The 144,179-nt window shown below is 40.4% G+C and overlaps 4 protein-coding genes across 4 annotated transcripts; 3 read left to right on the top strand and 1 right to left on the bottom strand.

Moving 5' to 3' along the window:
- The first annotated feature begins 11,977 nt into the window (after positions 1-11,977).
- LOC148835104 (A-type potassium channel modulatory protein KCNIP2-like) lies at positions 11,978-32,985 on the top strand. Its single transcript, XM_088917529.1, has 9 exons — positions 11,978-12,056; positions 17,770-17,868; positions 19,620-19,744; positions 21,362-21,431; positions 23,669-23,739; positions 24,831-24,938; positions 25,380-25,484; positions 28,686-28,748; positions 31,933-32,985. Exons 1-9 carry the CDS (start codon positions 11,978-11,980, stop codon positions 31,978-31,980), a joined length of 768 nt encoding a protein of 255 aa, XP_088773655.1. The 3' UTR covers positions 31,981-32,985.
- A 20,762-nt stretch (positions 32,986-53,747) lies between these two features.
- On the bottom strand, positions 53,748-69,510 carry cox15 (cytochrome c oxidase assembly factor COX15). Its single transcript, XM_088916145.1, has 9 exons — positions 69,315-69,510; positions 67,766-67,953; positions 62,670-62,792; positions 61,752-61,938; positions 61,051-61,218; positions 60,327-60,408; positions 58,759-58,913; positions 55,263-55,376; positions 53,748-54,500 (listed from the first exon to the last, which is right to left on the bottom strand). Exons 1-9 carry the CDS (start codon positions 69,396-69,398, stop codon positions 54,369-54,371), a joined length of 1,233 nt encoding a protein of 410 aa, XP_088772271.1. The 5' UTR covers positions 69,399-69,510; the 3' UTR covers positions 53,748-54,368.
- Positions 69,511-70,060: 550 nt separating this feature from the next.
- On the top strand, positions 70,061-88,915 carry cutc (cutC copper transporter homolog (E. coli)). The gene is made up of 9 exons (XM_088917643.1): positions 70,061-70,145; positions 71,090-71,160; positions 72,022-72,081; positions 73,223-73,432; positions 74,580-74,615; positions 75,789-75,922; positions 78,649-78,676; positions 84,434-84,539; positions 86,502-88,915. The coding sequence occupies exons 2-9, from the start codon at positions 71,091-71,093 to the stop codon at positions 86,611-86,613; spliced, it is 756 nt and encodes a 251-aa protein (XP_088773769.1). The 5' UTR covers positions 70,061-70,145; position 71,090; the 3' UTR covers positions 86,614-88,915.
- Positions 88,916-93,002: 4,087 nt separating this feature from the next.
- abcc2 (ATP binding cassette subfamily C member 2) lies at positions 93,003-136,001 on the top strand. The gene is made up of 32 exons (XM_088917206.1): positions 93,003-93,584; positions 97,598-97,771; positions 99,439-99,585; positions 100,686-100,826; positions 100,934-101,056; positions 102,259-102,314; positions 103,042-103,261; positions 104,014-104,183; positions 104,537-104,714; positions 105,992-106,246; positions 107,084-107,149; positions 107,555-107,692; positions 108,420-108,566; positions 108,792-108,876; positions 109,529-109,595; positions 111,158-111,284; positions 113,157-113,333; positions 114,168-114,335; positions 115,226-115,409; positions 116,410-116,545; positions 117,218-117,311; positions 119,333-119,552; positions 120,705-120,859; positions 121,583-121,738; positions 122,725-122,924; positions 123,618-123,744; positions 124,308-124,409; positions 125,254-125,397; positions 126,934-127,092; positions 130,778-130,944; positions 132,431-132,625; positions 135,049-136,001. Exons 1-32 carry the CDS (start codon positions 93,543-93,545, stop codon positions 135,176-135,178), a joined length of 4,650 nt encoding a protein of 1,549 aa, XP_088773332.1. The 5' UTR covers positions 93,003-93,542; the 3' UTR covers positions 135,179-136,001.
- The last annotated feature ends 8,178 nt before the right edge of the window (positions 136,002-144,179 follow it).

Below are 144,179 nucleotides of genomic sequence, written 5' to 3'. Positions count from 1 at the left end.
TGTGCCGGCTAGGTACTGAGTTTATTTATGGTGTGTTTATTTTTATGTAAGCCTGAAGTACTTGCAAAGCTCAGTATGTGCTTCACATAAAAAATGTGACAGGTTTGAAACTTTTGTTTTATGTATTTTTTAGAAGTTATTCTCAGTAAATTATTCAATGTCCCGTTGTTCTCTCTTATTCCTCTTGCAACACACAAGAGGTGAGTTTTTGTCTTTTTTGGCAAGTGTTGAATGTTGCTGTACATTTCATAACATGGAGAAAAATAAAGGTGGATGGGTTTAAAGTCTATACCTGTGAAAATAATAGGTAAAGGCCAAAGCTGGAGATACTGTCGTGTAGCTGAACTCCAGCAAGTGTCAGGGTCCTGTCCTGAAATTTGTTTTGAATTCATATCCATGTCAGAACACAGAATACTGTTCGCATCCACAAACTGCCGTTAGTGCAACTATTCCTGAATAAATAATGACAAGTAAAATCTTATACAGTAATGGATACTTCACTGAGCACAACAAGCAGGCTTTTCAAGTTCAAGTTCAAGTTCAAGTTTGTTGTCATTGTACTCATATACTGTACAGGTATATGGTATAACGAAATGTTATTTAGCTAGCTCTCCGACGATAAGTAGTACAAAAAACAACAATACAATTGTATAAGAAAAGAAAGACAGAGACAACAGGCAGTGTGCAAAACAACAGGGAATGTGCAAAACAACATCAGATGTGCAAAATCCTACATCAACAAAATGAAAGGATAGGAAATTATGGGAAGTGAGCTTCTTGACATGTGAGGTAGAGGTAGATTTCAATGTGATTTTTGTGATATGTCGTCAAGCGCCACATTCTTTTTTTCCTAACAGATTTATTTTGGTAAAGGATTCAAAGAAAATTGATGAAAGCAGCAAAGAAGCCCAGCAAGCTGTGTAGGAAAGCCAAACTCCTGAAACAAGTGTTTTACAGCTTGCTTGCCTTTGTGGTGTGTGTGGCCACTTTCCTGGTCCCACAGTGACCTCTGTGGGATAACACTGGCACGGACGTTTTTCCTTTTGAGAGTTAATGCCAGACTAAACAGCCAATCAAGCTCTACCTGAATCAGTTTATCTTTAGATAATGTGTCGTTTTCAAACTGAAAGCTTCAGAACAGCGCATCGGTAGAGTAAGGAAGACTGGAAATCGTAGTCCCTTGAGAACTCACCGGCTGTCAAGATTCTCCTTACTGAAGAGGGAGGCTCGAGTAGCCTGCCCACATCTTGACTGTGTGCTTGACAGCAGATTTGTTTTGCTTGTCTAGACTGCCCTCTTATGCCTGTAGCCAACACTGCAATTCAGAAATAGTTGTGTCAGAACACAGAGTTTGCTAAGCTTATATGATTGCTTTTTCCTTTTATTTACAGAATACTCAGCACGTACTGTAACAAGGATGTGACTCATTAATGAAAATAAGAATTTCCAAGTCACAAAAAGTCGTATTATAATATTTACTTAATATAATATTAAGTAAAACACTGAAAGAAGTCAGGAATTTGTTAAGCAGTGTGGGACGTTTGAAGTTTTGTCTCAATAAATGGAGAGCCTAATTTGTGCAGAAAGGCAATGTCTGGATTAGACTAAGGTGAAAAAATGCTCAGGCTATTTATGTGAGTTTCGTCTGACTGCTCCTGTGAATGAGGTTTATATACTGTAGTAAAAATACTGTATTATAGAAAAATGATCAATGCTAATAAAGCTAAGGTCTGCAAAGAAATAACTTTCCTAACGCACAGGTTGTTGATATTTAAAATGCTTTTAGGTTCTGATGAATTGGAGAAGCTAATACTGAAAATAAGGTATAACTTCAACTCCACAAATGTGTGTAAGATAATGTTATTAAATATGGCACCTGGTTTTGCTCCATATACTGTACATCAGCCTGCAGTTCCTACAATTGGAAAGTCAGATACTGTACATGTACTGTATCAAACAGTTGAGACGTTGGAACACTCGATCCTGTTACTGTGTATAAGCACAGCTCTTAACCAGAAATATCAGAGATGTGACCTTGATCACTGATACCCAATTCTAGTCTAGGAGAACCAGAAAACAACTTTTTTAATTCAACCAGACTTTGGTCATTTATTTCATTTACGATGTGTTTTAAACAAGAAGTGTAAACCTTTGCTGTTACTGTATCTGTTTCCCCAAGACTGGAGTTTGACAACACTATGTTCAAGGTACAAATAAACACACAAGATGATATATTAGTATGGAGAACAATTCTCTGGTGAAGAATTCTTTTTATGAACTGTTTTTATTATTCTTCAGACTGCACAAAGCGTTCTGTACTGAAGCCACTGTAGCAGAGCAGAGGTAGACTCCAGCTTTGTCCAGGGCAGCTGGGAAATATCTTGCCAACTCTGAAATCTCTAGTAAGCCAGACTCTCTCCTGCTGGAGGACATTCCTGGTGTCCAGCTGGGCCTGTGTCAGCCTCTCTGGCCAGCACATGCCAACCAAGAGCAAGCAAAGTGCTATGGCCAGAGTTGTGCAGCTCGGCAGTGCTTTGGAGGCCACATGACTCCCTCCACTTTAGTTCAGACACAGAATGCAGCTGGATTGGACCAAACAGTGAAGGAACTGAAGCCACTTGACCAAGTGATTAAATAACATTAGAAAGGTGCTTAACAAAATACCTTGAGGACCTTGAAACAACTCTAATTACAGTAGAGGAGAAACATTTCTACTTGAGGGGAAACACATTTGCTGCTATCTTGGTCAATACTGAGAATGGGTGGAGCTGTTCAGTGTTGTTCAGTATTGACCTCATTCCAGTCTGAACTGTAGGAGATTCTGTTAGAAGAGTGGGTTCACATTGGGCTACAAGCTGACCTTGTCGCTCATACAGCCTAATGTATCATTCAGTAGGAGTAGTAGAGAGAGTCGAGTAGAGGGGTTTATTGCCAAATGTACACACACATACAGTAGGAATTCTTATTTACACTGATCTCTTGGGATGTACAGTACACATGTAACAGACAACACCACACGACGTAGATGGTGTATTGCAAACATAATATATAATAATAACAACAGGATCTATAAATACATACTGTAGTAGTAAGGGAAAAAAGAAGAATATGGTAGACCGTGCAAAAAGTGTATAGTGCCCATGTGTATTGAGTCTGAGGCATTGCAGTTAGCTGTTGAGGATGCGTACTGCAGTAGGATGGAAGTTGTTCATAAGCCTAGTGTTCCTTGCTCTAATAGTGCAGTGCCACTTGCCAGAGTGCAGGGGGGAGAACAGTTTGTGGCCGGGATGGTTGGGATCTTGAATGATGGATAGGGCTTTATTGCAACGGAAGATGGTGTGAATCTCAGCAACTGAGGTATCTTAATATTTTGACTAGCAAGTGTACAGTGAATGCTCAGCTGTTCTAATAAGCATTGGGACACCTCTTGCACCATTACATTTTGCAGACATGTATTTACAGGAGACCCCCAGGGCTGAGAAGGCCTGTTATAGGTGCAATTAAGGAAAAGTGGGGCATGGAGCAAAATGGTCTAGTTCACCTCTAAACTGGTATTCTGGGTGCTCAGTCAAAATGAAAACATTTTCAAATAATCTGTACAGAAGAGCTGCCATCCCCTGACCTCCTCCATATAATATTACTGAATGTAACCAATTCTGAGGCAACCTAAGGGATTTAAGTAACAAACAATGAAACGTAAAAAGTTTCCACTTACAGAAGCATAACACTAATCATCTAGCTGCTCAATGCCATTGCCATTTGGATTCAGTGGCTCTAAGGACAGGGTGAAACATACATACTGTAGTAATCAGGTATGACAAACCGTGATTTTACTCATACAGTAAGAAACAAATATTCACCTTTTATTTACTCAAATTGCTCGCAAAGACAACTACAAGAACTGAAAAAAGAGGTTTAGTCAACTCTGTATTTTTATAAGATACAGTAGGAAGTTCTGAAGCAGTATGGGTTTTGCTGTTCTTGCAGTCTTAATTCTTTAGATTGAAGCTTATTTGGCTTTGCCATGCTTGTACTGAGCTGCTGATACTGAAACTCCCAACTACGTGGATTTTAAAGTAATTTAGACTCAACGATGTTGTGTACCATAGAGTGCCATTTGGCAGCTAATCTATTAAGTCCTGGGTGGCTGAAACAAACGCTTTCTGCTGGACTGGAGCTGATGTTCCTGGGAGAATACAGATGAAAGCAGCCTGGGGAGCTGAAACAAGCCTGCCCAGCTGCTAGTGAAAGTCGGAAGGAGGTGCCTAGAGATTCAGCTGCAGCTTGGGCACAGCACCAGCAGATCTACCCTATAAACACAAGTGTTAACCTATGCACACTGGTTCAGAAAGTGAAGGTGAAGGTGTGCGGATTCCCCTGCTCCACACTGACTCCACAGGGCATTCACCATTGAAATCCTCTCATGACTAAAACTACACTAGCAACACTAACAGGTGAGTTACTGATTGAGCGTGTTGTTTCAGTTTGTTTCTTCCTTTCAATGATTCTGAAAGCTGTTAAATCCAGTTGAGATCAATTGTTGTTGTTTTTTTCCACGCAATGAGCTTTTTTAATGATGACAATACACAAAGCTGGAGACTTATTTTTCAAGACATAAGTCCTCTCAGCTTTCTATCCATCTATCAATTTTCTAACTGCTTCTTCCAATTCTGTTTCGTGGGGGAGCTGGAGCCTATCAAAGCAGGCAATGGACACAAGGCAGGGTACACCCTGGACGGGACGCCAGTCCACCAAAGACATGTACACAATCACACCTACACTGTAGGGCCAATTTTCCCAAAAGCCAGTTATCCTGCTGGTACTGTATGTTTTTGAACTTGTGGGAAGAAACTGGCGTACCCAGAGGAAATCCACACAAACATGGGAAGAACATAGAAAATCCACACAGATAACCCCAGAGGAATGCTATCCACTCAATCCACTTTGTCAGCTTTCTGTTCAGCTGAAATTGGATTACATTGACTATAAAAGACGCCCTATCACATTCAGATCATGTGATAAATTCTCTTAGGGGTGCAGTGTTTTGAGTGAATCGTTTTCAGGTTAGAATAGAAGCCTCTGCTCCTTAAAGAATCTCAGGTTGTTTAGTGACAAATGTATGGTTGTTCACAATCCCCTTGATTACATATAACTGGTTCTCTCTCGTTGTCTGCATCTCTGTTGACATGCCCTTGGTTAAGTATTGTGCTAAATTCATCCATCCTTTGTATCAGCTCTCCTAAATGATATTGTAGTTTCTCTTGTCCCTGTGAGCTATTACGGATGTTTTAAAACATAACCTGATCGTTCAAATGATGTAGTCTATAACCATTATCATCCATCTCTAACAGATGATTACAGTATATCTGAATGTACATCAATAGAGACACCACGTGTTCTAGTGATCTAATGAAAGTAAAAAAAATGACTTTTGCATTTTCACGAGGAAAGCCTTTTTGCTTTTATGGAGCCATTATTTTGTCAAGTGGCAGGTGATTTTGTCAAATGGAAGAATGAATGAGAAAAATTAATGTCAGAGGAACACTCACTTTCTAACCATTACATGCAGTAGGTTTAGAGAATTGGCTATGTAATTTGAAGTAGATGGTAAATTATTTTTACAATGTAATTTGTTTAGGTTTATTTCTGTATTGTATGAAACCTTGTGGAAGGACACGGGTCAAATTAAAAATAATGACTTCTATGATTATTGACCTCTTCAATCATAAATTGAACATCTTCATCAATAGGAAATAACATATAGTTTATATACTGTACATTCACCTAATGTATGTGTGGCTTTGTACAATTTTGGGTGCTTGTTTAAAGGTGTTTTATATTAAATGTTTTGCTCTCCGTGTACAATAGTGTACAGGTACATTGCTGGGAATCCTTATTGTCCCTTTATAAATTCATTTTTAATGAGGACCTTCTCCTTTCTTTAATCAAGCCCGTAGTTTCTTTTGCAGGGTTGTGGGATTGTCTCGGCCATGAATTCTCGGTCATTAAGCTGAAATTCAGCTGCTCACCCGGCCAGGAAACTGACAGCCCCCTGGTCAGTCCTCACGCATGCTTCTCGACCCCCCCCCTTTCCTCCCTGACAACAGTGTCAAGGCTGCTCTGACAATTTCCACTGGGCCTTGCAGTATGTGAGCCCAATTCATGGGCACTGATTTTTCTAGACGTGTGTAAACTGATGTAAGTGTGATGAAGATATTCCAGAGGATGTAGGTCTCACTCTAGGCAGGTAGTTCCGATAGACCTTGTTGGAAGCCGCCTGGATGTTTCTCAGAGTGGTTCAGCTTCCCCAGACTGAGGTGGTGCACAGGGAACAGACAGTTTGCACAGTGGTCTACGGAGAGGACGTGTCACATCTGTCAGCACCACTGCAGCTGCACGCCTTTCTCCTGGCCTCTCTCTCTCCCTCTCCTGGCGCCCCAATGTTTCCAGAAAATGCACTGAAAGTGACCCAATTAAAAAGAGAGAAAAAAGGGAAGGGAGGGGGTTGGGTGGGGAATAAAAATAAATCGGAAATTGAGCAAAAGAGAGAGAGAACAAAGTGACCACTTTTCAATGAGAAGGTTTTCCATCGTGAAGTGAGAGGGGAAACCACAGAAGAGGGCTCTCGTTAACTTGGGATTAACGGACAATCGATGCCAGCAGACTCCCCATTTAAAGAGAGGCCTTGCCTTGTCCAGGGGGAGGGTCATTTTAAGATCATCTGCCTCTGGGGTCAGCGCACCTGTCAAGTGGTTCCCATTCATCTGGAATATGTCATTTATCCAAGGCTGTGCCGTTTAAAGAGAGAGGGAGCAGAGAGAAGAGGCCAGAGCCGCTGGAGGAGAATTCTCCTGAATGATCGGCCACGGGAACGCTAGCGTGTCTGGAGCAGTGGGGAAGGACAGCAGGGCATGGCCCTGGGGCGTGAGTGAGTGAGAACTCGCGGGGTAGATAGCCCCCCCAGCAGTCCCGGGCAGTTTCTGTTTTGGAGGGGCAGGTGCCTGATCTACAGATTTATTGCCACCCCCCCCCCCCCCCATTAAAAGATGCATTTCTTCCGGGAAGAGTGGGAGATGGAAGGCTTGCAAACAGTGGGAATCCTATTGGTCGTCTGCAGCTCGTTAAAACTGCTGCACTTCTTGGGTTTGATTGACTTCTCAAGCAGAGGTAAGGAAAACGAAGTACTTGCTGAACTAATATAAGTATTCCCCCAGACTGGGGCACATAGAGTATGGTCCTGGCTGGCCTGGTTATTGTGATTGGATCAGATCAGGTTCTGTTAGCAAGCCAGGTTTATAGATTTCTTGTTTTACTGTATACACTGCAGGGCTCTGTCATACTGTATATTCACTGATTGAACAGTAAATATTTGACCTTGCATTTTGCCATGAGTTCAATTAAAGCAAAGATAAAGGGGATCCTTATTACTTGTGCTTTCCCACTAAAGGAAATCTGAAAGCTTTTTGTGTTTTCCCTTTGGTGTACCATAGAAATTGCAGCTGTCGTCTATGGAAACTGTTTTTTAATGCCCAAGTCAGAGCACAGATGTAGATGTGTACATAAAAAAAAGAAATACATTGCAAATGTCTTTTGTAAAAATACTGCATTTTTTAATAAAACAAACAAGGGGTCAGGTTGAAAGGGAACAACCTTGCTCTTTCCTCTAAGATGTGATTTGAAGTTTCTGTGATGTGTGGGAGAGTCTGGTCTTGAAGGAGCAGTATAAAGAGAAGGTTGTGACATTGCAATAGGGGGTTTTGTGATATAACCTCCTTGTGAAGTCAGTGCAGACAGAATAGCAGGCTGGGGTGGAAAGGCATGCAAAAGACTACTTGAAACCTGGTTCAGCAGTCCTTGGTGTGTACGACAGTGTGGGGAACAGGTGTTGAAAACAAAAGTAGAGAGTTTTGAGTGTTTCTCTGCAGCCTGCATGTGGTGTGTGTGAGCTAGAGGAGTGAACCAGGCAGATAAATATTGATTTTGTTGTGTGTTGATATTGATGTGTTGAAAAGGGGAAAGCAATGTTTAGATGCATACATTGTGAGTTTTAGTTATTTCTGAAATAACAAAATCTTCTTTTCTGCTATGGTGACTCAAATTGCAGATTTGGTGGACATTGATTATTTCCAGTTTTCAAAGAATTATTTTTCCCTGGAAAAACACTCAGTCTATTTATTTAGTCTTTATGAACTGTACCCCCGTTGAACTACGGTATTATACTGTATATCAGACTGTTGTGCGTGGAGTTTTACAAGTGCAGAAAAGTGGTTTCTTAGTGGCACATAAAGGTAAAGCTGAGTATTCACTCGACTCTACATCTTCTGTTTACAAAACAAAACGTAGCAAAAGTGCAGTTTTAGAAAAACCTTCAACCCTGTCGTTAGCTGAAAGAAAGGCTGAGCAATTTTATTCAGGGCAGAAATTAAGAGGTTAAAAAACATTAAAACCCACGGTGTTATTCTCAGATATGGCCATCTGCTCTTCGCTTTTAGTACAGTATGTCTGGGGAACTGATGTTTGCTCACAGCCCCTCCCTCATCCCCTCTTCCAGTGTACTGCACAGGACTGGCAGCTGCCAACATCTGGACTCTAGCCCCAGAAAGGAACCCTGATTTAGGTGCCAGACCTCTGTGACAAGCCAGCAGCAGAGAGGAAGCCTGTTAACAGCAGTGCTACTGTGGCAAACTGGGAGGAGAGAAAAAAATAGGAGATTCCACTATGGTGAAAAATCAGTAAATATTAGAAATCATGTCATGTCATTTGCCAAACCGCTTTATACCATGCGGTGTTGCGGGAAGCCGGAGCCTACCAGGCAAGCAACAAGCGCAAGGCAGGGTACATCCTGGATGGGGCACCAGTCCATCGCAGGGCAAGTGCAAGCCAATCCTACATGGGGACAATTTGGAGGCCACGGTAAAGGCCGAGGGGGAAAATTTGGCCCGTCCACCGGGATAACTCCCTACTCTTGTCGAGAAATGCAATATTAGTACTATACAGTATATTAGAAAAAAGTACTAAATACAGTATAGGTATTGAAGTAGTATAAGTTAGAACTGAAGTGCCCACCATGATGCATTAGTACCAGTTCACACACGTCCCTCTAAAGTAGGTGTTGTAGTACTAAATGTTCAGAAGAAGAGATAGTTGTGCTTTATTTTTAGGTAATTTGTGCAAATATTGTAACCCTTGAAGTTACAATATGTACAAAACTCACACTACTTTCCATGTAGTTTAAATTAAGATTACAAATGATGTGCACTTTACAAATTATAAAATAGTTAACTACTATTAGTGTGCACTTGCAGGGGCCAATCAGCTCCTTGTGTCAAAGTAATTTGTGAACCTGAGCCAAATTAAGTTTGCCAAAGTAAAGGGAGTGAATACAGTATTTCTGCAATTGGAATATTTTAGTTTAACTGAATGCTCTTGTTGCTTTGAACGTTTTGTTTAAATTGAACTTCTTTATTTAGTTTTTTATACAGATTTTTATTTTGGGTTCATCACAATATTAGACATTTTTGGCACTGCTTCATTAAAAACACTTTCATCCCAAATTAATGCTTCTTAGTCTGCCCAAACTACACCCAAAATTGACTTTCTCAAAATTAGTAACAGAAAATAAAAGAAACCAGAGAGTTTCAAAGAAACATAATCATTGCTAAATATAAGCTAAACATGAGCATAGTGCACCATGTGAGCAGATTTAGTTCTGATGCAACCTCAGTGTAAGGTAGGACTTAAGAACTCAAGACTTGTAACTAGAAAGTTGTTTGTTTTACTGTACATCACAGAAAATATTATGCTTTTGTACTCTTGATCATTGTACTGTATGTCACTGAAATCACTTCAGTAAAACAGTCATTTGTATACGTGGATAAAAGTTTTAAGTTGCTTTGGAGAAGATGGATAAACAGGACAGCCAATACCAAGTTAAGGAAAAACATAATTGCATATCTTAGCAAGTGATGAAAGATCTGTGGACAAGGCTTAATATCATATTTTTCCCCTGTGGAAATGCTATTTTAAAAGTATGTTTTGAATTGCATTTGCCCTAACTGATCTAACCTCAATGTGAATCTGTGACAGGAAAGCAAGGCAACAATCTAGGACAGGTGATCAATCAGCACCTGCTGTGCCACTGTCTGTTAGCCAGCCACCTGTTGAGTGTCATGGTGAAATTTGGCAGCTTGCTGCCAGCGAAGCCAATGGAGACAGAAATGGCCCATGCCAGCTGCTGTGGGATTTTGGAGCTCTGAATGCCACTGTGCCAGCCAGGAGTCTGGTGAACACTGACGCAGCAGGTGCAGGGAGAACAGACAGCCCAGGTTAATTTGATTCTGTTGCAGTAATAGGGAAGTCTCAAGACTACTTTAAGTCCGTCAGTCCATTTCGCAACCACTTTATCTAATTCAGGGTTGCAGGGAAGCCAGAAACTCTCCCAGCAATAATGGGTGTAAGGCAGGGTACACCCTGGACAGGACAGCAGTCCATCACAGGGTAGACACACATGTACACATTCACACAAGGACCAATTTTCCCAGAAGTCAATTAGCCTACTCGTATGTTTTTGGACTGTGGGAGAAAACCACAGCACCCAGAGGAAACCCATGCGAACATGGGGAAACATACAAACTCCACCCAGACAGCACCTCGGGTCTGGAATTGAACGAGGCAGCATTGCCACTAACCGTTGCGCCATCCCGACTACATTAAGTCATTGCCTAAAATAACAACATCTAGTGTTCATGTAGCGATTTTCATCCCAAAATTCTTACTAACTAACTAGGAGGAAAGTCACCTCATCCACCGTTGAGGTGCAGCACCCTCTGGGGCAGTGCCCAGAAGCCATTTTTAATATACACATTAGGCAGAGAAAATAGACATTTTAAATCATGCCATGGGGAATTTAATGAACAAAAATATCTAGGTCCACAGTTTCATGTCTCATTTGAAAGGCTGCATTTCCTACAGCACAGAGTTCCCTGCCACCTACTGTTTCAGCCTCATTTTCTTTAGATGCCTTTCATCAAAGTACAGACTCTTGCTTGCCTAACTTATTTTGAGGACTGACTTGCGTGCTGACATTGTCTCATCAAGGTGCAGTATGTCTCAGAGACTGGCAGCAGTAGTGCCCTGGGACTGGGACAGAGAATTCGACACGAACCCCACTCCTCCATTTATATTCCAGCCTCTCGGCCCGTCACATCTTATAACAAAAGAGAATAAAACACAGGCACCTGACAGGACCTTTCCAACCACAGTTCATTACATAACATCCGTTCCTGTGAAGCAAGATTATCATTGATTGATTGATGACATTTCTGCCTCTTCAAGAAGCAAACACTTTTGCACAGCAACACATGGCTTTTATCTGAGTCTTAATATGTACAGTAAATACCTTCTGCTTTATATTTTGTTAAATGGTACAAATCAGAGCATTCCTCATTTTTCCGCATGTAATATACCGTAGAGAGTTGACCAGGTGTCACTGGTTAATATAGGGGTGATTTTGTGAACCATGTAGCTGTAATTGAGAGTGATTGCGTAATCGGCATGGATATGTGTGCACATATATGTGTATGAGCTTGCATCTCATTGTATGTGATCAAATGAGCCAGCTCTCATTTCCTCACTAGGCTAACAGTGGACCAGTTAATGGAGGCCTACCGCAATTTGACATGTTCCATTAGCAGAGGGAGTGTTTGATTGCGGCTGGTGACTGTCCCCGTGCCATCTCCTTGTAAATCAGTGACGGCTCGCAGCCTGAACCTGCTGGACGCGGCTCCACTGTGGTGATGAGGATATAAATCCACAGCCCGGTGACCAACGACACGTGGCCTGTCAGGCACCAAGTGACGTGGGTGTGTGGGAGGGGGGCGGCGAGGCAAAAATGAGCAGGGACAGAGGCGGAGAGGTAAAAGCTGGAGGAAGAGAAGTGAAGAGTTGCCAGGAGCTCTGATCCCTTTTTTCTTCAGACATGGCCTTCATTCCACAGACTGCCGGAGTGCTCTTCAAAACCATGAAGGTGCTGATCCCAGGGAGGAAGAGGGGGAGGAGTAAGTTTCCTAGATGGCTTATTCTGTAGTAGCACTCACAGCTTCAGTCTGTGCTTTGAGCACCCTGTAGGTGTCTGTAGTGCTAACAATCAATTAACCTTGTTAGCCGATGACCTACAAGGAAATAGACTACCTGCTTTTATTGAAATTTTGAAAACTGTAATGCGTAATTCTTTGTGAAAATAAAAAAAAAGAAGATTTCGTTCAATATGGTTTGAGGAGAGTGTACAAACAGTGGTAGCACAAATCATCTTTAGTTAATTAGCAGCTTTTGAGAAAGAGACTTGCAAAGATTGGGATTTAAAATATTTAACAGCTGCTGCACAGTGTCGTACAGTACAACAGGATTTGGAGATTGTTTCTCCCCTGCAGCTCAGAACTCAGTTCGGATGTTAAATTAAAACATCATAAAAATGTGAGGTGAGACACACTGAAGTCAGAAACAGGGCTAGGACTTGAACCGGGAGCCTCCTGGTAACTGCTCTTTTGCATTAACCAATTAATTAACCAATTAATTTAGCCACTGCAAAACCATGAAGTTTGCAATGTCATGGAGGTGATAGTTTAGTTTCTTGCTTGGCAGGAGTGGATATTGGAGAGGAGTTGAACAGTGGTGTGGCTTCAGATTAGTTTGCTGTTGATTGTGTGTATTTTTCACTGAAAGAGTAAGGAGGGCAAAATGCATATCAAAATTCAAAGAAGTACCCAAACATTTTAAAAAATGATCTACAGTACATCACTGAGTACAAGTCATATTGCTTTGAAAGTATTACTAAGCTAATATATAGCAAACATTCCTTTTGTATGTCAGTTTTCAGGTGTCAGCATTTATGATTAGTGTAGCAGGAAAGAGTTCTTATCGTTTTAAAGGAGGTCTAGATACAAAGAGGTAGGGAGAGACCATATTTTAGAGGAGTTAGAAGAAATATTAACACTGTTTTAGACCAAATGAAATATTCGGAAAACTCAAAAACATATAAAGAATTGAGAAGCAAATAGTAAAACAAAAAGCAGGAACAAAATGAGACTATCAAAGAGCAATGTAATTTTCTGTGATTTTACTCACAATGGCTTTTTACAGAATGCAGCTGGTGAAGTCTAAGATGTCTGTATGATGCCATAGAATTATTGTTGTTCTTTCAGACAAACAGCTGCTTGTCAAATAGAACCAGAATGTGTTCTCAGACATTTATTAATTATTGTGACCTATCACTTGTTCCTACTGCACAGCTCTTAGCTTCGAGAATGGAGTGTATTTCACTATGATTGACGGATGTCTTTCATGATTTATCCCTATGTTTGTCTCTACATTTATCAGGCATCTGTTTAATGATGCTTCATCACCACAGAGAACACAAAGTGTCATATACCGGACAGCTGCATCCATGCCCGCTAATAGGGTGGCAGTATCTTGTACATATTCCCCCCAAACATCATTGATTCACAAATCAGTCACCCTGTTCATTTAAAGCTCTCATTTTCCTGGTGATTTATGTCCGGTTTATAAGGCTCCAAGAGATGTTTGAATTATTGTACAGTACAGTATATATCTTTCTTATTATAGATTACAGTTTATATTAAAACTGCAGTTACAGTATTTAGAAGTCTGCAGTAGTTCCCATTTTGGTACATTTTCCATTTTTGTCTTGTTTTAGATGTTTTGCAGATTTTCACATACAGTATGAAAACAACTATTAGCAAAGATCTATATGTACAGCAAGTGGAACTCCAGTATTTAATCTACCCATCATACTTGGGCGTTGTAGCTGAACTGCAGTTTAAGAAAGAGATTTTTCTTTTTTCACCCCAATGTCTGCCATTGATGTTAATCCGATGGTGTCAGCTGAACCACTCTTCAACTTGAAAAAAATGATGAACAATATGTAAAGCCAGGTCAGCAAAATTGCTCCACTTTTGGAAAGCTGGCTTTTTTCATTGGTTCATGGTTGACTGCATGTGGTGTGATGGTGTTCTTGATCCTGTGTGTGAATGTGTTCTTTGTGTTTAGTGATGGCTACCTCTTGGCTTGTTCACCTAAGTGTCAGGTTTTAATGTGAAAATTCCCAAGAGAATGGTTCTCCCAAGAGAAGGAGGTTTAATGACTGGGCACATGCTCATTAACAAAGCCTAATTGTATTTGATGTAGTCCTGAAACATCCACTAACTGTTACACACAAGCCCTTGTCCAACCCTAACCCTATCGCTAATATTTGCCATGCCTCTGGATTGTTTATCCTTACCTTACTAATATACTGTATATAATCTATCCCAAACACCAACACTAACTTTTAGAGATGTGTTATTTGTATGAGCTGCAGGAGAAATAGGTATTCCCAATCTTCAGAAGAGATTTAAAATGGGGTGTTTAATAACCTGCCAGTCAGAAAGAAGTGAGTGTAAAATTCACTGTTAAGACTGTTTTAAGTTTTCCATCTATTCGCTATGAGAAAGGTGCTTATTTATGGCAAAAGCTGTAGCAACCCTGACCTATCCCACATCCTGAGAGTGTAAGGTGAGACTACTGTACTCTATATCCTCTATGAAATGCCAGTTTACAGACCTACATACACACACAATTTGTAGACATCACCTAACCTAAATAGAGTGTCTTTGGCTGGTAGAAGCAGTGGGGCTTAGATAAAACCCATATAGACAGACAGAAAATATATAAACTGTGTGCAGAAGGAGTCCAAGGCTGGGATTGAACCTTGGACCAAAAACCTATAAAGTAGCAGTGCTAACCACTGCACCATCATGCCAACCCTTTTTAAGGTCTGATTTTTATGCAATTTTAATAGTGTTATTCCATGAGGAGGAGAATTGCAACAAACACAACACTAAACAGCAAATGAAACAGACACAAACAGAGTAATATACTGTATCTCAGCATGGTCTTTTGCATTGTGGAAGCGTATTATTTGTACCATTGATGCAGAAGTACTGTGGCAAACATGAACACTTCCATAATGTGTAACAGTGAGCGTTGTGACTCTTTTACATTAGTTACATCCTAATGCTCATCAAGATCTTAATAAATCAGACCTCCCTGTCTCTCTCTAATGAGCTACAGCTGTTGTCATTACTGAGCAACCGTGAAGGAAATGCAGGACAGGGCTGGACAGGGCAGCTCTGTTACAGTAAGTATAGTACAAGGGCAATCAGAGAGAGTTCAAGCACAAGCCAAGGATTCACATTCCTAATTTGGTGACAAAAGAATTGCCTTGAAAATATGTGACTACTGTATATGGCTGTATTCATTAAGTCAAGGACAATCCTCAGGCCCTCCAATTGGTCCATTTGTAGTTATTCTGAGACAGCTGGAAACGAATGGGCTTGTAAAGCCGAGAAGGTCGAGAGGCTCTTCTACAGCTGAGCATGTGAGGTGAGAAGCCTCACGTGCTGGCAGTTACAGCTGTACATCAGGTCTCTCCCCGTGAGTGACACTGACATAGCAGGCACTATATCACACATCCTGTAGCACCAGACCTCTCCAGGGCCATGTTAGAACTGAGATACCGGAATTTAAGGCCATAAGAGAGGCAATAAATGAGATCACACCAAGCTGCTTCAGGATAGGTCTAGGGACTCAACTTCACATAACCGACATTATGCCCGAGCAAGTCCTTCTGTTTTTAAGCTTTTTCTAGGGCGTCAAAGATTTCTTTATAATGTACTGACCACAGCTGTACTCATATTAGAAATGAGGTCTGATTAGTGCATTGCATAATTTTAACCTAACATTGCTTAATGTATTCTTCACTCTTCATTATACTGTATATCTTAGCATTTGGTTGGCTACAAATGGAAAACATACCAAAGTACAGTCTATAGCTATGAGGTCTTCTGTCATAGTATGCATTTCAATACCTGTAAACCTAGCTGTGTTAAATGCAATAGCAAAAATCTCAAATTTAATTGGAACTCTTACCACAGATCAAAGGACAGATTGTAATTGCTCAAATAAATATGGGAGAAACTTCAAGACAAAAGAGGGGAGGCAATAGCATCCATCTTGCTGTTTAGATTGTTTAGAACCAAATTGATTCCAGACTGTTATCTGCCCAGTCCTTAAAGGAAATCAGGGAGTCAGCTTCTGCAACATGGGTGATAGTTCTTCATTGCAGAAAGTGTTCCAGTTTTTTCAAGCCTTTCAAGATTTCCTTTCACACTGGTTGAATCAGATTCAGGAAATTCATTTCAGAGCTCAAATCCATTTAATTTCAAAGTTTTACGGAGTTACATTTATTGTTTTGCTGCTTTCGCCACAGAATGCACCACAAAAGGTGTGTCAATTTGCACACAATGCAATTCTGAAGATCATTCTTTATTAAATCATTCTTTATATCCACACAACAATAGTTGGTGGAATTTGCTAAAGCTCATACCCTACATCCCCTGAAAAATCACTCACCCTTACCAAAACACGTTTACTGTACACCCTTACTGTAAACTCTGCACCCACTGATTTGGCCTTAACCAAGTGGATTGTACCTCTAAAATGTGTTACTGTAAGTAGTCTAATTAACACTAGACTCACAAAATAAAATTATGGTTAAAATGTACGGCTAGCAGACACTGTTCATTCACCACGATAACGTATTTGAAGGAGTGATTCAATGTGCCTCTACTAAGGTATCTTGATCTTAAAAACAATAACTATAGTCCTGTTTTATAAAGGTTTAAGTGTATGCATGCAAATCATGCACTATACCTGTATGTGAATCTGTACTTGTCTCTCCAAGTTTCAGCAAAATAACCCTGTTATCTTTTAGCAAGAGCATTCACAAAGCTAAAGCATTTCATCTGACTACAGTTCTGTTTTCTAAAGATTTTTTTCAGATTTACATTGTCTTTAAACCCTGTCTTAGAACTCGTTTTCTGATTACTGTAGTAACATTGACTTAAACTGATCTCTACTCTTATTGCATTTTCAGTGGAATCAATGTACTTTTTAAAACTTCTCTTGTCATACAGTAGTTTTGCATTGGAACCTTACTGGCTGCTTGTTACTTAACAAAGGATCTATTGTCTGTTTGCTCATTGTCTATTTGGTATTCTAAAGACTCCAGAATACATTTTTTGTTAGAAAGTTTCACATTCCATGATTCCAGTATGTTTCATATATAAAATAGGGTGGAGTTGATGATTTATAAAATGCATTTGTCTCAAAAACTGACCAGCAAACAATGCACTGCTGAGAACAAATAGTTACACAATAACTGAACAAACCAGTTGTAGCATCTGTTCTGATCTGCCGTGTCCTAGCTAGTTACAGGGTTAAAACACTGCTGACACTATGTAACATGCATGTCTGGAAACAAACTAATTTCTATATTCATAAGCAGCTCAGAATGAATCCCAGGGTACAGAGTTTTACAAAATCAGAAAGTGATATATAACCAAAGGGATTTTCGATATAGGCTATGATATTTACATTTTTAAGGTAGGAATTGGACATCTAAAGTTCACATACTGTAAGTGGATTGCATGGGGTATAAAAGGATGTGCAAGCTTGATAACACAGCAGCGAATCTGTCTGAGAGTGCATTTTAGGGCATGTATATCTGCGCGCCCAAGCATGTTTATGTGAGTGTGGCAGTGTGCTGTGAGTGTGCGTCACTGTGTTGTCATGTCCCTGTGTGCATTGGTGAGAGAGCACATGCACTCCTCTCTCTCTTTAACCTCTCTCTCCACTGTGGTTGGTGATTTGCAGGTAACGCTCCATCCAGCCAAAGCAAAAAAACCATAAAACAGAGATTCCTCAGACTGCTGCCCTGCTGTCGGCCCAGCTCCACTCCCTCAGTCAGTGAATGCAAGTGTCTTCATTTCCTTTTACTTCCACCCACCGACCTTGCACCTAGGCCAGGCAGGGCCTGAGTACGGAATCTATAGCGTGCTGGGTTCTGCTCCTTCTAGAGTCTGCCCAGGAAATACTAAGTGGATTTAATTGACCTTTCTGTCACTTGCAAGAAGAAATACTTATGCACACAAAAAGTTTTCCTCAGTGAGTGTCCGCTTTTAAATGCACCTCACAGCTGAAGGTTTTGCGCTTAAGGAAGTACAATAGGACAATTCTGTAGACACAGGGCTTGTGTAGTGAGCAATGAAAAAGTGTAAAGTCTCATTAATCTTGACAAGTGAGTTTTGCACTTTATTTATTTTAGAAAATAAATCATCTGGTGCGAGCTGGGATGTGTGCCTTATTGACTGCTTATATTGCAGTGTGGAAGACAAGAGCGTGCTATCAGTGTACTATCAGTGACAAATATTTTGAATCACCTCAAAAAAACACAGTTGCTTTTGCATTGTTTCCTTTTCTGCATTTTGTTAGCATCCTGAGCATTATTTCATTCAGCTCAATATGGAATCATAGTATAAAAAATACTGTTTGAGTGGCTTCATTAACAGAAACTGACACTAAGTTCTTATTGAAAGGAAAAGTTTCTTAAAGGTGAATATAGAGTCTTTTTTTATTATGTGAACTATATTTTTTTCAAATATGATCATTATTAGATTTAGGGTTCAGTGCACCATGGAGAAAGGGATAAAATATTTTTAATACTGTACCTATAAGGGACACATACTGCAGTATGACTGTCAGAATGTGATAAGCATTTATCATAGAACATCTTAAAATGCTTTTGGTCATGTGTTGATGAATGTGTCATAAGTGAACATGGTGTAAGTTATGTTCACAACTCTTGTTTTGACCTCGGAATTGGCACAATGTTTCGGTTTCTAGGTGATGGAGAGAGGTGTCCGGTTTGTCATTGCTGGTTATGCTTTCATTTCCAAACCTGTAATCAGCGAGGCTTACTGAGAGCTGGCGGTACAGGTCTGCCTTCACACATGTCAGTTCTTCATAGAGCAGCCTTTGATTAAAACCACAGTAGATAAGAAAAGAAAAATAATTGATTTTCACATTTCTACTTTTGTATATTCTGTATAGGTTTTTATAACCACATTCTGCAGCTGTGTTTAACCCTTAAGTACAGATAGTACTGATGTGGAAATGAAGATAAACATATCTTTGATTGGAAACAATCATGTACAACTTGTGTAATTCCAGTGGACCAGAGTAATGTTAGCTGAAAAACTGGAGAAGAGAGAAAAGTGTTGCTATTGTGACTAGTGAAGAGTTTCACCAAAGCTGAGAGACTGGTGAACTGGTTTGCTTTGTTTTTGTTTACCAAAAGCATGTGTAAACCTTATAGTCTTCATGCACAAAGCTACAGTATCAGCATAATTGAGCTGTGCTTTACTACATTTCACTGGGCTTCTGCTATGGTAGACCACAGTTAGGGGTCTGTGAGAAATACACTTTTTCTTTTTTGTGAGGAGAATGAATTGTACATTGTAATGTAGAAAGGAGGATATGGGTAGCAGCAAGACTCAAGATGAGACCGTGAACTTGTTTGGGCAATGTAGTACAGCTGGTAAGTTTATAACCTTGTAAGAGTTTTGTGAAAGAGTAATGTAGAACAGAGCGTGAAAACCATTAACATTAGCAGGCTGCATTTCTCAACAGAGATCTGTGGTAATGCGTACTTATCTCTTTCACAGACAGCATAGAGGACGACTTTGAGCTCTCCACCGTGTGCCACCGGCCGGAAGGCTTGGACAAGCTCCAGGAGCAGACGAAATTCACCAAGAAAGAGCTGCAGGTCCTCTACAGAGGCTTCAAAAACGTGAGGCTCTTTTCTTTCCCGACAAACTGTTGTGACTCTGATCTGTAGTTTTGTTCACAGTGTGATTTTATTTGATATGTACAGTGTGTTTTAAAAAGTTGATTAATCAAACCAGACTGGTGGGTTTATTTTGTGAATTCATATATTTTTGGATGATATTTGATATTAATTCGGGGTGATAATCATTCAAATTTGTTTGTGAATATTTGAATTGGTCTCTAAACCAAGCTTCATGATTAGTTTTCAAACTTGTTGCAAATGTCTTAACTTAATATTTGGTTGGCAAAATTAATACATATATTGATGATTACTACAGCTTTGCTAATGCTCTGTTTTAGAAGTTGTTAGTAAAATGAATAACTTAATATTGGAGGTTCAAAGTATCTGGCTTTGGGAGAACAAACTACATATACTGTATCATATTAATTGTGCTTCCTCAAATATTATCCTTAATATTATTATGTAGTATTGTGATACTACATAATAATACTATAGTATTAGTGATTCATCTCACATAATAGAATTGTTCCAATGATCTTAAGCCACCATATTGGTAATTGAGACAAACAGAAAAGGTATGTGATTTCATTTTGCAGTATATATAATGCATTTAGTTTAGTGCTTTAGTTACAGGGATTAATTAACAATCCACATACTGTAATATGATGCAGTTTGGTTATTTAATAGAAATTATCCCATTTTTCATTAATGTAAGAATTTATTGTTAATGTTAATGCTAAAGTTACCTGTTAATCCTGTAGTGCTGAAGAGAAGAAAACAAACCACTTCAATGGAAAATAAGTAAATTGATATGTGATAAACATGCTTTTCAACTACTTTAAAGTACCATATATTTAGTTTGTTTAAAATGGGAAGAAAAATGACACACATCACAGTGGGTTTAAACGTGAAACTTCATTGAGATGTTTGATCAATGGATTTATGAATGAGCACAAGTTCATAACAGTGGTTATAAAAATGTTTAATATTACAATGTTATGTAGAAAGTATTTATTTAAAGATAGGTCTGCAATGTGTCATCTTGTAATTAATGTACTGTATATTCTTTAACTAAACAGTGCACAATTTTGCTAAAAATAAAAAATATATAAAATGTCAAATCTACTAATAGCTAATATATTAATAATATAATAATTACAGATAATATACTGTACTATACATGATATTACCATTACCAACCCAAATTAAGTTCACATCTAATGTTTACAGATTTATGTTTTATGTTTTTAGTTGATGTAAAATCCTTGTTAGTACCTTAAATATAATCTATTAAAGATGTTCAGGTGGGTAGCTGCGTCAGCATGCATAGGCTGTAAGGAACAAGTAATAGGTTTATTCCATGCTATAAAGAGAAGGAAGAAAACACAAAGTTTCGGCCGTGGAGTCTTCTTCGGGTGTTTTCTTTCTTCTCTTTTCATGGATTAAACATATTACTTATCCATTAAAGATGATTAGATTGTAATTCATATAAGATGTTTGCAGACATAAATTCTGCAGTAATGAAATACGTTTTAAAACTTGGGAAGTACATTCAGAAATGGTTGCGGGTGCCGCGTGTATTGTCTGATCATGGGCTGACAGTACTGTCTCCTGCAGGAGTGTCCCAGTGGAGTGGTCAATGAGGACACCTTCAAACTGATCTATTCCCAGTTCTTCCCCCAGGGAGGTGAGTGTGTGTGTCCCTCTCCCTCTTCCCATGGATTAGCTGATGAAATTCTAAGATGTCAACAAACAAAAAAATCCAACTTATGATATAAAAGTTTATTTGGAAGCACATGTGGTTAGTGGACACATAAAAGCCCTGTGTGACAAGGGTGTCCTGCTACAGTACGTTTGTTTTGTAAAGAAACAGTCTGTAGGTGATATCAGACTGCAGATCACTCCATTCATGTTACACCACTCTCTGTAAGAAGGATCGATCTCTCAGAAATTGCTGCAGTTAGAGTCCTGGATGCCTGGGTGCAAACCAAAAACGTTTGCTTCCTAGCTAATCTTAAAAGCCTCTTAATTAACCCAGAGGATTGACTAATTCCATGCAGAGTCTACCGAGACAGCTCCTTACTCTCACATGGAATATGACTCCCTCTGAATGCTACTCATTCACACCAGGTGTGCCTGATTCTATAGGTTATTACCTATCTCACACAAAACCAGCTCTAAATGCTACAGTACTGTTTGTGCTAAGGGCAAAATGCAATGAAACATGGCACACAAGCTGTCAGCAAATGAGAGTGTGGCATAAGTGTTTTTACTGTCCATCCATTGTCAGATGTAAAGTCTTAAAACTCACTTCATCAAAAAGAAGACTCAAACCCCTGCAGGATGAGCCTAATGGTCCTATCCTGGCAGATCCATTAGTCTCCCTCTGCCAAGCTGGAGGAGTGTAGTTAGGTGATGGTTTATTTATGCAATCACCTATTTAATGTATTAGTTGGTAGCCATGTTTATATTTATAAAATGTATCTTTAACAATAATAAACGTCATACAAAATTGATTCTTAATTGTATTCTGTGGTAAAAATATCAGAATTTGTCATTGATACTAATACTGATGATGATGGTTAGAAGCGTCTTTACTTCCTGCTTTTTAAACTGTCATCTGACCAATTGCCTTCCAGCACCTGGTCAGATGACTGAGCGCAGCAGATCATTTCCCACAGGTTCTCTGGAGAATGTGGTCCACATCCAAGGGTTGCCCTCTTACACTTCTTATTAAAACATATTTTTTTAGACATGTCTAAATGAATTTGAAATAAAATGAACATCTTGAAAATGTTGTGAAAATTGAAGAAATGCTTACAGATATTCACTAGCATTATGGAATGATTTGTGTGTCAAATGATGGATAGGTGTGTTTTAAGAGCCTGTCTGCTCTTCCTCATTCTTCCTGTCTGGTTGCAGGGTTCATCATCATGAACCAAGACATAAAGACACTATTGGTGTGATGAATGCCAACCTCTGAGCCACAGAGTGTAGTCCTGAGCCACTATATCATTCATTTTAGGAGTGTGTGTTTCAGTGATCGGTCATGGCTAGCTTGTGAAACCCCTCCGGGATCCTAAGATATACTGTACCAATGGTGCCTTTTTGTAGAAGCCTGCTCAGTCCCAAAAACAGTCCTTCACATAGGCGTTTGCTCCTAAAAGGTCTTCAGTTCCCCTTCTCGCCTGGAACAACTCTTCAGTCCTCGAATCCACCGAGAGAGCTGGAACAGACAGATTCCTGATAAACTCCTGAACTCTCCCTCTCCCTGAGTGATCCCTGACACGCTCAATCAGGCTCACCCTTCCACAGCCAGTCTGCCCTGTTCCATGTCTCTCCCGAAACCTACTGGAGCACCTCACCTACCACGCCCTGTTTCCAACTACAGTATAAACACTACTGATCTACTACACCACAAGGCCTACAGAAAAGTTCAACTAATCCAGGACACACTAGAAAGACTAGTGAATTCTCTCTGTAGATCTATCTTTCATTACTAAATGCACCTGTAACAAAATCCTTGCAAGTCTTCCTTATCTCTTTCTGATTTCTCAAACCTAAACTGGACCTAGGACTGCCAGCTGAATACTGATGTTAAAGCATTCACTAACACTTTGCCTCCCTGAACTGCAGGAGCTTAGATTCAGCTCTCTCTGCCCTCTGCACCTGACTGCTGTTACACTGACTGCTGCTACTCCTGAGAAATGTCCCAATTAAGCACAGGCACTATTAGGTGATCTCTTTTCTGCCTGTACAATTCCATTCTAGAGGAGTCCAATCAGTCAATATAGGCAGGTGTGTCCAATTAACTGCAGTAAAGGAAGAGGCTTTGACTAAGCCTTAGCTTGCTCCAACACAATTGTCAATTCCCAGTTGGGTGGGTTTATAATTAAGAAAGATACAATTCCTTTTCTCTTACAGATTCAAGTACATATGCACATTTCCTGTTTGAAGCCTTCGATACACACAAAAATGGATCTGTCAGTTTTGAGGTGAGATAAATATGTATCCATTAGGGAGCTGAAACTGTCAGGTTCCATAGTCGGAGGTGAGTCATATTGTAGGACCCTATGTGGTAGTCTTCGGGCGAGGGTACTTCCAGCTGGAGATGGAAGAGAAATAATAAAGGTTTATGCAGGAAAGAGAGCTAGCTACCATATCCTTGATCCATGATCCGAGAGTCGTAGTCAGGGTAAGATTCGGGTCCAAGACTGACAGAGAAAAAAAAGGTATGTCTCAGGAGAGCACAGGAACAATAGCTCTCATGGAAAACCCAATACTGAGCACTGGAGACCTAGTGAGCAGTCCTTAAGTACTCTGGTTGTAAGAGGTGTTGTGGAAAGTGGAACTGGTGATTGGTTAATTAGTTACAGTACGAGGTCTGCGCCTTCTCAAATTAACATGAGTAGAGGAGCATTTCTGGTTGCGGGGCCCTGATCTCGTGACAGAAACACATTGTGCTATTACATTATTCCAGGATAATTGGAGGAGTGACTTCATCTATCATATTAGTGTTCTTGTATTACAGAACCTTACTAAAACTATTTTTTCAAAGTTTTTAAAGACTTTACTAAGGGAGTAAGAACATCAAATGTACAGTACAGTATATATCAAAGTCAACATTTGTAAATTAATCTAGACTTACAGATGTAAAAGGAATACTTAAGTTAGGTTATTTTAAATCTGATGGCTGCATAAATGGAAGAAGTGTCAGACATGGCATATGTTTTACATTTTTGACAATAATCACAAGCACAACCTTCATTTTTCATTTATCAAACAATATTTTCATCCCTATCTTAAACTAGCCACAGAGAATTCTTGAGAAGCCAGTGAATTTTCTATTTTATTGCACGTAACCTTCAAAATAATGCTAAATACCCTGATAGAATGATAGAATCACTCTGCTTGTCATAAAATGCTTGTCATAAAATGGCCGACGAGCTGTTCTCGTCTGTTCTTTAAACGCTAAATTAACTTTCTCTCTCCTTACTGGCTCATGCTCTTTCCTTTGTGATTTTGCTGAGAATAAAAAGCTTGATTTTTTAAAGTTTAAGATCTTCTGGTGTCTGCTGTCTCTCAGGACTTTGTCATGGGCCTGTCCATCATCCTCAGGGGTTCCATCAATGACCGACTTAACTGGGCTTTCAACCTCTATGATCTCAACAAAGATGGCTGCATTACCAAAGAGGTACTGCCGGTTCCTAAACTGTGATGGACAAGTCACATGTTATAGACAATAGATCTGTGTTTCACAAGCCCTAGTTCATGAACCACTATCAGTCCCTTGAGTATTGCTGACTGGTCTCTGTTGTAACAATTACTAATCAAATTGTATTTTTGCTGTGAACCACTTTTAGGCCTCAAAGAAGGAGAACCTCAGGGAGTTAGTCCCTTGTACAAAAAAAGGTTGAGAAACACTATATTACTGTACATGACATTCCACTGATTTAATTGCCATACTGTAATCGTGATTGCCAGTTACATCTTCTCTAAAATATATGGCTCCAATACTCAATACTCATTTGTTGAGTTATTAATGCCTCTCGGTATATGAGCATGAAATGCTAGCATAGGTTAATTTTTCTATTGGAGATTACCTTATAGGGTTTCTTGTGCATTGTTTCTGCAGGAGATGATGGACATAATGAAGTCTATCTATGACATGATGGGGAAGTACACCTACCCCTCCATGCAAGAGGATGCTCCCAGGGAACATGTGGAAAACTTTTTCCAGGTGTCACACCTCTCTTTACTCTGTCTTCCCTCTCCCCACTACACTGTCACAAGCAGCTCCTGGGTCAAAGGAAAGTGCTGTAGGAAATAACCCCACATTAGAACAAATAAAGAGTTACCTGCAAGAGTGTTCCACAAGATGATAGCAAAAGAGTTTTACATTATTATACAGATGATTTACTGTATGCTGTTCTTGTTAAACTTAAGAAAGAAATCAAATTCAGATTACAGCAACAAAAATAAGCATTTTTTTTGCCAATCTGGATCGATGAATGCAGAGCTCAAGTCTTAAATCAGATGTTATGAGCCGATCACAAAATATGTATAAATCAGTTAAATTTAAAATCAGTTTGCCAGTTTCTACCTTTAGTAGCTGTTCAAAACATCAAAGAACAGATTATAACATGTAGAATCGCAATTCACCATTCTTTACTTCATATAGTACATTATTCAGGCTCAGAAAATGTCCAGACTGCACATGACAAAGCCATTATTTAAAAAAACAACAACAAATGAAGTTCTGGTTAAAAATGCTATTGGCCTTGTTTTTTTTTTATCTGTTAAAAATGGCTAACTCCCTTTGAATGCGCAGTAGTCAGCTGTGTAGTGTAGCACTTTGCCAGTCTCATTAACTTGCAGCTCCAATCCAGAGTCATCCACAAGGAAACCAGTTTTGCAGAGTGCAGGAAGCAGCACAAAAAATGTCCTTCCAGCAAACTTTAATCAGAATTAATGATACTCACAACCATCAACAACCATGATGAATTCCCAGGTGCTCACTCCAGTGGGTGTCAGGCAACTTCTGAAGCTGCTGCATTTGTTGAGCTGTTACACAGATTCTGTACAGTACATCCACTTCGCATGTTTAATGCCAGCAATGGGTAGGGCACAGTCCGTAATCTCCTTGGCACATCAGTATCCAGACTGACTGCTGGGGGATTACAACGAAGGTAATGAAAACAGGGCCAGTTAGTGCATGTTTTTGTCCTTGAATATCTTTTCCAGTGCCCCAGTGGCAAACAGTCTAAACCAGTGCAACACATCCCGGAATTTGACAACATATACAGTACAGTACTAAATCTGCTGAATTAAAGGACTAAAGAGCTATGTCAAGGTTTGTTGATGCCACAAGTCTGAGGCAACAAGATTATTAATGACTAACATTCTCTCTTTATAGAACATTATATCTATAAAGCAGTCACTTTTATCTTTCTAATCTAGCCTTCATCTTCTTTACCACTTCCAGTTGTGGTATTGTCCCTGAGACTGATTTTCCCCATCCCCTGCACTGTTCTACTAAAGCCCCTCAACTCTGATAAATACCCTTCCAGTCTCCAATTAACAGTGTAGTGCTCTTAGCCCAGTAAAACTTACAAAAGTTTTGTAAAACATCTCTGACAATCAGCTGTCCTAGATCTGCATTACTAAATATAAGAACTGTTGTAGGGTGTGCTGCAGGATGTCAGTTTAGGTAAGCCAAACATTTGGGATCATTCAGTTCTGTAAGCACTCTCTGAAGCTCATTAGCAAGGTTTACTATTTCTAGAGAAGAGAATATCATCGACAGAAAGTGTCCTTGATAAATGTCTCTTTTCACTGGGAAGCAGGTGCTTAGAGCACCATGGAATTTCAGAGTGCCAGAGAAGGTACAATCTAACAAATGGATTTTTTCAATAAAATGTAAATTGAACATAAAATGCTTTCAAGCACGTTTCACAAATAAATGTTTTTTTTCTTGGTCAAATACATGATACCAGCATTGAACCTTAGGAGAATTTACCAAGATTATAATTAATTATCTTAGTTAAGATGTCCCAAATAAACAGTACAATCAAATATGGACTTGTTCGGAATGACAGATCTGAATTAAGTGGAAAATCTAGTTTGGGCTAATTTGAGCCAATACAGAATTCACCCTGGAGACCAAAGTTAACATTCATTAAAATTCATCATTTTGTAACACTAACAAGGAGGGGTGTAACTTCCATTTAACAACTTCTCCACCTCCTACTGCATCGTGTCCTCTGTTGCTAGACAAGGGCATTGGACTAAAGATTCCAGGCCACAGGAAAACCGTTCCAACAATTAGTGCTCCAACAGCTTCTATAGGAGCAGCATGGTTTTCCTTAAACATCTCCCATTACAGTGCTAACCAGGCCCAGCCTTGCTGAGCTTCTGAGCTCTGGCTACAGGCGTAATGCTACTGTTGACATTCTCCTCCATGACTCTGCCGTAAAGGAAACTCTACAAACACCCGCAGCCAATTTGCAGATTGTGCATCTCTTTTTCCCAAAGATATAAAATGTAGATGTATCCATGTCTTCACAGATCCGGAAAGGAGAACTCCCGAGCACCCACTGCATTTTTGTTTCCAACTGATCAGATAGCCCACACCTTTTTATTTGGAATTAACTTTTTAACAGCCATTCTGTTGGGATGGACATTAGGATCACCACCCCCAGCATCCATATGGACTCTTTTATGCCTTATGTGATGCTTCCGTTGAAAGGCTGAATCTGTACTTCCCCTGCATCCCAGTCATAGAGAAGAAAAAGTTATTTCTATCTTTAATCTTTTCAACACACCATCTTAAAGTCTCATTAGCAAGTAAAGATCTGTTCAAATGCCAATAGGAGGTGTCACTATACTAATGGGATAATTATAAAGTATATCAAAAGCAATATTTTCATCTCATTGTCGATGTGAACTGAATCCATGTGAACTGTATCATCTACCTAAGTTTTTTGCAAAAAGTCGATTTTCCTAGCTAAGTAAAGTCGAGCCACACTCTTTTATAATAATCTTTTCCCCATTTATATTTTGGCTCCCACTATTAAAAAGATCTCTTCTCTAAAATGGTAGGCAACAGGATGAATCTCTTACCAAGAGAATCATACTGCTTGACTGGAGAAAAACACCACTAATGTTACTGCCTTTTTTCCACAACCTATGGAACAAGATCAGTTTTGGTCAGAAACACTGCAGTCAATCAGCTTAGGACAGGAAGAAAAGAGATAACACTTTCAAATAACTTTTAACTAAACACAATCAGTGTAAAGAGAAAAACACACTTCACATCTGACTTGCAATTCAGCATTCACCTTGACAAACAGGCAGACAGACACTGTACCATTGAATGAATTATTCAGTGTACTGGAACAGGTTATTGCAAAGTCACTTTATTTCATTTTTTTTCCTTTAGAAAATGGACCGGAATAATGATGGGGTGGTGACTATTGAAGAATTCATTGAATCATGTCAAAAGGTAAGTGGCCACTATTGCAGGGAGAGAACACATCTGAAAGTAATAATTCTAACATTTTTCTTGGTTTTTATTTTATTCATATTATCAAAGTTATTGGATAGGAATGCAGGATACTGTTTAATAGAGCCTTCTGAAATGGCTTGTACAAGCGTAATGAGAAAATACAAAAAAAAAAGCTACAGTGCTGAGAAAAAGATGGTGATTTTCAGATGTTTCACATATCTGAAACCTAAAATGTTGTTAGGTCCTGATTTAAATCTCAATAAAAAAAGTTAATCTGATTAAATAAATGACACAAGTCATGTGGTGGTAGCACCCCCTTAAGTAGCAATGACTGCAACAAAACATTTCCGGTACTATAACCATTGATCACTTTCTCACGTTGCTTTTGAGGAATTTTGGCACATTCCTCCTTATAGGACTCCTTCAAATCTGTGACTTTTGAGGGCTGCCTTCCATGGACAGTTCACGTCAGGTCCTGCCACAACATTTCTATGGGGTATAGATCAGGACTTTGACTAGGCAATTGACAATGCAGATTTTCTTCCACTGCAGCTATTCTTCTGTAGATGTAAAGAACCACTTTAATCTAAGCTTCTGGTTATGTTTGGATGGCCTGACATTCTCCTCTAGAATCTTCTGATACAATGCAGAGTTCATAGTTGTGTCAATGATGGCAAACCATTCAGGTCCTGAGTCAACAAAGCAGTCCTAAACCATCACACTCCCACCGCCATGCCTGACTGTTGGAATGAGGTCCTTCTGTTTGAAAGTGAATGTTATTGCAGATGCCTTGTGGATAATATGTGCTCTTTGGCAAACTGCAGATGGGCTGCAATGTTTCTTTTTGATCTTGGTTTTTGCTTTGCTTTGCTATCCTTCCATGAACACCATTTTTCCAACCATCCATAAATTTTCTAACACTAGGGCCAGATTTCCCACCAGCCAATTAACTTACCAGCATGTCTTTGGACTGTGGGAGGAAATCAGAGCACCCAGAGGAAACCCAAGCAAACAAAGGGAGAACACATCCCAGGTATTTTACCCCAGCAGGGTCCCAGTTAAGCAAGGCAGCAATGCTAAACACTATGCCACCATGACACCTGCAATACCATTCTTTTTCAGTCATTGTCTGATAGATGAGTCATAAACAGTCACATTAACTAAGGTAAGAGCGGCTTGCAGTTCCTTGGATATAACTGTGGGATTCTTTTCAACTTCCTTGATGATTTTTTGGTTTGTTCTTGGAAATATTTTGATAGGATGGCTGCTTCTGGGGGGCAGTAGCCCCCCAGTCTGTGTAGGTCCTAGTGCCCCAGCATAGTGATGGGGACACTATACTGTAAAAAGGCGCCGTCCTTCGGATGAGACGTGAAACCAAGCTCCTGACTCTCTGTGGTCATTAACAATCCCAGGGTGTTTCTCAAAAAGAGTTGGGGTGTTACCCTGGCACCCTGGCCAAATTTCCCCTTGGCCATTACTAATCATGGCCTCCTAATAATCCCCATCTCTGAACTGGCTTCATCACTCTGTTCTCCTCACCACTGATACCTGATGTGTGATGAGTGTACTGGCGCACTATGGCTATGGTATATCATCCAGGTGGGGCTGCACATTGGTGGTGGTGGAAGGGATCCCCATTACCTGTAGCAATTTGAATGTCCAGAAAAGCGCTGTACAAATGTAAGGATATTATTATTATAAATCATATGGTATACATCTTTTTTATGCTGATGATACTCAAATCTATGTCCATACTAAACCTGACATTGAAATAACTGTCTCTCTATGCATCTTTGATATAAAAACTGGGATGACTAAATTTCCTTCACGTAAAGTGAAAAATGACTGTGGTCATGCTACTTGGCACCTCCCATCATCTACATGTGATTGAATTTTAATCAAAATTAAAGAATTTATAGGTGGTATTCAATCTTGGCTTGACTTTTAACCCTCATGCGCCAAGTATTGTAAAAACTTCATTCTTCCACCTCAGAAACATCACCAAACCGCGTCCTATGTTGTGTTTGACTGTTTCAGAAAGCCTTGTCGACACGTTTTTTTTTTTTAATTGATTACTGTAATGCCCTTCTCAATGGGGCAACTAAATCCACGCTGAACAAACTCTGAACAAACTCCAATATGTTCAGATTCAGCAGCCAGAATCCCAATCAGGTTGTGTGCAAGTGATGACCTTACGATTGTCTTAGAGGCCTTGTCCTGGCTTCCTAACCAATTCTCGAGTCAACTTCAGAATCCTCAAGCTCACCTATAATGGACCTTTACATTGCCACTTAAATACTGTATCTGACTTATTACTGTATATTCACTTTCTTGTAGCCTTCGTTTGTGTGACTCTGGTCTTCTGGATGTCCCTCAAGGTCATTTACATTATATGGGTGTCATGGCCGTCTCTTGCCCCAGCGCTCTGGAATTCTAATCCCAAGAATATCAGAGAGTCACCATTCTTGCTCTTGCTCTTGCTCTGATCGTTGTAAAACTTATGGAAATGCCATGTTGAACTTTGGGGTTCACAAACTTTTTCTCTGCACTGTAAACCCGACTTAAAAACTTTCCCTAAGGTCTGTTTCAGCACTGATGTTTCATGGCTGCCATTAAGATATCCAAATGTGTCACTGAATGGTGTCTATAAGACAGTACATGTATATCATTTTACTTTAGTTCTATATTGCAGTATGTGGTGATGCAAATGATGTCTGGAATTGAACTTCATGTTCTACCAGTTTTCAACAAGATTAGTATTAATCTGATTAGAGAAGGTCATCTGTTCCATGTTTTTGCAAGACCACTATGCACCTGCCATTCACTGAGAAAGCCCTGGTGTCATTGGGCGGGTTTTCTTTGTGGCACATCTTGTTGCCAATAGCTTACCTGGGTGCTCTGCCATGGGCTTATGAGCCACTGAAGAACATACAAGAACCTATAGCATTCATTACCCTATATACTGTACCCATATGGGAACAGATGGGTGTTTGTTGTAAGCTGAGAGGCAGAGTGTGTGGTTTTACTAAGTGAAAATTTAATGAGAAAAGGAACTAATGAGTTATGGACATTTTCCTTTAGTAGTGCCCAAGAAATTCTGTGTTTCTCTATACATGTACTCTACATATCTACAGTATGATTATTTAACTGTGATTTTTGTGTCCTTTCACCATCTTCATAGGATGAGAACATCATGCGGTCCATGCAGCTGTTTGACAATGTGATTTAGTGAGCGTGCTCTTGGAGGCAGAGGTGCTCGTACGGACTGGACTCCCTGATGCTTCACCAGCACCCTGTCCGACTGGCCAGAGCCAAGGGCGCACTTTGGGTTTTTGTTTCTTTCTTTACCCTGGAAACGTGAAGGAAGGGATGTGAAGGGAACAGTCTGGTTTAAAAGTCAGAAAAGGCAACGGAAAAATGTAGTTGTTTTTTTTTTTTCAAAGCAGTCGTTTCTGAGCTGGACTTCAGAGGCCTTCCTTGTGTTGAGGTGGTGATACCAGCTCTACAGGACAAACTGCAGAAACTTTGAAGGAGTGGGAAACAAAAAACCAAACAAACAGGATGTAATCTGAATGCGCTGCAGACAACAGCAATTTCACATTAACTGTTTTTTAATCGCATGTCTACGCCTCTAACCTACACTCTTCAAAGTATTTATAAGAGTTACTCCAAAGCCTGCCTGATGTTTCTTTGTGTTTATTTACAGGTGCCTCGTCTTGTCCTACATCTGTCCTATCAGATTCTGTTGTTATTTCTGTGGCTGAATCTCACAACCCCCTTCTCTCCCACAGAGGACTTTTCTACCATTTTAACAAATGGTTATATGTGCTGTGACATTCCAGAGAGCTCCTGCTAAACAGGTGGAGCTGCAGTTTCACTCTATAGCTCATGCTGTGGTTGTTCTACCTTCAGTTTGAGAACTGTAGTCTCAATCCAGAGACAGTTTTCATTCCCAACATCATGAAATATTGTGGGGCTAAGGCTGACTATTCAGAAATTACTGTGTGTCTATAAAGTGGTATTGATATGCCATGCATATGTCCACTGACAGAACCAGGAACATGAAATATGCTGTTCAAAAGTCCATTCATTTGTTCGTCGAGCTCTAAAGTAAATCTTACATGACACTTAGCAGAGATCAGCTGGTTTTGCTCTGTTGATTGAATAAACTTGAGGTGGTAATATAAAGGAATACGTACTCAGATTAAAAAATTAAAAAACGTATTGTTTGTGACGTTGCCTGGCTTGCCTGCTATTTATTATTAATTATTTTAGACATTTAATTTATCATCAACTATTTTCACATGTCATCAGAGAGTTGCTTCAGAACATGGGAAAACACTTCTCCATGGGATTGTATGAGTGATGTATTAACTACTGTACTGTACGTTGAAATGGAGCTTAGTATGGGAGATAAGGTTTTAGTTTACTGGTTTATAGGAATCTACAGTACATGTGAAAGTTGGCCCTTGATTGTGGCCAGCACTCTGATTGCAGGCTGTCCATATAGTCTAGAGTTTGGACTTCCAGTCTGGGATGTTTTTTTGTTAGCCAACAGAGAACTAGAACTGCAGGAACCAGACTGTTCTGTGCTGCCAGGGATCTAGAAGTTCTGTCTTACTGAGTGGACATCTCTGAGTTGGTTGTCTCAACATTGAGAACTTTAGCTGTGCATGTAATGGCACACAAGACTGTAGCTCTGCTGTTTGTGCTGTGGGCACAGTAGCTAGACAGAGCCCAATGAATTACTCCTGGGGTTGTATGAGGGTTATATGAGGTACAGGGGTACACAATGACCTGGTTTATTAACCATTGGAAACTATCAAGGGAAATCTACCTTACAATTCCAAGACAAAGACCAACTACGCATAAACTGCATGTATCTTTGTGACAAGTAATACAGTAAGTCACATAAACCTGCACCACAGTAAGTGGTCCAAAGAAGACAAAGCTCAAAATAACCAGATACAAAGGAGTGAGCTGATTTTGTTGTGCTATATGACTTGACTCACAGTTGCCCTCTATAATTTGCAATATATAAAAAGTACATGTATTAAATGCACTGCACAGCCTACAGCATACTGTACCAAAACGCTATATATTATATAGTATAGTGACAGGATATACACACAGGATATACAGTATGTGAGAAGTGGTGATACAACCTTGGGATACACATTATAGATCTAAAGGAATCAAATCCGTACACATTTGTATTAGGTCTTAACTGCCATGGCCTCAACAACAAAGAAAATAAATCTGCTTCCTCCTAACTGCACATACATTGTATAAAACATGTACTGTAGTTCTGGATACTGTCATGCTTATCCTAGAAGAGAACTGTTTCTGCTACAGTATGGGAGCAAACAATTCAGTGGGCAGGAGCCTGAGACTGGACATTTCATCCTATTTCAAATCTGTACTTTGAGGCCTGTGTGATTTCTTATGTAATACGACCATTATAAACAGTATACGCAATTTGTATTTGTTAGGGGGGGTTGAATCCCAGAGTTGTATTTTTATAGGTTTTGTTTAACAGTTCTTATTGTGTTATTGCTTTCATTTTTCATTTTTCCTATGTACTTGTGGAAGCAAATTTGCATGAGTCATAGACCGGCTGTAAATACTATTTAATGAGAAAACAAAAGCATTGCATGTGGATGTTCCCAAGGATAAGATCAGGCCAGTCTACCCACTAGGTCTTGCTGTTTCCTGTACAATGTGATTCCATCCAAGCACCAGGCTGAGTTCTGTAAGATCTCACAATACAAGCCTGCACAATGTGGTGTTTCTGTGTATTTTAATGCATCAACAACTCCAAGTAAAAAAATTCTGATGCAGAATCTAAATTCTGTGCATGTTCTCCTATGCTGACTGCCAAATCTATTTTTAAATAAGTTAATTCCGTTCAAAAAAAGATCTTTGATCTTCTTTGGCTCTGCTGGATACTTAAGACTGAAAAGACGGTTTCTTCAGTTTGTATACAAGTCGTGACTTGGATCGCTGGGATGGACCTGTTAGCTTCTTTGGTCTGTAAATAAGATGATGCAGAGCGAAACACTTGATATTGATAGAACTGCTTCTGGTAAGGAAGTGCCTGGCAGCATGTCATTTAAACCAGATACAACAGAATAACTCCCATGCAAAACTTAATCCTTCAGCTATAACCTTCAGAATCACCGCCAGGCGAGCAGCATGGCTGTTTGTGTGGAAGTAGTCAGGGAGCTGCCTCTGCTCAGCCTAATGCAATAGGTGAAACTGAAGCAATGAGAGTGTTTCTGATTGTCACGTTGAAATGGTTAAGTTGTTCTAGTTCTTTTGCAAGGAGAAAGGAAGGTTTTGCTCCCTGTCCAAGTCTTCTCTTGTATAATTTCAAAACTAAGGCAGGTTATTAAAGACACCTCTTAACTGACTGTTGCATCTCATTTTAATTCATTAGTTACATTGCAAGGGGACATCATGGCAATACGATAGCTGCTTATGATATTGTAAATACAAGTTTAAAATTCATTTAGATCTTTTCATTATTTATATTTTCTTGTTGTTACCACCCTATGTTTTTAGTTTTGCTGTTATTTATCCTAACTCAGTATATCACTCTAGCCAATTAAATCATTTCAGGAATTACTCACATGATGAGGGAGAAAATGTTAAATCTAGAGCAATATTATAAGGAGAAGAACAGCAACAGGTAAACTGCAGAAGCAATTTTAAAAAATGTATATATTTAGATAGATTTTATGATCGCCGTGCTCATGCTCTTAAGAATGTGAATCAGATTTTCTTGCGTTGCGGAAAATAAAATGTTGTTCACAATAAATGAATCAGACGCTCTATTACAGAGATCCTTAATCCTGGGGATTGAGTCACTTTAACGCAACAGGGTTATAATTATCATCCGTTGGGCTAATTGATCTCTATTGACCTGTTTTTCAGCTTTTAAGATGTTGGATAAGGTTAGTAATTAGCATCAACCCTAAACCATTTCCTTGTCCTTCCCCATTCAAATGTGTGAAATGTAAGCAACTGGATATCTGCAGAATGCTGTCAAAATGTCATTTCCACTTTCAACTTTCCTCCAGCTGTTATTTCCATTAATTGGTCCCCTGTTAAGATTCATCTAGACAGAAATAAAAGATCGGCTATTTGATATGTATGTTGAAGATAGAGTGGATGGACTACTTCCACTCAGCATGGAGTGTTTGCAGGAGTGAATGGAGATGCTTGATGCAACCCCATGCTAAATATCTCCACAACAGAGCAGCAGAGGTAGTTTTGAACCCAGATCCAAAGACTGCAGAGATATTTTAAAAACGGTCTAACTAAGCAAGACATTCAATTAGAGATATTGATTAGTCCCAGCAATAAAGAGTCCCTTTGAATAAAAAATTAAAAGACACAGGAGTTTTCCAGGACCGGGAATGAGAACCTCTGATGTAACATGCTCAACAAAGGAATTCAAGTGAAGCACGAAAAAGGAACTCAAGCAATAAGCTCGGCTGTCTGGACCTGTTTATGAGTTGATGGTTTGTGAGTGTTGTGTAACTACTCACAGGGAATTCCAATAATATCATCACCCCCCACTGAAAATAGTAACAGTGCAGCTACTGTATGACCAAAGTTCACTTCAAGACCACCAATCAGGAAATAACTCTATGCTTAATGGAGGGTTTACGTACAAGACACCAGTGGCACAGAGAAAGCAACAATCAGCTGACATTTCTGGAATTTCCAATTAACAAAAAGTCTGATTTATACTGCTATATAATATGCAATAGTGCTATAATTAAAAAAGCACATGCTGTGCTTAAGATGGGGGGAAAAAAGTACCAGAGACGTACTGTACACTTCTGTTGTTGCTGCTCTACATTATATCAGTTAAATTATTGCACTGTTAGTCTGTTTATTGTATATTATTGTACAGAGGCATTATCATTCTAGGTCTTTCATCTAAAAATGCTGGTCCATGGGCATCTTCATCTTCTCAAAGACGGAGGAGAAGTGTTCAAAATGCACTTGTTTTCTGTTTCATCCAATTCAGGGTCTTTGGGAGCCTAAGGCTATTCAATAAGCAACAGGCACAAGGCAGGATACACCCTGGACAGAACAGCAGTCCGTCACAGGACACACACAGACAGAACACACACACATAGATGAGAGCGTATTTTGCCAGAGCATCTGAAGGAAATTCACACAAATGCGGGGAGAACATATATATTCCACACAAGTAGCACCCCAGGTCTCAAAATTGAACCCAGGGCCCCAGCACTGCAAAGCAGCAATGCTAATCACTGTACCACCATGCTGCCCAGATGCATTTTCAGACTGTTACATGTCTCCAGAATCTTGGATGTTTTTTGTAAAGTTGCTCTTAACAGAAGACAAGAAACACCAACATCAATCAACATGATATTTAGTTTATATAACAACACTAGCACACAGTTAAAATGTAGACAGCTCTTTTTTGCCCATGCCAAAGTGATCATCTTTTAGTTTAGCTGGTTTGATAGTCACCTTGAAAGTAAAGCTTCCAACTGAATCATACAGTATAGTTCAGTATGAAAATAAACAGCTTGTACAAAGTTGTTTTCCTCAGTTAATATGCATAGCCTTGTCACGCTAGAAAACTCTTAATCCTGACTCAATACATAATACAATGTGTAATAAATTACTCAATTTCTTAGTGTTTATAAAAAGTGGATTTTTATTAATAGTCGGATGAATTGTCTATTATTATCAATTGTATGGAAATGGTTTATAGAATACTGCTAAAACTGCAGTGTACTGTATTTCAGCTTGATAAACACCACAGTCTTGAGCCTGTTTAACTGAAGCAGGAAATGACAGCTGTTTGACTTTCATCTTCGAGACCTGAGACACAGCTCGGCTATCTTCACAATGTCCTGACCTGTCGAAGGCTGAGTCATTGGCCACAGGCTGTCAGAAAAGTTTACAATGAGACGTCACTTAATTTTAAGGGTGTCACGAATCATGCTTGAAGTGAAAATACAGTAGACCTTTTATTTCACTGCTGACATCAAACGAATCGGGAGCTGCTGAATTTTCTAAATGGATGATAATATTTTTTTCGCTTTATATCAGTGGGGCTGAGGAATCAAATGCAAAGCAGACACCCAAGAGAGAAATAATAGGCTGTGTAATAGGAAATGGGTTGTGTATATGTATTCCTCCCTGGCTTTGTTTTTGAGAAACTGTTCTGAATGCTTCTTTACAATAGCTAATTTCTAATAATGGCCCCAAAAATCCCTGTCTATATACGCATGAACTGTCTGTAACAATGAAAACAAATAACTCATTGTATTTAATGTGTCTAGTTGGCTAGTCTCCACTGGCTGCTTTGCATTTCTAACATGTATATTTTGTACAGAGACAAAAATAAATTCACAGTTGCTATGCATCACTGAATTTACTTTATTATTATTAATGTGTAATTGTAAGCTTGAACAGGCCGTGCATTTTCGTCTTTTTATTCACAATGAATGGATTTAAATCTCACAATAAATAGATGTCAAATACACTGGATAAATAATAGGAGACAGGAACAATAATGAGCAATAGCTAAGGTAAGAGAAAATAAAAGGAAAATGCCATTTGGTTGTTTATCCAATTTTATAAACATCTACTGTACTGTATGTATGTCACAATCAAAATTTTAAATAAAACCTGAGTTTGCAGACTGAAGAGATCAGGCCCTAACATACAGTTTACAGGTTTTGAATTCTTTTATCATTCGACTTAATGATTTGAATTTTATATAGTGGCTTTATTCATCCTAAATGAAGCCAAAGAGCTTTACATATAAGAGGCACACACTTCACCCACTGCTCAAGAGCAACACCAATCTGTGTGGCCATTGCGTGCCAGTTCAGTTGTTTGGTCTAATGATGAGATGAGCCAATGGATATGAAGATATCGCGTAGAGTACCTATTACTTTAGTTTTAAAACCCCTGGCTGAGGAAATAACAACACTGGTCAGAAAGCATGTGAAGTTCCATGTTCAGCCAGGGAGCTTATATTTGTAGGGAAGCAAATGTGAAAGATAGGAAGTTGTCCTCCACCCAAACATCTGTTCAATAACACCATCAGTCCTACTACAAAGATCAGATCGGGTGGAGAAGTGAGAAATTACATCACCAATTGAATTAGGGGGGAACTCAAGGGAGGATAGATTGTGCAAGCTTAAAGTAGGATTTAACCAGGACATCAGGGTTAATCACTGCAGACACGGTTCTTTCATGACCACGGACCACGGTATGGTGTCTCATCCAAAGGATGGCACCTTCTATAGCACAGTGTCCTATGTCACAATACCAGTGCTTTGTAAATGCGAGAAGGACGGAAGAGGCACATTTACTGGTCCACTTATATCACTAACATTGAACCTTTAACTGTAAAAATACAGTTTTTATGCTCTAGTAATGATAAATAACTTTGCACTTAATACTACACTTATTTTCTACACCAGAAAATGTGTCACTCTAGTCTCAAACACAGCAATACTGTAGAATGCAAGACTGAGATTTAAAATTTTTAATTATAGAAACAAGTGCAATCTGAACAAGTGGGGAACGTAGTCAGGGACAGTGCAGTCCTGAAGCAACGAGGTATCAGTTTCCACCATAGGTATGACACAGAGGAGAATTAATGGCAGAGGTAGGAGAGGGAAGATGGAACAGTTAAGAGACCAGCACAACATGAGCAAAGATGACTAAACAGGATAAAATATATGTGATGTAGTGATTGTTGGGGAAGCTTCCATCATGGCTCAAAGCTCAGACTATAGTGTGGCCTCGAGCCAAGATGGCCACTGTTTAATTGGGAAATACTTAGAATCAGAACAGCAAGCTGGCTACTGCTGTGTCAGGGACATCAAGGGTACGGCCTTATGCTAATGCTGTGGGAGTAATTTGTGCAACTGTTAATGCAACAGTTTGAGAAAGTGTTCCTGAGCATGGCCTACCCATGCTTTCTGAAAGAAGACCAGAAAGTGCTGACCACACACTACTTGATTTGTGGTCTCACCCCCAACTGCCCACGGCATCAGGTCTATCCAGATGCTCCAGAACCCCTGGAAGCTTCACTCCGGAAGGTTTGTGAGGTGGGAGAGGGACACCACTGGCCCCCCAGGCAAGACCATGACAAAGGAAGGCTGGTCACCTGGTACACCATCTTGAACCCCTCACCAAGGAAGCCAGACATGGAACCATAGCTGTATCATCATGTCCAAGTCCGTGTAGTGCCATGCCAGGCGCTGGTGGACACTGGCTCCTGTCTGATCTTCTGTCATCAGTTGCTCAATTATAATCACTGGACTAAAGCTGAGCACAGTGACTGGAGAGGCCACTCTTATGCACAGGTGGACCACAGCTGTCATTGAAGATGGTTAACAATGCTGCTGTAGGGACCAAGTAGGCAGCCCTTATCCGGGAGACCTGCATCATAGGGTCAGACTTCCTATGGGGAACTTCCTATGACCTCCGAAACAATTCAGATCATTTCCAGGAGGGACCTGCTCAAGCACTCTCCACTGTCTGGAAAGCTTAAAGTGGCCCATTCACACCAGTGGCCCATCCGACACCCTTGATGCTGAGCCCAGATTCCTGTCCAGCCACAGAAGATGGTGTAATGGAAAGTTACTAAAGAAAAGTGTTTTATCCTAAAAATGTTGTTTACGGGCAGAGCTGTGTTGTAAAAGCAGCTGGATTCTGTGAACAAAGTGTGATTGTACCCAGCGAGTCAAGGGCACGGGATGTTTTAATAATGTTTATCTCTGCCCCAGCAAAAAAGGCAGATACAAAACTGCACGTAGCTGTCTTCTCTGTCCTTCAAGGCTAAGACCTATAAGGACTGGAAAATTACTGTCTTGCCTGTCTTTGTATTACTAACCAACCATAATGAAGTAAACAAATTGAGGTGTTGCATCAGCTAAGTGTATAAAATAAGGGACCTTTCTCTATTTTACTTTGAAAATCAGCTCGCACTTGCTGCACAGACTAGTGGTTGCTGTCTTTCCCTATTGCGCAATATGAATAAATGCCTTACTGAGTGAATGAGAACACCTTTCCTGGCTCTTCTTTGATAAAGATTCCATGACAATGGAGATGAAATTGAGGATATCAACCTCTCATGAGGAGCTAAGCCATTGCAGGACACCAGAGCCCCACTTTGTTCCATGATGGTGAAGCAGAAGGGTGCCAACCCACCCAAATCGACACCAGAATGCATGGGAGAAACTGATCCAAGCCATACAGGAAAGAGGCGCCAAAGACCTGACTCATGAGCAAGGTGAGCATCTCTGGAAACTACAGTACAGTATCAGTGTATGTTTGAAGTATTCCTGCAGATCTCGGACACTAGAGCCTCTTCTGAAGGGTTAGGACCCATGCTCTCATAGAAGACCGCTGAAGGAGAGCAGGCCTACTCTTTTACAGCAGGGCTTTCGCCAAAGAGCATTTATTGTGACACCTGAAGGGAACTACTATTAGTGACCAACTCAATATGGCACTTCTGTCACCATATTTGTGGGTTCCCCTTCACCTTGCAAACAAACCATGCTGCTCTCCACTAGCTTCTCTCCTTTAGGCAACCAAATGGCCGGGTGGCATTATGGATCACAACACTGCTGAGCTATCATTATACAATCGTAGCAAGTACCACCAGAATGTAGATGTCCTGTCCATATGACTGTGTGCAGAGGATGGATCTGCACACTACAACTGGGGCAAAGAAGAAGACTGGGAGTGAGGCCCCCACAGGCCACAAGCTGTCAGATCCTGCTGCCTGAGCCTAAAACCTCTTTGGACGTTCTGTCAGGAAGCCAACACTGAGCTCAAGACAGTCCAACAGTAGGTGTGGGCTGGCAAGCACCCCCTCCTGGGATAGAATGGTTGGATCTCTGGGATCAAAACTCTCTGGGATCAATGGCTCAGTCTATCGGTCATAGATTGCATGTTGAAGTCATGGTGACTGCAGCATTAAGACGTGCCGTACTGTAGGCCCACCTGCGGTCGGTTACTTTAGGGTTATTAAGATCCACAAAGCTACCTATCAGGGCTACTACTGAGCACTTCTGCACTGCCAGGAAGGGGCTACAAGTGCATTCAACAGCCACCCTGCTGCCATTCCCAGTGATTGAGTGCGCAGTGAGTGGAAAGACTTGCTGTAGATATCCTAGGTCCATTTTCCCAAGACACCCAAGAGCAACAGGTTTATCTTGGTCACTACAGACCAATTCATCTCTTGTCAGACATTTCTGCCTTACCTTATTAAGAGTTCTCCACATGCCTGGGCATGAGCCCCAGATGCCAGCAGAGGTGGCCTTTGGCCAGTCCTCAGACCAGTTCCCAGTGACTGATGAACCTGAAATTTTCCGCAAGGCTCAAAGAGTGCCTTGAGGTAGCCGATGAATGTACTCCCATGCAAGCAAAAGCCACAGAACCACGGTCCCGCTGAAATTATGATGTCCGGCCCAACCTCAGGTGACAGTCTGGTTCTACAAACCCTGCCAGTCCATGGGTGCTGTCCAAAGCTGGATCCCAGGTGGTTGGGCCTGTGCAAGGTCGTTGAACCGGTGAGTGAAACCAGCCATAGAATGCACCTCACCAAGAGAAAGAAGACCTTCCCGAGCTAGAGGGGTCCACAGTGTCCACAAACGAAAGTTCCCCCTTTACTACTGCATATCCTGTTGCTGGCCACCTATCCAGGTCCTCCCCAAGACCCCCCAGGACTAGGTCCATGCCACAACAGAAGATTGCCATCACAACACCATGACTATGAAGTCTCCCTCAGATGCAAGGGAACTAGGCGGGTGAGGCTGTTTAAAATTCCACGGCCCCCGGAGTGGGCTGTCTCAAATAACCTCTGCCTCTTCCCCTTTCACTCTTCGTCTTTTGCCTTGTGTCCATCTAGCAGATGCTCCACTCTCCTCCTCTCTGATGTGCCCACATGGTCTACTACTGCTACAACTGTAAACCACTCTATACTTCCTTCATGTCTTCTGTCGTGCTTCCGAGCCTTCAGAGCAGAGGTTAGCTGTCTCCCAGCATTACTTCCCCATGTTCACCTGTCCAGGCCACACTTGTTGCTCAGAACTGTCCAACAAATGAATCTGCCTACGTTTCTCATCCTGGATAGCCATGGTAGTGTGATCTCCACACCCTGCAGCCATTCCCAGAGAGTGTACCCATATTCAGGATCCATATTCTGATTCTCTACACCCTTTAATCAGTTTTCCAGAATGCTGTCCTTCAAAGCATCACACTCTACACTCTCCCCTCTCCCCTCCAAAGAAAGTCTTCCTCCATATACTGTACAATGCCTCCCTATAACCAGTGAAATTTTAGCATGCTATGTTGGTTCATTAGAAAGCATTCTTTCTTTGTTCGGTTTCTTGTGGTGTGCCACATTTGTGCTAGTAGAGATACCTGCCACCCTCAAGTCAGATACTCTCTACATATTCGCATCTGCTTCACAAGGGTTCTCTTCCAGCCTGATGATTTTATTTTAGTTCCACTGCCTGAGACCTACTCTCTGAGTTATCTATTTTGCTGCAGCTGCAGGTTTGGGCAGATTACAGACACAGAGGTGCATACTTGTTAATATTTGTCCAGTAATTCTGTAGTATAGTTGGATTATTCATACTTATAAAAAAATATACTAAAAAGGATTATGAGAAACAGGCTGAAATCTAAAAAAACAGTTATTCCAACCCGATCAGCAACTTGGATGTGACCCAGGTAGCGCAGACATGATTTTTGGCGATCACTTGTTTTCCTGGAGATGTCTTCATTGCTTCTCGCTTGAAGATACTGTACAGTTATAACCAAATTTTGGTTGCTATAGGCTGACTGGATTAAAACAGAGACCTAATCCTCTGACAGTAACAAAGCAGCTGATTCTGGAGTGTTAAAAGTGGTTTACAGTACTGAAGGGTAGAGCAGGAACTCGCCAGAGACAGAGGCGCTAAACAGGATTCTGCATTATGCAAGAGGCTGTTTGCAAGCTGATTTTTCTATAAAACGGTTCAGCATCTACAAAGGATGTAAAGTTTTTGTTAGACTGAAGTTAAGAAGTTTTGTGGTTAGACAGCTCTAAATGTAAACGGTTCAGCCTTGTTGAAAGACATTAATAAAAGAAGACAAACCGACCACTAGTTTTGCTAGGTGCACCCATGACCGAACAGGACCTGCTGGTAGTTTTAGTTGACAGGGGAAATGTAAGAGTTATGGACGTAACGTAAGGGCTGGGAAGGTTATAAATATCAGCCTGTTCCATATTTCCTCTTATTAAACAGTAAGTGGGCATATCTTACACATCACACTGCTGGGTTAGGAGAATCTGCTATAGAAACAAATTGCCAACAGAGTTAATGGTATGCAATTATAAATACTGCATGTTTGGGTTAAATGCCAATGTTTCTCAATCATTATTTCTCTATCCCTGTTAATTATTTGATATTTTTACATTCTGCAATTGCTCAGCCTTACTATATACTGTACCTTGCAGTGTAAGAAAATGTGCTGGTTACACTTCACAATATACAGTACAGTAAGTATAGTCTGATGAGAGGTTTTTAGTTAGCTCTACTATTGTTTAATAATAACATTTTTCGGTGCTCTGTTTAAGAAGTGTCATAGCAACCTGCTGCTTATCCTGGCCATAAGCCTCAATTATGTGCTTTGTGCGAAGGGATAGACAACAAAATACATTTTCCCTTTCCAAAGCTACCCGATTCGCCATAATTCACACAGGTTGTTCACACAGAGAGATGTGCTCAGTGGGTTGACCACTAGGGGGAGATCTCTTTTCAAAAGTAAACTAGTTTTCAGATTGGTACTGTATAGTTTATGTATTTTTCATCCTAGATGTCAGCATTCTGAAATACCTACAGAAGCATACAATGGATTTGAGGCAAATAGTAACTAGTTGCACAGAAACAAATGGTAATACAGAATACATATAGTTATAATAACTATTCTGTATCACAATATATAGTTAAAAAATCTGAGATATTTGTGGTGGTTACTGCATCAATGGTTTATACAGAATATATAACAGCTAAATGTTCTTACATTTACCCGATGGACAGAATCTGATGACATACAGTATTTCCTATAGGATTTTCACTTCCTGACCCAGAGCACATAGACAGTGTTACAATATGTGAGGTGTGAGGTTACACAGCGTGATTTCCAATTAGGAAACAATGCAATGAGCTTTGAAATGGGGGTAATACACTACTTCATTTACTGTATTTGCATAGAGAACTATGTCAGGACTAGTATACATCAAAAAGTAATAAAATGTGTTTGCCCACCCCTCTGTTTTTTTATTTATTTGAACTTATGAAGGGGGTCATAGGCGGAATGAAAAAAATGTTTGGTTGGCTTAAGTTGCAGAGACTCTTATTGGTGTCAACAAACTGGGGTAGCAAGCAGATTTATTTGTACCCCCAATAATATTAGGCTCAAAAACATTATATACTGTAGTAGAATGAGTTACATAATGGGTAATGTGTCTTGCTTTAAAGCAATTCTAAATGTTTTTATGCTGTATCTACTGTCATATCTGTCACAAATTATTGAATTCCAGAAAATACGAAGGTCACATTTATTCACATCTCTTAAGTATTTGTTTAAATAAAATCCAATAGAAACATGTCTGCAAATACCATTCTGCTCTTTGGAAATGTAATGGAATCCCCCGGAACTCTATAGAGGCCTTTAAAGGTTTGATATTTCCCTGGAATATAGCAGGAGGTAAGAGTAACAGTGATTCAGTAGCATCATCATAGCTAAGGTCAGAGACTCCACCAGTTGAGGGATGGCTAGAAGAAAAATCCACAAAAATCTACAATCTACAGCTCTTCACTGCACTGTCCATTATTAAGATATTTAAGGCTGCTGCTATAGTGGCTACCCTGCCAGGAAAAGGGGTTGAAAGTGTATCTTATCACCATGGGATGTGGTTTTGGGAGGCGCTCGTTATCAAAGGGAACAGTTGGAGATCTACAACACTAGCTGACACATTCAGGATACAGTGGATCAAAAACTGCCGTGTGAAGTTGTCTGCATGAATGTGGTATTCCATGTTGGGCAACAAGAAATAAACCTGAGAGAGAACAACAATTTTTTATTTGTGTATTAAGGTATTTTATTAGGGTACCTCAAATTTGTCAAACTGCATGTGAAGACAACTGGAACCAGACAATATGGTCAGAATATCACGCTCGGAATCCTTCCTCTTAAGGGTGCTCCGGCCCTTTTGTATTTTAGTTGATCAAGTGCACCTGCCCACTGTTTGTCCCTCCTTATTTAAGCCTGGCGCTCTCGCTGCTCCTCACTCTGCATTGGAAGACGGACGCCCGGAGGTCTGCCTACCACCAAGTCGCCCTACGTCCGCGGCTTGAAGGCATAAGCCTCCTATCGGCGTCCTGACCTGCTGAGTCCGGGGCTTGGAGCGCCTGGCCTTGTCAGTCTGTTTTTAACCTCCTGTCCTGTTCCGGATTCCACTCCGGATTTTAACCTCGTTCATCTTGTCTTGGATGGATCACCCGGCTTTGGATTTTGGACTGCGCCTGGATTTGCCGATTGGACTTCCCTGGACTTGTTTTCCTCATAGCCCTTTTCCAGGCACTTCCTGATTATACTGTCTGCACAGGGTCCTAAAGTACACTTCATCACACAGAAGACATAAAATTTAACTTTTTGAAATGCTCATCAGCATTACAGTATGATTGTCATACAAAGGTAAACCTTATGGTGAGAAAATCATGTGCAATATACAGTATACTGATGGAAAAAATAAACATTTTCTGTAATGAGAATACTATAGTTATAGCTTATGTACTTTCACAAAAAGTTGTCAATTTGTTTTAAGCCCTCTGACCAGCAATACAGCTTGTGCAGTGAGGCATTGCAACTTGCCAATCACACGAAAGCTCCTTAGGTGCACTTTTACCCAACGAGGCCCAGGTGGAACAATGCCTGATCAGGTCACCTTTAAAAAGGCCTTAATTCAAAGCTTAGGTCACTGCAAGAAAAAGGCCACACTTTTCTGTGCATTCCATAATGCCTCGAATGTCACCAGAAGCAAGGGAGAGGGCCATTGGCATGCTGCAGGCAGTCATGTCATGTGCCAGCGTTGCCAGACACTATGGAGTAGGCAACTCCACTGTGTCCCAACTGCAGAGAAGGTTTCAGCAGACCAGCAGGACAGATGACCGTCCAAGATCTGGTCTCCCTTTAATCAAGTGACCACACCAGAGCACGACTGACACATCAACGTAATGTAATTTGAATAGGACATTATAGCAGAATACGTTTGCTAGACACTATATTTTGATTTTTTTCATAGCTTCTCAATTGGGATTTTTCAGTAAAAACTTTCTTCTTTAAATCTGTGACAAAATGTTTTTCACTTCACTATTCTTTTTGCACTTCACTTAATGGAACCTATGCCGTTTTCCTGTATGATTGTACTGCAGTGTGATTTGCTACGGTAATGCAATCACATAGGGCAGGGGGCTCACCAAAGTCATATTATTACTAGTACATTTTTCATAGCAAAGATTTCTTAACCATAAACTACCCCTGGGCCTTTCTGATATTCTGCGAGACGTTTTGTGTGTTTCTCCTAGATGAAAGTGTGTTTTCCTCAATCTGTCTTCCCTTTATTCCCTAAGAGCAGGTAAACTAAAACATCAAAATAATAAATCTATCCTAGTACTGAATGTGGGCGTAATAAAAGTAATAATTACAATGCCCTTTTTACAAATGATTTGACAAGGACTTTTAAACATTAAATTTGTGGCTATGTACAGTGCTATTTAAAGCCTTCCTTTTGAATAGACACACCAGTAGTGTCCACTTCCAGTGCCCAAAATTATATTTTCAATTACCATCACTTTAAGCCTGTATGTGCTTCTAATGTCTTAAATTGTTTACTCTAACAGCTTGAAACATCTCAGACTGCTGTCCTAAGGTTTTATTCACTTTTACCACACTTGTGTGTTTTGAACGGCTGGCAACAGAGTGAAGCTGACTGTGAAGCTGTCCACACCAACTGCAGCTGAACGATTTCTCTAGTGTGAATACACTGGTGCCTCTTCACGTCGCTCAACTGACCAAAGCTCTTTCCACACTGCAGGCGGCTGAATGGCTCCTCTCCTAATGAGCATGCTGGTGGCATTTTAAGGTTGCTAAATAACCCAAACCTTTCCCACACTAACTGCAGCTGAAGGTCTTTCCCCCGTGTCGATGTATTGGTGGCATTTTAAAGTGGCTTGATTGAATGGAGCTCTTCCCACATCGATTGCAGCTGAATGGTTTCTCTCCAGTGTGACGGCACTGGTGTACTTCAAGCTTGAATGGCTGTTGCCACAGTGAGAGCAGGAGGGCAGCCTCTCTCAGGACTGAGAGTGCTGGTGTGCAGAAATGCTGAGTGAGAGACTGACACCTTGTCTACTCTGTACACTGTGGGTAGTCATCAACCCCTGGGTCTCTTTTGATATCTGCTGTGTGCCCACTCACAGACAGAGGGATCAGAGTGCAGGAGAATAAGGCCTCTGAATTACACACACCTTCAATTTTCTTCATTATTCTGTGGCCTTGTTGTTGCTCTTCTATTTTCAAGCTTTAATGGAGTTTTTAATGAAAGTTCGGGAGGAAAGCAGGCAGCCAAACTCATCAAACTCAGCTGCTGCAAACTCTCAGTCAGACTTCATACTGTTCATACCAAATGTCACCCTCTGTTCTTCCTCACTCGTTTTTTTGCATCCCTCCTCCACCTCCACCTTTGCAGCTGCCCATGGTGGTCCTATCCTCTCCGCCCTCAGCCGAGCGGGTTAAGCCAAGTCTTCCGTGTCTCAATAAACAATTCTACCTTCTCTCAGTCTTCGGCTGCTGTCATTCCTCTTGAAGCTGTATTGTCTCTGCTGGGCATGGTCCAGCTGAGGGATGTTCTCTGCATTGTGTGTAGACACTTGCTCAGTCTCCTCCTTAACTGAGACCCAGTCCAGTTCAGCATCCTCCTCTGCTCTGTGGGGTGGAGCAATGGTGTCTCAAATTTCTGTCCTATCATGTTAACGTTGTCCAGCTCATTTGGTTCCTCTACTTCGTACACTTGCGTAAATACAAAGTGCAGTCCATTACGGCTGTGGGATATACACTCCTTGCTCTGGGTGCTCCAGTGCTGCTCGCTGAGTGTCTCTTTGTCTTGTGGAGAAGTGAGTTCTGTATGCTGGAGTCCCCCTCCTCTCCACAAAGATACTATTCAATAGCAGCCCTTTCTTCAGCAATCATGCGGACCACCAACTTCTGAAGCTCTTAAAGAAGACACAGGGCAACTGAACAAGGCTTCATAGCTGCACTAAATATGGTTCAACAGTGAAGTTAAGCAATGCCATAGGAAAGCAAAATAAAATACATATGACCATAGTGGCATTTTATTAATAAGAACCACATTAAAGACATTAATGAGGTCTATATTTAAAATGTGAAGACTACTACAGTACATAAAATGTAAAATACAAATAAAAGGAACAACCCATAGAGCCTTTTAAAATACTCTATATCCAGAAACCTTTCATAACTGAAACTGAACTGCTGGGTAGTAGTTGTAGCCCCATCTGACTCGTTTACCGCGTAACATAAATGCTGCTTGTAACCAAAATAAAAAAGGTTCGTCTTACAAAAAATATCCCATGCACCTGAAGTGTGTTACAGTCCCAGCATCCCACCAGCAGAGGGCACCTCAACCTCTAGGGCTTACTTCTTCTGTACTGTACAGATCAGCGCAAACAGCAATAGCCAATTCCTACTCGCCTAGTGTCCCTTCATCACCACACCTCCCCTCCCCAAACCTATTTAAACCCTGCTCTTGGGTCAGGTAGTGCTTAGTATTGTTACAACACTTTGAGCTCTGGATTTTACCTGTGCTGGATACTCACTGGACTCCTTGCCTGACTTCTGGTTTGTGGCCTGTTTCCTGATCCTGATTCTTGGTTTATATCTCTGGTGCTTAATTTCCAATCTGGCTTTTGGTTCTAGACTTTCGGTCACCCCTTGACCCTGGCCTTGGATTACCCTTACTAACTGGATTAGGATACCTGTATTTGTGATCTTGAAACCTGCATAGGGTCCTTCCTTGTTTTTCTAAACTGCGGGCCAGTTTAACCAAGTGGAGCTAGCTCAGACTCCAAGTGACAAGCAACATTTGGAGTAACCTGCCTATTTGAGTACCATAGTTAAACCACTGTAATTTCAAGATGACCATTTTGCAAATGTAGGTGTATACAGAAATGAGATGTACTGTAATTCTCTGCAAAACCGTTTTTCATATTTGTGTTTCAGTGTCTAACTGGTCTGTTTTTCATTACTTTTATTTCATCTCGTATTTCCAATTGGACACCTTTTGCATTGTACCACTGATGTTCTTGCTTAGAATAACTGAGTACTACTGATCGTGCATTTGCCTGCCTATGCCATAGAGCATTAATGATGTTTGTTGCATATATGCTTCATTAAACAATATGCACTGTAAGCAATCAGCAGCTATATTTCATTTTCAGCACATCACTCAATCAAGGTTTATTTATCAATGCATGAACAGTACAGCATACAGCGGTGTTGTTGGCAATGAAATGCTTTGTCTGTGAGCTCGTTAAGAGGGATAGAGTAGAAGGACAGAAGTGTATAGGGATTAGGTTAGGATTATGATGCAAGAAATTATACAACTGCTATTTATTATACAGTTACAGATTGTACAAATGTAACACAAGGATAGGAGGTATTTCGTAGACTCCTGAGAGTGCAAAGTGTCAGGAGAGCACTGGTGCACCCTATCAGTTCAAGTAGGTTGCCTATTTGCCAGTGGAAAATATAAACATTGCTGATATTTTTTGGACATGAATCACTACTAATCACCTCCTTTTAAGGACTCCAGGCGTGACATGCTGATTTAAAGAGAATGAATCTGTTCGAGTAAATGTTGCAGACAGACCTAATGAAAGCCACATTTGGAAGCCATATACTGCATTTGTTGCATGGATTAGTATTGGAATAGCTAAGCAAATCTTTTATTCATACTTGTGCTATTTTATTTTAATATTCTTAGGACTTTCATGTTGCTCGTCAGTAAAATTGAACAATTTGTCAGGTTTCTTTGTTAATATCCAATTTGTAAAAAATGGACAAAAGCCTTCTTTTGTATGATAAGGCATTTGAATGAAAGGAAATGCATAAAGAGGTATTGTATTGAATCTGTTTGACATTGACTAGTCCAGTTGTATTATTTATAATTACCTATTATACTGTAAGTGTATTCATTCTGTCATTTATAATAATTGCTTACACTTATATAACGCTTTTCTGGACACTCCACTCAAAGAGCTTTACAGGTAATGGGGACTCCCCTCCACCACCACCAATGTGCAGCCCCACCTGGATGATGCGACGGCAGCCGTAGTGCGCCAGAACGCTCATCACACATCAGCTATTAGTGGAGAGGAGAGCAAAGAATGAAGCCAATTCATAGATGGGGATTATTAGGAGGCCATGATTGGCAAGGGCTGATGGGGAAATTTGGCTGTTTCTTCTCTTAAGTTACAGTAACAGGACTGTTACTCTTTGTATCCTCTCTGTTTATCACTGACGAAGTAAACTGGTATTTAAATACTGTAATTCACAAAAGTAACAGTTCACGGGGCATAGAAAAGAGTGTATGTAAATCAATCTAATATTTCTAATCAATCTGGCATGATAGCTTAGTATTTGAAAAAGGGGGCATTCTACAGCAAGCACTGGGTCAACTATATTCACAGTACTGCCGACAGCAGGAAAATTCCTATTCTTTACTCAACAGCTTTTTAAAAACAGCACCCATGGTGTTCAAACTGTTTTTTTTTTTACACAGAAGACTTACACCTTTGCATTGTGAATCTCCTTTTCTCATGGTTTTATTTAGTTGCACTATGCACTGAGATAGGCGAGCCAATGGCATTTAAATCACAATGCTGCAACCAAGCATTTCACACACTAGGCAGGCCCTCTCACCTTTCACAGCATTGCTTTGGGTTTTGAAACTTTTTTTCCCCCCAATACGGCACAATTAGACAGGCTGTACATGGGGATGGGGGGGGGGGGGAGATGAAAGGTTGTACCACTTTATTTCTACTTTACACCCAAAAAAGTGAAAGGGACTTTTAAACTTAACATCTTAGAATAACATTTTAGTATTTGTATCTTTATGTACCATTGCCTTAACATAATTCCCTGTCATAATCCAGCAAAATTACATGCTGTTAAAAGCATTCTAACACCAGAAATCATACTACTTTCCTAACCATAAATTAATTACCCAGTTTCACTGTAGTCTGGCACCTAAACCTGTTCATCATAATATATGGCTATTGTCTGCCATACTGTTCATTAGAGGTTTTGGACTTTTGAGGGTTTTGCCCCACCATTTAAAAGCTGTGTCCCCAAAACCATTTTACTCTTTCTTGATAGGTACAGGGGAAATCACCAAACTATCCTCCCCTAGTAATGTATTTGCTATTTTATTTGTTTTTGGGTCAACAATATACTGTAGGATAACTTGGTAGGCAAAAGACAATTTCAATCTCCATCAGAATTAGGACATTCCCCTAAGCCCCACAATGTATCTGGCTGCTGCTGTGAAATCAGTCCAGCGAAGGACAATGTCTTTTCTGTAACTTGGTGGCCCATATTCTACAAAACCATCTAAAAGGGATGCCAAGTTGCATTGAGGTGTTTGTTTTATCCCCCCTTACCTGTTTAAGGTTAATGCAGCAGCAGCTCCCCTTGTTCTTAATGGATTTACAGGGCAGATCCCTGACCTGCAGTATTTAAATCTCTCATTTCTGTTTGTGCATTGGGCTGTAGAGAAAGTGGCAATTTCGGAGAGAAATTTAGTCCTGGGCAGGATCTTTTATTAGAAAGGACACATACTGTAAAGGGAACTTGTGTCTCAGTTTCCAGGTTGTTTTTCTGTGTGCCCCTGTCAGCAGATGACAGGACTCTGAAACTTCCAGGCAGATAAACATGCCAAGTGCTGTGCAGTATTCCCTGATGACTGGGGGGTGTATTCTGTAATTGATTATTTTCTAAATTTACTTCTGTAGAAAGCTGTTGTCAAGACCTGAGTTTGGTTTGATTAGCTTTTTTTTTTACACTTTAACTTGCCCAGTTCGTGACAGGAAAGTTTTTGTAAACATCTCCATACAGCTGCAAGGGCAATTAAATATAAAGGAGTGGATTAGAATGACATACTGGGGAAACTTCTGTCCAAGAAATTATTCAGTAGGGAAACGGATCACAGTGTTCTAAAACTGTCAGGATTATAAATATGATTCTGTAAAGCTATTTGTGAGTCACTGCAAGTCATGGTGAACTGAACAGCTGCATGTATGCATTTATCACATTTAACAGAGAAACATGTTTATGTGCAAAGCCAACAGGTCCCCTGGCTGAGCCTCATATGTCTGATCAACAACATTAAACCGCATTGATTAAAAGCCAGGCTTTTAATTAATATTGATTTTAAAGGTGTTTAAAATGTCTGATTCTGATAAGGAAATCTGAACATCTGAAAAGTAAATATAATCTGGGTCATGCACTGTAGGTCAGCTGTTTAAGAATTGGGGAAAGTACAGTCTAATCAGTCTTATTTCTGTTATAGATTAAGATGTGGAAATCATAGTAAGACATCCCCCTCTTAGCTTTCTCAGATTGAGAAAACAAAAAAAAAAGCTTATCGGTAGGACGTTTCTTTAATGTCTCCTCACACTACAACAAAGCAATGTGTGGTATACATGTTGATGAAGAACAACTGCATTGAATCAAGATTTCTGTCCAAGTACTGTACAGGTGATACCCTCAAAGTAACCCAGGAGCACACAGCAGAAAAAGACAAGCTCATAAATGACTCTGAAAAAAATATACACATAAGCAGACTGATTCTGAAAGTAATAAAGTCCAGCCCATCCTTTTTATTTTCTTGTTGATGCATCCTTTTAAATTTCTTCATAACAGACTTGATCATGGCTTAAGATTGCTCACAAAATGGGTTCTGTTTATTGCCCAGGAGAGTTCTAACTCAAGAGTAAGAAGCAAATGCACTATGTACTTTATCCCTTTAGGACTCGTATATACCGTACATCTGCTTCAATTCCCTAATTCTCCAGACGTACAACAGGATGCTGTGCAAATTCTTCTGTAAGATATGCCATCTGCTGGCATTAATTCTGTATTGCAAAGTTTCTGTCATAAATAAACAGCACTTATTAGAGAACAGAATCCTCAAGAACTGACCAGAGTGCATGAAGTCAAGCTCGCCCACATGCTTCTAAAACAATTTAACGTGGCTCTTGAGTTCTCATGTACTTGAATAACAGCTTCAGGAAGGAATGTTTGGAAGTCCTGGGCTGAATTTCACCAGAATTATCCCAGTGTAGGTAAAGGCAGTGCAGACAAAGAACAGATCACAGTAGGTGAATCAGTAGCAATGCCAAAATCCAACAGAAGTGGAGACGGAGGGAGAGGGGAAGGTGGTGTCTGCTGCGTCCACCTCCTGGTTTACTTGGCAACTCTCCTGAGCTCAGCGAGTAACCAGATGGCCAAGGTGAGCAGTGCCAGAGATCCTGACTGGTGTGTGGCTGCCAGAGGCGTAGGCACATACAGGAGCAGGGTGCTGATGCCCAGCCCCACCTGAGGAGGAAGAACAGGGAGGTCACCAGACTGCAGAACAAGAGAATGCCAAACTAAAACGCACAAGGATTTTGACATGTTCTTTAATAACGCAACTTACAGTATTTTTACTGTTTAACAAATGTATGTGTTATTGCTAGCCATATGCCAACATCAGACACAGATCACTGTCCCACTAAAAGTAGTGGGCTTCAGTTTATTAGGGGTGATATCTTTTACTCGGCTGTTTGTTTCACTTTCGAAACCTAAAATTATGTCTAAGGTCCTAAATGGGACAGACCTCAGAAGATAAGGAAGCACCTGCTGCGTAGTGGGGCTACTGGAGCATTATGGCTGCCAGAAGTTGCCCCAAATGGGTGCTGGTGTCGAACTGAACTGGGGTCCCATCTTCTATGTGAAGCATTTTTTAGAATTCCCTTGGCTGAGAAGCACCATACAAAAGCATTCAATACTATTATGTTTTGTGGATGCCTTTACCTCAAATTATCTCGGGTGGGGGAAAACAGAGTTATGACCACTTGACTTGCAGTGGTAGGATATTGTGGACAGAGACAGATGCATGTTTCCTGCAAACATGTAGTAAATGAATGAAAATGAGTCATGATGACCAGAAACGAAGAAAGCAAAATTATGCTATGGGCCACTAAAACGGATTGTTCCTCATTTGGTGTCACTTCTCCGATGGAAATCCAGCTTTTTAACAGGCAGCCAGTGAGCATAACCGAATCTCACACAGGCCGCACTGACACGCAGCGTGCTCACCTGCAAGTAGGCCATGGCCAGTAGGGAGGTCATGGCCATTCTGGCTCTTCTGGGCAGAGCCACTCTCCTGGAGAAGAGGTACAGGCCAGTGATGGCCACCACTGAGCCAATACCCTGCAGAGAGATGTGGCATCGATCAATCCCAGCTCGCCAAAGCAACGCACAAAAACACGGCAGGCAGGAATAATCAGTGCTGCGGGGCCATCAAGCAAAAATGGGTTCAAATGTCTTTTGTGACTTAAAACACTTTCAAACATGCTAAAAAAAACCCTCAATCGCATGCTATATTATAATATAACTGCAATAGAATAAAGTCTGCCTGAAACGTTCTTTAAAGTAGTTGTATTACCCCAGCAAGATCAGCTCTAAAGGACTTCTCTGGTTATTAATAGAATTGTGACAGTCATCTTGCATCACTGCTATGCAAATGTTGAATTTCTCTGTCAGGTATGGGGGGGGAAGTAATTTAACAGAGTATTTATAATTTGTCCTCTCTCCAAGAGGACTCTAAACTCTCACTCGGGATTTTTCAGCTGAAAGTCAAGCCTAATAGAGAAACTACTAATTCTGTAAAGCAGGACTCTTTTTAGTTCAACTGCACCTTCATGCACAAGGACACATCAAATCGCAAAATAAAATGGAAAATTTTATCGATTATCTTGTGAAAAAGGAAACCGTAATGATATGAACCCTATTTTCTTGCTAAAGGAAGCAGAGTAACATGTGAAGTATTTAAGGGACATTGCTTTTCACGCACACTGAATTAATATTTCACTCTATTGTTGTATCTGCAGTTTCAAGGAGTCAACTTCTGCAGGTTATTATTTTTAATAAAATTTGTATTTTAATATTTTTATGATGTTATTTCTGGACACTTGACTGAAGGTGCTTTAGAGATAACAGGTCTCCCTTCCACCACCACCACCACCAATGTGTAGCCCTCACCTGGATGATGCGATGGCAACCAAAGTACACTACACATCAGTGGGGAGGAAAATGAAGTGAGGAAGCCATTTCATAGATGAGAGCCATGATTGGGAAAGGCTGGGGGAAAATTTGGCCAGGACACCAGGTTAACACTCTTATTCATTTCGAGAAACACCCTGGGATTGTTAATGACCATCAGACCTCAGACCTCCATCGCCAAGGATGGCAGCTTCTTGACAGTATAGTGTCCCCATTGCTATACTTGGGCATTAGGACCCACACGGATCGCAGGGTGAGCCAACCCCCCCCTCAGCTAATAAGTGCTAATAAGTTGTCACATTAGTTGTTTGCAGGCTTTCACAACAGTAACGATTTCTCATTCATCGATAACCTCCCTGTACCAAATTCTTTTATGTGTTTCTGTCTCTTACCAAAAAAGCCTTCATTGCACAGAATCTTAGGCTGTCTCCCTGCCCTAACCATTAATGTTTTGCAGTTACAGCACTGTTTATGCCTAGTAATATGTAGATGTTTAATATCTGGGGTGGCACAGTGGCATCACTCTCATAGTTCTGGGGTCCAGGGTCTAATATCAGATAGGGTGCACTGATCTAGCACTACCTGGATCAATTAGCTACTAAATGAGCTAGTGGGGCCAAATGACCTCCTCTTGGTTGCAAACTTTCTTATGTTCTGAGCAGGGTATAGTTCTGCTTTGCTCTACATGCTCCAGGTTGCCTTGAGCCTTAAAAGCAATAATCCAGCTGATTATCTGGACAGATGAATTGATATATTTTGCTGTTGGATCTGCATTGGGAATGAAAGCAGAAGCAGAGGTAAAGGAAAGATCTATTAGCCAGGATGATCAAAAGAAAAGTTTTAGACATGCAACTTTGTCAAACGTATATCATGAGGAAAAGGACAACTTTGTCAGTTTAATTCTATCCAGTATAGATTTCCTCAGACAAATGTGCCAAGGTACTGTATATAAAACAATTTTACCCCTAGACTGCAGTACCATTCATATCTATATAGTCTTATGTGCTGTTAAATTATGACTCCTAAGAGACTCAAAACCAAACCATTGTACTTATTTTAAATGTAGACCATCTGCCCTATTGCAGAAATGGGAAACTAAAGAATCACTAAGCATTGCAAATGAGATTAACAACATTCGTGGACTGAAACATTCTTTTACCATAATTCATATGTAACAAGGGTTAATTAGAGGATGCTTTTTCGCTAGTTGAGCTCATGTGGTTGCCAGTAACTAATTGATCTGAGAATGTCACCCATTTCATAAGAGATGCAACAGTGTTGGTTCCAATAATGCAACTGGGAATCTTGCTGTGGACTTCAACAACCCTAAAAACAAGTGACTTCTATAAATATAGTATAAATGCCCTTCTCTGTTGCATCTAATTATGACCTCTGGTTTGTTTTACTGATCAATCTGAAGTCCCCTAGATTAGAATGTCCACCTTTGTGAACTCTGAATGCTTGAAACATGTTTCCTTATATTTTTCTCTGTTAAAGACTAAAATAAAAAATAGATATTTTAACCTGTCAGAACAAGACAATGGATGAGTAGGAATGAAAAGTGTATTATTACACTAAAAATTAAGTCTGCAGTCTTGACCAGACAATCATGGCAGCTTAGGCCCCTTTGTAAAGCACTAGAAATGCAGCTAAAAGGGGTCTCTCTGATAAGCAACATATTCAAAGTCTAACTCATCTCAGGACAATATAAACTGGGTCCATTCGCAACTTCCCTGTTGATGGATGATCCAACACGGTTCCTCTCAGTCCCTGGGTCAGAGGTCAGAGTCAATCACTCAAAGGAAGACCAACCAATGAGGAACCTGCAGGGTGGCCAGATTGCCTAAACCTGATGCCATCTTAACCAATCATTAGCCGTGACTTCCTGCACTGCTCACTTGTTCCTCGCTCTCCATCAAACCTTGATAACCTGACACCGCCCATGTTACTGCAGCCTTTACTGGCCGTGTAAGACTTAACTTTATTAAAGATACTATGCCAAGAGAGAGTGAGTGTGTGTGAAAAACAGAATTCTGTCCAAGATTCTCTCTTGGACAGAAGAAGTCTTGTGTCTTATGAACCAATTGTTATTTTGCTTCATCAATGAAAGTAATACAATTGGACCTTTTTGTTAACATCTTGCATTTAGGAGCATTTTTGGTAATTGTGGTCAGACACTGTTCACAGACCTTTAAAAAGTGCAATGCTACACTTTACACTTGTAACTATAAATCCTAATATTCTTTAAACCCTTTTCACACTTCCCCACATTGTGGAGCAGGCAGAAGTGACAAAGACATTCATATTAAGCCTAATTTCTTTTTTTGAACAGCTTTTCAAATTTCACTAAAATGGTTATGATTAAGCTACAGTTAGAGGATCTGCTGTTTAACAAATGGACATTCTTCCCAAAAGATATGAGGCTTAAAAGAATAAAACAAATGCCCAGTAACAATTGACTGGACATGCCCGTGCCTCATGCCCTTCTGTAAGGGTCTGCAGAGGGTTAAAAAAGAAGCCCTTGGGTTACCAGGATGCGGTGGTCGAACTGGACGGTGGTGGGGTTCTCAAAGAAGTTCTTGAGGGTGGGGGAGAAGGCCAGCAGGTCATCGGGGATCCAGCTCTCGCCCATTTTAGGGAAGGAGTTATAGACCAGGCCAGCATCTAATCCTGCCACAAATGCCCCTGGAACAAACACAGAGCGTCTCAACTCAAAGTCAGCCTCATGGATTGTCTTTGGTGACACCATCTCTTTCAGCTGTTATTTTGCCAGAATACTCTTGATTCTACCTCAACAATGCACAACACACAACAGGCAGCAACAGGGCCAAAGGATGCGTGCTGTGTTCGGTCCAAAAAAGGACAATTGCTTTTGTCAATGTCACAGTTGCATCCCTGGAATCTGCATATCTATCAAAAATGCATAAAATGAAATTATACAATACTTCCAGAAAGGTTTAACTTAATTTTAAATCAAATTTAATCCCATTCTTGTCCACTGACTGACTGAGAGTAATTTAAGTATTATTTAAACGGAATTTGCATTTACAGGTATTTTGCAAACCAAAGTATTTCAGGAATGTTTTTCCTTCTCCTTATTCAACTATCTTCCAGCCGTTTTGTTTCAATGTCATTTTTTTAATGTCATCTGAGACCAAGTAGGATATTTTATGATGTGCTATGTTTTCAGTTTTGTATAAGTGATTTAATAATGGAGTCATCAGAAACCCAACAAATACGATAGTACATTTTGACTTTGGATTGTAAAAAGAAAACGGGGGGGAAAAAAATGAGTATTCTTTTTTCCGCAATGAGGAATTAACTTCTACTTGCTTCCTTGCAGCCTAAACACTGACACTACTCCACAACCCCTGGCACAATTTTAGGTTTTCATCTTTGTTCCAATTCGATCTCTGTGTGACCAGCAGCCACGACTAGTTAGCCAACGCAGATTCCCAGCTCCACCATGGCTGGGTGAGCACCACTCTTGAAAAGGGTGTAGTCCGACCAACAGGGACTGAGAAATCAATCAAGGCTATCGACATGCAGAAGGCAAACAGTAGCAGCATTTATCAGATTAGTTGTAAACATGTTCCTTTATTTGTCTGCCTCTGTGCATCTGCCTGGTGATGGTCATGAATCTCATGTTACGCCCTGTGATTTAGCAATAGGTTATAGCTTGACACAACCTGCAACAGGAATATGAGGCTTCTTAATAACATATGGATGCTTAATGTATGAATGTATGACACATTCTTCAGTGCACCAAAAGCTCTTCTCTCCTAATTTATAACACATTACAAACCAGAAATAAAAAGCGAATATCTGTTAAAGCTGTAACCTTGTCCAGCAGGCAGATGGGCAATGGCCCACCATCTCATTTCTCTGTTCATGTTCTTTAAATCAGTGAATTGTCCACATGAATTATCTCAATAAGTATGGTAGTTTATCCTAGACTATGTCAACTGCAAAAGAAAAGATGAAGGTGCTTGAAGCTGTCGGACACGTAAGGATAAAATGGCAAGACGGCTTGTCTTAGTAGGGCGGGCGTCTGCACTGTGACTGCTCAGAAGGGCACCACAGGCTGTGAGGGGTTACCTGACAGAGCTGTGAGGAAGACTAGGCCGCCTGTGCCCCGGGCAAATCTCCTGAGCAGGGTTAACTGACGTGTCGCAGGCAGCTGTAACACAAGAGGGAACTAATTCAAAAAGCAGTTCATCTTAATGGACTGGAGGGTCAGCTTGGTAAAAAAAACTGTTTTTTTTTTTACTTGTATAGTTATAATGATTACATAATTGTATGTGTATGACACCCAATAGTTTGCGGAGAAAAGCGTGGGAGGATTAAGGTGACCATTTTGAAACTCCTAAAGAATAGGATTTAGCACCGAAAGAGGGATGTTTTTTCACAGCTGTGGACTTTAGTCAAGAAACACAGTATATGGTAAAAGTTCCAAATTTGTGTCAGGTCGAGAAACGCAGCCAAAGGGTTAAAGTGGAGGACCATGCACCCTTGGCTGAGGTGAGGCCCACCTCTCATAAGGCCTGCATAAGAGTAAGCACCACTATATGCGAGAGCTGCATGAGTCCTACACGTTATGATGTACTGAGTGTGCTCTGTGCTTGCAGTGAGTGACTCTGGATGGTGCAGATGATGACAGTCCACATTTCAGAGCAGGCACATACAGTATGTTGTTATCTTGTTACAGGCACAAAAACATTGTAGCAAGGAACCACGTTGGGCAAGACATAGAAAGAAAGTAATGGTCAATTAAAAAAATAAAAAAGACAAATCCTCCTGCAGGGCACACGATTCGCTTTACCGTGTTTGGAGGCAGCATCAGAGTCAGGCCGGTCCACAAGCTGGCACAGTAGAGCACCAGTGCAGAGCCCAGGTGAGCAGCCAGCCTGTATTGGCTAACCCGGGGGACATCGTAGGACTCTGGCTTCTCCTCCAGGCCACTCTTCACCATGTACCAGCCCAGCAGGCCCTGCCAGCACAGATGACAGAGCTTACAGTAGATGTTATAGACACTACCCCTTAAAATATGATATGTGATTATAAATGTCCGTTTTCCTACACACAAACATTTGTTATAAATTGTAGTTTCCAATGATATTGACTGATTCCCATGTGATTCACTTGTCCTACTTCACTTTGCGTACCATCACAACTCGGTGATATTGATCTTCATCCTAGGAATTTTATTTTTACAGTCTCATTTAAGGAGTTTCAGTTTATTCAGCCTATCAAGTAACTCACAACATACAACATTATCGCGATAAAGGAAAAAGAGAATAGTGATCATTATAAACTGCGTGTGACTATAAAAATACTCACACAATTAGCATAGCATTAATGATAATTAGAGTCTGTGAACTGACAACTAAATATTACAAAAAATACGAATTCCTGAACTGTTGCAGCATTTTATTTCTAAAATCTCAACTGTCTCTTGGTGTTTAGAATGACTTAATTGACTTTTTCAACAGCATGAAAAGAACTTGTCCCGTGCCCTCTGACCTGGAAGCAGACAAAGCCGCAGAGCCCCAGGACACGGCCCTTCATAGTTCGGTTGAGATAGCCCCGTCTCCAGAAGTAGACGGCAGGAAGGATGTAGGCTAGCCCCACCAGCCTCCCCCACATCCGGTGGGAGTACTCCATGTACCAGATGAACTTGAACTCTGGCAGAGTCATGTCATGGTTCAAGCTACACAAAGACACAGAGACACTCATTTCTCGAAATTTACTCCATAGCCTGTTGTTCTCCCCCCATAAACTGGCAGTTTCACAATAGAATAGTCTAATCCAATTTTACTGCAAATGACCCTTGTGTTTCAGCAAATGGTACTATTCATCCCTGTGAACTTACTGTAATTACACAAAACAGCACAGGCAGCTTGGTCACAGTATGATATTACAAAATAAATGAAGATGGGGGGGGGGGGAAACTGGATCATTCATCTGGCATTAAAGGAGATCGGCACACTCCCAATATCAAACTTGAGTCCTGTGCTCAAAAAAGGATTTTCTGCAAAAAAAGGACTTGAGACATTTTGAATGTAAAATGTACTACATTTATGTTTTAATACTCTTTAACATGCTTGAGCTCTGCTGATTTACAGAAAGGTGAGGAATGTTCATGCTGTCTGAAGTAAGGAGCTAAGAGATCATTGCTGCCATGCATTTGGAAACACTGCTGATGATTAACAAGGGATTAAGTTAAATGGACTGTTTTAGGAGAGACACACAAAGGGTGTTTAAAATATTCATGCGCAGCCAGTCTGATTGATCACTGCAGGGTCACATGCGTCTAGATCAAACACCAGCATGCTTCAGCCATCCCACTCCCCATCCATTTTTGACAAGCAGGTAAATTTCACAGATGGTGGCCTCAGACTGAGGCAAGTCTCACTTACAAGCAGTGGGATTCGAACTCACAATTTGAACTCGGGGAACTGCTGGTACTTCTGGAACTCCGCCTCCCACTCGGCCTGGCCGCCCGGGGGCTTCATCTCTTTGATCAGGTGCCAGTCCACCATGGAGAGGCCAGACTCCGTCAGCCTGGGGAGCGCAAACACCACCGACCAGTGACCGTCACACAGCTACACCGACTGCTTCTACCAGCACAGTGGGTGCGAAAGACAATCCCGAACATGAGCGCTGCCTGACAAGGCATTCTTTGAAGCACTTTCCACGCAAAAGAAATTTAAAATCCCGCTAATATTCCCAGTTGCGAAGTCCTCCCACTCTCCAACTCTGTTGATGTGACCTCAGTAACCTGCCAAAGCGAAACGCTAAATGAGCACCAAAGTGGCCCTGCAGTCAGACGTCTACAGTTCTCTAGAGCTCTGCACGGGCCAGAACACTGTTCACTCCAAATCACCTTCCAAACATTTATGTATAACCAGGTTTGGATATTATAGATCCATTATCCCCTGAATTGTACACAACCTTCCAAGTCTCTCAATTCAATTCAAGGTGCTTTATTAGCATGACCGATGTGTACAATCAGTGTTGCCAAAGCAAATAAAAATAATACAATTAACGCGAAACAAAACAAAAAATAAAAGTAAAATAAAATCTACAGATATTTACAACAAAGACATATCATAAAATTTACATATACTGTAGACAGATGGAGCATTATTTGTTGACAGACTCACTGTTCCTCAGGCTGTGACAGGAGATCACATACTGGGCTGCCAGTCCAATTGAGTTCCCTTCTCCCTCTCCCAGTAGGATTGGGACCCGTTGTGATTCTGGCAGGTGTGGGAACTCTGGGATTAGATTTCTGAATTTAGGGAAGAATGTTTCTCTAATCCCAGAATATCTGTCACAGTGCAGTAGGAAGTGCACCTCTGTCTCTATTTCTCCCCGCTGGCAGTGGGAGCACAGCCTGTCCTCTCTGGGCAGCCAGGTCTGCCTGTGTCCAGTTTCTATGGCCAGGCTGTGGTCACTGAGCCTGTACTTTGTCAGGGTCTGTTTCTTTTTGCTGTTTCTTATCATGGTCAAATATTCGGCTAGTGTGTATTGTCTGTTTAGGGTTCTGTAGCATTCCAGTTTATGTTGTGTTTGTGTGTGTGTGTATCCCAGCGTGTGAGATATTGCTGTTTGATCTGTGCTGTGATGTGCTTGAGTCTGAGTTGTGGTGCTCTAGCAGTGCTGTCCTGAGGCTGACTGGTGTCAGTGTGGCTTGAGTCAGTGAGCCTCAGGACCAGCTGGCTCAGGGGGCTCTGTTTTCGGCTCAGCAGGGCTTTGTGGCGGTAGGAAGTTTGGTCGCTGTTTTTTAGGTGTAGACAATACTTTAATACTCTTTTCTGTATGTTTATCAATAGTGGGTACTGGCCTAATTCGGCCCTGCACCCGTTGTTAGGTGTTTTTTTCTGCATACGGAGGATGTTTCTACAGATCTCCATGTGCAGAGTTTCTGTGGGGTGTTTGTCCCATTGAGTTTAATCCTGGTCTTTGAGGGGACCCCACACTTCACTGCCGTATAGGGCAATGGGTTGGATTACACTTTAAAATATTTGGAGCCAGATTCTTGTTGGTGGGTTGATGTTGAAGAGCCTCCTTCTTATTGCATAGAAAGCCCCGAGTGCCTTCTCCCTCAGTGCCTCCACTGCCAGGTCAAAACTCCCAGATGAGCTGATGGTGAGACCAAGATATGTGTAGCTGGATGTGTGCTCCAATGTGTTGTTGTTGAGTGTGAATTTGTACCCGTTTCCCTGAGGTCTGGCTGTCTTCTGGAAAACCATAACTCTGGTCTTGTCCAGATTGACTGTCAGCGCCGAGGTCCGACAGTACTGCTCCAGCAGAGCCAGGTTCTGCTGCAGCCCCTGTTCTGTGGGCGAGAGCAGGACCAGGTCATCTGCATAGAGCAGGAATTTGATTTCTTTGTCATGTAGTGTGAAACCAGGAGCTGCAGACTGTTCCAACATTCCTGCTAATTCGTTGATATAGATATTAAACAGTGTTGGGCTCAGGCTGCAGCCCTGTCTCACCCCACGGCCTTGGGTGAAGAATTTGGTCCTTTTGTTTCCAATTTTCACTGCACATTTGCTCTCTGAATACATTGATTTAATTATCATACACTTTGGAGTAGTTTATAAAACAATCTTTCATGCCAAATCGAGACAAATGCTTTTTTGAAATCGACAAAGCAGGCCAAAAAATTTTCTTTGTGTTTTTGGTGGACGTGCTTGTCTATCAGTGTGTGTAGGGTGTAAATGTGATCAGATGTGCAGTGATCTGGTTAGAAGCCAATCTGTCTCTTGCTCAGGACATTGTGTTTGGTAAGGAAGGCCAGTATTCGTGTATTTAGGATACTGCAGAATACCTTCCCCAGGTTACTGTTCACACAGATGACCCGGTAGTTGTTGGGATCAAATCTATCTCCACTCTTATAGATGGGCATGATCAGTCCTTGGTTCCAGGCCTCTGGGAAACATCCGGCTGTCACGATGAGATTGAGGAGTTTGAGCAGAGCTTGTTGCAACTTTGGGCTGCTGTGTCTCAGCATCTCATTGTTGACTCCATCTTGGCCACAGGTTTTGCGTGGTCTGAGGGCTTGGAGTTTGTCCAGTAGCTCCTGCTCAGTGATTGGGGAGTCTAAGGGGTTTTGGTTGTCTCTGATAGCCAATTCCAAAATTTTGAATTTTTCATAAATGGTGTTTTGGTCTGATTAATTTGTATTTGGGAGCTTTTGATAGAGATTTCCAAAATATGTTTGCCATTTTGCCAGATTGTTCCATTTTGGATGGCCAATTCTACTGGTTTTGATTTATTTAAATTGTTCCACTTCTCCCAGAAACAGTTCTGATTTAGTGACTCCTCAATTTCTGCAAGTTGTTTGTTTACATACGTAAACAAACAACTTGCTTCAGTGTGCTTTTTCAGTGTGCATTTGTAAAGTTTTACCGTATCACAGTACCTGAGGCTCAGATCTCTGTTGTGTGGTTGTCTGTGTTTTTCATTTAAGACTTTTTGTAGTGCATTTCTGATGTTTTTGCACTCCGTATCAAGCCACTTTTCTTTTGCTTTTGTTTTTTGGAAGTTTTTTGATTTAGTTGTTTTTAGCTTAGATTTTGATGTAAGTTTGTGAAATAGGTGATTTAGTTTTGTGTGGCCAAGTTTATGCCTGATTTGTTGGAGTGTTTAGGAATGTGTCCAACAGTGTCTGAATTTCTTCATCGCCCAGTGCAGTTTGGTATCTGTCTAGGTTGTCTGTGTCCCATCTGTATGCCCGGTTGAGGTCATACAGCAGGTTGGGCTATGTGAGTGTGTCTCTGTGCTGGTGTGCTCTCTTTATGTAGAGTGTGATCTGGCTGTGGTCGGAGATAGGAGTTTGTGGCCTGACAGTGAAGGCACTGATACAGGAGGAGTCCAGGTCGGTGATGGCGTAGTCCACCACACTGCTGCCCAGAGCTGAGGTGTAGGTGAACCTGCCTAGAGAGTCCCCTCTAGTCCTGCCGTTGATGATGTACAGGCCCAGCCCCTGACAGAGCTGGAGCAGCTCTCGCCCGGTGCAGTTGACCATGGTGTCATGGCTGCACCTGTGTGAGGTGACCAGTGTGTGGTACAGAGGGGATTGTCCGTATACGTGAGTGTTTCCCTGTGTGCTGGTGAAGTCTGCCAATGTGCCTGTTTGTGCATTGAGGTCACCACAGAGCAGCATGTTTCCCTGGCCCTGGAATTGACCAATCTCCGTGTGGAGACTTGGGAGAATTCCCTCACTGTAATAGGGGGATTCTGAGGGTGGGATGTAGACAGCACACAGGAAAACCTCATTTTCTATACATATGGTATTTCTTCTGATTTTAAGCCAAACTCGTGTCTCTTCTCTCTTTACTAGTTGTATGGAGTGACTGAGCTCCGCTCTGTACCACACAATGATCCCCCCAGAGTCTCTGCCCCGAGTGATTTGGGGGTTTTTGACAGAGGGCACCATGATCTCTTTGTAGCCTGGGGGACAGTGGGTAGCCAAGTCTCCCCGACACCATGTCTCCTGTAGGATCATGATGTCTGTCTCCTTTACATTCTTGATAAACTCTCTCTCCTTCTTCTCTCATGTCTCTACTTGGTTGTTTAGTTTCCCTCAGCTCCCTGCATCTCGTTCTCTCAGCTGGATTCCCAGGTCTCAGTATTCATTCTCTTCTCTCTCAAAAGCTTTCTGTATCCAGCTACCCAATCTTTCATAGTGGGATTCCCTTCTCCACTATCTCTCCTTCTCACAGAAAGATTTACATTCCATCTGCCTTAATACATAATAATGGGTATTAATCCATCACAGCACGGTCGCACCCCAGTATATGTTGGAGATATGTTTTTGAAAAGTTGACTGTATAGCAATTCAATAGATAACATCATTTTCACCATAAAGATAAATATAAAGAAGATGGGTTAGGTTCTGGGACTTAGAAATACAGTCTACACACTTTCCAAATAAGTATTTTGGCACATTTAGTCTTTTCCTTAATACAGTAACAATGCTCACAATGAAAGATGATCATTAAATATTTATCGCAGAATTAAAGGCATTACGCAATTAACTGTTTACACTTTTGCTAAGCAATGCACATTATTGTACATATAATTTCTGATTATAATAAAGTAATAAAGTGCATTAGAGTATCGAAATGAAGGTAAAAGCTGTTTTTGCACTACAACGTAAAGTAACCCCTTGGTTTACTGATCTAAAAGGGGGGGGGAGGTGTATGTTATTGTGGGAGGTCCATTAAATCACTAATGATGTTTTTCAGCCCAAAAACACTATGACAAAAGTATAAACTATATGCTTGATTTCTAGAGTATTTCAGTTCAATCTGAAGTCCGTTAAATTGGGGATTTACTGTAATTCACTTAGTTTACGTCATCTGCGCTGAATGATGCCTTATGACTCGACAGTCAGAGTGATGTGTTTGCAGAGCACCAGAAAAAGAATATTCTATGCAAATCAAACTCACATCTCTCCTGGAGTTTTACATGTTCTAAAAGTACTTTAAACTCCCAAAACCGTCCCCGTAGATTCGCCTCACCTTGTGACGCCACCGAGTACAACAGCCCCTACCACCATCCCACTGCAGGCTAGCAGCCAGCGCCCCACGATCCGGTTCGTGGCCCCGTTGGGGATGGATCCCGCAGCTGTGCCTGACTGGGCGCCAGCCTCCGCTGCGACGGAGCTGTGCCCCCTCTTCACCAGTGGGTCCCTCCATGAGACTCTCTGCTGCAAGGCAAAGGGACAGAACTGCATGAATGCAGCCCTCTCGGGTTCATCTCCTCAGCTCCTCTGGAGCAGTCGCTCATCTCCCAGCTATGGAAGATGTTCAAAGTTTCATCTTATCCACCGATTCCCAACTGCTTCATCCAATTCAGGGTCACAGCCTATCCCAGACAGACACAGACACACTCCCACCAGGACAAATTTCCCCCCAGCCAATGAACCTACCAGTATGTCGTCAGAGACATATTGCGAGAGGAAACTGAAGCACCCAAAGGAAACCCATGTAAACCTGAAGAGAACATGCAAGCTCCACGCAGACAGCGCCCCAGGTCTGGAACTGAACCCAGGGCCTCAGGACTGTGAGGCGGCAATGCTAACCAACGCCCCACCACGCTGCCCAAAGTTTTATTAAATTAAAAAATTCCATTAAATTAAATGAAAGCCTGAACTTCAGCTTTTATAACAAAGTTCCTTCGCAAGCCTCAAATTGATCAAAGCACTGCATGTTATTCTGGACCTTTGGTGCTAAAGACCACTAGAGGGCGTCCTATGTTCAAGGACACAGGGTCACAGACTCATTAGGTGTGTTAATTGGTACAACCTATGGTCATCTGTAACTCTGTTCACAGCGATGGTTGGCAACCAACAGCTGCCTGGTCTGCTAACTATTAGGGCTTTTTAGTAAAGTTGATAATGGCTGCTTGTGAGGACCAGACATCTAAATTTCCAACTTTCAAGGAAACAGAAAAGGGCATGTCAACAGAACCAAGCAGACAGTTTTCCAAATGCAGCGTAAGGTGCTGCATTTCAATCCTTAATAGTTTACAATTTCTTGAGGAGCTATTTGCTTTGCCTAAAAAAGCAACCAGTTCCTCCTAAATACATTACTATATGAATGTAATCATAATATAGTTCATAAAACGGTTCAATAATCCTTCTCCGGGATCAAAGGACTAAGTGTTTTAGCTGTTCTCTTCTCGGCCATTCAAACGAGGTGACAGTGGCGTTATGCTTTCGTAGAAATTGTCTCGTCGAGCTCTCGGACATTTCACCTTAGCACGTCTCACTTTATGAAGATCATGAACGACAATTTTGAGTAATGGGGAGTACACAATTTCTTTGAGTAACAAATGTGCGCTACACCTGTATTACGCTACCACCTCTCCACACGTTGCTGTAACCGTCAAACAGACAACCCTAGTTATCAGGCTGATCTGATGCCTTAGTTTACTAACTCTCCTACCATGATGCTAGACGTTACGCTAATCTAGCTTTTCTCTCCTTTAAGTCTTGTGATGCTAGCAGCTTGATCATCATTTCGACATACAGTACCTGACCTACAGTAAGCGATCGTTTTGACTTACCTGTAAATTATTCCTCAGCTGGAACCTCTGCTTTGCAGTCCGACAACCACACGCCACCAGACTTCGCAAATTCGTGAGCAGCATCTCTTAATAACTGCAACGTTCCCTAATCTTTTACATTAAATGCAACAAATACTAACAACCCTTACAGAACATGCCATCTACCATACTGCAAGAACAGTTACTCAATGTAGGCGACCTTTCACCTTTGACACCTTGAAACATAGACTTAGGAAATATAGATTGTTTTATTTTTTTCTCATAACAATGAATATCAAATTATTTTATATAAAACGTTCCATCAATAACATTCGGCAAAAAGTAACCTAAAAATGTTTAACTATTCCGGGTCAGTTTGCATGTCTGAAGCCTTCACTGCAGCTACGATCTAGTCTTCACGTGACAAGGGTCCGCGGCGTTTGGTAGCTCAAGATATTATTCAAGTAGTTGTGCATTTAAAAATTTTTACCATAGTGATTATAGTTGCAGAAACCCTTTGTAATTCCATCAAAATTGTTATTGAAGTAATTTTAGGATATCCGATATATTCTATAATATATTAACATACATTAATATACCGACAAGCTCCAGGAAGAAATCTATTTTTTTTCGAGCTGAATTACACTCTTAATCAGAGGAATGCGGTCAGATTTATTGCTGTATTTTCCTCGAAGTCCTTATCAGGTGACCAACAACATGTCGACCTCCTCAGAGGCTTCACTGCAGCCCCCTCGCTGTCATTGGCTACCGCGGTCAGGAGGAGCGAATCACCGGGCTGCGATGAGAGGGTCAAGAGTTTGGTGTGTGCAGGAGTCCTAAAAAAGTTGACAGGTAACCATTCAGGAAAGGTTTGGAATACGTATGCCAAAATTCATTATAAAATGAAAAGCGGGAGTCAGCCAACAGTATTGCAAATGCACTGCAGCTGTAGTTTATTTATTTTCACGGCAAAGCCCTTGTACTGCCCACACGCAGTAGAAAGTTAAGTGCTGCAAGCCAGGTAGATGGTGGTCTGGGATAGAAAGCGTCTTATTCCGTATATCAAACGACAAATACTGCATCCACTTCGCCTGCGCTTAGCAGAAAGTGTAGTTGATGGAGCTGCATATTAAAGAGCAGGCTGGGGTCATTGCTCACCACGATGTATCTGTTCGTATTTTCGAAGAGCAGTAGTCCCAAAACCTGAGTTTATTTTTAGTCTGCTCGTGTAACTAAGCCACTAACGGGATCACAGCCCCTTCGGCAGCCATAAAAGCCGTTTTACGGCTGTGATTTAAAAAAAAAGAAATTGTCCGAAAACAATTTCCTGCATGGTATTATTCGATAGCTAAACACTACAATCGCCCTGTTTGTCATCTGCATAACAAGGAGCAATTGTTACAACTGAAAAAAAGCAGCCCCTTAAACCAGAGGTTTAAGATAAGACAGACTTGGATCTGACAATCTACTCTACTTCTTGGTGACATTAAAACTAGGTTAAGCTTTTAAACCGTTTCTGACAGTGAATGTCATTCAGTCTTAGAGCCTGGGTGTGTAACGTCCTTGTTGGAAAGGATCTCCAGATTTAAGGGTATAATTTTGCAATTGCTGAAAAGGCTGTTAAAAAAAACAAACCTTGACAGTATTGTGGTTATATAAATGATTTTCAAAATGGAATGCCTGAAACTCTTTTAAATACAAGGATCAAAGGTGAATAAATGATTTGGTTTGAGCCATGCTTTATGATTGCCATGTTTTTAGCAATTAAGATGGCCTGTGGTTTTCTCTCTCTGCAGGATGGCAGAGAACTTTCTGATGGAGGTGTGTGTGGACTCAGTAGAGTCTGCCATCAATGCTGAGAGGGGAGGTACAGTGAAACCTCTGCACATTTTGCTCCCTTTTTCTGCAGATGAATTTTTCAAACCTAATTTCAAATGGAAGTTATTTGCAAAAACTGTAATGTTGTGTGGAATGTTGATAGTAGCACGTGACCTTTCTTAAAATGATTTGTTAGATTAAAATGTTCCATTAAGGCATGGGTGCTGTTAGCAAAGCCTTCCCCCTAATTGTAGCTTTTAAAACGTTTGCTGTAATGAGCAGTAAATTACTTTACTTGAGCAACTTTTTAATAACATTTTGGTCATACTAATAAAAAGGTTAATGAAATCCCAATTTTGGAAATTGTCTAAAATTAAGTGGTGAAGTAGATAAGAAATCAAAGAAGAACAATACCCATGGGCATTTGCTAGGGTCAGTGATTTTTATTTTGCACTCAGATATAATTGTATAACTCTTTCCAAAATAAATATCAGGAATAAATAATTAAATAATGTAATCAATTTGTTTTGATATTAACAGCCCATACTTCCTTAGCTATCATGTGGGCAGCATTAGAATAAGATCTGTCTGCCACTATATTATATTGGTGAGGGTGCTTTTCTGCCCCTGTCTGTGTTGTTATATAAGAGCCTATAAAGATTAAATCGTATTATAGACCGCCTTGACTGCTGTTGTTTGGGCCTTATTTGTTTGTTCTTTCATTGAACTTGTTTGTACTTTCTTTAAGAAAGGAAAACGTGCTTGAGATATATTTATATAAAGAAATAATTACACAGTCTCCTGGAACTGCTGGGAAGCACTTTGGCATCGTTTACCTCTTGGGGAAACGACAGGTGTAAGCTGAGGGTGGTTGTGATTGCTTTAGCAATGTGGTGCTTTATGTCCGCAGGCGCTGGCCGCATTGAGCTGTGCTCTAGTCTGCTGGAGGGAGGCATCACACCCAGTATCGGTAAGTCCACTGCAACACGCATCTTCTCTTCAGTGGTGCTTTCTGGGTTATGCCTGCCTACACACTATAGTTTCTCTTGTATGTTTGAATCCTAGTAAGCCATTGATCCAATGATCCAACTTCCAAGAAGAACAGTGTAGGAGGGTATCCTTTTCCGGTTTCTACAGCCCTTTCATATTCAGTCTTCAGTATGCACTACTGCACCTCACTGCAGGGCTCTGTTGAGTCACAGACTCTCTTGGTTTTCACCCTCATGGTTCTGTAACTGACGTAATTTGATTAATCCAATACTTTTTGTTTTCTGGTTCTCTGGTCAGACAGTGGGAATGTGCCTTACCACGGTGAATAAGAATTATATTTCTGCACTTTCACCATGGTTTTGCCTTACTTTTGTTTTGTTTTGCTGTAGTTTTAATGACTTTTGTGCTTGTCCAGACTTCGGGAATACCACAGCATACCATAATGATAGTATTAAGTATTAATAAGGAAGTATTATCTGTAATACAACATACAATATTAGTGGTCCACTGTGGCAAAGCACAGTGAATACATGCTAGAACCATGGAGAACTATGGTAAAACCACAATAAATTGTGAAAATACAATTGTAAGTACCCAAACATCTATTTTCTATCTGCTTCTTCCAAGTTGGGGTTGCTAGGGAACCAGAACTTGTCCCGGCAAGCAAGGGTGCAAGGCAGGGTACAACCTTGGACGGGAAGCCAGTCCAACACAGGACAGACACACAGACACAAACACACCAGGGCCAGTTTTCCCAGTCAGTTAACCTACAAGTGTGTCTTTGGGCTGTGGGAGGAAACCAAGGAGAACATATAGTACAAACTCCACACAAATAGCATCCCAGGTCCACAATTGAACCCAAGGCCCCAGTGCTGCAAGACAACAATGCTAACTACTGTTCCACCATGCCACCCACAATATCGATATACCCTGCAACATTTTTATAAGACTCTTTAGGATCTGGGTAGATGACCCCTTCATTAGTTTTTTTTAAGCTAATCACCCTTGCATTTTGTTTTCTCACTGTCTATTGGCAGTGTGATCTCTGCTCTCTGGAACATGTTTGTCAGTCCTGCAGTTTTCCGGATTCAGGCATTTTTCCTTGCCCTTGCTGATCACAGGCCTGCTGCAGGTGGTGAAGCAGTACGTCCGGATCCCGGTGTTTGTAATGATCCGGCCACGCGGAGGGGACTTCCTGTACTCGGACCGTGAGGTGGAGGTCATGAAGACGGACATTCACTTGTGCAAGAACCATGGTGCAGACGGGCTGGTGCTGGGGGTGCTGACCGAGGACGGCCGGGTGGACACAGAGCTGTGTGTGGAGCTGCTTGGTACGGCTGCTGTCGTGCTGCTGCAGCTGCGGAGTCCCACAGTCTGGGTTAAAGTTCCCCCTTAGTTCAGCCGATGAGGCAGTTTCTTCAGTTTAGCTCAGTCCAGTTATTGTCATATGCACAAGCGCAATGGAATGCTTATATGCATTTCTGCTCCAATACAAAGACATTAAAGAAACACTAAAAAACATAAACACAGAACAGCAGCAGCAGTAACAAGTTAAATAACAACTTAAAAAAAAAAACATCAGTGTGAGTCAGTGGTAGGGGTAGAGTTTAGTAATCTGTCAGTTTGTGGGAAGAAACTATCTCTGAATCTGGACGTTCGTGCCTTTATGCTACTACTGTATAACGCTTCCCGGAGAGAAGAGGGGACAAAAATGAGAAACCAGGATGACTGGTATCCTTAGCGATACATCCAGCTTTCCTGAGACAGCGAGTTGTAAAAATATCCATTGGAATTGTACTCCAGTGATGGACTGGGCTGACCTGATTACCTACTGTAATGCCTTCCAGTTAGATAACGGGCTGCTGCCAAACCACACTCTGATACCACACGTGAGCACATTCAATAGCGCACCTGTAAAAGGTGGTGAGGACAGTTGAAGATAGAACAATTTTTTCAACTGTCTGAGGAAGTAAAGGTGCAGTTGTGCCTTTGTAGCACCAGTTACATGCTGGGACTATGTTAAATCATAACTGATGAGTTTCTTAGTTTTATTTCTGATTTCCCAGTGGGGTAGCTAGTGCAGAATGGCTGCTGTGTATCACCCGGGTAGGAGATGCATTACTTTGGTGGATGAGGTTGTGACTGCTATACATAAAGTGCTTTTGGTTCCGTAGGGATGACTCATTTTATGAATAGAATTCTATTGAGGGTGAAGGAGATGGAATTGGGGGAAAAAAACTTTTGATGTGCCCATTTGAATGTGTGTGTCTTGCTGATAATGGCAAGTAATTTTCTGCAAATTCAAAAGTACTGTTTTTTGTGTCTTTCCATTTATACAGCACAACAGAGTAACTCCATGAGGTAGCACATCTTATGAACATGCCTGCTTACAGCCAGTTACAGCAGTTAAAGTTACAATTACAAGTTACTCTCCCAAATTTAAACTATTTCGTTTTGCTTCTCTTTCTGTCTTTACAGCTGCGTGCCGGCCCCTGCCAGTCACTTTCCACAGAGGTAAATTGCCTCTATTTATTTTATGACATAAAAGAATGTGCTATATCCCAGGAATGAAAAATGCACAGACAAGACTTTCAGTGGCACAAATAAAAATTTGTGTTGTGTGTAGGGGGGTCAGCTTCACGGTACAATATTTTTTACTGTATTGGGATTTGAGGGGACATTGAAAGGACTGAAGGGTTCTGCATGAACTCACGTTATTTGGGAGCAAGGAAAAATTTGTGACATTTTCAATTTAAATACAAAAAAGTTTTCCTCAGTCCCATTCAGCAGGTTTTGTAATTCTTCATGTATATTGAAAAATTCAAGGGCTCATTACTGGTGTCCTGAATTTAAGTATATACTTTTTGGTGATTGTTCCCTGTTGATCTTCAGATTTAATATATTTGTACTGTTAAATATTGTGTTCTGTGGTTTGAATACAGTTTGCATGTACACATCACTCTGGCTAGGTTCGATTGACTGTTCTACATTGTCCATTTCTCAGTGGCCCATAGATGGGCTGGCATCCTGTCCAGACAAGATCATTCATGTGCTCTCTGCCCCTTTGCACCCTATGTTCTCGGGATTGGCACTGGGTTGCCACAGCCCTGACCAGGACAAGAGATTCTTCCTGATGGTGGATGACTGGGTTGATTGTACAAATTTGACGTACAAAAATACCCGGATTTCTGTCTGAGCTACATGTTGACCAGAATTACTGTAGTCATTAGTTATTATCATTAGTAATCGTCAGACCAGATCAGAGCACAAGTGATGTCAAGAGCTTTACTGATGGCTTTCTCAAATGATGCTGCTTGACATGTACAGTAGTTGATAGACACTGTTACTGTATTTTGCAATATTGGTGTGGGAAAAAGGAATTAAGGAAAGTGAGATGTAACTTATGGTATTTAAAAAAAAAAAGCATAGTCACACTCTTAAGATTAGAGTACATCTCATGTATATATTTTTAGGGCTCTAAGTTAGCCAGTTGCCCGATAACGCAGCCAGCAAGCTTAAAAAGTTTCAGTCAGTTGAAGCTTGTCTCAAGAGACAGATATTTACAGGACACCACCCTCTCCCAGTTCCCTACAGGTGCACAGTCATTGCCTGTCTCATGGCAGACAGGGGATCCCCAGAGTGAAACTGGCCTAACGCTCTGTTCTCACTGTGCACTGCTCCCCTCAGCCTTTGACATGGTGCACGACCCTATGCTTGCCATGGAAACACTGATCTCGCTGGGATTCGAGAGGGTGCTGACAAGTGGAAGTGACAGCTCGGCCCTGGAAGGTCTGCCTCTGATCAAGCGACTGGTGGAACAGGTGAGGAACTGTATGTTTAGCCTTCCTGCACCTCCGATCAGCACCTTAAAGGTCTTGCAGATGCCATTTTGAAAAGAACTGAAATGTCATTTTACGATTTTTGTACTGTGTGTTGTGTCGTGCACGTTTATAAATCATTCGTTTTTAATAATTTATGGTTATGCAAGTACGTCTTGCCTGGTTACTATGGTTGAACAACGTTATTATTGAGAGACACCTGGTTCTCAGCACCCTTCAATGTTTACCATTCAGGAAATTTTGCACTGGCATTGATTTAAATCAGTGTCCCCCCAGACTTTCAATAATCACGTACCCCTTTTTGGGCAAAGATAATTTGAGGGTAGTGATAATCATACTATTTTATCTAGACTAGAGCAAATATGGTATTTATTTCTTAATACTTAATATATTATGAAGCTTATACATGTACTGTATACTACATTAGAAATAATAGTTAATAAAAAACTCAAATAAAATAATGATAAATTAAAATAATGCTAAAAAACTATGATAAAGTAAAATAAAAAATTCTGCCGTGAACCCCCTGAAAACCTTTTGCGTACCCCACTTTGGGAAACACTGATTTAGATGATGGCAACTAGTGCCAGAACCTGTGATGTAAGTAATGGGTTTTATTCTTTTGTGGAGGGTAGGAATAGGATCTTTGAACATATTACTGGCGGAAATGACTATATTGGAAGTAATTTTGGAAACAGAGGACATCATGATACTAATAACATTAAGAAATATGCAAAGATCACTGATGTGATCGGTGAGCCTCTTGCTTTATTTTCATGAAGAGATGAGAGTGAGGAGCTGTGTAAATGTGTTAGCTACAAAGACAGGTGCAGAGGTTGAGGCACTTTTGAAATGTAAAATGAAAGAGTAAAGCACACAACATTTTGGCTATGGAACCACTTCAGGTGTGTGGAGGAAAGAGGGGAAAGAGAACAAAGAAATAAGGGAAACAGGTGGAATGAGGAAAACAAAGGTAAAACTGGCCAGGAATAGGTTAAAAAGGGGGATAAAAGGGTGGATGTGTGGGAGTCAGGGAGCAGTATTGGCAGGCAGCAATCTGTAAATGAATGGAGAGATTAAAAAGAGATCAGCAACTAGGGAGGTAAGGTAAGGAGGTAATTCTTCTCATTCTCAATTAGAAGGTAGATATCACCTGCTGTTGGTAGGCAGTGCTTGGGTCTTATGAAAGAGGACAGTATGCAAAAGAGTTTGAAGGTTGCCTTGAGGTTTTCATAAGATACAGAACCTTTTGCCATACAACAGCCATCCCCGTTTTGGAGACAAAACATGTTTTCGGAACATCGTTATTACATTGGATCCTGAAGTAATTAACTGAAAGAAAATGAGCTGAGGATGGGAGTCTAGAAGTTCATGCTGGGACTAATTTTGTTAACGTCAATTAAGGGTGGTTCCCAGCTGTTGATGAAGAAGTCTCAGGATCATGATTGTGTTTGTTATAAGGTGAATCATGTGGTGAAAGAAGTTGAGGACAGTCTGTGCCTGTGTGGTCCCTGGTGTCTTTGGAACTGGTTCAATCACGATCACAATCACACTGGCTATTAGACTGCTGTCCGGTCCATCTTTGAGCACACCGCCCCACTGACTTGTCTATAAAGGCTGTCTTTTTTCTGGTTAGATCATCCAATTCTTTCATTTCTGTTGCTCATTTCAGCATTGTTTCCTTACCTCTCAACAGAAAAGGTTTCTGAGCAGTTCCATGGCCATTGAGATCATTTTGTTTTACTGTAGTTTACTGTAGTTTACTGTTGTTAAAGGAACATTAATAACTATGTGAAGTGTGGTCATTCATCTTGAGAAGTCTCTATTTGATTTTTGGGCCTTGTGTTGGTTTTACTCAAGTAAACTAGTTTTGAGGCAGACAGTCATGTTGTGCTACAGCAGCAGAGTACAGCATTAAACATTTTTTTTATATTTACTCAAGATACTGTATATTATTGTCTTGTTTATGTTGTATTATAAATCAATTTTTTCCTTTGTTTCCATAATTATTTCAAATTCTACTACATCAGCTGATCTTGAGCACATTAAGTTAAGAGAGTGTATCTTTTCTGCCTAGTATAAGGAGCATTAAATCAAGTAATGAAACTTGAGAACTAGTGCTTTTTTTCTTGTCAAATGGATTTTACTACTTTCCCATCTTCCCATAGCTGAGTGTTTACTCACATTCGAGCAGTTGTTTTATGGTGGTTATTATATCCAATAAAGTAGTTACTGTATGTATATTAGTGCCAATTCTAAATAACTGCACTAGATATGTGATGTTGAATACACAAAACATTAATATATATTAAGGGAATTTTGAAACGCAATTTAAGATTGTTCCTAAGTCACACTGACACACAAAAAAGGACAGAGGACATTTTAATCATCAAAAGTTTAAAGCAAGATGTCCACTCTCTCCTGCTCCTTGTCTGCTTGTAATTCAGTTTCCATGATATTTTTCTCTGACCATAATGCTGCCTCTTTTGCAGTTTTTTCTCCCCGGTGTTTTCCCTGGGCTGTACTGGAGAGGTTGGGAGCCCTTTGCTGCCCACAGTCATGTTGTTTGGCAGGATGGCTTGTTGGCAGAGGCAGCCTCCTGCTCACTTATTGTTTTTAAGTGTCTCTCTTCCCTCTCTCATGGGGAGTTCATTTTTCCTAGTGCCACTGACACATTTAACTAAAACCTTTTTATCTTTTCTTAACAGGCTAAAGGAAGAATAATTGTTATGCCTGGTAAGTACACGTTGAAACCTTTGCAACTATCACTTTTGCACAAAAAATCAGTAGTTTTGTGTAAAAGTGAGGTGTTACCTATTCTGTCTGACATATCAGAAGCTGTCTTTTGAACAGCTTTGCCAGTTTGAGTTGCATTAAATCCTACCAGTTTATTTGATCTTAATCATAAATGTCAGCTTAAAAGCACTTTACAAGTGCAGTAACTGCTGTGCATTTAGTTTGAGTTCTGGTATCTGAACCAGGTTTTCATTTACTACTATCAAGATCAAAAGAAAAAAAAGTTGGTTTGCAGTGCGGTGGGTATTTTCTTTTTGGTGGACCAGTAGGTGGCATGCTTCCCTCTGGCCTGGAATTTCCAAACAAATGCCCCAGTGTGGTGTCAGGGGACACCCATGCTGTACTGGGAGGTGTCATCCTTCAAATGGGACATTAAGCTGATGTCCTGACTATACAGTATTTCACTCTGGACTTGCGCAATCTGGCCCACCAGGTACTGGGGTAAAACCCCTTTTCTTACAAACAGTACCCTTTGATCATTAATGATCAATTAGTCAGGACCATGGTTTAATGGCTGATCCAAATGTCAGCTCCTCCTGCAGCATAGTGCTCACAGTTACCATACTGAGGCTTTGGTTTGAATGTTCTGGTTAAGAGGGAGGAGTACAGATACAGCCATTCAAAACATGCGGGGTACGCTGCGGTATAACGGGGGGGGCGTGTCGCATCAAAACGCAGTATAACGTGGTATAATGCTTCGTTTCACGTCATACCGCAAATTACCATATGTAAATTAAATTATGTTAATAGTATCCGGAATCACCTTGTAAAACCGCCAGGAGGAGCTAATAAAGCTTAACCTCTCATGTACAGCAGTTGAGCTTTTAAATTTAAACGGTGTATTACAGCATGTTAATCATCATACATTAAAAAGTTGGTATATTTTATGAAAGCAAGATTGCTCAGTTGGGCAAAAGTACACAGCCTACCTTTATCATAAATATTTTAATTATGCAGAAATATTTTATGCATCAAAGTCTTTACCGAAGATATTACTAATAATATTAATAATGTATGACCTTGGACAAGCTGTAAACTCAAAGTATAACCCTGGTCCACATTCTTTGTAACCGTCTTTGTAAACGAAAAGACTATTTTTTCATTGACAAAAAGTAACACCACAGCTTTTCGTTGATCACGTATTTGTTTCCAATCATACAAAGTAACTTTTGAGAATCTCCGATTCATCATGCCTTTCACATGCTCATAAACAATATTAATTTAGGAACATAAACATATTATGTAAACTGTATATTGCTGGTATTGGTAGTTTAAAGAAAAAAATACACACCAATATGCCATTTCTCCCTAAACATTTTAAGCATCAAATTCTTACGTGTGGTTAGTTCGAAACGTTTTTACATGCTCCTTCTGACCATATTACTGTACGTTTATATACTTTGTGAAAAGTGATCGTTTTAACCTTTTCTGCGAATACGCTCGTTATCGGAGTAAACAAAGCATACTTTCAGAATTTGATTAATAGGGAATATAATATGGAATCGCGTATCTAAAGAAATTCATAACGATATAATTATATTCATGCACTGTAACACAAACAGTAGTATATGTGTACGGCTGTTCCACTGGTTGTCACGTGACTGCGTCAGTGGCGTGATGGTTTAAGTGACTGACTTATAAGCGAGAGGTCGGGTGTTCTAATCCAGCTATTGCCACTAGTTTTCTTTTAACAAACATTTCTTTAAAAAACTAAAATAGCAATAGAAAAATAGCAATATTACGGATACTCTGCTGTGTCAGTCTTCTGTGTAAAAAAAATTGAACACCATGGGTGCTGTTTTTAAGACGATGCTGAGTCAAGTATAGGACTTTTCCTGCTGTCAGCAGTATCGTGTATATAGTTGACCCTTACCTGAATGAAAACAGGACATAAAGAAAGGGTTTCAGAAATCAAACAAAGTTTTATTCCTGTGCTTACAGTCTGGGTAATTGGAGGCTGCGCTGTTATGCTTCCTATGGTGATATACAGGTTTTTCCGCACGAAGCCGTATTGAGCAGTATTTCTCGCGTTGTGAACATGTGTACACAGCGGTCCTCCCGGGTTCCAGTTAGTGCGTAATTACACATCGGTGAAAAACCGGAGGTTAAAAAAAAGAGAATTAGCTCACTGATTTTATGTTTTATGTGGAGGCTATGAACATTTTCACAAGTCGTGGTATTTAAAACGCATTTGGTTTGAAGGCTTTCTGTGTTTCCCTTCCGAAGATATGAACAAAAGAACATTCGAGCGTGGTAAAAAAAATGGCTTAAAAACGACAAAGTGTTTTTGTAACTCTAGGAGGTTTCGTGAAAAAGCTACAGGCGTGCCAATATCATTTTTGAACTTCAAGCTAACTTTACCCCAGTGTGGGCACCGCATTGTTACCTCAATCAGCAATGAGATATTGCTGTTTGATCTTTGATCTGAGCTTTAATAGAGAGCTTATCTCTATTAATATAAGTATCAAGTGGTATTAAATAAATACAGCTTTTTAGTATAGATTACACTTTTCTAAAATGTATTTAAAGAATAAAAAGGATTACAATCTAATCTTTTCACGTTTGATCCCAAGATCCCCCCCAAAAAAAATCTAAACGGGGAGAAAGCTATGCTGAACGTTTATTAAAAAACTTAGAAGACAAAGATAACGATTAACGTTGCATTTGTCAGATTGTGAATCAATAAAGACATTTAATTAAACAGGCATTTGCAATTTAAATCAAAATGGGGGTAACGGGGACTCTCTCTCTCTTATTATCAGCACTCGTTCAATTGTGGTTCTTTTGGTTTCACAGAGGGCTTCTCAGATAGTTGGGCATTCAGGTAGATTGCCAGGCGAAAGGATTAGTAAATATATTTTGTTAAAGCAAGTCAGTTTTTTGCGACATAAAAGACATATTGTGGCATTATTATATAGGACAGACACAGTGACTCAGACACTCGTTGAATGAAAAAGGGCAATTTATTTTTACGGTACAGCTGGTACAGCACCCAAACAAATGCAAACGCGTTTTTAATAAAATGCTTTTATTAATTCATAATCTGACTCGCATAACTCACATTCCCGAATTTATTAATAATGTATGACCTTGGACAAGCTGTAAACTCAAAGTATTACCCTGGTCCACATTCTTTCTAATCGTCTTTGTAAACGAAAATACTTTATTTTTTCATTGACAAAAAGTAACACCACAGCATTTAGTTGATCCGATCACGTATTCCTTTCCAATCATACAAAGTAAGTCTTGAGAATCCTCGATTCACCATGCCTTTCACATGCTCATAAACGATATTAATTTAGGGACACGTGGCTTTGCGCCCTACACCCTGCGGTACCGCTGTGTACATACAGTACGAACATGTTGTGATATTTAGAAATATAAAAAATGTCAATATAATGCCAATAATATTTGCTATTTTAGTTTTTCAAAGAAATGTTTATTTGTTAAAAGAAAACTGATGGCAACAGCTGGTTTTGAACACTCGACCTCACAAGTCAGTCACTTAAACTATCATGCCACCGAGGCAGTCATGTGACAAACACATATCAATGGAAAGTCTTATACTACTGTTTGTGCAACAGTACATGAATATACAGTAGTTATACCGTTATTAATTTATTTAGATATGCGAATCCATATTATATTCCCTATTAATCCAATTCTAACAGTATGCTTTTGTTTAATCCGATAACGAGCGTATTTGCAGTAAAGGTTAAAACGATCAATTTTCACAAAGTATATAAACGTACAGTAATATGGTCAGAAGGAGCACGTAAAAATGTTTAGAAATAACCACATGTAAGACTTTGATGCTTAAAATGTTTAGGGAGAAATGGAATACTGGTGTGTATTTTTTCTTTAAAATACCAAGACCAGCAATATACAGTTTACATAATATGTTTATTTTACTAAATTAATATCGTTTATGACCTTCAGATGCGTTATGCTCCTCTTCTTTTTATGCTCAGCTACTAAAATTTCCCTTTAGTAAAATTCCATATAAATATTCAATACTAAGCGGATTAAAACGTGCACAGTAAAGAGATTAAATGATTAAATCTTTCCACTACCGACAAATGCACCACGTGTGCCCCTGTTGGTCATTTTGGCCAGCCAATCACGTACCACGGTACGGTGCGGTGGCGCACGCGTAGTTGCCCGCGGTACGGGTTTGTACCGTGAACTTTGAATGGCTGCATCTGTAGCACTTACCGGTCCACCAACAACACTTACAGCAGCCAGATTTTCCCATGGGATCATATAACGAGATCAGACCTAAAGTAAAGCTGCTGTCTTCTGTGTTCTGTGAGGCATTCAAATATTTGCAGCACAGTTCCATCCAATTCTTTTGGCAGGATTGCCTTGTAATGAGGTTGGGGGATAAGGGCAGGTGTATACAGAGGGAATACAGAACTTAAGAATACAGCCAGTAATTTTCAGTAGGATTGAGATATAGAACTACTGTGGTACTCAATATTTAAAGTACTACTTCTGGGTGGCACATAAAACCATTAATAAAGGTTTTCCGATTAAGTTGTGCAAATAAGGTCATAACAATAACGATGAGAGACCGAGCAACTCTGGGTAGTTTCTTATATGCATGGCAGAAAAGAAAAGACTTGACAGATGGTTGCATTCATTAAAATCTTAATAAGAGTCTTAGCATTTCAATGGACTGAAACAATTGCAATATAGGAACCTCTCTAAATTCTATGGTCAAAGAATTTTGCAGAACTGCTGTATAGGCCACTGCAGTTTTGTGTTGCCTTGTCCACATAATGGAGTAATAGTTGATACAGCTTGAAATGAAATACACCCACTCCAGGGATACTTAAGAGTTTGGTTCCTTCAGTATTTATGTAATCCAAATCTCACGTAAGTCGGAAGCGACCACTTATTAGGCGTTGTGTGAATACATATGTAGCATTACCATTCATGATCCTGTAGTGATCCTCCCTTATTTGTCCCAATGTCAGTGAGAGAGAAAGGAGGAAGAGCAGAACTGCAGGTTCTGCCTTAATAATTAACAGGTGTGTGTGCTGATCACAGAGGGGATAGAGAGCAAGAAAGAGAAGGTAGCAGCAGCTAGCAGTCCATGAAGCTTCCTATATAAGAGAGAGAAATAAAATAATGATGATACAGTTTTAAAACACTGTAGTTAGAATAATTGAACACTTAAAAAACCACATGGTACAGCAAATCGATTAGAATGACCTTTTACCAAATTTATATAAACTGCACATTTCATGATCCTATATGGTGCTGTTCAATAATAAAACACAAATTAAAATACACAGTAAATAAAAAATCACTTGGATCCTTCCCTGACATGATTGCAATATGGGTATCTCACACTTTTCAGTGAGAACGCAGAAGGACATTGCCCCACTGCTTGTTCTTTATGCATGTAACTTAAACTCTCCTACCTAGAGTATTTTATTATGGGGCCAGCAGAAGGTTTTTAGTGTAAAATTGATTTACAAGTCAAGTCTTGTGTAACTCAGGGAGAGGGTGTTCTTGTTTTGCTCCAGGTCACCTTGATCTCTACTGCATTCAATAGAACACAAAATGTTAAAAATGTTTGACTTTGTAGAAATATCATCAGAGTTCTTTACTGAGATTTTATACACTCATATTTTACACACTTATGGTACAAACAGTGTGCAACGTGCTGCATTTGTCTGCCTTTTGCAGGAGGAGGAATAAGTGAGCGGAACCTGCAAAGGATTCTGGAAGGCTCTGGGGCCCAAGAGTTCCACTGCTCAGCCCGGTCCACCAAGGACTCAGCCATGAAATTCAGGTGAGGGCTCTTCTTTCAACAAATACTGTACATATTCTGTCACCTTGTGCCCGGCATGGCCGATCAGTAGGGGTGTGTGCCTGGGGCTGGACACTGTGTTCAACCATGGCCGATCAGTAGGGGTGCGTGCCTAGGGCTGCACACTGTGTTCACCCATGACCGATCAGTAGGGGTGCGTGCCTGGGGCTGCACACTGTGTTCAGCCATGGCCGATCAATAGGGGTGCATGCCTGGGGCTGCACACTGTGTTTAGCCATGGCCGATCAGTAGGGGTGCATGCCAGAGCTGCACACTGTGTTCAGCCATGACCGATCAGTAGGGGTGCGTGCCAGAGCTGCACACTGTGTTCAACCATGGCCCATCAGTAGGGGTGCATGCCAGAGCTGCACACTGTGTTCAGCCATGGCCGATCAGTAAGAGATACCACATAAACGTTTTCTTATTTTTAACCAGTAAATTGTTAAACTAGTAATATATTTTTTTTACAAAAGCAGAACACAAACAACACTATTGCAATGCCAATCATGTAGGTGTTCTGACCACTACACTCATAGCAATGGTTTGTACACATGCAGCTGTATTTCCCCAGGGCATTTAAACTGTGCTTAGTATAACAGCCAGGACATGATTGGTTTGAAAGAGCTACCAAACAGTAATATTTCAATAATTACTTCATATTCATTTGATTTTGCCAGGGAGAATAAAAGTCATTTTAATGGTTTTAATTTGTTGTTACAAGATGACATTTATTTCCAAACTAATGTCTTAACAGTGTCTTTGATAAGTCAAAAAACGGACATGTCATTCTTCCTTGTACTGTTAAACACTTAGAGCATTGGAGTGTTATTGTTTGAAAACAACAAAAAAAAGAATGTTTCTAAATGTATCAGGATTATTTGGTTTGTTTTTGTGTATGCCAGCAGATTAAATCATTTTTGCTACTATTCAGTATGAACAGTATAAACTTGTATCATAGTAAACTTCTTAAATATTAAAATCCGTCCTGATGCCTGATCTTGTACTCTCTTGTTTGCGCATGCACGTTTGACGTCTTTGATGAACACACTCCAATGACATAATAGCACAGCCCACCAAAACACAATTCCTGAACAATCTATCTGTCCCAAATGTTTGAGCAAAAACATGAAGTACAGGATATCGTAGTTTAATCACATGCTCTGTTCCATAAATGTTGATTTATATACTGTATATGTTTAGAGGGTTGCTATGCATTGTCTCCCTAATATGTCTGACATCTGCCATAAAAGGTACTGTTTGTCATTTAAACCAAATCTAGAGTCTGTGCATTTCTTTCGTTTCATTTACATCATTTATACAGCAGAATCATTACTGCTACCACTACTACATTACTGCTACCACTATTGATCAATATGGTAAACTTGAGACTGTATGTAGTGTATAATGTTAATCTATGCAGTTAGGTCTTTAACATTAATATAATTATGTGCGATGGTTTATTTTTTTGTGTCACAACTAATTAACAATTGAGATATTTAAGAAAACATATAACATGTAGAACATGCTAAAAAGGACATGGTACAGCAAATCGGTTAGAATTGCCTTTTACCAAATTTATATAAACTGTACAATTCATAATCCTATGTGGTACTGTTCAATAATAATATAGTAAAATACACAGTAAATAAAAAATCACTTGGATCCTTCCCGGACATGGTTGCAATATGGGTTTCTCATACTTTTCAGTGAGAACGCAGAAGGACATTGCCCCACTGCTTGTTCTTTATGCATGTGACTTAAACTCTCCTACCTAGAATATTTCATTATGGGGCCAGCGGAAGGTTTTTAGCGTAAAATTGATTTACAAGTCAAGTCTTTTGTAACTCAGGGAGTAACATGCATTCTTTAAAACTAAGGCCTCAGGTAGGGGTAGTGGGGTGCCATTAACAAAAGACGTAATATGCTCTCCTATCTTCGTCTCAGGAACACCTGTGTGAGTATGGGAGCAACCCTGTCAGCTCCCGAATACTCTTTGAAGGTGGCCGATGTGGCCAAAGTGCGCACGCTGAACGCCATCGCCAAGAACGTGTTGTAGAGCCAAGTGGAAGGGCCACCAAGCCTTGCCTGGGACAGCAGCAGCACTGCAGCATGGCGGACTGGGAGAAGCGGGGCAGGAGCGAAACCCATTCGAATTCTGAAATGACCCGTTTGTTTCAGGCAGGCTTCTGAAACACAGTGCCACCTTTGCGAGGGGGAGTGGTGGCTGGCCCCTCTGCTGCTGTGAAGCAGTTTTTTGACTGTTGTACAGGAGAAGAAAAAGAAATGTCGGGACATCCATTTTGAAAACGTCTTTTGTCATTTTTCGAATCATGACTTGGTCACAGCAAGACAATGACCTCACTTAAGTACGTACAGCTTGAGGGTGTTTGACGATGGTGAGAATTTAACTAAAGCCTTTAATTGAAATTCTGCCGTTTCTTCAAGTTAAGTGTGTTTTGAGAGTTTTGACTATGTCAGTATATACTGTAGTGAGTTTCTTTTTTTTTTGGAGCAGTAGGTATCTGGTGATCTTTGCAACATTCTCTGCTTCTCGAGCACCGAGACATACATTGGGTAGCACATCCTACAACATTTTTTTTAACCCGTAAAAATCTTTTCCCCCATTTGAAAAAAAAACAGATAATTTAAATATGGAAGGTCATTTGTCTCCTCTTCAAATACGTAACCTGACTGACCTACAAACAACAGTTTTGTGGAGTCTTGTTTTCAAAGGACTGGTTCCACTCTGGCTTGTTTAACTACTGTAGCCTTGCTATCGCTTAATATGTATGTTACACCAGAAAGCAAATTTTCACATTGCCGCTGACATCCTAGAGTACACAGTAAGGTAGAGTTTTATCTTCACTGTTATTTGTCGTTATTTGTTATTTGTCGAAGCGACAAAAGATTTAAATATGGAGGTCATTATTTTCATTTTTTTCTGTTTCCTTTTTATTTCCTCATTTTCATTTATTCAAAACAAACTTTCTTTTGACCTCATTGACGCTTAAACCTCAACTAAAAGCTTACAGATCTCAAGCAACCCTCTCCCTGACATGAAGACTTGCGTGGCCCACTAGTGCAGCTCTGTTCAGTGAACTCGCCACAAGAATGCTATTGAGCAGTAGTCGCTCTTCGCTCTTTCACCCGGGTCCTGTGCTGCAGGTCTCCCTGTTTACTGGTGCTGTATTATTGATCGAGATGGGGATGGATGATACTACAGCTGCCAGCAGTGTTGTTGTGTAGTAACCCAGCAGCGAAAGTGTAGTCAATCAGCTACTAGAAACTAAGCTAGACAGGCCACATGGCATCCTTTCATTTTTAACCTTTTTCAATTTCGTGTTCTTCCTAGGACTAATTTGTTTACTCCTCTGTGCTTGGAGTGCGCCGAGCACATAACCACTTAACTGAGCAAGCTAAATGTGTTTATTTTAGTTGTATTCATTTGACATGTGTTTGCTCCAGTAACAGCTCTAAGGTATTAATTAATCAGGTCTGCCCGCATGAATTGAATAGATGGCTGGTCAGGTACTGTGGGGGTGTTACGAGTGATGGAGAAACATCACAGATATATGAAGATGAAGATATATAAATGCGTTTCTGAATTTCTTACATTTGTTGGCTTTTGAAATGCGGAAATTATTTGTTCTGGGTTTGAATGTTTTGGCCTGATATTTAAATATGAAATAATACCACTGATGAGTAAATGGAGCCTTAGGTAGTATTTTTTAAACCATTTCTCCTACATGGGGAATCATTAAAGACAACTGTATCTTAAGCAAACATATAGTTTGAATTCTATATATTTTTTAAGAAAGAAGATCTGAGAAGATCCTAGTTTTCTTAGCATAAAAATGTAATTAGGAGAGATCTTTGAGTTGATCACTGCAGTGCAGAGATGAGATAACTGAGTGTGTGTTCTTCTCTGTCTAAACCCTTTTCACCGACTGCCAAGTGACATGTTACCAAACATGTCTAATAATTAACAGCCCAGTCCTTTGTAAAGAAAAGGTTATCTGAAAGTTTTGAACTTTAGAACTTCACTGGGGGGGAAATACTGTAGATTTGTTCGGGCCCATTTCAGACTGTGTCTGGAGAAAAGGTGTGCATCTTTCAGAATGCTTATGAATAATTCTCAAGTCCTAAATAATAAATATTTAGTTTGTATTTGTCAAAATGTGTATTGTGTCCTAATATTTGGTTGTTGTTGCTGCTTGATATCTCCTAAACTTTCTGTAATTTTAAATGATTTCTCTCATCTGAAATAGTTGGAAACTATCTTTTGTTGTTATTTTTTTGTTGTGGTTTTGTTATTGTTATTTTTGTTGTGAATTTATTAAAACAAAAACTTTCTGCAAGCATTTTTGTTGCTTAGTATTTTTTGTTGGGAATTGCTTAGTATTACAGTAAGTGTCTGTGGGGGGGTTGGTCCTTTTTCCATTTTCAGCACTGTGGGTACAATGGATTAAAATAGACCCGCTGATCCTTGTGTGGAAATTGCGTTAGGATTCCTGGTCCACTAGTAGAAATAGTAACACATGAAATGTGGATTGTATATACTGTAGGTGTGAATCTTTGGAAGCATGTGGTAGGCATACCGGACACTAGTGACATTGCACTCCCGGTCAGGGGTAACTCTCCTGTAAGGCTCGGTGTTGTTAACCCCTCCGCATGTCAAAAAGATGAGAGGACCTGTCGGGTGGGCACATAGTTGACTAATGCCCACAATTCTCCCTTTTCTTAAAAAATTAACCCTGCATTAGATAAAGTGGTTAGAAAATGGGTGGATGGATATTTTGCGTTCTAACGGCACTAAAGGATAAGAGCTTTATTTACTGTATTTTCACAGAATGTCTGCAGCTGCATGTATTGTGACACCAGTTGGTGTTGTAACAGAAGGATCAACAGAGTGCTTAAATTAATTTCTACCCAGATATGGTACAGTTACTTTTAATAATGTTTGTAATGGCTCTACATGTGTAAAAGATATTGTCTCAAGTCAATTTAGATGTAAAAGACTTTGGTCTTTGGAATTTGGTAGGATCTATAGTATATTGTTGTGGGCTTACTGAAGTTAGGCCTCATAACTGGAAGTCAACTAAGCCAACCTTTGATAACTAATTTGAAAGAAGATGACATAATGCATGAATCATACTCAACAACAAAAATGGCCTTTTTAGGGCACACAATAAATATTTACAGAATTAGATCACTTTCAGTGCCCTCCAGAGGTATTGCGACAGTGAAAATTGCTGTTTTTGCTGTATACTCGAGTAACTCAGATGAATATAAGACAAACAGAATTATTTCTGAGTATTTATGTGCTTATGTGTTTTACCATTTTAGCATAATAGCACTTTTTGTGTTCAATCCCCCCATTTCAGGTGTGTATAAGTATTGGGACAGTTGGCTGCCGGCTGTTTCTCGCTGGCCAGGTGTTTCCTGTTGCATTGATTGTGGGCACACAAAAGAGCTGTGAATGTGTAGTGTAGGATTTAGCTCTTGCAATGCCCTTTGGTGTCAATAGGCCTACACCAACATGAAGGCTAGAGAACTGTCCATGAAAGAAAAGCAAGCAGTTTGGATGTGGAAAGAAAAGAATAATTCAATCAGAACCAATAAGGCAGAAACTGGACATCGCTAAATCAACAATTTGAAATGTTTTGATAAAGAAAGAAACCACTAAGATATACTCAGCAATCAGCCATGACCAGGTCAGTCAAGAAAAACAACTGCAGTTAATAATAGAAAACGTATGAGAACTGTGAAGAGAAACCAACATTCTCCATAGTGCAGGGGTGGCGGTATCGCAATCTACTATTTGCAGTTGACTTGGACAGCAGAATTAAAAAGGCTACACCACAAGGTGCAAACCTCTCATCAGCACCAAAAATAGAAAGAACAGCTTGCAATTGGTTAAAAAAGTACAGAGATGAGCCAGTAGAGTTCTGGAAAAAAGAGTTACGGGCAGATGAGACAGAGATATGTTCTAGACAGAGATAAACCTCTAACAAACTGATGGCGAGGTAAAAGTGGGGTGAAAGGAATGAATATATCTTCATCAGTGAAACATGGTGGAAGTAGTGTCATAGTTTGGACATGTATGGCTGCTTCTGAAACTGGCCTACTCATCTTTAATGGTAATGTAACTCATGATTGTAGCAGCAGAATGACTTCAGAAGTGTAGCGAATGAACAAGAAAATGCCTCCAAGTTCGTTGGCTGGTACTTCATCATGCAGCAAGACTTACTGCCAACACGCAGCCAAGGGGTTCATGAGGAGAAAAAAGTGGAAAGTGTTAAACTGGCCAAATCAATTTTCTGATCTAAATCCAAAACAAACAGCGACTGAAAAAATAAATGGCTGCAGTAAAGTCTTGGCAAGCATCTCGAAAGAAGAAAAAACAAGAATCTGGTGATGTCAGTGGGTTACAGGCTTGATGCAGTTATTACATGCAAAGGATTTGCAACCAGGTGCTAAGTTTTATACTATTTTACTTTAAATTAATTTTTCCCAATATTTATGCTCACCTCAAAAGGGAGGATGGAACACAGAAAATGGTATTATTCTAAAACTTTTAAGTTTATAATTACTGAAATACAGAGAAATAAAAGGTGACATTAGGTACCTTTGCCTCATATTCATCTTTTCATCTCGAATCCAAATTGCTTGCGTATACAGTAAAAAACAAATTTTGACTCCACTGTTAATTTATTTGTCTTTCGGATAGCAAAAGACAATCTTTTAGATAAATAATCTCTCTATAATCTTTGACCTTAAAGGTTTCTGGAGTCTCCCTTCCTTTCAAGGTTAACTTCACCCTTGATGATTTCTAGGCTTGAGTAGCCTTGACTAATCTCAACAGTCCTTAATAGTCCTATGTAAACGGCCTCAGTGGTCAAGAATTTGTCATTGCATTAAAGTCTTCACCTGAGGAGTTTAGACCTTCCTCAAGCTTGAAGATTTATTGAGAGTCGATTGAGAGTCTGTATGTCAACTCCATGTCTGTGACTTCTGAGATCCAGTAACCTCAACTGACCATGACAATTCTCAAGACATGGTGCACCTCAACCTTGATGGGTCTTTAGACATTTCTACCATATTTAGAGCCTTCAACTCAAAAATTGCTTCTTTGAGATACATCTGAGCTCTTGAGCAAAAGGGAACTATGTGCTCCAACAATTTTCTCCCAATTTACAGGAAACCCATGTATTAATTAATTCAGACAGACAACACATTTTTTCTGTATACTAATAACCAAGGAGGAGTCCAGTCTTTTTGCTGAAGTCTGGGAGCTCTTGAGGTTTGGGGACAGTTCTGTTTTCTCGGCTGCCTGCTAAAGCCAAATTATTGACATAGAAAGAAGGGTGGTCTTTTTCATTGCCATTCAGACACCCTGAATTGTTGAGTCTGGTCACTGAGTGGAGAAGGTTATTGGGCTTGGCTGTGTACTAAACAAATTTCCACAAACTGCGCAGTATTCCACGAATTGCAGTGCATAAGCACAGATTCCACTAGGCATATAGCTCAGAACCAGGATTTGGTTCTCTGTCTTCATGGTGGTCAAATTCTTTTAATCCCTATTGAATAATGGGGAGGCACTCTGGCTACCTGCCAATTATTTTGACTTGCCATTGTGTGGCAAAATCTTTGAGACTCCAGACTCCTATTAAGCCCTTCAGTCCACTCTAGAGAACCTCCCTTAGATTTGCAGGTGTTGAAGCAGTCCCCCTCTTTAACCCCTGTGCTACCTTGTTTGCTGATTGTGAAAAACAACATTGTCATTTTAGCATAAATTCTTACTTTTGCACCCTGTGGTTCAGGTCTGAATGCACTGAAGAGAGCAATGAAGTGAGCCTTTGTCAGTTAACAACACAGAACTCTTTCTTTTTAACAGGAATCTGGTCGATGATGCATTGATTTTATGCAGTGCCTGAGAATGTGTGTGGTGCAGAATTGTAAAACACTCCCCACCCAACCTGATGCAAAATCATCAAAAAGTGAGTCTAATTGGTCCAGCTTCCAAGCCATCGGTGGGGGTTGGAACTTAATGGATATTAGCCAAGATGGATGCTTTGTTTCGAGCTAGAGAGAGTGCTCAATGGAATACACAGTAGTTGGAAAGCAATGAAAAGTTTTACAAACCCGTGCAACTGACCTACATTCCACAGGCTGCTGATGAAGGCCCATACACTCACAGCTTTTTTGTTGAATGATCTAGTATATTTGAGCACTGCTCATTCCCAGACAGGCATTGGTTAAGGCAAACCTTTTAATAAGTGACGCCTCCTCTTCGATTGAAACTGGAAGGTGGCATTTCAGAAGCTGTGTCAACAATGGGTCTCCCCAAAGTCTAGCAGTACACAGCAGGGGATATTTTTGGAACAATGATTGTGAAAAAACGAAGGGTGGGTGAATTTAAACCAGATTCACGATCCTCACTGCCCTGCCTCCCTGTCTGATTGCAATGGACTTTAGTCTTCCCTGTCAGGAAACAGACCCTGCTTGTTATTATCTACTGCTTCTTTGGGATAGGAGCTCTTTCTTCTCTTTGCTTCCCTGCTGGTTTCTGAAACTTCTTCTTGAAATGACCAAAGGAAAAACACATCCCACAGGAAGCGGATAATGCTGTCCTGGTGTGCGAAAGGTTCAGTTACACATTAATGTGGCCCTTTGCCAGTCAACAAAGAAGAGCAAGAGTTTATGATACTGTGTTTATCACGTGAAGTCATTACCTTCATGCACTTTGCTAACAATTCTGATTGGGAGAATAGAGGTAGGGGCCATGTAGGGCAGTCTGCTCTTATTGCTGAATCATGCGCAACCCTTCACCTCTATGAGGTTTGTTTGTTTCTTGCCAGCCTTATAATCTATCATAGTTTTTAGAAAGCTGCATTTTATGCCTTGCATTTCTGAGAGAGATACCAGGAGCATTGGACACACTGACCCCCTTCCAGAGGTGAGACTCCAGCGTCTCTCAACATCATGTCCACAGCCCTCGACAGCTTCTGTGGAACGACTTTTTGGGTAAGTTATTATAGTTGTAGAAATTACTATCAATTTTTTTATAGAGGCAAAAGCCCATTGATATGAATAGTCTGCATTTTTATAGTCAATGATATTTTCAGCATCTGAACCATGCACAAATTAGAGTCCTAGTCACCAGTTGAAATCGTGAGTCTGGAAACCTTTTTTTAACACATGGCATGTTAAGAGACACTGAAAATGAAAGGTGTGGTGTGAAATGGCAGTGAGACAACGGCTCTGTGTCATGCATCAGATATCTTTGAATATAAAAACAATTATGAGAAAACAGAAAAATAACACAAATTGTTTTAATCTAGAGAGGTAAAACTTTTGATAAGGGTATTTTCGTCAAAAGCAGATTTTCCTTAGTCAGAAAAGATAATACTTCTAAAACCTAAAAAGTTACCAAAAGACTGTTAGTTATTATTGTAACAAGTGTTATATAAAAGGTTGTAGCAAGTAATATTCCTTCTGTCATATTGTTGGATGTTGTCTTATGATACATCTGATTAGATTTGTTGTGGGTTGTAGTATTCCAACATCTACTGACACTGCTGTGTTACCACTTGTGTCATGCCTGGACATAACTCCTAAATCTGCTTTACCGCATTTGATGTTGAGAGCATTTGCATATTTCCTAGACTGTGCAATTGCAACTATTAAGGAATGGTTTCTAACTGATGACCAGTGACTCCATTCATTCAAAATCATTATTAACTTTTGTTTCACATACTGTAGATGTTTTCTTGAACAGCTATCGTATAACATGTTTTGATTCTTATGTTCAGAAGAGGTTTAAAGTAATCACACAATAAATAGATACAGTATATGGATAAAATGTCCCCCCCAAAAGTATATGCATTGTGTTCATGAATGAATATTACATTTAATAAAGCAGAGTTATATTTGTTGTACTGGGATAGTCACTTCTATTAATTTCTTTATAAAGTATTAACTGAGCCATTTTTTAGAATCTGCATTATGTTTTTGGTAAAATATATAGAGTTCATCCATAAAACACCTTGTCACTAAGTGTTTAAAACATGAAAATAATTGCATTCTCCTGACTAGCTTTCATTTCAGCCACGCATTATCTGTGCAGTCTGGCACCATTTAAATATTTACAGTAGATATATCTTTAAAAGTTCTGTATTTGAAACCTCTTGGTGTTACCCATAGTCTAATAAAACAATTTAAAAAAGACTGGATGTGAAACATTCAAAGACAAATTGGATTTGCTTTTTGGGAGTTGATTGCACCTGTGTGGGTTAGAAGTACTGTGTTGTGCCACATTATACCTGGCTCCACCTCCTCCACTCTCCTGCTAGAGCTTTACAGACAGTTTCCCCATTACCATTACCCTGCTTGGTTTTTTTTTACAAGAAACTGCAATCTTTTAAAATACACTTCAGTATTCTCCTAAAATACACGGAAAGAGACATTTTGTTCTAAACACATTTTCAAAAAAGTTAATTCCTGGTGAGTGCTGCAGTAACTCATTCTGTCCTGGAAGCACAGGGTTCAAGTCCATATACACACAGTCAGTTTAGAGACTCCAGCTAACCTAACCAGCATGGCTTTAGAAATTGGCAAAAAATGGCGCACTCTGTAAAATATCTCCTGAATTAAGCATCCTGACAGACAACCATTATTGGCTAAAACGTTGTTGTACTTGGTAAAGTTCATGACAGCAATGGCCTTAACAAGGTCCCCAGGAACTATGGAAGCAAAACAGCCCCATAACATCAAAAATCCGCCATCATATTTTTCAGATTTTTCCTACATATACATTATTCTTTTGACGGCGATCTCACTGTACGTGGCCGAAGAGCTCTATTTTCATCTCATCTGACCGTAGCATCCGGTTCTAATCCATGTCCTTTTTCCATTTAGCAAACTCTAGTTGTTTTTTTCTGGCGGCCCTTCCAAATAGCCTACTGACATGGAGGTGGCATCTAATTGCAGATATGGAGACTTGGTGACCTCTTAATGTAACCAAGCACTGTAAGGTCATAGCATATGTCCGTAAGACTGAGACTCAAACTTGTAGGATGTTAGTGCAGATTTATTTCTTTGTTTTCTTTATAAAAGTCCTTAGCAGTGCCAATAATCCTGACATCTATCTGAGAAATAAAATAAAACCATTCATTGTTCATTCAAAGGGAGAAGCAGGGGTTAGTAGAGCACAGAAAAGTAGCACCTGGACTGTGCCGGGGAACCTGAGGTTCCTGGTGTTACGCATTCCACTCGCGTCTCTGTCCCGTCTTGCATTCCCACGCGCACACTCTAAAACCCAAACGCTCACGCCGCAAGTAATATGCCAATCACCGTTTACTCCCATCCCTATTTTAGTTCTCCTCTTTCCTCACTTCCCCGCTCACTACTGCGGATACACTTAGACCTCCCAAGTGCGCGTTATTCTCTTCTAGCCTAAACCTCGGTATTTGATCTTCTAGCCTGCTCCTCGTTTTCGACTTTACCTTTCGTTTTGGATTGTTGCCCTCTCGTTGTCTCTCCCGTGATCTGACCTACTCGCTTGCTTCCTGGTTTTGTTCTTAGCTTAGTGATTTGGATTGTTGCTCCCTCGTTGTCTCTCACGTGTACAGACCTACTCTCTCGCTTCCTGGAATTCATTTTTGCTTAGCGATTCGGCTTGGAGTTTTCTCTCTCCTGAGTCCTGCACAGGATCCATTCACCCTATCTGCCCGTCCTGACACCTGAGTTGGCTGGCTCAGCACCCTCTGGGGCATGAAAGCAATAATACCCCAGACTTGCTGAGAGTCACTTGAGAGGCGCTGCCTCGTTACTGGGAGCCTGGCCCTCAGGGGATAGAAAGGAAGAGATACTGTAGACCCCTTGACTCACTGAGAATCACTTTGAGGTGCTGCCTCGCGACTGGCAACACATCTTTCAAGGGGAATGAGAAGGAACCCCTTGACTGGAGGAATCATTTAAAGGGGCGTTGACCCCAGGAGGAGAGAATGGAGAGAAAAGAGCTCCTTGAGAAGAAGTGAAAGAAAGTCCCCTGACTCACGGAGAGCCGCTTTGGAGGTGCCGGCTCGCAACTGGGCTAGGCCCTTAGGAGACCGGGTGGAGGAGAGCTGCTGGAGAACAGTGTGGCCGGGGGTCCCCTCTGACTCATGCTGTGAGAGTCTTCTCAGGCGGGGTCGGTTGGCACTGCCAGGAAAAAGTTCAAGTTCAAGTTTCTTTGTCAGTCCGGCCATATACAAGTATACAGAGGAGCGAGATATCGTTCTCCAGGTTAACGGTGCGAATACAGACACTGACAAGACAATGCTATGGACAATGTAGACATACACATTTCTGACAGGGTACATAAAGTGCAATGTGCATAGTGCAATTTACTTTACAGGATTGTGCAAAGAATTGTGCAAAGAATACATCAGACAGTATGCATAACATTGGGCAAAAAAGAACTAGGTTTCCAGATTTGGAGTAGGTGCAGTAGGTACCAGGATGTTGAGGAGCCTGACAGCCTGTGGAAAAAAGCTGTTACAGAGTCTGGTGGAGCCTGCCCGTATACTGTGATACCTTTTACCACATGGTAGGAGGGCATAGAGGTTGCTGGAGGGGTGGGGGGGATCGTCCACAAGGAGGAGGGATGGGGAGGGAGTGTTAGTGTGGTTAGGTTTTAAATTAAAAAAAAACTGAATAATAGAGGAAGGGGAGGAGCACTTCTCCCCCAAAACCTTCACCTGTCGGTTTCCGTTAAAATCCTTTTTTTTTCCTGAACAATTGCATTATAATTTAAGTCTGTTGTTTTTTATATATATATATTGAGCTTAAAATACTGTATAACTCATTGCCTGTATTTATTTTGCGCACATTTTTTTGTTCAGCTTTATCAAGATTGAAGCAATTGATTGAATTCAAGCAAGATTGCCAATAATCATGGAGATGACTGTATGTTTAACAGCTGCACTGGCCCAGCTTTCTGAAACTCATCACTCAGTCAATCCTCCTTTTGAATAATGTTCCTGTTCTTGTCCCAGAATTCTTCATATCTGGACCGGGCTGACCCAGACTTGCCTGTGTGTGTGGAGCGGACGGTTCTGGTATGGGTACCATTGGGCTTCCTGTGGGTCTGTGCCCCCTGGCACATCGCCACCCTCTTCAAGAAGAGAGCCCAAACAGCACACCTCTCTCGACTCTACCGCTGCAAACAGGTATTGCTCAGAGCTGGAAGGACACGGCTTGGACAGCTGTGCGCTTTTGGTTTAATCATTCTGGCAGGGTCTGATAATTTAATCACCTATTAAATGACATTTAAAAGTGACATGCAAATCCCTTTCTATTATGTAAGTAAGTGATTAAAAGCTCTCAAAGAGGTATGGGAATGTTGTAACCAGTGCTATTGTAACAATTACTGTGCAGACGCAAGAAAGGTTACGAGTAAGAGGAGCCCCTCTGCTCAGTCTTGCACATCGGTCTGTTTTATTGTTATTTATTTTGGATGCCTTTTTTTTCCATAGCAGCATATATTTGTACCCATTTATATGGCTGGGCATTTTGCTGCAATAATCTTGGTGAAGTACTTTGCTCAAGGTACTTTATTCACCCAGGATTTAAACTCACAACCCATCAATGATAAGTTAATTGGTACTCTTGGTGAGCATTGCGGAGCAGAGTGTTTGGATCCAGTGTGTTTTTTTTAATAAACAAGTTGGAAACAGGGTTTCTGTTTGGATCAACTGTGAATGAAAAGCAGTAACAGAGCGTCCTACATATTTTATATGTCACTCTGGTCAGCTGGCTATGTACACTAATGGCCTACAAGGTTATTTTCAAACATTTTTTAACAGTTCAGCATTTGAGTGGAAAAGGTTAATAAGACTTTAGTAAAATTTTACTAATTTTGCAGAGCAAAGTTTCCTCTGTAACCAAAGACATTAACAGATGTTGTATGTTTTTTGAAAATTGTATGTTTTCTTTCTTATATCATATCATACACATTTAGTGGAACTTGCACAAAAGGGACTAAATAATCCAATGTCTGCTGCTGTTTTGCTGGTATTCCATGTTTATTTTTACACCCCTTGTCTAATCTGAAGCCTAGTTTTCAATGGCTTAGAAATACATGATTGTTCTTGTCTTTAAAATGATTGGAGCAATTACAACAGCTTCACTGATGAGACACACCAATGCTCCAGTATTCGTACACAGCCAATTCAGGCTGAAGCAGATGTGACGTTTAGTGAGGACAAGCCAGAAGGAGTCTCCGGAGTGTCCGCACTCAAAAGCAACATGAGACATGAAGAAATTATTACAATGTAGGTTTTTGGGATTAATGACGTTTCTAACATGGAGTTGACCCTGTCTCTAATGGAAAGAAAGGTTATTCTCTCGAGGAATATCTGTAGTATCTGACATTCTGTACAGTACATGATGTAAGTAGTTATTATACCTTTCCTGCGTGTTGTGGTCTTCATGAGGTTTTCTTTCAACATTCCTTATAAGTTATGTTGTGGCTTGCTGTGCTGTCCATTATAACCATATAAAAAAGCTTATAAAGCTAATGGGATGGAATGGGATGCAAGCTGTCGAGTCTGTCTCGACCCATGGTGACCCTATGGATAATTCCCCATCACTATCCATAGAGTTTTCATGGCAAGATACGAAAGCCAGGCCTTTCTTCCGCGCAGATAGTGCAGCTGCTGTTGCCATTGTCACGGAAACGGGATCCTCCGCCACCAACACCATAAAGCTAATAGAGCTAATATAATAATATAATAATATTAATAATTCTAATCCATGTAATTCACTTCTGTAATTTTGTGCATTGACCCGCTATCTCTTGGCTGTTGTAGACCTGTTGTTTGCTGCCCCTTTTCAGGAGATGGTCAGTCTGCTGTTCCTGACAGCTGTTGCTAGCTTAGCTGTCACGGTGGCAGAGGACTTCGGGCCCCTGAGGGACGAGACCTCCAAAGGAAAAAACCCAGCCGTGCTTTATACCAATCCTGTCCTGTACGCCATATCGTGGGTAAGATGAGACCAGCTGAGGTTCACCATTTACTGCTGGATATAAAATCACATCACCTGTGTGATTAGAGTGGCCCACTGCCACAGCACTACATCCAAAATCATCTTCATTTCAGTCAAAGCTACTTTTTTATCTTTTGTAAATAGATATGCAAGTCAGAGAAACCAGCAATTTATGTGAGTCTGAGTCTGAATCAGAGATCCGAAAATCTTCACGAATTTATCATTCTAACACATGTAATCTAAAACACCTTTAAGGTATAGTAAGCTATTGTTCAACACAATTTTTTTCTTATGACCACGGCATTACAAAGAACAGTTCCCTTGGGTTGACACCCAAGAAAGTTAAAGTCTTTTTTAATGAAACAGATGTCCTTTGTTTAGGTTATACTTAAATTTCAATTTTACATGTTCTTTCCTTTATATGAAGACTTTTATGTCACACAGAATGATTTATTATATTTTTAGATAAAACCCACTTGTACCTAAAACATGTTAAATCAGTTCATTTCCTGGAATCAGAGTTCATATTCTGCCCTACCAAATGTTAAATAATGATACTTTTCATATCAATGACAATGTCAAATAATTCCAGAGGACTGTAAAGCTGTTGAGACTGTACTGTGTTAAAGGCTATCATAGAAGACCTCACTTTAGGCATGATTGTTAGGGCATGTGCCATGGCGTATCACTGAAGGAAACAGCAGACCTGTTAAATACGTAAGTTCTGACAGCCATAAGAGTTGATTAGAAATGTCTGGTCAATAATAAAATCCACACCAACCAGATTCAAGCACAATTCAAGCCTCAGGAAGGTATTGACCCTCAGGTGCATGATGGATTTTGAGTGGCTGCTATATTTCCATGGAATTCATGGCAACACGTGCTGCGCCCATAATCCCATGTGGCATATTTAGTCATGAATGGAGCAGTGGAAAGAGTGATTCCAGGTTGATCTGGTATGAATGGAGCCGTAGCAACAGAGTGGTTCCAGAGGGATCCATGGGACATTTGTGGGAGTGCGTTAGATAGACAGCAGATGGAGGAGACAGTGCAGCAGGGATCGTATGGGTATTCACGGGCCACTTGGTTTCCCCCTAGCTACTGGTCCTCGCGTGCCAAGAGAGTGTGCGTCGGCAGGGCAAGTCCGGTGACTCTGGAACCCTCTTTCTTTTCTGGATTCTGTCAGTGCTCTGCGAGGTCTTCGCCTTCCAGACTCTTCTACGGGAAGCACTGGCACAGGTAAAGGAAAGCGATCGTGTTGAATTTGACCACACCCTTCGACAGCTCATTGGCTGATGCACCTCTGCTGGTCTGTCTCTCTGTCTTGCCCTTGTTGCGGTCCACAGGGTAGCATTCCTGATGTGCCACGCTTCTGCCTGTTCTACATCTCCTACGGCCTCCAGGTGATCTGCCTCATCCTGTCGTCTTTTGCTGATGTCTCCCCAGAATCCTTTGGCAATATTAAAAAGGTATCAGTTTATGGCTTTAAGCTTTATACCTTGTACACAACTAAAATAAATAATATTGTGACTTGGAGTTTTAAGGCAGATGAGAATAAATTAAATGGTTAGTGTTTCAAAGTGCATCCTGACTGCCTAACACTTGAGAGGTATATTGATGATCTTGATGTTGTGGGTTCGAGCTTGATTCATGTCACTAACTAATCGTGACTAGGACTCCCCAAGCAGTAACACACAATTGTCTTGTCATTGTATTAGGATTAACTGGCCAGGGCATTCTTGGCTCCTGATATCACTGTGACCCCTGGGGCATTGCAGCTGGTGCTGTCATATGATTAGGGACGTGCCTCTCCTGTATCAGGTGTCCTCTACCCTGTATCTGTTGTCAAGTTCTCATATCATCCCAATTAATGTAGCAGTACCCCCTCCCCACCCATGTCATCCTGTATAGTGAAAACTCCAGAGACTAATGATTTAGACCAGTGTCATGAATATCTATTGAGGCACATTTGTTTCGTTTCAGCATTTGAATAAATTCAGCAGCTAAACATTTAACCCTTCTGGATTATACAGAATATTACTTTTCCTATGTGTTAGCCTATTTCTATATTGTTTGATGCCTAGGACTGGGCAGTGCTTACAGCTGAACTCAGGTGGCACCAGAAATGATGAATGTATATAAGAGATGTATTTTCAGCGGCGTCAATGGACTAGAATTTAGATTTAATTAAAATTAGAATGTGTTTAATTTCATGAGTGAAATGAACTGCTTGCTAATGAACAGGCTAAAATTCATTTGAAAAGAAATTGCACTGCTTTTCACTGTTACTTTTTATAAATACCCTTATTTACAGCAATTCATATTAATTTAAAATAGTAACGCAGTAATATCCCTTTCAAAAGAACAAGTCTTCTTAAGTAGGAGTACTGGGTGATAAGCATTGCTGCTCTCACCCTCAGTGTAAATATTTGCTAAATTGTCTTAATGCAGTGCTTTACAGTTTCAATTTCTGGAGGAAATAAGAAACAGTAATCCTAGTTTCCTCAGGTACTGGGGATGTGGACTACAGAAGATAATAGAGTGTAGAATTAGGATGTCAATTTATCAGCAGTGTTGTGGACACTGAGGGCAGAGAAGCTTTTTAAGAGTGTAATCAATGAGCAATATTTGTAGGTGATAAAGGCATAAGAAAACCTTGTTTTGGTTTCAGAATCCAGAGGCAGGAGCTTCATTTCTCAGCAGAATCACTTACAATTGGTTCAACAGGTATGATGACCTCTCTTCTTTTTCTCTCAGCCCATTACTATGTCCCAGATGCGGCGTAGGCAGTGCTAAATTTACATAGGCAAACCGTGTCCACCTGGACTGCGCACTTCACTCTGAGGATTCACACATCTCTTAATCACAAAGAGACTGATTAAGCACTGCCAGGCAATATACTGTATATTCCACCCAGTTTGCCTTGTTTGGAGTCATCTGGGCACAAGAGGCACATTCTGACCCACTCTGGGGTGGGAGTGTGATAAAGGCAAACAGTTTAACAGTTCTGGGCCCTTCATAATCCAGCCCATTCCTAAACAAAACCACAAGGAGTTTTTGCTTATTTAATCACACCAACACTAATACTTCTAAGAGATTGTAAAAGCTTTATTTAATAATACTGCAGCAACCCCCCCTAGTTTCCCTTACAGAATCGGTTATGCTTGAAGAGAGGAAAGGGACGGTACCACAGACCCATGAGAATGAGTTTTATCTCAACTGAAAGATTAAGGGCGCCTTCTACAGTGCATGCAGTTTCCTCTGTCATCTTACTAAGGCACTGCTTTGCCATATCTGATCCACAGCAAAGATACACACTCTGGTCCGTTAGCTGTGCTTCCAGTAGGAATCTAGATTTCCTCTTATGATTCCTCATCCAACTCCTGTGTTCCTTTCAGCTTGATGTGATTGGATTTTGAGGATGTTTTAAGGGCTCTTGTGTGCTTTCCCACAGTATGGTTGTAAAGGGCTACAAGAGGCCCCTGGTAGAAGAAGACCTATGGGAGCTCAATCAATCTGATGCCACTCAGACCATCTATGGCAAGTTTGAGAAGAGGATGAACTGGGAGTTGAGGAAGGCCCGAGGCAAGCTGCAGAGGAAGAAGAGGGACCGGAAGGTGGAGGCACAACAGAATGGATTATCTAAAGGTGTCAGCCAGGATGTACTGGTGATGGTACGAGTGACTGCAGCCCTACCACAATGAGCTAAACAACATCAACATGCAGTAGTTCTGTTGAGACATTGATATGTCATGTAATACTGAAGTAATAGCAATTTCATAGAGATGGTGAAAGGAATGCTTTATTTTCATTATTTTCTTCATTCTTCACTGAGTTATGTGCCCTTAGGGCAGTCCTTTGCACTGCAACTTTGAATAGTCCATGGGAGGCCAGGTCTATTCGTTATGAGCCACAATTCAGCGGTTTCTGCGTTTTTAACAATTTTGTTCACCTTTGAGTCTAATATATATAGACTATATATTATGATATATTAAGCAATTTATACTGTATGTTACTTATCTAAATTCAGCCCAGACGTTTCAACTGTGGTCATGGAAGGATGCAGATGCAAGATGTTCTTTACAAATAATTTCTAAAGAACTTTAATAATCTGTTTAGTCCATCCAAATGAGATAATCCTGGGGGTGTAGTGACCTGTTAGAACTGCTGTTCTGTGGTGATCTACAGTACCTCTTTCATGATTAACCCTCACAGAAAATCTGAAGGTCAACAGCGGTATGTCCACCGTAATATCATTCTGGGAATCGTGGCTGCTGTCTAGTAGTATTTATTTTGATTACAAATAAAAGTCATGGGACAGATTCAGAAATGTACACGAACATTGGACATATTTGTCTTCATCAAATGACTGCTATTATTTATGGTTTGGGGGTGGGCTTTTAGATCTTGTGCTTGTGGTCTGTAGGAGGAGAAGGGAAAGAAAAAAGTAAAGCAAAAGGAGAAGGAGAAAAGGAGTTACGCCCAATCCTGGCTCATCTCCTCCCTCATGAAGACTTTCAAGTGGGTGCTGGTTGAGTCAGCAGTCTTGAAGCTGCTGCAGGACCTGCTGACCTTTGTCAGCCCGCAGCTGTTAAAGTAAGTCCCTGAGACACTGCCCAGACTGCATGGACAGATCTACCTATGGCAGATATACTGTATAGTTAGAAATAAATGGAATAGAATAAAGTACATGATCAATATTTGGAGGGAGAGAAAAAAACCTCAGAACATTATCATGTTAATTGCAAAACACTAATCATGCAACACTTAGTGTGTTAAGCCTTCTAACTTAAAATTTCTCTCAAATCAGTGATGTCAGTGTTACATCTTCTTGAAGTTAAACAGCTTTACCATGGGAGAAACATTCAGCAAAAGCAGTTACATACAGTGCTTTTGATTGTTTGCCAAAAGATGCACATCCCCTAACAGTGACTTTTGTTTTGTCACAGGCTAATGGTGTCCTTCACACAGGATTCTTCCATGCATACATGGCAGGGATATGTTTATGCAATCTTGCTGCTGCTGGTGACAATCCTGCAGTCTGTGTTATTACAGCAGTATTTCCACCGCTGTTTCGTCCTGGGAATGCAAGTACGCACTGCCATCATGGCTGCTGTCTACAAGAAGGTATGATGTTCACTTCCTCAACTGTCGCTCAGATCAGACTGTGTCATATTCAGAAACCTGCATTGCTGTGCAAGGTTCACACCTGGTTTTATTAATCAGTCCATCCATTATCAGAAAGCAGCTACATCCTGGTAGGGGTTGTAGCTACCCTGGGCCTACTCCAAAAGCATAGGGCCCAAGGCAGGCCACATCCTGGATGGGAAGCCAGTCCATCATAAATCAATATTTTAGAGTCACCAATTAAACTATCTGGTATGAAAATAGAGCAAAACCATATACAGTAAGTACAAGTGTCAGATATCATGCAAATCCACACAGAAGATGCCCCAATCCAGAATTGAATGTAGGTAGTGTGAGACGTTTATGTAGTGAGAAAAGCAAATTGATAAAGCTGAGAAAGAATCATGTGGAATCTTTCAGAGAGTCTGTGGAGGGCTCTGGAATGTATGGCCACTTACATATGAAATATTAAATACTTTTGTTAATTCATTCATACTATACAAATACCTATTGTCTCAGTTTATGCCTGTTGTCAGAACTCCATTCTCCATATTTTCTAAATCAGGCTTCTGGTAATGGAATGATGTATTACTAATAAATAGAAAAAAGATTATTTCTCAAAAATTACACTTTGAATAGCATGACTGCTGGGAGACCACAAGATGATTAAGAGCCTTGATGAGTAGTTTCAAATATTCAGCGGATTATATTCTGAAAATATAATTTCAGCAAATTTAGCATAGTAACACATCTGCCTATAAACTTCTGTTTTACACCATTTATAAAACTGTTTGTAAGAAAAGTAAATGTAAGCAAAGTAAGTACTTTAGCTGTGTTAATACACCTTAAAAATACACCTTATAAAGTAAAAAGCAAATGCCCCCAAATGTATGTTTATATACACCCTGTTTGTAACCATTCCCAATTGTTATTTCAGTTTATAAATTTGAACTACTGTATGTTTTAATTTCAAGATATCAATTGAAAGAGCGGAGATGTCTCCCTGGGGCTTCTATGTGGCATTGCACACAGCTGCTTGAGAAAGGACCTTAGATAGAGTATGCACCTCAATCTTTAGTGTCGCAGCAGATGGAGGTGAACTCTGGCTTCTGTAAACACTGAACTGGGTGGAATGACAAATGTCAGTTGTAAAACTGGAGGCTACAAAAACAACAAAAAGAGTTTTGGCCAAAACTCAAACGCTTGTCCGCAGAGCTCATTGAATGTTGTGTGGCTGCAGTGTGCAGTCGGTGATGGTGCTGTGTACCCTCTCCCAGGCCCTGGTGGTATCCAGCGATGCGAGGAAAGAGTCGACGATGGGCGAGACAGTGAACCTGATGTCAGCTGATGCCCAGCGCTTCAATGACGTCACCAACTTCATCCACCTGCTGTGGTCCTGCCCCCTGCAGATCATCCTGGCCATTTTGTTCTTGTGGCTGGAGCTGGGCTACGCCGTGCTGGCTGGACTGGGGGTCATGGTGCTGATGGTCCCTATCAATGGCCTGCTGGCAACCAAGTCCAAAGGCTTCCAGGTGTGGTGGCTTCTCAGTCTCATTCTCATCCTGTAATGAGAAATAAATCATATTCCGGACGTGGGCTGCATGGTGATGGGCTTTGCGGTATACAGTACAGTATATACAGTATCCATCCATATCCGTTTTTCAGTTCTTCAAGGTTTTAACATTAAAGCATAAGATGAAGCATCTCTCTTTAGTGATTAAATAAAATGAACCAGTCCTCAACCAAGCTTTTCTTTTTTTACTGTCCTCTCTACCTATTGTGCTCATGCAATAACATGTTATTTAAATATTCTGCAAATATTTCCTAAAATAGTGAAATGGTGTGGGACTTTTCAGTGGTAGCACATGTTATTTGTTAAAAAAAGTAGACGGAATCTTTTTCAAACAGTTATATGAGGGCTGTAATTATAAACTGGCACTACACTCACCTGTAGAACTGTACTTCTACTTGGATGGAAGGATACATCTTAAAATCTGAATATTGTAAAAACAATTCAATTAAAGTTATTAGAAGTTTACAGTGCAAAGATCCTCCTTATCAGATATTATAACTTTCTTGGATTTATTGGGACTCTTATTTGATGGATCATTACCACCTTAGAATAATTTGTTTATGGGTCTTCCTGCTTACTTATCCTAGTTTGCAATAGGTGCCATTACCTGCTAACTTGTCAACACTACCTGAGCATTTTTAAGAGTGCCTGGGTACTGTATGTCAAATGCTATTTGAGTATATTCAAAGGAAAATATTTATCCAAATTAGTGGTTGTTTTCACCACTAGTCATAGGGGTGGTTGTTTGTCCCATTGAATATCCATTGTCCAGTATATTCATGTCCTCATCTTTCAGATGAAAAACATGCAATATAAAGACAAGCGTATGAAGATCATGAATGAAATTCTCAACGGCATCAAGGTAATGTTCCTCTTTCTCCTTGTCTGCTTCCTTCCCAGCTTTGGGAAAAGGACATGCCAAAATATCCACAAAGATATGATTTGATCAAAAAGATGCCATAATACAGTTCATAAGAGTAGGGGTGCAAATTTCACCCTCGGATGCTACAATCTGATATGCTTTTATTTCAAATGAAGTAGTTTTTTAATTCTTAGTCTAACCTGTTGTGTAGTAGGGCTACTGGTACACAATGTTAAGTGTTGAATTGCCATTTGCCTTATGAATCTTTACAGTTATAAAATGTCTTTCAGTATAGTCCATTTTTGAAGGGATGTGGCCAGAGGTCTACTGTATGCAGGTTAATACGTGTCAGTAACAGTGCTATGTGTATTGGTCTTCTACACATTCTCTTCCTGTGTGATCCAGATCCTCAAACTCTATGCCTGGGAGCCCTCCTTCGAAGCCCAGGTCCAGGAAATCAGAGACAAGGAATTGAAAGTGATGCGTAACTTTGCCTACTTGGCCTCAGTTTCTACATTCATATTCTACTGTGCACCAGCTCTGGTGAGTTACTGTGAGGGAAGTAGTAGGGGTGGCTTTTTATGCAAGAACAACATTATTAAAGTACATTTTGGGAAAGTATGTTTTATTTTTAATGTTATTTTTTAAAATATTTCTGAATTTACAATCAATGTACTATTGCCATATGGCTTGTCAGGGCTGGTGTAGCAGGATATCACCAGTTGTCAGAAGGCTGAAGACTCTCTGCTCTACCTTGGCCCCACGGTGCACCTAATAGGGGCCAAGATCTCACAGGACAGATCATTTCAGAAATGGTCACACTTGATTTTCTTTGAAAGCCATACAGGGCAAGGCTGTGTGGTGAGGCAGAATTATAGCCAGTGCTCTTCTACCGTCTCAGTATTATGAGGAAAAATAATTAGAAAACTTCCAAAATTCATGCTCATTCTTGTACTAAGTTTGTTAAATTTGTTTCTCACTGCACATTGTTACCTGATAAGTCCTTTGTGTCTTATTGGCTTACAACGATTTCAGCATTGTATCAATATTAAAAAATAAATTGGGATAAAATGGCAGCTCTGGGATCCCAGGTGGGTGCTGCACTTTAGTGGAGGAAAAAGTGGGTCCCGTCCTTTATGTGAATCACTTTAGGATCCTTAAGGATAAAGAATTCTATGTAAATTCAAGGAATTCTTATTAACAATAAGGGAAGGGATCTCTGCTGTTGTCATGCTGAGTGTTTGAATGGCGACGCTCTCCTCTCCTGCAGGTGTCCTTGGTGAGCTTCGCTGTGTTTGTCTTGGCCAGTCCTGATAACATCCTGACCGCAGAGAAAGCCTTCACATCCATCTCCCTCTTCAACATCCTGCGCTTCCCCCTGGCCATGCTGCCCATGCTTATTTCCTCCATGGTCCAGGTGAGCTCTCGCACTTGCACGCGCTCTGTCACAAATACACAGGCAAGAAGACTAACCGCCACACCTCACGTGTGCACGCTTGCTAAAACATTCCAGAAAAGGACAAAAGCACGGTAGAACTAGGCACACACAGAATATTTATAACTGTCACCAATTATGTTTTATGTTTTTTGACAATTAGGAATCTTAACACTGATGTTTCTAGCCTTCTGTATCTGATTTCAGACGGGTGTCTCTCTGAAACGCCTGGAGAAATTCCTAGGCAGTGATGACCTGGACACCACAGCAGTTCGCCATGACACCAGTTTCAGTGAGTGAGCAGCAAGCGTGGATAAAATTCAGAATTCCTAATTTTCCGAAGCTCTTTTTCATTACATGTGTTTTTAACGCTTATTTAATATGTTGTAACAAGTGAAGTTGGCCGGCAAAAAAATGAATTCTAGACCCCAGCTAAAACATTACAAAGTGTGTTGTGGAAAATTGCAGATTTCATTCAATTTTTAAAAAGGAACATCTCCAAACCAGTGGGACTGTCCAGTTTGCTTGGAAACTTCTGTATATTGTACAATTACAAGTCAAGGGAAGGGTCAAAGCTGAAGAATGGTTAGGGCCCTGTTTCCCACCAGAGTTCAGTTTCCCACCATGGACACTTCTGTCGTGTACTTCATGCAGTCTGCACTGTCTAAAAAATGGGCTACAGATTTGCTATGGGTAACCCTGCAAAGTTCCATTGAGGGGGGATGTCCTATACTCTTTGTCTACTTAATGACACAGAAAAGTAGATAACCTTCAGTCTGAGGAGCCAACAGGTCTGAATATGAACTTTCCAAACTGAGGTACTACAACGCACCTGGAAAGATGGTTATAAAGTAATAGATTTTGTAAATGGAACAGAACTGAATTGTTTTCGGGGATTGGGGGAATGACAGAAGGAGCTCCCATGTTCTCTGTATTCTTTCCAGACACGGCTGTGAGCGTCTGTGGTGCCACTTTCTCCTGGGAGAAGAGTGCGGAGCCTGTTTTGAAGAAGTGCGTTCTTTCAATTTTTCCATACTGAGATAAAAAATGATTTCACACATTATAATCAATGGACTTGTCTGAAATCAGTATCTTTGACATTGCGTTCAATCAGTGCAGAACAGAAATGAAAAGGACACATGCAAAGGTTTTCCTTCACACCTGATGTGTTTTCTGAACAGTGACAACGTTTAAACTGGCTCTGCCAGTTTCAGTCCATTTGAGCTCTCAGTACCTCCCCTGAACCCTTCATTGAGCTACTAATTTGATACATTTAATCATTTTAACTAGTGTTTTTTTAATAGATTCACAATTTGCAGTTCTGCCTGTTAATTCAGTTAATTCAAGGAAGTAGCTGAGAGCTGATTTGAACTGGAAACAGGTGGACAGTGGGCTGGGTACTTCAAGGAAAAGGGGTTTAGAAATTCAGGACACTGGTGGAGAGTAGACATGCTCATCTTCTATATCTGCACCAGAGGGTGCTGTTTATTCTGGGATGTGTGTTTCCTGAGTTCTTGTTATGTCTGAGCAGACCCAGTCTACAGTATACTCACAACAGCAGAGGCTATGGGAAATTTAACAGCAGGTGTATACAATACCATTGAGCAGTTTGTAATAAGTGCTGCCTGCCTTTACTTAAGCAAAAATGCTAGTGAGGGTACATGCTCAAGCAAAACGAAATCTGTAACTAATTGCTGAAACATTCTTCCTGGATAGTAAAATAGCATGTTACAGTATTTGTCACACATAAGACCATATTTAGAATATATGTTTTATTTGCCAGTTCTGGGTTCCATGTTTCGTATCACAATTTCTTCTTGTTGTAGGTGCCTTTTTGAATGCTAATTTCCCTGTAATAGTGAACAGCAAAATGAATAATAATATTAATAACCAGTGTAGCCTTTATGAAATCACTCTAGACATGTTCTACAGTCATATCTTTCTCTGATTGGAAGTCGGTTGCTTTAAAATGTTGATTGATAGAGACAGAGACAGCGTATTTATTATAGAGTTGTACAGTAGCTGCAATAAGTTGCACTTCTCCTCATAAAAAAGATGAAAGAATATTCTGCTGACTCCAGAGTTCATGAGAAACTTGATCATTCTGGAAATTAAAAATGATTAAGTCTGACACTGCATACAATTTTTAAATACCACCAAACAACATTTAGAAATGAGTGAAAACTTAAAAAAATAATAATTCTGCACTGATGCTGGCAAACAGCCTTTTCAATTGTTAATGTGTAGAATAAAGAATGAAGATGACTCTGTGAAAGCCAATGAGCTTATGAGAATTCTTTCCAACATAGATACTGGGGTACAGTCTCTTTGCAGGAGAATGGTGGACTCTGATGGGATGATTTCTTGCTCTTGTGAAGAAACTTTCCTGTCTTTTCAGTTTATATTTCTAGAGCAGCATTTTGTATCATTTTTTTACAATTATTTTACCCTTTTTTGGCATGGGCTTTTCTAAATTGTAACTGTTTCGCATTTTTTCCTTGAAAGCCATCAGCTGCAATAGCAGCAGTAGTGTAACACTGTAATTCTACTCTATGCTTGTGTCTGTCTCTCAGTGTGTGTCTGGACATCACGCCCGGCCGGCTGGTGGCAGTGGTGGGAGCGGTGGGATCTGGGAAGTCCTCTCTGGTATCAGCTATTCTGGGAGAAATGCACACGATCAGAGGCTACGTGAACATTAAGGTAATGGACTAGGTCTCCTGTGGAGTTATAATTAATGGGAACGACAGGCAAGCTGTTATTGAATCCCATACTGTATGTATTTTCAAACAAGTTCATATGTATTGCTGATTGCTTATTCTAAATTAAGATCTTTTTTTAAAAAAGAATAAAATACTACTTAAGTCTGTATTGTCTTGTGCTGCTACAATGTTGTTGAGTTTCCACAAGCAAAGGTGTACAGTACATGTAACAGAGCACTGCTGTGGATGGCCTACACCTCCTTTGTTTCCTACAAAGTGACTCTTGGGACCTTGCAAGGTGCCTGCTAGCTTGTAGTGATGACAGTGACAGACACACCTCTTACAGTATGGTGCCGCTAACACACTGTAAAGCACGGTGGAATCCACAGTCTGCAAAGAGATTAATGGTTCTGGCAGGTGGACCATGTGAGGGGGACCATGAATAGGTCCTCACTCCACCAGTGCCATACTGAAGTTGTGGTAAATAGGAATTGATGAATTGTTTATGATTCCAAATTTGGTGGTTGTAAAATACAGCATAATTTGTTGAATCTAAATATCCAGTACTGAAGATAACTTGTAAATTGTGTTTAAGGCAGTTTTCCAAGGTGAACTGAAGCAAGTGGATTTCTTATCAAACTATCAATGTACCACCAACAGGCAGATATTTCAGTCATGAAAAATCTAGTACTTGCCTTACAAATTTTTCATACAACTTTATCTACACAACTTTACTGCAGCCTAGACTACAAACAGGTTGAAATCTGTTGTGCAAGAAGTATAGTAACTGCAAGTTTTTCAGGTAAATTTGCAGCAATAGTTTTCAGAGGCAGGGAGAGTAAGTATATTAAACTCTTTATCTAAACTACAGCCTCTCTCAGTTATTACTTTGCCTACTGGGACAATGAGATACAGCCAGAAAATTTAAAACCTTTCCTGCATTCAACAAAAGGGTAAAATAATTACAATAAAATACTATTACTCTGGCTGGGCATCTTCCATTAATTCACATCCAAATGAAAGCACTCTCTGCGGTCTTCCTCCCAGTTGTACACACTTCACATAAAAATAAACACTCCTGCAGTCTTGCCCATTGTTTTCTCTACAGGTAATCGGATGATTCAGGTTTACATCAGAGATTTCTATGAATAGAGTTTTGTTTCAGGATTGATTTTCTGATTAAATGAAATGCTGAATCAATTGTCCTTAGAAGATATTTCAAATCTCCTAAATACCTACAATTTTATTCATTAATTTAAAGATACCGTAGGATTCTCACCATTATTCGGTTCTTTCAGTCCTTCAGCCAGACCAGAACAGATATCCTAGATGTTCTGGTCTGGAGATGAGAAGGAAAACATGAAAACCAAGACAATGATAATGGCATTAACTCTCTTGTTTAGGGTCAGGGACAGGTCTGACCCATGCCTTACGTGGATGAGGTCCTCTCACACATTTTTCAGTTCTAGGTGTTGGGGTGATCCAGAAGGACATCTGTGTCATAGTCTGTGGCCAACTAATGCACATAGTTACAAATGTGTCTTAAAACTGGGAGTGCTATTCCTTTAACTACAGTACCATTACTGTTTCTAGTGGGACTCATGTAAGTCCTTTAGCCATCTCACAGCACGACCTGAAGAATGTTGCCCATCAGTGCTCCCCAAGGACAGAGCTTCAACAGTTTTGTAAAGGAGTTGAGACTTATTCCAACAGACTCATGGCTGTAATTGCTGGAGATTTGCTGTAATTGTTTGAGATTTAAGTAATGCATGCGATTCCGACAATGTCTTAAAACTGGGTATTATTTAACTGCTTCTAGTGAGACACAAATAAGTCCTATAGCCACCTAAGTGAAGTGGTCTGGTCCTTGCAGGGCTCTTTGGCCTATGTGCCCCAGCAGGCATGGATTCAGAATGCTACGCTGAAAGATAATATCCTGTTTGGGTCGGAGCTGCATGAGGAAAGGTACCAGTCAGTGCTGGAGTCTTGTGCTCTGCTGCCTGACCTGGATCTGCTGCCTGGGGCTGACCAGACAGAGATTGGGGAGAAGGTAAGGATACATGCTGTATAGTCTGAGTGTCATCTGGGCAGTAGAATGGAGAGCAGGGTCACATGTGTACAACATGTGGACAACAGGAAACAGAAATAGCAGTAAGACACTTGTCTTTATGTGTCACAAGTAAAGATGATCCCTGCTTCATGATGGTTGCTGGGGTATCTTCACATATAAACACTCAGAACACACATGTCCTCAAAGGTTCCAGGAAGGTTTCTGACTTTATTGTGTGGGTTTAAAAGATAAGCAAATGCAACCAAAATGAAAGTCTTCTTTGATTAGGTCAATACACCATACTAGAATTAAACACAATGAGGCTCAACTGACCATACTCTGACCACAACTTGGCTCTGGCTCAACATCTAGGGAGGAAAAACACACACTTTTACACCCCATATGTGTAAAATCTCTCATTCCACACAATTAGCAATTATTCATTTTACCAACAAGTTACTGGTCTCTCCCAGAAGACTTTTGGTGCCTCCTGATGGTAGCCCAGTAGACAGTTTCCTCCTCTGCCTTTGTCCTAGGTGGCTACCAACCACTCTGTTACGGGTGTTGTAGTGGTTAAATGGTAATTAGCTATTCTATAAGTGAAGGGAAATAATTATTAGCTATCAATGTACAGTATGTTATAAAAAGCCTCAGGTTACGGGATATTTGGCCTAGCAAAATGATTTGCAACCTCTACAGTGACTTTTATAGAGGGTCGATTTCAGATACTGTGTAGCCTTATTTGTAATATCAAGAAGTTAAGGTGGTACTATAATAAAAGTATCCTGTCAAGTGTTCTGCAGCCACGCAGTGACCATGTGCTGTGTTGTACAGGGAATAAACCTTAGTGGGGGCCAGAAACAGCGGGTCAGTCTGGCCAGGGCAGCCTACAGCTCGGCTGACATCTTCCTGCTGGATGACCCCCTGTCCGCAGTGGATGCTCATGTGGGAAAACATCTGTTCGAGAAGGTGGTAGGACCGAAGGGGCTGCTCAAGGACAAGGTCAGTGCTGCACCTTCATTATATCACCAATCATCTTCAAGAGCAAGTTCACCACAGGCTGGTCTGAGGTGGAGCACAGAGTGATCTGAGTTTCCTGCTGGCCTAAGGAGGCCTCCTTTCACTCTTGACTCTGGACTGGAATGGTCTGTTACACCAATTAGTTTGCAGAGACCTATCGAATATTGTCTTGTGTTAATAAAACCAATATTTAACTCAATTAATCCCTTAAAGACTCATCTAAACCAGAAACACACCCTCTCAGTTCTGCTCTAGGGTATCTTACTAATTCTAGATTCTACATTATGGTTAATTGTTCTCAACCTGAGTTAATAACAAATTAATTTAAGAGGGTGATGGATGATGTACAGTACAGTAATACGGCCCTGTCATATCAGGTAAAAAAGACCACCGGGGGTTGACTAAATCCACAGTTAATTAGAAATTGTTTGAATTCATTATTTTGCTATTAACACAGAATGGTCGCTACATTGCATTTTTATTCTTATTATAATTGAATAATCTTCAGTATTGACTATGAATTTTATTAAGTGATCATAACTGAGAGCTCATGTTCTTCAAGTTATTCTTCAGAACTCTTGACGGTAGTTTTTCATGGTTAAGAGCAGTAATAAATTAAATTATTATAATTTGATATTAAATTAATTAATTATGTACTCATCTAATTTACAAAATCAAAGACATATTTATGGCAGAAAGACCCATTCATGGTCCTACCCAACAAATTCAAAATAATAAGTTACTACCAATGAACAAGATAATTCTTCCTTTAAAATACTTCCATACTATATCATTTTTACTTATTACTCATTTTAATGTGGCAAGACTTTGTAATTGTACACTCCAGTCATGCCAGCCCTCTTTCTCTGCAGACTCGTATACTGGTGACACATGGAGTGAGCTTCCTCCCGTACGTGGATGAAATTGTGGTGCTGGTGGATGGAGAGGTGTCTGAAATAGGCTCCTACAGCAGCCTGTGTAACAGTGGAGGAGCCTTCTCCAAGTTCCTGAGCACCTACGCCAAAGAAAACAACACTAAAAACTCACAACAGCAGGGTGAGTGGTACTTCTGTCACTTCAACGCTAACAGCACTGAAAAACCTCTGTTTTTCTACATTTCAATTATGCTACATGACCTTATCTTATGACAATGTAGGATAAGATGGTTCTGGACAATACTCAATTAAAGGGTTTAACACTTAAAATGATAGATTAGCATCCTTAGATCCTGACAGGAACCACAAGTGAAGAACACCAGAAGCATTAGGGAGACAAAGTAAAAGAAAGATTGAAATTGCTTGTGAGAATTAAACTAATCAGGAAAGACTCATGTGAAATTAAAAACATAGATTCTTAGTTCATTGGAACCAGTACTGTATATACTGTCGTATAAGAGACGCAGCCAGGACAGGTCCTTAGAAGAGAAATCTCTTCTTCTAGAAGCTCCTGAGCTAGTAAAACCTCTGTAGGAGACGAAAACAAAGAGACAGACTCTCCGGGAATAGAAAGGGGAGAAATTGGGCTCCAAGATGGAGATCTGATCTAGTGGAAGTGCCGCTGTCATCTCCTGAAAAGCAGCAGTTGAGGTTGGCTGATAGTCCTGAGAGGATGATCGAACTGAGAAAAAGTTTGAAGAGGACTGTACAGATGGCATCTCAGTAATGGGACAGGGTATCCTCAGAAGGACCAGTGTCCTCTGCCTGTCTTTACCACAGCTATAAAGGAAGGAACATCCAAACCTGGATGGATGGTTTTTAATTTGCAATAAATTAAAATAGGGGTCTAATAATGGGCTCATTGAAACATGAATTAAAATCAAATGGTAGAAATTGGACTCAACACAGCCAGGAAAACAAAGCAAGCACAACCAGTGTGATCAAGTGCATCTTGCAGTGCCTGATGTCCTGTATATAATCAAAACATTTAAAGCATGTGTGTGGAAATACTGTTGACAATCGTTTATTCCATTAAGACGGCAGGGCTCCCAATTTTGACCATGTGTTAGTGGTTAGTTTGTCTCGTCAACATAATCTTGTCGTGTTGTCTCTCTGTGCAGATGGAGTACTAGAGGGAGAAGAGCAAGATGTGCTACCTGACTCCCAGGAGCCCCAGGTGGACAGCCCTCCTGAAGACATAGTGTCTGTGACACTGAAGAGGGAGGCCAGCCTGCGTCGCAGCCAGCGCAACGGCAGGTAGGGTGAATGGACAGACAGGTCAGCCAGATCACCTGACCACCGCTTTCTAAGGCTTTGCTCTGCTGTGTCTCGCATTCCCTGGTGTAGAATTACAACCCATCTGTGTGACATTAGTTATCAAACCAGATTGTGGATGTTAGCAGGCTGGGGTTTGTTCAAATTCAAGCCTGCTTCACTGGCATAATCAGCTCTGATGACCTGATTGGCATGTTTCTTAATATTTTCTTATACTCTTGTAGTACAGCAGTGTTGAAGGAGAACAGCATTAAATAATTCATTTGCATTTTATTTACCTTCATATTTCAGAGATTTTACAGTTGATATATTGTCATTGTAGAGCATTTATGATCCACAATGTTTCAATACATACAAGTATGAAGCCTGCAAGAGGGCAGCATTTACTGTAAGACAATACTGTATGTAACATAATATGAGACATTAACAAGCTTAAGCTTACAGCAGTATTAGCAGTGTCCCAGTGAGTCTAAGATGTGTGTCTTCTCTTCTTAATGTGTCTGGGCGTACTGTATGTAACAAACTACCAAGCCATTGGAAACACAATACCTTGGCCTCTTGCTGAAAAAAAGAAGGCGTGGATGAGACTGATTAACCATTAACAGGCCAGATGGGCCAAGTGGCATCCACTCACTTCTAACCCTTCTTGTGCAGTGTGAAGCAGAGCAGACACGCCTCACAGAGGAAGTCCACTGAGGTGAAGACAGGCCAGCGACTGATAGAGAAGGAAGCAATGGAAACAGGACAGGTATAGTATGGAGTTCTTTCCATTTGCTTGTCCTGCTCCTGCTGTCTTCCTATAAACTCTTCTTCCGTTATTTAGGTATCAACAAACAGGTCACTTAGGGTTCTATGTACAGTATGTGTTTCTTTGAAAACTAAAAATGTCCATCTCAAAAATCCAAAATCAAACACCATCACTTCTGAAATATCAGGACTACTACTAATATCGCCCCTGCTCTGGTCTGTAATGAGTCAGTGAGTTCCAGTGCTTAAATGTTGTATTGCTTTATGTTTGTGCTGCTATTATTTCTCAAATACATTTTCAGAAATCTGCCTTTTTTGTGTTTTTTTTTATTCATTAGTTCTGTCAGTCCGTTAATTAAGGGAGAGAGAATGTATGATTAGCACAGTCAGCTTCAAGTGAAGAAAAATCCATCCATATGGATGGGTTATCGGTATTCAGAAATGAAGAAGGGGGTTGCCTAAGATTTCTCCATGCTGAAGGGAACTTGAACATCCAAAAGTCAAGGTTTAAGGAGCTCTGGTGGAGAAACATAAGTGCTAGAAACTCACCCGGCAAATGAAGAATGGAGGGGAACTTGAAGGTGTAACAGAAGACTTCTGAGAGTGTTAGAAAGCTTTGAGCTAGTGTGAAAGGTGAAAGCAAAATGGTCTGTGAAATATAATTTTGTTGGAGTACCCTGTGAGGTGCCTGAGGTTTACAATAGGCATTTATCTAAAGGCATTAGCGATGACGGTTGTCACAAGGTAAGCATTTCATCCTGCTCCTTTAGTCAAGTATTGCATGGACATTGATTGCCTAGTGCAGGGGAAAGGACAACCAGTTAATGTCAGGAACAGGGAGTGGAGAGAATGGGAGGTGGATGATGAGGTACTGTACATTTAACCAAAATATGTGAGGGTGGCCACACATAGAGGGCTAATCATGAAGTGTGTATAGGGAAGAATGGGAAAGAAGGCAACAAGGAAAGATGGAATCAGATGCTGCACTGGCTCCTGGGGAACAGGGCAAGAGGTGTGCAGTTATTCTATTGATGCAGGCAGGGGAACAGTCTGAGCTGAGGCAGAACCGGTGCAGAGCTGGAGCCGAAGGTACTATAGCATGATGACCTACAGTAATTTATGTATTGTGGGCAGTAGCTGAAAATGAAGGAAGGGGAGTGTGGAGCTAGAGCTGGGAGACGTACAGTGAGTCCTTTGATGAAGGTAGGCAGTGGCCTGAGCCAAAAATACAGGCAGCGAAACTAGAGCTGGGCAGAGGAACGGCTGAAGGGAGGCAGGTATCCAGGAAGAAGCAGGACGCTCAGTGAGAAGCTAAGATTGGGGAAAAAGATTGGAGCCTCTGGCGCCTGGAACAAAAGACAAAAAAGAACAAAAAAGTCTAACCCTAACATGAAGTACTTGTTGCAGATCAAAACTGAAAATCCCTTGTTGGTTAAGAAAATATACTACAAAATATTTAACAGATTTGATTAACTTGTAGCCAACATAACTGAATATTTATTGGAATCATCAGTAATGATGCTACAGGTAAAAATAATAAAATAAACATAACAACTATTTCCCCTTACTCAATATTCTTAATCTGTATTTAAACTTTATACTCGTGGTATTGGTGTTTTTATATCATGAGGTTTATAACACCTGTAATAGACAGGTGTGAAATAGATATTTTTTTGTTCTGGAGACAGATTACAAAAGTTCATTAGCTAATTTAATTAAATGTAATTTTGTGATAAACAGTTATCACAGATCTTAAATAAAACAGTGTATAGTCTAACAGAAACATGAATGTAACCAGCCCAGTAAAGTGCAAAGAAAGACACAGATAATCACAACCATGGAAACTTTGACATAGACAAAGAGTCTGACTCTTAAACTGCTTTGTTTGCGGTCTCTCATCCTGACTCTCTAGGCCATACAATAGCCCCCTGTGTTCTTGAGAAAAATGATTCTGTACTAAAGAAAGTGGCAGTTATTGGTTTTCTGCCTTTCACTTGAGTCTTACAATGCGCCTCTCCACAGGTGAAGTTCTCAGTTTATCTCCAGTACCTGCGGGCGATGGGCTGGGGCTTCTCCTCCTTGGCCATCCTGGCATACTTCTTGCAGAATGTGGCCTTCATCGGGCAGAACCTTTGGCTGAGTGACTGGACCACCGATTCAGTGAATTATATCAACGAGACCTACCCTGCCCACGTGCGTGACATGAGAGTGGGCGTGTTTGGAGCACTCGGAGTGGCACAAGGTAGATCTTTAGCTGATCTTGCCCTTTACTTTGTTTTCCTGACCTTTCCTGTGCTCAAACGTACCAAGGGTATCATTTCCCCCCGTTCGCCAGAATACTATGTTTTTCATTCAGCAAATGCAAATCATGTGAGATTTGTAAACCATATCCTTTGAGACACCATTTGGTCAGAATGGGATCTTTAAAATAGGGGAGTCCAGGATAGACATGCAGCAATCCAGCAGTAAGATACAAATTATAGCTTTAACTGTATTTACAGGGCAGAAAAACAAAAGCCAAACAAAACCCCATAACAAAAGCCTTCTTCCTTTTTGTTGAGCTGCTAACTAACTTCTTTAAATCCTTCTCTATCAAGATTGCGAGACAGCTAAGTCTGTCTGTGAGTCTCTTTCAGAATCTCAAATTTCATTGAGTCCTCTTTTGATCAGTCACTTTCATTTGGCTTCCTTGTGGTGATTTTGGATAGGAGAGGATCTGCCTTCTGTCCTTCAGACGACAGTTATAACTGACCCAGAAAGTGTCTGCTTCCTGCTTGTTAAAAACGCCACCAATCCAGTCATCTTCCAAAAACTGGTCAGGTGACTGAGGGCAGCATCTCATTCCCTACAGCTTTCTGGGGAATGTGTTGTAGACCTTCAGACCAGGGCTACCATCTTGTTTAAACCTGTTGTACCATCACACCTTGGAAACCTTGCACTATGTTATCTTGAAATCCATTGAAAGAATGGGGTACCTCCATATATAAAAGAAATATAAGTAAAAATTGAAGTCCTGAAATACTACTTTGGTATACATCGGAATGCTGATGTATATGTCCTTACAATACAATCTTTTATGAATATAATATCCAACCTGTCATGACTTTGTAAGAAGTTTCAAACTCTCACAGCCAAGTGTAAAAGCTTGCAGATTGTAATAAACATGAAAACCAATTGGCTGAATAGGACCAGACATCTGCTGCCAAGATGTCATTCTGAAAAAAGTCCTCTCTTGAAAAGGATGTGTGTACTTGTTGAGAAACAAATATAAATGCTAATAGGTACATGGCACAGAGGTTCATTATAAAGCAATGCTTCTGAGCCAGTCAGTTCAGTTTACATTTGGCATGCCTGTCAAAGGTAGTGGCACTGGTGTGCAATGCTTATCTTGTAGGTGTGTTTGTGTTCATTGGGACTCTCTTCAACACAATCGGCGCAATCTCCGCCTCTCGGATCCTGCATACACGGTTGCTGCGCAATGTCCTGCGGGTGCCCATGGTCTTCTTCGACACCACGCCCTCTGGCAGGATTGTCAACCGCTTCGCCAAGGTGGGACATGGAATCATTTGTACAGTATGTGTGGGTACACTGTATTATCATTAAGTGCACACAAACTGCTAAATCAGCTGCAATTCCTTATTCTCAACGAATTCACTTCCTTCTTTATACTGTGCATGCAGGAGACCACATAAACACATCACATGTCCATTACTCCCATTACATAATTGTACATTACATCTGTCATTGTAATTGTACACTACATCTGTCAACCTACAGGACCACATGACATTATGCCTGAAGCCCCACTATTTGATTCCATTGTACTGTCTGACATTAACCACTGCACTGAGTTCAGGTGTTAGGATAGATTTATAGAAAACGCACTCCCTGGCTTTGCTTCCTCAGACTGTAATAATTTGCGTTGAGCTTATTTCCCCGGATGTGTCCTGTGCTCTGTTGATGCTGTCTGGCTCCAGGTCCCTAATGTAGGACACAGACTGTAAATTGGAGACTTAAGCAGTCAAACTTTGGAATGCCCTCTGTCAAAATATTCAGGAACGAGTCAGTGATTGTTTTTAAAGCTGAATAAAACTCCCTGGCACCCAAACATACAGTTTTATTTTGCTTTGGTTTTAAATTTTTTTAAAAGCTTTGTTTATGCTTTTTTTTTCCCATGTGCTTGCTGTAGCTGGAAAAAAAAAGGCTATTTCAGGGTGCTGGGGGATGTTCCCGATTTAACGGTGCTGTGCCATGTGTTGTGCTCTCCTGTAGGATATCTTCACAGTGGATGAGGCGATCCCCATGTCGTTCCGGAGCTGGCTAATGTGTTTCCTGGGAGTGATTGGCACTCTGTTTGTCATCTGCCTGGCCACTCCATTCTTCACCATTGTGATCATTCCACTCGCAGTCATTTATTTCTTTGTGCAGGTCAGAAGGCTGTGCTACTCCCTTCTGCTATGAATGGATTTAGCTCTTAGCTTTGCTTGGCTACTCTAGATTTTGCCCCATTCCATGTTGTCTGTACACATATTTATTTGGAAATTCCATATCTCTGAAATTGCAAGCATGTACACTCTTTTTTATCAGAATGCACTTAAAACACTTTTTACCTGTTACCTACACTATATATAAGTAATATTATTAGTTTTTTTACAGAAACTAGTATTAAGGATTGAGCAATATTAAGATATTAATTTTCATAAGGCAATAATCAGAACTACCATAAATACTAGGTTAGGGTAGAATATGCCCTGTTAGCTATTCACATTTTCTTTGAACTATACTGTTCATATTTGATGGTCATAAAAAAGGAAAGGTATATTCATGTGAATATTCTTTTTATTTGTAGCATTGTCAATTTCAGTTTTGTAATTTTGCAATACCATGGGTTTTCTGATTAACTACGCATAACTGCATTTGTGTCCTCCTCCAAAGATATGATATCTAGACAATGAATGTCTCCTGGCATTCATTTTGCCTCTTGAAAACCTGTGGATGTCCTTAGCAGAAGACTTCTAGAAGAATTCTGCAGACCATGCATACACACACAGAATTATAGTACTTTAAAGATGATAAATTTAATAATACTAAATGAAAAACTCTCCCACACACTATACAGAGATTCACCTCTGAAGGCAATAAAATTGAAAGCAGATAAAGGATCTGTTATAGAAGTCAGAAAAGTCTGATTATCAAGGTGAGATTCTTCAAGGTTCTGCAATATACAATGTATAAGAGTTCTTTTTTCTTTGCATTAATGTTGACATTTCTGAATGTGATAAGGAACAGGAAAATGAATGAAGATACAGTATGCAGGTCAAGGTATAATATTGTTGTCTAGGTAACTATAGAACCTGAGAAGCAAATAGTGAATCTTGAGCTGATAAACACTCCTCTGTGCTTTTGGCCCGCAGCGATTCTATGTTGCCACCTCAAGACAGCTGCGGCGTCTCGATTCTGTCTCCCGCTCGCCTATCTACTCTCACTTTGGGGAGACGGTGGCCGGGCTGTCCGTCATCAGGGCCTATGGCCATCAGGACCGCTTTCTCCAGCAGAATGAAGCCACCATTGACCAGAACCTCAAGTCTGTCTACCCCTGGATTGTTTCCAATAGGTTGGTACAGCTGCTGAAACCAAACACGTTTACCACTATTCCAGAGCAAGTTACAATTATAGCCAATAGAACATGGATGCAATAGTATGTTTTACTTTGTCTCTTATTATTACAACAATAATGCTAATAACCTCCCATGACCAAATAAAGTAGTTTACCTGTTAAATGCAGTAAGAACTAGTTTAGCTGTGTGGATGCCATTTTGTTTTGGATTACATTTCTTTTGTAGTTTCAGAAGTAATCTGCACCTTTTCTTCGAAAATTTCTTAAAGAAAGGTGTTTAGCAGATGGTTCATTTGTTGCCTCTCTTTTTTTTAATGAACAACCACTAATGACTGGTATAAACTGCACATCAAATTGTTTTTTTTAATTTAAATATGGCGTCCAATAAATAGAAATTACAATTGGTTTAATAATTTAATGGACATAGGAAGAAAGGAATGAAGATCAAGTCTGATCAAACTGGCTTTCCACTGACACTCAGGAATTTCGTCTGGCAAGCCAAGCGTTTCTTAAAAACATCCTTATACTGCTTGTGCTGCAGTTTGTATTCCTTTACTGTACATCTTGCCATGCCATGATGGAGACAGGCATCGGTAGTCAGGGATGTTTGCTACTGTATGTGTCTCTGGAGCCTCAGAGAGGAACGTTGTCTCTGGATCCCCTCTCACCTGCAAGCACTCTTCACCGCAGGTGGCTGGCGATGCGCCTGGAGTTCGTGGGCAATCTGGTGGTGTTCTTCTCTGCTCTGCTGGCGGTGATCTCTCGGGACTCTCTGTACAGCGGCCTCGTGGGGCTTTCCATCTCCTACGCACTCAATGTAAGTCCTCTCTCCCCTGCACTGCGCTGTAGGGTGTGTTGATCTGACATAGTGGCCCAGCGAGGTTATTTTCGGAACGTAAAATAACAGCTCAAGAATGACTACGTCTCTTGCCCACAGTAAGCAGAGCTGTTTTCTTCAGCTCTAGTTCTAAAAGAGTGACAATCCAGCAGGTTTTACAGCTTCCTTATGTACATACTGTAGTTAGTATTTCCATTAACTAATAATTACAGTAGGTTCTTCCTCAGTGACAGGTGTTGAGGAGCTCTGAGCTAAATCAAAGGCAGATTAGCTATTATTTTTCTGCACTTTTTACAGATTTATGGCTGAAGGGCTTTATTAAACCAAGATTCAAATTTCTTGCTAGTATTCACACACTCTGCAATTCTTTTGGTACTTTGTTCATGCTACTCCGTGCTGAGTGATGACATCAGTACTATTAAGGTATGCTCACACATTTTGAATGTACCTAAAATCGCCCTGTTATTGTCGTGCTGAGTTGCCTACAGGTTAGTCACGATGAGCTAATGCTTCACTCTGTGCTTTCTCTGTGTCGTCCCCAGGTGACCCAGACTCTGAACTGGCTGGTGAGAATGACCTCAGAACTGGAGACTAACATTGTGGCGGTGGAGCGCGTGAGCGAGTACACTGAGATCGACAATGAGGTGCAGATCGATCGTAGCAGCCTGCTAGCTTGAAAGCTTTTTTAGGACAGAGCAGAAGATTACTTGAAAGTGAAGCATTCTTTCTTAAGATTCATGCCAGGCATTTGTATTATTGTAGCAGTAAAATGCATCTTCTCTAGCTACTTTCTCATACTCAGTCTTCCATACATTGTCCCATTATAGTACCCAGATGTTTCTATGTTGGATATGACAGTGTTTACCTGTACCTTTAATATTACTGCTTTTAAACTTGTTGTGTCATACAGTATACAGTATTGTAAATGAAAATCCAGTAGGGACATCATATGAATTAGCATCTTGCCTTTATAAGGAAAAAGTGTTTCATTTCAAAATGTTTATAAAATGACTTTATATTGCATCCCTTGCAGTGTGCAGTTGTCATCTTCCAATACAAATCTCATCTGTAATGACCGCAATTATTCTTTCAGAATTGTGAAACTGAAATGCACTTTGTTTTCTTCATATTGAAATGGAAATGTGGGAATATCATTTTCATTTACACAGCAACATTTTTTTTCACGTCGTGTGATTTTAAAAAGCTGTTATTTATACCATGAGTTTTCAAAGTTTAAAACCATGCACTTCAAAGTGTGCAGCTCCCGTCATGTCAAGGACAATTCAAAGCTTTTCACTGTATCAAGGAAAACTAGTGATAATGTGAATCTATCAATCTAATGTGTTTTAGCCTCCAAAAAGCTTTCGGAGACATCTTAGTTTAGAAATGTTTTCTTAAATGAACAGGTGTGTTTAATGCCTTAAGACTTGTTTGGTTTGGTTTTTTTATGTTTTCCTGACAATTTCTATTTTCATTTTTTGCAAACAGGCACCCTGGATCACAGACAAACGTCCACCCCAGAACTGGCCTGATTCTGGCAAGATCCAGTTTAAAAACTACAAGGTTCGGTACCGACCTGAGCTGGATCTGGTACTGCATGGGATTACCTGTGACATTGAGAGCACTGAGAAGGTACAGTGTAGGAATGTAGAAGCAGACATTGCAAAATCAAAGCTGTAATTATGTAAAGAGCATACTAGATTGTCTGAAAACAGTCATGTGTTTTACACAATTCTGTGTGGCTCCCCCTGAAAGATAAGCACTGTTTGTCATGTGTTCCCAGATCTGGTTCTGGAGGATCACTGTGTCTTCTGGTTTTTCTCCAGCTGAGTCCTTAATCACAGGCTCATTGCATTTTGGAGCATATTTTAAATTTGTTTTCAGCTCTTAATGGGGTAGGATTTAGGTGGGAATTGTAATTGGTATCAAATTGGTATCAAACCTGTACCAAATTCCGAGTTTCAAAATTGCCCTCATTCAGGTGTGTTATCTAAAATTTAACCTCTGCAGAAGGCCAAAATGCTCACCATTGGAGTATCTGACACTGTTTCATTCCCTCCTGTTCATAAAACAACGCTCAGCTAATAAGGGGTGTTTAGTGAAAAATAATAGCAAATAAGTTGAAGAGATATTGTGTGAGGAAGCAGCTCCCTTTGAACTAGGGAATTTTTGACATTCAAGACTTGTTAAAGGAACATGTTAACAAGCCCAATGAAGCAAACGGACCAATTAAGTCCTTAATTAGCATTGGATGGCACAGCGCTTCTTCAGGTTTATGAATTAATCTCCATATTTATTTTGTCGGCATCAAGAAGTTCAGTTTTGAACGACTTGCAATAAAAGCCAGAAAACCTCTCTGACAACACCTCTCGTTTTCGCATCAGGGAGGACTTAGGCCATATGTGTACTCTCTGACAGCACATTGGCAAGGTGCAGGGTGAGAACAGTCGTAAGAAGTATTAACCCTGTGTTACGGTTGCAGCTGGTCCTAATTAGCCCCTCATTACCCAATTTCCCTTACGCACCCCTTCCTTCACTATTTAAACCCTCAGTTCACCCGGTAACATTGCTTGGTATTAGGAATCTATCCACCACCTGAGCTTGCAACATCCTCGAACCTCTGGCTACTGAAATACAGACCTTTCTAGCATTGGACCTTTTGACTACTCTTTCATCTCGTCCCTTTTTGGAATTGTTTGCCCTGCGGCTTTCTCTAACCGGACTCCGACCGCTAGCCTGGAACTACCAACCACTCTGCTGCCTTGCTCCTCTCGGACTCGTAGCCATTGGACTCTCTCAGCAACCTGCACAGGGTTCATAACTACTCGTTCGTGGACACCCTGTACTTCATTCAAACTTGTGCTTCAAGATGGGGGGGGAAGGGAGCATGAGCTCGAAACTCACAGATGAACAAGCTAACTGAGACATAATGTTATGGATGTGTTGGGGGGCCTGTGCTATAGATTGAAATTGATATGAGTTATTGCTGCTGTCTAGTTGTAATCTGGTGTGTCACCGCCCTAAGAAACCTGAGGGGGATGGGGGCTGCAGCAGTGAAAACTAGGAGAGAACAGAGGGAGAGGGAGGAAGCGTGGCTTGACACCCGGCGAATCCCTCTCCCCCAGGGGCACTCCCTGCCAGTCTGTCTCACGAGGCTGTTTGTCCCAGATCGGCATCGTGGGGAGGACGGGCGCCGGGAAGTCCAGCCTCACAAACTGCCTGTTTCGCATCATCGAGTCGGCGGGGGGCCACATCCTGATCGACGGGATTGACATAGCAACGCTGGGGCTGCACGACCTCAGGAGCCGCCTCACCATCATCCCGCAGGTACTGTATGAGGCCAAGAGGCACCGTATCACCCCAAACAGGTCCGCAATCTAGGGGGGCCACAGACAGTCCTTCCGTCAGCTGCACAGCATGCCACAGGCCCAGAACACAGCATTGCAAGTAAAAGCAAAACACAGCAAGACCATATACATGCTCTCCTCCCCACTAATAGCTGATGTGTGAAGAGCGTTCTGGAGCGCTATGGCCGCCGTCGCATCATCCAGGTGGATGCTGCACGTTGGTGGTGGTGGAGGGGAGTCCCCATTACCTGTAAAGCGCTTTGAGTGGAGTGTCCAGAAAAGCGCTTTTTAAATGTAAACAATTATTATTATTATATGTCAAGGCTTTTATTAGCATACACTGTAAGGAACTCTATTGTTCCCTTAATATCATCTGAAATACAGACAGCCATGGATCAGCGTCTGCTGCTGTACAGGCCAGGACCACTGATCCCTTCAGCTTAAGCTGTTTGAGGAAACGGACAGTGAGGGTCTGAATAAGGAATCTTCTAGTCACATACTTTATCTTTAGCATGGGACCACTTAGCCATCTAATTCACTAAATTCAAAACACAGCCATCACCCAGCTGTGATATCACTTTGTTAAAAGACAGTGTAGTGTGTCATCCGTCTCAATGCTTAATGTCATATTTTACCTGAAAAGCTATGATCAAAGGGTCATATACTGTATGCATGGTAAACCTACTCCGGTTTTTGCAGGTTAAATGATGATAAAGAAAGTAAAGATGTGGAAAAAAACAATAACATTACACAATCCACTAAAAATTTTGAAACTTTAAAGAAGGTGATGCAACTGCATAAGGCAGATGACTGCCTGACTCCACTACTGCCTCACTATTTTTTTTCTGCTTTCAACACTTTGAAATAAGCACCAGCAACTGAGACTCAATGTGAACTATGGTTTTATCATTGTGAATGCCATTCTCATGCAAAGGGCATCCTGCTTCTCTGTTTATGCCAGAAGCAAATATCCCAGGCTGCTGAGGACAGGGGTGTTCGTCTGGCAAAGGTGCTGACAGATTTCACAGCAATATAGAAGACGATTGATTTAGCACTGTGACTGGTGCTTTGGAAAGCGCTGATATCATCATGCCCTTAAATAGGAAATACAGCGCCTTACAAAAGTATGCAAACTCTTGTACAATTTTCACATTTTTTTGCTTTAGAGAGCACTCATCACACTTTGAAATAGCAATTAATATATATTATTAGCACAAGCTACATATTTAAACCACAAAAAGCAAAGAGAAAGAAGCACACAGGCGATTAACATGAAAGAAGAATTAATTTAGGTGCACAAAATTTAGCTAGCTGAATGGTCTCTGTGTGCAATAATAGTAATTCACATGATTTCAGAAAAGAATCCACCTATTGCTGTAGGGTCAATCTGTCAGGTACTGTAGGTAGTGAATTCCAAGCAACCAAGGAATGTTCAAAACAACTCAGGGATAAAGTTAGCTTTGTGAGCCTTGGCAAATTCAAAATTCCTTCTGTGTGTTATTGTACATTTATTCAGCTCAGCCTAAAACATACAGCAGAATAGACGTGATTCTTATTTTGTAGTAATCTAATTTGTGAGTGCAGAAGATATTGATTTTGGCTCCCGCCTTTGTAGAAAACATCTTTAATTTTGTTCCAGACACTACATACTCTAGGGTTTTATTAAGGGACAGTGTTTCTGTAGCAGTTGAAAGAGGCTAGAGAAATGAATGTGTCACAATTCCCATTCACAGTTGGGGAGATGACAAGATATTTTGTCAGGAGTAGTGACGTTTCTTATGCTTCTAATCTGAGCAAGTATGGATTGCAGCAAATCAAATGCTCTTAATCACAGATGAAGTAAGGGTTTTGCACTGCTAAAATGAAAAGACTACATTCTTTGAACATTATCCATAAAGGTAAGTGTATGTACAAAGTGGAATTTGTAGCTCAAGAACTTTACTGTGAGCTTGCATTAGCATGACTTCAAGCTCTGTCCTTGAAACAAGCACAACCGTTCACCTCCTGGGATAAGATTAAGGACTCCATGGGATATGTGTACAGTATGTATCAATACAAGGAGTATAATTTTCACTTGTACACATCTGATGTAAAGGCAGATATCAAGATTATTCTTGAACACCTCAGAATTACCACATTCACAGTATCTCCTGAACAAACTCATGATCTAGATGCACCTCTTACACTACAAAAGCTGGAAGAGTGTGAGCTCACCCTCACCAGTAGGTAAACTGATGAAGGGAAAGAAGGCTTTTGTGTGGGTGGTGTTTTGCTGTTTTGGTATTCCTGTTCAGTTTCTGAAGCTGATTTGTAGGTTGTACAACCAACTGTTTGTGACAGTGACTCCCCAATATCCTTGATAAGGGTACAAGACAAGACTGTCCTCTCAGTCCCCCCACCCCCACACCTTTTCACCCTTTCCTTCGAACCCCTTGCACAAAATATTATAAAAAGCATTACATACATACTGTACTTATTGAAATTCGGGACTCACAAATATAATATATGGTATATGTACTGTACACTGATGATATTTTGCTTTATTTTTCTGATGATTCTAGCTCTCTGAGTTTTGGGCTCTTTCTTCCGTTTGCACGATTAACTAGGAAAAGGTCGTTTTTTGTGCCTGTGAAGTCACCCATTATGGTTACAGCCATTGCTTCAGTGTCTTCTGTTTGTATCACTGCTGACACATGCACTTATTAAGATATTGAAATTTAGAACACATTGTCAAAGACTAGAAAAGAAACTTTGATAGCATATTGCATATTGAGTTGCAGCTAGATTGCATAGAAGGGTCGCCACTTTACTTTGAATGCTTTGAATATTTTGAATGCTCTGCAATCTGTGATTACGATGAATACTTTGCCGCAGGTGAACTTTCTGTTTTCAATGCTGCCGCAATCACTTCCTCTAAAATTCATTGCAAATTTCAACTTATTATGACTCACATGTACGTATTTAGAATGGCAAGAATCACAGAATCGGAATAACTACTCTTCAGCACCCCAGGGATGCTGGAGGTCTTGCCAAACATCCATATTGATTCAGATCAGGGCTGATCTGTGAGTTCTCATGTCTGCTGGAAACTCACAGAGGGTACTATGGTACACAGTACCTTGTAAAGATTACAATATCTTTATGATGGGCTAATTTGAGTAATTTCTCCTCCCCGTTCATGCCAGGACTTATAATACTCTCTTCTGAGTTTTTCTTTGTTTTTATACCTCAAGCTTCATTCATCTCTCATGCTTGTGGTGTGACATGGGTTTCAGCTCTACTTTTATAGCCATTGTTAGATCTTTTTAATAGTACTGGTAAAATGGGGTTTCTTTCAGCAATATTCAATACACTTACTGTATTTCTCACAAAACTAAGCCCTTCCTTGTGTTATCAATTTGGAAAAAAGAGTTTACTACTGTAAGTGTAGTGTTACAGTACACCAGACTAGGAGGTGATCATGGGGAACACTTTGCATCATCACAAAAGTAGTATACCAGCTCATTTATTTCAGGTTTATACTACTTTACAAAACTTGAATTCTACGTTTTTGCAGGAAGTTTAGGGTACTGATTAGTTCCCTGTTGTCTAGATAATGAATTAACCTAAATCATTTTCAAGTTTAAAGATATTACTTTTATATCGGTGTGCATGTGTTTCTCCAGGACCCTGTGCTGTTCTCCGGGACCCTGAGGATGAATATAGACCCGTTTGAGAAATTCAGTGACAGTGAGATATGGAGGGTGTTGGAGCTGTCCCATCTGAAGGAATATGTGGAAGGATTGCAAGAAGGACTCTACCATGAGGTCACAGAAGGAGGGGAGAATCTCAGGTTGGTGAGAGTAGATTTTGTAATGCATCTCCATGAATATTATGCCCAAATTCACCTTGAACATCAGGCAATTAGTTATCTAAATCCACTCATTTTTGGCTTCATCAGACCAATTCAAAGCTACTCTCAGCTCTTCAGGTGCTGTGCCATACAGAGACTTAGAAAACCTGCAGAAACGCTAATCGTCTAGGGCTGGAATTGAAGACTATATAAGAAGCTCTGTGTTTATTGTTGTAAAAACATTTAGCAAAGGGAATTCTCTCCATCCTCACTTCAACCTGTGTATAAAGGGGTTGCTGTCTTTATTTGCCTAAATAGCCCTTAATAAGTGACAAATTAATGGTGTCCAGACAGACGGGAAGGGCAGTGTATCAGACAGTTTTCTGCAGAAGTCCGCTCACTTAATATTCTACACATCTGAGTAGGGCAAGGTGTGAATTTCAGAAACTGGTTCAGGGTACTGGGTGGCACAGTGTAGTGTTAAGCCTTGCTGCCTCACAGAGCTCGGGCCCTGGATTCAGTTACCCTGAACCTCCAGGCACCCTGGGGTGCTATCTGCATGGAGTTTGTGTGGTCTATCTGTTCCCATGGGTTTCCTCTGGGTTTTCGTCTGGGTTAACTCCTATCAGCACAGTCTAAAGACATACCGGTAGGTTAATCGGCTTTTGGGAACCCTGGCCCTGGTGTGGGTATGTGTGTGTTTGTGTCTGTGTGTGCCCTGGAGTGGACTGGCATCCTGTCCAGGGTGTATCCCGCCTTGTCGCTCTTGCTTGCAGGGTGAACTTCTGGCTCCCCTGCGACCCTGTACTGGATAAACGAGTTTAGAAAATGGATGGATGGAGGGATGTATTCAGAGTACTAATTACTAACCCAATCTATCTTTGTTGAAAAGGACATGTTTAGAATCAAATAGATGAAGTCATTTAGTTTATGTACGTTTCTTTTTCCATCTTCTAGACAGTTGCATTATAAAGTAACAAATGTATGCAACAGACCATCATTGTGTCATTCAGCAGAAGCATTCAACAGAAGTTCAAGTAGGTGGCTGCGTCAGCATGCTTAGGCTACAAAGGAACAGGTCAAGATTCATTCCATGCGGAAAGGAAAGAAAAGGGACACAACGTTCCAGCTATGGAGACTTCTTCAGGTGTAAGAGAGAGAGGCAAAGTAGCAGATAATTGAGGCATAAGAGAACAAAAGACAGAGTAGGTAAGAAGGGGCAGAAAGCAGTGAGGAAATCCTTATTATAGACATCCATGGGGGCACTTCAGGCACCACTTTTTTAACATATTGTTGGGTTTTACCCAGATATATTTTTTAAACTGATACCCTGTTTTCTTTCAAAAACTGGCTGAATGAGGTTCTTGAATCTAGTATACTGTACTTGCTACCATACACGTGGGCCCAAGAACCTCCTTTTGTTGGTAACTTTATACATGTTCTTATTCGTACTGTCTAATGGGGTGCAGTTTATCCTCTTGTACAGTGTGGGGCAGCGGCAGCTCATATGTCTGGCCAGAGCCCTGCTGCGGAAGTCTCCTATCCTGATCCTCGATGAGGCCACCGCAGCTGTGGACCTGGAGACGGATAACCTGATCCAGACCACCATCCGGCAGGAGTTCTCCCACTTCACTGTGCTCACCATCGCCCACCGGCTTCACACCATCATGGACAGCTCTCGGTGAGCTTGAAGCCTTCAGCACAGGCAGCACAGACTATGAGTACCCACCAGGCATGCCTTACCATGTTAACATATCAGTCGGGACATTTACTGTATAGCAATGACAAACAACCAGCACAGCAAGCACAACAGATCCCTGTTCTATACAGTTTGCTAGGCCAAGCAGAAGGATAATATTTATGACTTGTGTGAACATACTGTACTGCAGGAGCTATTCTGGGTGTTGGATGCTGAATTACACATGGTAGTTTATGGATCAGTTCATATATGAATATAAGTGTGTGACATTTCTGAAAAAAAAATCAAATTAAGACTGAAGAGCTTAATAGAACAGTTCTTAGTTCTATTTTATGAGAAAAATACCTACTCGTTTCTTCAGTAGTACAATAGTTCTCAGAAGACTAGATTGCAAAATGATTTTTTTTATCATTCCCTTTAAGCTCAGATGAGAATCTTTTTTTAAAATCATCCCTAATGTTCTTTTCTAATCATACCAATCCCCAAACCAGTTCAATTGAACAGTCTTGACAAAGAGACTGTAGGAACACAACAGATACAAACAGCAGTGGTTTCATTTCCTGCAGCAGCCTTCAGTGTACATTACTGTACTTTTTGCAATGGCTTTCTACTTTGAAGAAGAAAAGAGATGCTAAAGCAGGGGTCTCCAAGACTGGTGCTGGATGGTCCCAATCCAGATTGGTTTACAGGTTGCCCCCACTTGCCTGTTTTTTAAGATGAAGTGGACAGCCTTGCTGCCACACAGAGCTGAGGCCCTGGGTTCAGTCCCTGGGGTGCTGCAGTATCTGCAGGGAGTTTGTATGCTCTCCATGTTCCTCTGGGTTATACTGTATACTGGATAAATGAGTTTAGAAAATGGACAGATGGAGGGATGTATTCAGAGTACTAATTACTAACCCAATCCATCTTTTTTAGACAGATTACCATGTTAACATATCAGTCTGGACATATACTGTACAGCAATGACAAAGAACCAGCACAGCAAGCACAACAGATCAGTGTCTAGCAGGATATCCCTGTTCTACACGGTTTGCCAGGGCAAGCAGAAGGATAATGAGGAACACATAAGTTTTTGACAAATTAAGCAAGTAATTTGTTCAATTAACGGAATTGTTTCTTTAATTGTTCCTTAAGGATCCTTAGTTTGAAATAATCATCACTTGAACAAATCAACTGTTAAGCTGATCACAATAATGGCCTCCTGTAAGCCTTCTGGACAGGGGCTCTCTAACAGCGGGGTTGGAGACCTCTGCTGTAGAGGTTTTCCTGAAGCACACAGCACGTGCATCACTGATGGAATGATCCGTTGATTTTCAGACATAGAGGAACCTAATCCCACTCACCATTATGAAACAAATGTAACAGTATTATTTTAGATTTTCTTAGGCCATCTACCTGTATTTTTTTGTGTGGCGAATCATACTGCATTCATCCCACTTATGATCAAACGGCAATCCCTGCAGCACCTGGAAAGCCACAAAGGCTGTTGTCGTGATAATCAAGCAAACCCTGGGTAATTACCCATGAAACCCCGGCATGGCATACTAAGTCCTACACTGGCATCAAGGGAATCCAAATCATAGTTGAATAGTGAGATAACCCATTTTAGATCATCCAAGAGGGTCCAATGTGCACACACAGCAGCAGCTGAGTGACATACAGTAGGAGGCTCTAGTAAATAAGTTTGATTTACCCTTAAACTGTAGTATAATGACCAATTATAACCAGCTCATGTCAATGGTTTGGCTTGTTTGGTGTTATTAGAGTAGGAGGAAGGAGCTGGGGAGGACGTGAATGTTTTGTTTTGTTTATAGCTGCTAATGGATGAAAAGACATTTATTTTTACACTTTTAACTTTGTGTCATTTTAGCTTTTGACTTTCAGGCAGACATATACAGTATAGATCTCCCTCTAGCCGTCAACGTGATTAGCTCCTTAAACAGCTGTACTTACAGCTGGATCTCTCAATGTGTGATGTGCCTTGTCTCTCTGGAGGATGTGGTCCTGTGGGACAGTGGGTAAAAGATGACATTTTCTTTAAAGCACAGACTACTTGTGCTCAGAAAGTCTCTTTATTTACAATTCTCTCATTTCAAAGAAACTGTGAAGTTCAAGTTGGAAAAATTGTTTGAATTTCTTACAGGTTTCAAAAACCTTCTTTTTTTGTGCCCATTATTTTATGTTTGTGAGAGGTTCACAGTAGCATCGCTTCAAGAAAGAGCATTTGAGCTAAAACTAAAGTCTTTTAAGATTCTATATGAAGAAGACTACCTACACGCCTACCTTAAATTCTCCGTCCCCGAATTCTTTCTCTTAGTTAACACAATATCTTTGAGACCTGGACGAGGTTCACAGGACTTTCATAGCAACACTAATTTTAAAGGCACTTGTCTTTTATTTCACAGGGTGATGGTGCTGGATGCTGGGAAGATTGTGGAGTTTGACTCTCCTAGTGTACTTCTTCAGAAGCAGGGCCATTTCTACTCAATGGCAAAGGATGCTGGTCTGGCAACAGCAGAACACACAGCTCTCTGAGCATCAGTCAAGAAGATCCTGGGATGAGAGCATCCCATAGTGTGACCCATACAATACATTCTGCATGCTTACAACACATGGCGTACCCAGAACTACAATTCCCAGAAAGAAAATTGTACTGTACAACACTGTATTTCATTTTCTTAGACGAGTACATTATATGGACATGTAAAGAAATATGCACCAGCCCATTTCGATTGTTTTCTGCTTTCAAATTAATCCAGACCACTCCTTATCTCGTCACAACTACTTTTTTAGGGTACAGTGTACAGTTACACATAGCCGTTGTTAAAGTTTGTTGGTTGCAGTACTGCAACTTTATTCAATTCATTTTTGGGGGGAAAAAAGAGCTTTGCAGATTTTTCCATTTGCCGCATAGCGATTTAAATCAGAGCGCATTATGTTTACAGGTTGCATACAAAGTTGTCAGCTTCCTTTTTCCCACATAAATAAACTACACTTCTTATAGTTTGAAAAGTTTATATGACAAAAAAAGTGCAATCTATTAACATCTATTTCTGCAATATCAACATTTTTTTTCACATTCAAGTAATGGCCAGGTTCATATTCATTCATATCCCCTGTTTTACATATGATTCTGTATTTTTTACATTACAATTTCCCATTACAAAATTACAAACCATTTCGTGAATAATCCAGTCCATCAAGAAATATTATCTCCATCCTATCAAGCATTGCACTTAATATTTATGTTATGTTTCACGCCACACAAAGCTGATGTTGTTTTCTTATATTGTAGCTGTTTATCTGGATTTTATTTACAGGTTTGTATTCTATTTAAATAATAAAAAATTAAACATCATTCATATGATGTATGTTTTTACATTTTCTGTCTGCATAGCTTCAAAATGCAGTGTTGTAAGATTTCTAAGCCTGTACGTTTTAGAAATTACTTTCTTTGCTATTTCTTTGAACAGCAAATTATTAGATAAGGATTATTACTGTATGTATTCACAGCAGTTGTGATGCTTAAAATTAAACATAAAGCAAATGTGTGTACACGTTATCATTTGCACTCCAAACCTAAGTGCTACTTGGTACTGTTCTGAAATACAATCAGTCAACAAGGTCTGCTTTTCTGCCAAGCCAAAAGAAATGAGAATAGACATTTTGGCTTGTCTACCTTATTTTTTTTACTATTAACTAATTGATCTGAGGATTTAATTTGCTAACGTTTTGAAAGAAAGCTTCGAAAACAGAGGTGTGTAGCTCACTCCGAACTTCCACATGCCTTTTGTAAACAAGTGCAAACAATCTTTTTTAAATTTGAAATGCACATGTAGTTTCCACATGTGTCCTGTGTTTCGTGTTTCATTGTTGATTCTGAAGACCACTGGGTTGACTGTCATTTACTTTGAGGATTCTCTACTGAGTCATGTCCCCTTGTAGTCTTAAAAGATTAAAAATTCAGTTATTTTAGTCTGTCAGCATTCCTTTCAACTCAAGGAATGTAAATGTTTTCTCTTGTCTGGATTGAGCAACAATAACTTGTTATGGAGTGACCACAATTGTGCATAGAATTCTAATTGAGCTATTACTATACATTGTACAATTTTAGCTTAAAAATACACCCTTGATTTGCATGACTATTGAAAGACTTTTGTTAAGTTTCTAAATAATATTCATCCTTTTTGTGAATAAAATTCATGGTAGAATAACATCAGGCCCAAAAGATTTATCTTAGACACATACCATAGGGTATGTTCTATTAACAGTTCTGCTTGTTAGCTGTTTAATCTAGAAGTTTTTCCACTTCTCTTACAGTATGTGCCTTGTGGTTATTGTTTTGAAGAAAGGTTTCTCGCTTTCTAAGTATTTTGGATCTCAAAAACTTCTTTTTATTTTTATTGGGCTGGGTGTCTCATGAGTCTCACAAATACTAGCTATTTTGATGGGTTTTCATCTGCAAGGGATCCTACTGTAAATAAACCAGAAGCAGGGCTATTTATAGTTGTATGCAAAGGTTTGGGCACTCCTGGTCAAATTGCATGTTTCACTGAATCTGTAAGTAAAAAGACGTTAACACAACCTCTGCAGGGTACACAGTGTGGTATGTGCAGACGTGTGGGTACCTTTCTAGTTGATTCAATAATATTTTTTTAAGGCCTCAAAACTTGATTGACTTGTTAGGCCTTAAATTAGGCCAGGTGAGGACAATTACAGAGTTGAATAAATACTCTGACCCTTCTTACCTCTCAGGTTGTGCCTACTCTCAACAACCACTGGCTCCTCTAAGCAGTTGACTGAGGACTAGAAAATAAAGATAATTGACTCTTATAAAGCAAGGGAAAACTATAAAAAGATATCTAAATGCCTCCAGCTTGGAATTTCCACTGTCAGAAACATCATTAAGAAATGGAAATTAAGGGGAACTGTTGAAATCGAGTCAAGATCTGGAAGACCCAGAAAAATCTCTGCTAGAACTGCTCCTAAAAACAATAAAAAATACTTAGATCAGCCAGAAACTTTTTGGAACAAAGTGCTGTGAACTGATGAAACAAAAACTGAACTTTTTGGTCACAACCACAAAATTAAATTTGGAGAAAAACAGGTGAAGCATTTGAAGAAAATAACACCTCACCAACTGTTAAGCATGGGGAAGGATCTATTATGCTTTGGGGTTGTGTAGCAGCCAGTGGCACAGGAAATACTGTTGTGGGTAGAAGGTAGAGATGGATTCAACTAAATATCAACAAATCAGCTGTGGCTAATGCCACAGAGTCAGTGAAGAAAATGGAAGCTGAAAAGAGGATGGATATTTCAGCAAGACAACACACCTCAAAATCAACCATGGAATACAGGAATGAAAGATTAAGGTTTTGGAATGCCTTTCACAGTCCCCAGACGTGAATATTATTGAATGTCTGTGGGGAGATCTTAAACATGCAATGGCTGCAAGAAGACCTCAGAACAATTCTGAACTAGAGAGTTTTGCAAGGAAGAGTGGGGAAAAAAATCCTAAAGCAAGAATAGGAAGACTCTTAGCTACAAGAAATGTCATGTGTCATGTTTAAGTTTGTATCTTGCAGAGGTTGTGTGAATTTCTTTTCACTTAGGGATTCTGTGAAATATGCAAACTTTTGCATACAACTGTATAATAAAACAGATGAAACAGTCAGAATTCTGATTGCAACAAGCATTACTGAAAAGATTTAAAATTAAAAAAACTGATTATTCTAATCCATCCATATCGATTGAGGGTCCCAGTTTGAAAAACTGAGCCACCTCTCTAGTGCAAAATGAGGTACAAACCTCTCCCATTGCTTCTATAGCAAATCAGAATTCGAACCCAATTAAATACTGTAACATCCTTCATTCCTTATTAATAAAAGCCTGTATAAAGTACTGGATGTGTTGCCACATTACAAATTTCATTCCCTTACAAAAAGGTAAGTTCAAAATATTCAATTAAGATATAATTTAATGCATCATAATTACTTCAGAAGGATGTGGGCTATGCTTGTTTGGTATCAAAAGAATGGGCAAAACACGAAGAGTTCAGAAATCTAAATATCAAACCTGTGTGTATGAGTTATACTCTACGTTTTATTCTCAGTTCTGATAGAAGCAATACAATTTCCTGAAGGAGAAATGTGCACATCTAAGATCTGAATTGGCCAACCAGAACCCTGGCAGACAAGATGTTGGAGTGTTTTTGTTTGATGCCAATAAATAGGGCCAGCCAAGAGCTATAATTTGGAAGTTAGGTTCAGGAGGACAAAAAAGACTGGAAGTTTGGAGGATTTGGAAGACGTTAGGCCCAAGAGGATTGGATGTCAAGACCCAGGGAAGCCAGCCCACAAATGAGAAGAAGTAGCAAAGAGCTCAACCGGACCTGGGAAGACCACCCTCTCCAGCCAGCATCTACTTGCACTCCACAGCCAGCCACGCTGGATCAGCGCCTGAGCAGCATCACAGTACTCCTTGCCTTAACAAATCTTCATGGATCAGGTGATGCCTACTCCCCCACGGCCCAGAACATAAGCAACAGGAGTATACCAAGCTTTTATGGTTTGCACACTTTCCTAAGGAACAGTTTGCATTTGCTTTGTGCTGGGGTTTAATAATTGACAGTGATAGAGGCCTTTTGCCTTGAATTAGAATTCAAGTTTATTATTCTTGATCTTAACTGCACGTTCCTAATTCTCTATTTCCTACTCTTTCATCATCTCTTTCTATAAGCCGTTTGCTTGTATTATGTTATTCCTAATAAACTCATCTCTCTCATCCTAGCATTAATCCCACATCAGCAGGGTCCGCTTGTCGGCACGCCCGTCTCCATTTGGTGGTTTGAACCGAATCTTTGAGCTGACGTTGCCATTAAATGCAACCGAGAATACTCCAACCGGCACGTCGCTCCACCTGTAGTCGGAGCGGGGGAGGAAAACAAAGTAATGTAGCCGATTCATAGAGGGGGATTATTAGGAGGCATGGGAAATTTGGCCAGGACACTGGGGTTACACCCCTACTCTTTTCGAGAAGAACCCTGGGATGACCACAGAGAGTCAGGACCTTGGTTTTACATCTCATTCGAAAGACGGTCCTTGTTTACAGTATAGTGTCCCCGTCACTATAGTGGGGCATTAGGACCCACATGGGCCGCAGGGTGAGCACCCCCTGCTGGCCTCACTAACACCTCTTCCAGCAGCAACCTTAGTTTTTCCCAGGAGGTCTCCCATCCAGGTACTGACCAGGCTCACACCTGCTTAGCTTCAGTGGGCTGCCAGTTATTTGTTGCTGGGTGACACGGCTGGTGGCTTTTATTCCTAATAAGCTCATCTATTTTAATAAAATGAAAGCAGTCCTGATTTGAATTCACACAAGTTAACCTCACCGCTATCATGAATTCAGGTTGTTAAGCATTGTGTTAATTATCAGATTAACACGATTGTGTTTTTTTGAAAATATGGTGATATTGGAAGGGTCGGTGTGGTGATTATCACTAGATCACAAGACCTGTTTTATATCTTCTGTTGGTGTTTCAGTAACCTAGAATACGTTGTATGGGTCTTGATGGTGTTCAAAATTGCTTACAACGGGATCTAAGGTTTAGTCACATGTGCTATTCTCCCAGAGTATGTACTGTATGTTATTGCCTGGAGGTTCAGGCAAACCTCCAAAACCATCTGATCCACAAACAGTATTTGAAAACCATAGGAAATGTTCTAAGGACGATCCAAACACTTCTCACCACTCAGCTAGGATGATCATAAGGATACTTTACTTCATACTCAGCTGGTCTTTTCAACTGAAAAAGAAAGTAAAGTGAACAAGGTAAAAGTACCATTTAAGCCCCCAATATGTGCACCTGTGCAGTATATTTCAAAAGCCAACATGCAAGGTCTATAGCATTGTTTTGATTTTAGATAAATAGTTGGTGAAAGAAAGAAGTAAGTCAATGAGTGCCAGTGGGTCAATTATAAAAAAATATACAGTAGCTCTGAACACAGCAGAGCCTTTTAGACAGTGGATCATAATACCCCAGAAATTTGCCAGATATGAATATACGTACAGTAAATGTTAAATATGTACTACACGGAGTACTGCATTTCAAATAAAGAATAAAAGGCTGTCTTAATTAAACTCTTCTCCCCCTTATCAGTCTGTTTTGGAAAAAAACATCATCTCCCATATCCTAGTTTGAAGAGAACTTCAAAATGAACTGCAATACATCTTGTTTTTTTCAGAACATGATGCAAGTGGGAGTTTTTAATAAGCTGCTCTTATCCATTTCAAATGGCCTCCATAACCACTGATTTTCTAATTATGGAGAAGTATTGACAAAGAGATGTACCATGTACCGCATAGAGCATATGTCATGCACAAAGCACAAAGAGCACGCACAAGCAGCTGCATGAGGCAGATTCAAAGGTAGAAAAGCAATGGCGTTGCTTTAAGAAAAGAGGCGGAAGACACAGGACCTGTTTTTTTTTAGCATCTAATCAGTGGGGTTACAATGGTCAGACCTTTAGGTCACCAGGAGAGACGAGACGCAAGCAATCCTGGTGTCTGGCTCAGGGCGAAAAAGCAGGAAGAACAAAGGCAGTAGAAGTTATTAGTAAAAGAGCCAGTCTTGTCTGAGAAAACAGCTCAGAGGAATTCAGTGTCTCTCGATCAGCATGGGGAGATATTTTGAGAGACATCAAAATAATTAAAGACCTCGGAGTCATATAAAAACAAGAAACAGTAATGAACATATGCCATGTTTGGTGTACATTAATGTGGTGATTTTTTTAAAATCGTTTTTATGCTTTTATCTCCATTAACAAGACAGTTCTGATTTTTGAAGGTGCAAACGTAAGGTTAACTAGAAAAGCCGCTGATAGCTTGGACCAACAGTGTGATTTTGAATAAAAGTGCCATACACTAAAGGCTGCAAAAGCGTTTTGTCTCGTCGAATATCTGTATATAGAAACAGGCAGATACTGTCCACACTTACCTTTTTAAGTCTGATGTGACCATATACTGTAGTACATGACACTGTGTTACTAAGAAGAAAGATTCTTTGGTGCAGAGACCTCAAATGCAATATTTCCTTCTCTATTTTCAATCCACACACACTTTCTATACAAACAATTGCTATACTATTGTTATATTGGGGAGTAATATTATATGTAGCAGGGTGGCATGGTGGTTCAGTGGTTAGCATTGGGCTCAATTCTCTGGGGGGTTTGTACATTCTCCCTGTGTTCACGTGGCTTTTCCTCCCCCAGTCCAAAGACGTACAACACTGGTAGGTTAATTGGCTTCTGAGAAAATTGGCTCTTGGTGTGTGAGTGTTCGTGTCTGTGTGTCATGTGTGATGGACAGGCATCCCATCCTGCGTGTACCCTGCCTTGTAGCCGCTGCTGGCGAGAATAGGTGGCTCTTCCCCAACTACCCTGAACTGGAAGAAGCAGTTAGAAAATGGATGGCTGGGTTATCCAGCTTTTAAGTTTTGCTTATGTTCAATTCAATTCAATTTATTTGTATATAGCGCCTTTCACAACAAGGTTCCCCAAAGGCACTTAACAAAGCAAGTGACCATAAATATTGTGCATACAGAACAGAAAAAACCAGAAGACAATGGAGGAGAGGAGCCAGTTCTGATTCTGACCTGCATAGGATATATGTTCCTCATATATACTGTAGATAAAAGTGACACCAAGGTTTTTGGAGATCAGAGAAAGAGGAGGAAAAAGGTACAGACAAGATACTGAAAGTTTTGATTCTGGGGTGATACAAGTACATCAAAGACAGCAGAGAAGCACTTAGAGCTGGGGGAAGAAAAGTCCTGGAGATAAGGAATAAGGAATTATGAACTGGCATGCATGGTGTAGAACCCATTTCTTCACAAAGGAAGGCGATGAAGGAAATGGAAGAATGTTTTGGAATCTGAAATGAGGAACAGTGAAAATGAGGCGAAAGTGAGGCGTAAACACACTGTAAGATGATTAACTGCAGTCTCAGTGCGTTTATGACTTGAAATTTATTTTTTGAGTGGCAGGGAGTTTGTCGTAGAGTACACAGTTACAGTACATTGAAACAACAGAGAATTACTGCATTTCAAGACATTAACAATTATATACTGTAACTGAAGCATTATTCTATAGCTGTGTTATGCCCAGGCTCTCAAAAGAAAAGACAAATATATAATTAAAAAATGGACAACATTTATTGACCTTGTCGGTAGTTAGTTATGGCAGTTCATAGGAATTTTCAAATGCATGCACCCAATCCTCCATATTCATATGCAGTTATACTTGTATATAGTATTAGTAATATAAAAAAAGTGAAATAAAACATGTAATCATAACAAGGGAAGGTGTCTATCCATACCTAATAATTGAAACATAATAGAAAGCATCCTTAAAACTTGAACTAAACAACATACAGTATATTCTTTCCCCTGAAATGTATTTACATATACTTTTGATTTACAGTATATTACATAATATTTTGTAATTTATATTAGGTGCAGTGCAGTGGTGTACAGCATCAAACAAAAGCACAGGAAAAGTTACAAATGAGAGGCTGCTATTCATCACGTTGTTGGTTAAGTTTATTTATCTGAGCATCCCATTTTGTCTTTTCTCATAGTATCCCAGGGAATTTGCATCAGGAACATGGCTGGACAACTTACTCTACACATCTTTAACCCTTTTTGTAAAGAGTATGCCTTTTGTTTTAGAATTGAAGTCCACGTATGTACTCAGAGCCTTAAAGATCATTTATAATATCATCCTGGGTGTACCTGTAAGCGAATGAGTAGTTATGAACCCTGTGCAGGTTGCTGAGAGAGTCCAATGGCTACGAGTCCAAGAGGAGCGAGGCAGCAGAGTGGTTGGTAGTTCCAGGCTAGCAGTCGGAGTCTGGTTAGAGAAAGCCGCAGGGCAAACAACTCCAAAAAGGGCGAGACAAAAGAGTAGTCAAGAGGTCCAACGCTAGAAAGGTCTGTATTTCAGTAGCCAGAGGTTCGAGGGCATTGCAAGCTCAGGTGGCAGATAGATTCCTAATACCAATACCAAGCAATGTTACCAGGTGAACTGAGGGTTTAAATAGTGAAAAGGGGGGTGTTTGAGGTAAATTGGGTAATGAGGTGTTAATTAAGACCAGCTGCAACTGTAACAGTACCATTGCTTGCTGAGTTATGCTCCAACTCCATTGCAACCCTGAATTCGATAAAGCAGTTATAAGATGGATATAAAGCCTTAATAGGTTTGCTTATATCATTAAGAGAAAGTGAGTAATTCTGATGTGTCCTCATTTGTTATTTCTAATTAATTATTCATTTATTTGTCTGACAATTTAATCCAAAGCAACAGACATTTACCTACATTTAGCCTACACCCAGCTGGGTATTTTACAGAGTGCCTGGCTCAAGGGAACAACAGCAGTATTTCACCTGGGATTTGAACCCACAGCCTTCTAGTTATGAGGGAAGAGTCCTGACCATTGTGCCACACTGCTGCCTCATTTCCATATGACCATCATCAATAAT

Source organism: Atractosteus spatula, chromosome 5, assembly GCF_055471065.1.
Source record: "Atractosteus spatula isolate fAtrSpa1 chromosome 5, fAtrSpa1.hap1, whole genome shotgun sequence".
NCBI classification, from domain to species: Eukaryota; Metazoa; Chordata; class Actinopteri; order Semionotiformes; family Lepisosteidae; genus Atractosteus; species Atractosteus spatula.
This window is presented reverse-complemented; position numbering and strand designations above follow the sequence as displayed.

Excerpts from the sequence above, each read along its gene's own strand:
- LOC148835104 (XM_088917529.1), top strand. The coding sequence starts at position 11,978 with ATGGCCTTCATTCCACAGACTGCCGGAGTGCTCTTCAAAACCATGAAG. Across the intron at positions 21,432-23,668 it reads CCAGTTCTTCCCCCAGGGAG|ATTCAAGTACATATGCACAT; the intron begins GTGAGTGTGTGT and ends TTTCTCTTACAG. Across the intron at positions 23,740-24,830 it reads ATGGATCTGTCAGTTTTGAG|GACTTTGTCATGGGCCTGTC; the intron begins GTGAGATAAATA and ends GCTGTCTCTCAG.
- cox15 (XM_088916145.1), bottom strand. The coding sequence starts at position 69,398 with ATGCTGCTCACGAATTTGCGAAGTCTGGTGGCGTGTGGTTGTCGGACT. Across the intron at positions 67,954-69,314 it reads AGCTGAGGAATAATTTACAG|CAGAGAGTCTCATGGAGGGA; the intron begins GTAAGTCAAAAC and ends TTTGCCTTGCAG. Across the intron at positions 54,501-55,262 it reads TGGCCATGGCCTACTTGCAG|GTGGGGCTGGGCATCAGCAC; the intron begins GTGAGCACGCTG and ends CTTCCTCCTCAG.
- cutc (XM_088917643.1), top strand. The coding sequence starts at position 71,091 with ATGGCAGAGAACTTTCTGATGGAGGTGTGTGTGGACTCAGTAGAGTCT. Across the intron at positions 73,433-74,579 it reads GCTGTGTGTGGAGCTGCTTG|CTGCGTGCCGGCCCCTGCCA; the intron begins GTACGGCTGCTG and ends CTGTCTTTACAG. Across the intron at positions 78,677-84,433 it reads AAGAATAATTGTTATGCCTG|GAGGAGGAATAAGTGAGCGG; the intron begins GTAAGTACACGT and ends TGCCTTTTGCAG.
- abcc2 (XM_088917206.1), top strand. The coding sequence starts at position 93,543 with ATGTCCACAGCCCTCGACAGCTTCTGTGGAACGACTTTTTGG. Across the intron at positions 107,150-107,554 it reads AAATTCTCAACGGCATCAAG|ATCCTCAAACTCTATGCCTG; the intron begins GTAATGTTCCTC and ends TGTGTGATCCAG. Across the intron at positions 117,312-119,332 it reads AAGCAATGGAAACAGGACAG|GTGAAGTTCTCAGTTTATCT; the intron begins GTATAGTATGGA and ends GCCTCTCCACAG.